The sequence below is a fragment of the Mangifera indica genome, chromosome 15 (genome assembly GCF_011075055.1).
Source record: "Mangifera indica cultivar Alphonso chromosome 15, CATAS_Mindica_2.1, whole genome shotgun sequence".
Classification (NCBI taxonomy): Eukaryota; Viridiplantae; Streptophyta; class Magnoliopsida; order Sapindales; family Anacardiaceae; genus Mangifera; species Mangifera indica.
In genome coordinates this window covers 13,525,960-13,666,634 of record NC_058151.1, presented here as the reverse complement: position 1 = coordinate 13,666,634, position 140,675 = coordinate 13,525,960, and the positions used below count along the sequence as shown (strand labels likewise).

General features: G+C 30.9%; 14 protein-coding genes across 21 annotated transcripts; 8 read left to right on the top strand and 6 right to left on the bottom strand.

Annotated features, from left to right (window-relative positions):
- Positions 1–25,676: 25,676 nt before the first annotated feature.
- Positions 25,677–32,373, top strand: LOC123197402 (starch synthase 2, chloroplastic/amyloplastic-like). Of its 4 annotated transcripts, none has more exons than XM_044611697.1 (9): positions 25,678–26,156; positions 26,250–26,349; positions 26,725–27,538; positions 28,337–28,401; positions 29,039–29,116; positions 29,221–29,331; positions 29,755–29,799; positions 30,725–30,898; positions 31,096–32,373. In XM_044611697.1, exons 1-9 carry the CDS (start codon positions 26,068–26,070, stop codon positions 32,050–32,052), a joined length of 2,433 nt encoding a protein of 810 aa, XP_044467632.1. In that variant the 5' UTR covers positions 25,678–26,067; the 3' UTR covers positions 32,053–32,373. The 4 variants fall into 4 exon arrangements, with proteins under 4 accessions (XP_044467629.1, XP_044467632.1, XP_044467628.1 ...); XM_044611695.1 differs by having other exon boundaries at positions 25,679–26,156; positions 26,250–26,382; XM_044611694.1 differs by having other exon boundaries at positions 25,677–26,349.
- A 1,201-nt stretch (positions 32,374–33,574) lies between these two features.
- LOC123197400 (defective in cullin neddylation protein AAR3) lies at positions 33,575–37,828 on the bottom strand. Of its 2 annotated transcripts, none has more exons than XM_044611691.1 (9): positions 37,499–37,824; positions 36,775–36,907; positions 36,157–36,208; positions 35,894–35,969; positions 35,656–35,738; positions 35,026–35,122; positions 34,616–34,661; positions 34,228–34,316; positions 33,575–34,142 (listed from the first exon to the last, which is right to left on the bottom strand). In XM_044611691.1, exons 1-9 carry the CDS (start codon positions 37,557–37,559, stop codon positions 33,844–33,846), a joined length of 936 nt encoding a protein of 311 aa, XP_044467626.1. In that variant the 5' UTR covers positions 37,560–37,824; the 3' UTR covers positions 33,575–33,843. The 2 variants fall into 2 exon arrangements, with proteins under 2 accessions (XP_044467626.1, XP_044467627.1); XM_044611692.1 differs by having other exon boundaries at positions 33,694–34,134; positions 37,499–37,828.
- Positions 37,829–41,613: 3,785 nt separating this feature from the next.
- LOC123197277 (uncharacterized protein At5g19025) lies at positions 41,614–42,804 on the bottom strand. The gene has a single exon (XM_044611497.1). It carries the CDS (start codon positions 42,521–42,523, stop codon positions 41,822–41,824), a length of 702 nt encoding a protein of 233 aa, XP_044467432.1. The 5' UTR covers positions 42,524–42,804; the 3' UTR covers positions 41,614–41,821.
- An 8,375-nt stretch (positions 42,805–51,179) lies between these two features.
- Positions 51,180–54,174, top strand: LOC123198094 (cyclic dof factor 2-like). Its single transcript, XM_044612678.1, has 2 exons — positions 51,180–51,648; positions 52,490–54,174. The coding sequence occupies exons 1-2, from the start codon at positions 51,277–51,279 to the stop codon at positions 53,789–53,791; spliced, it is 1,674 nt and encodes a 557-aa protein (XP_044468613.1). The 5' UTR covers positions 51,180–51,276; the 3' UTR covers positions 53,792–54,174.
- Positions 54,175–58,625: 4,451 nt separating this feature from the next.
- Positions 58,626–59,583, top strand: LOC123197423. The gene is made up of 3 exons (XM_044611731.1): positions 58,626–59,005; positions 59,115–59,173; positions 59,245–59,583. The coding sequence occupies exons 1-3, from the start codon at positions 58,936–58,938 to the stop codon at positions 59,359–59,361; spliced, it is 246 nt and encodes an 81-aa protein (XP_044467666.1). The 5' UTR covers positions 58,626–58,935; the 3' UTR covers positions 59,362–59,583.
- Positions 59,584–64,238: 4,655 nt separating this feature from the next.
- LOC123198056 (probable calcium-binding protein CML46) lies at positions 64,239–65,170 on the top strand. Its single transcript, XM_044612630.1, has one exon. The coding sequence runs from the start codon at positions 64,502–64,504 to the stop codon at positions 65,120–65,122; it is 621 nt and encodes a 206-aa protein (XP_044468565.1). The 5' UTR covers positions 64,239–64,501; the 3' UTR covers positions 65,123–65,170.
- A 1,257-nt stretch (positions 65,171–66,427) lies between these two features.
- LOC123198054 (pentatricopeptide repeat-containing protein At5g39680) lies at positions 66,428–72,321 on the top strand. 2 transcript variants are annotated; one of them, XM_044612628.1, is made up of 6 exons: positions 66,428–66,508; positions 67,609–69,793; positions 70,121–70,310; positions 70,441–70,675; positions 71,305–71,430; positions 72,247–72,321. In XM_044612628.1, exon 2 carries the CDS (start codon positions 67,661–67,663, stop codon positions 69,758–69,760), a length of 2,100 nt encoding a protein of 699 aa, XP_044468563.1. In that variant the 5' UTR covers positions 66,428–66,508; positions 67,609–67,660; the 3' UTR covers positions 69,761–69,793; positions 70,121–70,310; positions 70,441–70,675; positions 71,305–71,430; positions 72,247–72,321. The 2 variants fall into 2 exon arrangements, with proteins under 2 accessions (XP_044468563.1, XP_044468562.1); XM_044612627.1 differs by having other exon boundaries at positions 67,609–69,879.
- Positions 70,129–72,653, top strand: LOC123198055 (putative lipoate-protein ligase A). The gene is made up of 4 exons (XM_044612629.1): positions 70,129–70,310; positions 70,437–70,675; positions 71,282–71,430; positions 72,247–72,653. Exons 1-4 carry the CDS (start codon positions 70,129–70,131, stop codon positions 72,478–72,480), a joined length of 804 nt encoding a protein of 267 aa, XP_044468564.1. The 3' UTR covers positions 72,481–72,653.
- Positions 72,654–74,049: 1,396 nt separating this feature from the next.
- On the bottom strand, positions 74,050–75,726 carry LOC123198334 (transcription factor MYB64-like). Its single transcript, XM_044613022.1, has 3 exons — positions 75,305–75,726; positions 74,718–75,224; positions 74,050–74,533 (listed from the first exon to the last, which is right to left on the bottom strand). The coding sequence occupies exons 1-3, from the start codon at positions 75,687–75,689 to the stop codon at positions 74,274–74,276; spliced, it is 1,152 nt and encodes a 383-aa protein (XP_044468957.1). The 5' UTR covers positions 75,690–75,726; the 3' UTR covers positions 74,050–74,273.
- A 7,510-nt stretch (positions 75,727–83,236) lies between these two features.
- Positions 83,237–84,958, bottom strand: LOC123197813 (expansin-A10-like). The gene is made up of 4 exons (XM_044612225.1): positions 84,841–84,958; positions 84,562–84,701; positions 84,182–84,470; positions 83,237–83,886 (listed from the first exon to the last, which is right to left on the bottom strand). Exons 1-4 carry the CDS (start codon positions 84,912–84,914, stop codon positions 83,577–83,579), a joined length of 813 nt encoding a protein of 270 aa, XP_044468160.1. The 5' UTR covers positions 84,915–84,958; the 3' UTR covers positions 83,237–83,576.
- Positions 84,959–89,978: 5,020 nt separating this feature from the next.
- On the bottom strand, positions 89,979–95,767 carry LOC123197812 (polypyrimidine tract-binding protein homolog 1-like). 3 transcript variants are annotated; one of them, XM_044612222.1, is made up of 10 exons: positions 95,474–95,767; positions 94,386–94,595; positions 93,266–93,328; positions 93,108–93,181; positions 92,906–93,001; positions 91,959–92,016; positions 91,781–91,885; positions 91,610–91,691; positions 90,973–91,085; positions 89,979–90,732 (listed from the first exon to the last, which is right to left on the bottom strand). In XM_044612222.1, the coding sequence occupies exons 1-10, from the start codon at positions 95,654–95,656 to the stop codon at positions 90,313–90,315; spliced, it is 1,404 nt and encodes a 467-aa protein (XP_044468157.1). In that variant the 5' UTR covers positions 95,657–95,767; the 3' UTR covers positions 89,979–90,312. The 3 variants fall into 3 exon arrangements, with proteins under 3 accessions (XP_044468157.1, XP_044468159.1, XP_044468158.1); XM_044612224.1 differs by having other exon boundaries at positions 91,020–91,085; XM_044612223.1 differs by lacking the exon at positions 95,474–95,767 and having other exon boundaries at positions 93,266–93,327; positions 94,384–94,595.
- A 15,991-nt stretch (positions 95,768–111,758) lies between these two features.
- On the top strand, positions 111,759–115,672 carry LOC123198399 (pentatricopeptide repeat-containing protein At5g15280, mitochondrial). Its single transcript, XM_044613104.1, has one exon. It carries the CDS (start codon positions 111,847–111,849, stop codon positions 115,612–115,614), a length of 3,768 nt encoding a protein of 1,255 aa, XP_044469039.1. The 5' UTR covers positions 111,759–111,846; the 3' UTR covers positions 115,615–115,672.
- Positions 115,673–116,793: 1,121 nt separating this feature from the next.
- Positions 116,794–118,544, bottom strand: LOC123198175 (pentatricopeptide repeat-containing protein At5g15300). The gene has a single exon (XM_044612822.1). It carries the CDS (start codon positions 118,528–118,530, stop codon positions 116,908–116,910), a length of 1,623 nt encoding a protein of 540 aa, XP_044468757.1. The 5' UTR covers positions 118,531–118,544; the 3' UTR covers positions 116,794–116,907.
- An 8,563-nt stretch (positions 118,545–127,107) lies between these two features.
- LOC123198176 (NAC domain-containing protein 100-like) lies at positions 127,108–128,593 on the top strand. The gene is made up of 3 exons (XM_044612823.1): positions 127,108–127,409; positions 127,497–127,774; positions 127,848–128,593. The coding sequence occupies exons 1-3, from the start codon at positions 127,241–127,243 to the stop codon at positions 128,400–128,402; spliced, it is 1,002 nt and encodes a 333-aa protein (XP_044468758.1). The 5' UTR covers positions 127,108–127,240; the 3' UTR covers positions 128,403–128,593.
- Positions 128,594–140,675: the final 12,082 nt, after the last annotated feature.

Genomic DNA, 140,675 nt, shown 5'->3' with positions numbered 1-140,675 from the left:
TGAATTATTTTTTCTCAATCTGCCTTATCTTCAGATGTATAAATGACAGAAAACATCAGCTCCCTGTTGCTAAGGCTTGCTTCGGTACCACAGAATTAGCTGTCTTTTCTACTTGACCTTTTAGTTAAGTCTATTATTTAATTAGAAGAAGATATTTAAAGAGAAGGCCATGCAATTACAGAGGCCACACCGTAGACCCTAAGCTCAGCCAAATGTATTTTAAATGACTAAAAGACTTGTTCCCTATGTAGAAATTTTTATATAATGTTTATCTTTTGTGTGAGACCTTCTTCGTTTATGAAAAAGATGAAATTATTTTCGTCCAAAACAAAATTAATTTGACAAAAACAATTTTATCTTCATCAGAAAGAATCAATCTCATCGATGGGTGAGAATAAGTCAATAGGAGGATATACAAACTCGAGTTACGTAGGCAGCTCGAGTTTGGGTTAACTCAAATTTGATTAATTTTTAAAAAGTTAAACTTGATGAGTTCATCTCAAACCAACTTAAACTCAATTTGACTTAAGAGAAGTTACATTCAAGTTCAACTATAGTATTGAATTATGCTTGAATTAAATTTAGCTTGATATTGTAATCAAGCCAAAATAAATAAAAAATTGAGTTTTAAGCTCAATTCATTACTAAAACAATGCGTTTAATGTAAATTGATTAAAACGACATCATTTTGTATCAAAAATTTTAAACTTGTAAATTTGATGAATTAAACACCCTAAAACTCAAACTTGAACTCAAAAGTATTAAATTTTTAAATTCAAGCACTAGTTTAATAACCTCTTTATCCTTCAAACATTTGAGGGTTGAAATCAAACAAAACCTTATCTTAATAAAGTTTACGATTGGTTTGAAGAGTGTCTCAAAATTTAGTTGATTACACATCATATACCCAGTAAGTACTTTTTTTTTCCCTTATGTGTCTATATTTTACTATGTAAGATGAATTATTCTCACTTATTTTTTCTTACGATAATTAGAAAAACTTTAAACAATTTCACTAATTGACTTGGGCTTATAGTTGTTAATATCTTATCGTATACAATATGAATTTTATGATATGTTATAATATAAGTAAAAAATAATATGTATTATAAGGTATATTAAATTAATACAATATAGTAAACGTATCATATGATATGATACATATCCAATAATATGATACATATTATCGATACATATCATATATATATTTTTTTAAAAATGATACAGTAAGAGTGTATATGAAAAATTTTAAAATTTTAGAAGTGTTTATGATTTTTTTTTAAATAATGATATGTCAATTATTTTATTTTTTAAAAGATATATCATACAATATACGATATAAAAAATTAGATTTTTAATATACGACTTGACTATTATATTTGGGTTATTGATATGGTTTTGATTGTATTAACTATATCTTTTAGTGCAATAATTCAAATGAAGTTACTTTAATACCATCATTGCATTGAAATGGAATAAATCATTTATAGGAACGATTTAGATATTACAATCATTTTTAATCACATTTTAGACTTTCATCCCTTTTAAATCTAAATTATTATACAAAAATAAAAAGAACATTATTGTAAAACTTAATCCATCATAAAGATAATATCTATTTTAGACAAAACATGTAAACTCAAACTTAAAACTAATTACTAGGCCATACTATTTTGTAAACTCGAATTTGTGAGGTAGGTTAGGAAGACACATATAACATACAACTTTTATGATTTAGTATTATTTAATAAATATATTTGATAAATATTTTTTAATAAATTAATTAAAATAAATATATTTAATTAATCTATTTTAAATTTTAATTATATTGTGTTGACTGTTAATACTGATCGGTTCAAGATCCATGCACTATGGAAAGTATAGAAGAAAAAAAATTGAATGAGACTTCTAATACCAATAATACCCTCCCCAGATTATTGCTAGAGACTGTTTCGTTGCAAGCCCAAATTAGTAATTTTGTTGAAACAAACGTATCTTCTAACCAATATAAAATGAGCAATACTATGTGTACCCACTTTGGGTACACAAATGTATACACAATCATATATGTCATCATATGATTGGTTATTGTTTTAATGTTAATTCAAAATTATCCAATCACATGATGACACATATGATTGTGTATACATTTGTGTATCCAAAGTGGGTACACATAGTTTTATTGATATAAAATCCTACACTCGCAACACCCGACAAAAACTTACTCTTCACCTCAGGGAAAAAATTTTTCTGAGGAAATCACCAAATTTTCCAGACAACCAAAGAATATTCAAACGCTAAAAGTCCTCAAAATCTAGATGTCAACCTCTAGCCAGTCGCAGTTTCGATACACTCAGACCCCGTCAAAGGTTCTCCATCTCCAGAACCTTCCTTGGGAGTGCATGAAAAAGGAGCTCGTTGAGCTTTGTAAACCTTTCGGTAAGATCGTTAAAACCAAGACAATGTCGGCGCAATCGTAACCAAGCCTTCGTTGAATTCGCAAGAACTTCAATTACTTTCTTTCAAATTCATTGAAGATTGGGTTTCTTTTTTATTAGCTTTACTAGGGAAAAGTGTAAATTTGGATATTTATGCTGTAATTTTGAATATGATTAGTAGATTCATATGCTGTTCTAGTAAAATTAATTAGAGAACGAGGGCAAGTTAAAGTTTTATGGTTTGATTTTGAAGCAATTTAATCATTTAAAATTGGGAAAAGGACTATTTCCTATCCAAATTTTAACCCAATCTCAAAGTCACACCAACGAAAGATGAAAAATTCAAACTCTCACACTTGACCAAATTGCAGTCCAAATTTTCAATTAGTGACAATGGTAAAATTGTTATTTTATTTATAAACTTTAAAACTTTAAAAAATTTATCATTTTCCCCCTCTAGGTTTTAAAAACTAACACTTCAACCTATTATTAAAGTTTGAAAAGTTTAAATTTCACTTTTAAGGTTTGTTTCCTTCTCCGACCACCACTGATAGCCAACACTTTCCATCGATCTCCCTTCTCTGGCTATAAAGGACGACGAAGAAATAACCTTTGTTGCCTCGTCATCAAGATCTAAAAGAATAAACGAAGGACGACGCTTTGTCTTCGCGTCGTCCAAACGCGACGAGTGACGAAATATCATCCTTCATCATCTGGGTTGTGCGACGAGGAGATAAATATCTCTTTGTCATGTCACTGTCTTCGCAGAAGAAGGAGGAGACCAGAGACGATGTTGAAGGATGAAGTTGAAGAGTGGGGGTGAAATTGCTATTTTTGAAAGTTATGGGGGCGACTGAGTTTTGAAAAATATGAAAACCCTAGGTTTTAGGGTGAAAATGTTACTTTTCAAAGTTTAAAAACTTTAGATAAAAGTGAAATGTTAGTTTCTAAAATTTTAGATAGAATTTTCCTGACATCACGCTGTCTGCATTTATTTGTTTTTTCTAAATCAATGCCTGGCAGGTTTTATTTTCCTTTCGTACCGTATCAAATTATTTTTATGCCCTTCAAACTAACGTTTTCCATTAATTTTTACTTTTAATAGGTGGATTTCAAATTTTTTAAAGTTAATAGTTATGAATTTAGAAAAATATTAAATTTTCATTTAATATTGTAATTTTCATTAATTCTCTCAAATGTAAAATTATTATAGTATTTTTTTGGTATAAAAATAATTTTTTAAATTCTAAATACATGAATTTAATATTGAATTCAAATCTATACTATAAACATATATCAATATCATTAATAAAACTGTGTTAATATTGAATTTTATCATATGAGATGCACATAAAAATGTGTATATTACTCTTCAACATAACTAAAATGAAATTGTTTTTTGCAAATCTTACTCTGTCAATGAGATGCAAATCTATTTCTCTGTCCATGGTTTCTTCTATTATTTCACACTACAAGAACCTCAAATCATTCATCACTCGCTTGTGTCTCCTCCAAATCTCTTAATTCCTCAATTGGGCTTCTTAATCTTCTTGTTTCCTCAACTGGGTCGATCCCATTTTTTGGTAGAGTCGTTTCTACTTCTTAAAATAAAATTTTTAAGTTTTTATATTTACTCTGTTTTTATGTTGAGCCGTTTTATTCAACACTTGGATGTTCTCTATTGGGTCTATTCCCTTTGTTATAGAAACAGCGACTGGCAGGAAGTTCTGTTCTTGTTCAGTTTGTGTTTTTTCCACGTCTAGGGCAACAAAGACTACTGCTTTTCAGAGTGTTCAATAATTCAGTTTGTCATTTTTCCTTGTGTTTCGATAAAAGAGGACATTTACGGAGGATTAAGAATTAAAGCAACGGGAAAAGACTCTTCGAGGGGTAAAAGTGGTAATGACTGTTGATTAATCACACAAATCGACGGTCAATATGGGAGGTTGTTAGAAAGGGAAATTATAAAATTTTAAATTAAAGTAGAAACATAAAATAAAATTTTATTTATTTTAATATTATTAGTTAAAAATTTTAATATAAATTATATGATAAATAAATATTTAAATTTTTTAAAAACCATTAATATCAGTGTAACAAATAGTTAAACTTTATTTTTATTTTTTATTAAATTATTAAGTGAAACATTCATTATTGAGACCATCTTACTGCCAAATTACTTTAGCTTTTGTTCCTCTATCACTTTCAGTAGCAAATGAATGTTTATTCTATGAAAAAAAAAGGAGAAATTGTCAGAAAAAAAAAAAAAAAACAGTTCATTATATAAAAAATTACAATGATATGCCATTAAAATTTTAAAAAAAAATTCACAAGATTTTTATTTTGATCCTCCAATTTTCACTTATATAAAAATAAATATGAAATATTTCAATCAATAAACACAAATAAATATTAAAAATTTATACAGTAGAACATTTTGAAGACTCGCATGGCTTTAAACACAAAATTAAAAAAAAAAAGAAATAACAAAACAAATCATCTAAAGACAAAGGACAGATGAATTATCATCCCCTTTACCTCGATTCTCATCAACTTTTAACTCAATTTCTCGGACAAAGTGCAGTATTCCGACAATAATCCCCATCATAGCACTATAATATATCACCTCCCTTTCCTTCAATCTAACTAGGAATCCAAACAAAAATATTATTGACAAATCAAAGGCTAAAATTGTAATCATCGAAGCAAATGATTGCCATCCATACACTCCGATAGGAAAACCACATTTTTTCAGATATTCCAAGTCTCTCTTCTGAAACACACACAAATAAAATTATTAGAATTATATTTGAAAATTTTTCAAAGGAGTTAGTCAACCCTTGAATAATTACACGAATAAAAATATATTATCTCCTGTAAATATTTAAGGGCATTCGTCAACTTTGTCTTAGCTAGTTGAAAACAAATGATTGTGATGCAAATTATTAGAAATAGAAATGCAGCTCCAATATACTGTCTCTCCTGGTGAGAAAGAGGAGATTCCCAAACAACTAATACAATGGCCACGAATAAAAACAATTTTGGAAACACAATCAAAGCAACCTAAAAGATTAAAACCAAATAATTAAAAATAATAATAAATAATATAATTAGATGGGTGTTAAAAATTGATTAAGTAGAACAAGTACTGTGTGGTAAATTTCTTTCTTGTCCAGAGTGAGATGCTGTAACTGTCTTTTCTCCATCTTCAGCCAAAGAAAATGAAACGAACTAGAAATTACTTCTTCATTAGCCTGCATGATCTTTATATAATTTGTAGGGGAGTATTTATGGCAAAGAGCAAGTCTAATTTTTTTGAAACTACAAAAGATAACTAAGAATTCATTCGAAATGATGATGATTATCTTAAAAAAATCAAATAGAAAGGATAATTTCATATAGAAGTATATAATTATTTTGGTTTTTATCATCATATGACTTAGTGATTTTTCTTAAAAATAATATTATCTTTTTATAAAAATTGTTATGGATAAAATCATTTTCAATCATTATATTTTTAACCTGCACATTGTGTAAATTTATATTTTTAATTTTTTTATTAAAAAATTTACAAATTTATTGTTATTGATTTTATAGGTGAAATTTTATAAATTCAATATTATTATCATTTATAAAAATTGTTTAAGATAAAATCATCTTTAGTCTTTTTTTTTTTTTAACCTGTGCATTGTGTTGATTTGTGTATATGATATTAATGAGATTTCTCCATTTAAATAACCTAAAATTCACTGAATCATTTTTTCTCAATCTGCCTTATCTTCAGGTATATAAATGACAGAAAACATCAGCTCCCTGTTGCTAAGGCTGGCTTGGGTGCCACAAAATTAGTTGCCTTTTCTACTTGACCTTTTAGTTAAGTCTATTATTTAATTAGAAGAAGATATTTAAAGAGAAGGCCATGCATTTGCAGAGGCCACACCGTAGACCATAAGCTCAGCCAAATGTATTTTAAATTACCAAAAGACTTGTTCCCTATGTAGAAATTTTTATATAATGTTTATCTTTTGTTTGAGACCTTCTTTATTTTGTATAAAGATGAAATTATCTTCGTCCAAAATAAAATTACTCTAACAAAAACAATTTTATCTTTATTAGAAAGAATCAATATCATCGATAGGTGAGAATAAATCAATAGGAGAAGATACAAACTCGAGTTAGATAGTCAGCTCGAGTTTGGGTTAACTCAAATTTGACCAATTTTAAAAAAGTTAAACTTGATGAGTTCATCTCAAACCAACTTAAACTCAATTCGACTTAAGAGAAGTTACACTCAAGTTCAACTATAGTATTGAATTATGCTTGAATTAAATTTAGCTTGATATTGTAATCAAGCCAAAATAAATAAAAAATTGAGTTTTGAGCTCAATTCATTACTAAAACAATGCGTTTAATGTAAATTGATTAAAACGACATTATTTTGTATCAAAAATTTTAAACTCGTAAATTTGACGAATTAAACACCCTAAAACTCAAACTTGAACTCAAAAGTATTAAATTTTTAAATTCAAGCACTAGTTTAATAACCTCTTTATCCTTCAAACATTTGAAGGTTGAAATCAAACAAAACCTTATCTTAATAAAGTTTACGATTGGTTTGAAGAGTGTCTCAAAATTTAGTTGATTGCATACCAGGTAACCAGTAAATACTTTTTTTTTTCCTTATGTGCCTATATTTTACTATATAGGATGAATTACTCTCACTTATTTTTTCATATGATAACTAGAAAAACTTTAAACAATTTCACTAATTGACTGGGGCTTATAATTGTTAGTATTTTATCATATGCGATATGAATTTTATGATATGTTATAATATAAGTGAAAAATAATATATATCATAAGGTGTATTAAGCTAATACGATACAGTAAACGTATCATATGATATGATACATATTCAACAATATGATACATATTATTGATACATATCATATATATATTTTTAAAAATAATACAGTAAGAGTGTATATGAAAAATTTTAAAATTTTAAGAGTGTATATGATTTTTTTTTAAAACAATGATATGTCAATTATTTTATTATTTTATTTTTTAAAAGATATATCATATAATACACTATATAAAAAATTAAATTTTTGATATACAATTTGATTATCATATTTGGGTTATTGATATGGTTTTGATTGTATTAACTGTATCTTTTAGTGCAATAGTTCAAATGAAGTTACTTTAATACCATCATTGCATTGAAATAGAATAAATCATTTATATGAACCATCTAGATATTACAATCATTCTTAATCATATTTTAGACTTTCATCCCTTTTAAATCTAAATTATTATACAAAAATAAAAAGACCATTATTGTAAAACTTGATCCATCATAAAGATAATATCTATTTTAGACAAAACATGTAAACTTGAACTTAAAACTAATTCTTAGACCATACTGTTTTGTAAACTTGAATTTGTGAGTTAGGTTAGGAAGACAAAAATAACATAAAACTTTTATGATTTAGTATTATTTAATAAATATATTTCATAAATATTTTTTAATAAATTAATTAAAATAAATATATTTAATTAACCTATTTTAAATTTTAATTATATGGTGTTGGCTGTTAATACTGATCGGCTCAAGATCCATGCACTATGAGAAAGCATAGAAGGAAAAACAATCGGGGAGACTTCTAATACCAATAATACCCTCCTCAGATTATTGCTAGAGACTGTCCCACTGCAAGCCCAAATTAGTAATTGTGTTGAAACAAATGTATCTTCTAGCAGATATAAAATCCTACACTCGCAAGACCTGACAAAAACTTACTCATCACCTCAGGGAAAAAAAATTTCTGAGGAAATCACCAAATTTTCCAAACAACCAAAGAAAATTCAAACCCTAAAAGTCCTCAAAATCTAGATGTCAACCTCTAGCCAATCGCAGTTCCGATACACTCAGACCCCATCGAAGGTTCTCCATCTCCGGAACCTTCCCTGGGAGTATACGGAAAAGGAGCTTGTTGAGCTTTGTAAACCCTTCGGTAAGATCGTTAACACCAAGTGCAATGTCGGCGCCAATCGTAACCAAGCCTTTGTCGAATTCGTAAGAACTTCAATTACTTTCTTTCAAATTCGTTGAAGATTGGATTTCCTTTTTATTAGCTTTACTAGGGAAAAGTGTAAATTTAGATATTTATGCTGTAATTTTGAATATGATTAGTAGATTCATATGTTGTTATAGTAAAATTAGTTAGAGAATGAGAGCAAGTTAAAGTTTTATGGTTTGATTTTGAAGCAATTGAATCATTTAAAATTGGGAAAAGGACTATTTCCAATCCAAATTTCAGCCCTATCTCAAAATCACACAAACGGGAGATGAAAAACTCAAACTCCCACACATGACCAAATTGTCATCTAAATTTTCAATTAGTAACAATGGTAAAATTGTCATTTTATTTATAAACTTTAAAATTTCAAAAGTTTTATCATTTCCCCCCTCTAGATTTTAAATACTAACACTTCAACCCATCCTTAAAATTTGAAAAGTTTAAATTTCACGCTTAGAATTTGCTTCCTTCTCTAGCCACCATCGATAGCTGACGCTTTCCACCGATGTCCCTTCTCTAGCTACAGAGGACGACGAAGGAATAACCTTCGTTGCCTTGTCTTCCAGATCTGCAAGAATAGATGAAGGAAGAAGCTTTGTCTTTGAATTGTCCAAACGCAATGAACGACGAAGCATCATCCTTCGTCATCTGGGTTGTGCGACGAGGAGATAAATATCTCTTCGTCATCTGGGTTGTGCGATGAGGAGATAAATATCTCTTCGTCGCGCCACTGCTGTCACACCAGAAGAAGGAGGAGGTCGGAGACAATGTCGAAAGATAAAGTTGAAGAGTGGGGGTGAAACTGCTATTTTTAAAAGTTATGAGGGTGGCTGAGTTTTGAAAAATATGAAAACCCTAGGTTTTGGGGTGAAAATGTTATTTTTTAAAGTTTGAAAACTTTCAGTAAAAGTGAAATGTTAGTTTCTAAAACCTAAGGGCGGGGGAAAGTAATAAACTTTATAACTTTTAATAAAAACAATAAAATAATTATTTTACACCTCCTTTTAACAAAAAAAATTAATAGAAGTTTGGTCGTGAGTGAAAGTTTCAGTTTTTCATCTTCCGTAAATGTGGATTTGAGATTGGCCTAAAATTTGGATGGAAAATAGTCCTTTTCCGCTTTAAAATTGAAGCAATATCAAAAAGGTAAACAATTGGATAAAATTGAATTTCACCCCGCTCACCAAGTAACCTGCCAGACATGCCCAAAGTGTTCTACATTTATGCTTACATAATCTTCCATCACATACCATTCAAAGATGGGTTTTTCAGTTAACAATCTTGTAGTTATGCATATGTGGTAAGGGAGAGATTGCGACTAAATTCCTTACATGACTAGTGTATCATAATAAGTTAGTTCAATAAGTCATGTAAGATGTGTTAAAGACACAATAATTAATAGACACGCAAAGTGTTAAGTACTTTCACTAAAATGTTAAATATATTGATATCAGTTTATGTCATAGAAATCTTTATAAATAACCTATGTTAAGGGCACGATGGTGTCAAATTGTGATCACACCAAGATTCATTAGTGAAACGCCAACTTTAATTTCATGTTTTGTGTAAGATACCCAAATGTCATTTACTTATTGAATGATTTTTATTCGTACATTCCTTTTGCGTGGTTGTATAGAAAGATATTAGTAACGAGATATGTGACAGAATCAATGATCAAGCCGAGCAATTGTATGAAGATAAGGGATAAAATTGTTATTTTTATATTTGTTATGATTTTATGTATTTTGTTATTTCAATTAATATTATATGGATGTTTCATGCATTTTACCTATGAGCTTGGATTTCAAACACAGAATTTATGCTTAAGTTTCACTTGTATTAAATAAAAAATTTGTTACACCTTTTTGCAAGCATTAAGTAAGTATTTAATAACATGTCTGATTTCGCTAGGTTATTTGTGGGACCAAACGATTTATTACCACCCAAGTTTACTGTTTAATCAGTCATATCCACTATCTTTTAAAAATCCAAAATTTCACCCATCAGAGGTTAAAATGATCAGTTTCTGTTAGTTTAAGATTTAAATGACTATTTTGCATGTATCCGGTGAAATGACCAAAACACCCTTGTACTTAAATGCCACTTTTAATGCAAAATAACAAACCAACCAAACAAAGCTCAACCATCATTTTCTCATTTTCATACCTTTTCGAAGAAGCCTATGAAATTAGACACAGAATTTTCAACTATAATTGCTTTTTAGTTTTGTTCTCATCGGTACTTCAGTTTATGAATTATCCCTACTTTTTTTCTTTGATTTGCCCAAAATATTAATCAAATTATTAAAACAATATAAAAATCAATTTAGGAGATAAGAAATATCTTCTACGCTGCTGGAGGTGTCATCATCGTCGTCTTTGTCATCGCCGCCGCCGCCATCGTCGTCGTCGTTGCCATGAAGCGATCACCGATTTTTTTACAACTTTAGGAATGAAGATTTTCACAGAAACACTCTCTCTCAATGCAAGTGAAATGGAAAGTGCAAAGGCCAGAAGACTTGGTCTTCTGTTTTAACTTCCGTTTGAATTCGTATTAATATATAAAAAATCATTTTTTTATTCACATATTTTTTCAAAATTGAAATTTAATGACAAAAGAGTCCTCCAAGTGTCACTACGCTATTAGTTGAGGTCATCACAAGTGATACAGACCCATCGATGTTCGCCACAAATCGATATAAAATCGATTTCGTCGAACGACGAGCTCCACGTGTTACGTTTACATGAGATAACATAAAATTTTCCTGACATCACGCTGTCTGAATTTATTTGTTTTTTCTAAATCAATGCCTGGCAGGTTTTATTCTCCTTTCGTACCATATCAAATTATTTTTATATCCTTCAGACTAACGTTTTCCATTAATTTTTATTTTTAATAGGTGGACTTCAAATTTTTTAAAGTTAATAGTTATGAATTTAGAAAAATATTAAATTTTCATTTAATATTGTAATTTTCATTTATTCGCTCAAATGCAAAATTATTATAGTATTTTTTGGTATAAAAATAATTTTTTAAATTCTAAATACATGAATTTAATATTGAATTTGAATCTATACTATAAACATATATCAATATCATTAATAAAACTGTGTTAATATTGAATTTTATCATATGAGAGGCACATAAAAATGTGTATATTACTCTTCAACATAACTAAAATGAAATTGTTTTTTGCTTGTTTTATTATTTTAGCACAAGAATGAAACAACACTCTTCAAAAGGAAAACTCTGAATATTAAAAATTTAAATAAATACGAAAGATTTTAATCAATAAAGAAAAAAAGCACAAATAAATATTAAAAATTTCTTCCCACCAAGTTGAATGCATGCTTTTTCTAAGTGTCCTAACATCACACTAAAAGAAAATATTAGACATTAATTATCATCCCCTTGACACTGATGCTCATCAATTTTTAAATCAACCCCTCGGAAAAAGTCCGCGATTCCGCAAATAATCCCCAGTATAGTATTTGGGTATATCAATCGATTCCATTCTATATCCTTAAAGATAAATGTTATCCATAGATCAAAGGCTAAAATTATAACCATTGAATGAAATGGTTGTCGTCCAAACACTTTGACAGGAGGTTTATAAATATACTGAAATACAAAAAACAAAAAAAAAAGTTAAAAATAACGATAAAATTAAATTACTAAATTTCAAATTCATTCATACTTGTAACATATAATAACCTTATAATCATTATATTTTTCCAGATTTTCCAAATCTCTCATCTGAAACCAGAAACAAAATTTAGTCAGATAAAATTTCAAGGATTATATCCGATACTTGCCCAGATATCTAAAGCTTTATCCTACCTCTTGTAAATATTTAAAGGCATTTGTCATCTTTGTCTTGGCTAGTTGAAAACAGATGAATCCGATATAACTTATTAAAAATGCAAATATAGCTCCAACAAGCACTCTCTTCTTATGATTATAAGAAGATTGTGAAACTAGTAATTGAATGGACAGGAATAAACCCAGTTTTGGTAGAGCAATAAAAACAAACTGGAAGATTAAAACCGAAAAATTAGAAAAAATAATAAAAAAATATAATTAGATAAAAGTTTAAAATTGATCAAATAGAATAAGTACTGTGGAGTAAATTTCTCTCCTCAGGTCCACAGTGAGATGCTGCAGCTGCTCTTCGTCCATCTTCAGCCAAACAAAGTGAGAAGAACTAGAAATTAGTTTGCAGGAGAATATTTCTGAGAAAGAGAAATTCTAGTTTATTTCAAACTATAAAAGATAACTTAGAATTCATTCAAAATGATAATGATTTAAACAAATCAAATAGAAAAGATAATTTGATAAAGATTTGTGTAATTGCCCTTGTTCTTTATCGCCAATCACTTTTTTAAATAATAAATTAGATTATTTCATTAATTAAAGTGGAATAATAGTTTATTGTTGAGGTTAAGTAATTAATAAAAATAAATACATTTAAATAAACAGTATCAATGTGGGTATTAAAAAACGGATCCAATGACCTAGTTGCACTATTTAAATAATCATTTAAAATAATTTTAATTTTTTAATCACTAAATATTAAATTTAGACTATATTTTATCAAATTTGAATTTGAGAGGTTGGTTTGAGTCACAGCCATAGGATATTTTAACGAAAATTTTAAATAATAACCTTTAGATTTAGATTCAATAATTCCGCATCCCTGTGGAAAATTAGCTTTATGTGGTCATACATAGATAAAGTTGACTTAATTTGAATGAATTCAAACTAATTTAAATCAGTTTAAGTTTGATTTAGCTTATTAGAGTTAAACTCAATAGTTTTCCTTAAACCAATTTAAACTCAATTTGGCTTAAAGATAGTTAAGCTCAAGTTTAGAACAAGTTCAATTATATTATCTTATAATCGAATTAAAATCAATCAAAATAATATCGGTTTGATGTGTATTATTAAAAATAATTTTGTTTTAGCCAATCTGAATCAAAATTTTCTAAATTTGTGAGCTTGAGAAGGTAAATATTTCTTGACTTGAGTTTGAATTTAATAGTATAAAATCTTTAGACTCAAATTCAAACTAGTTTAAACCAAGCTTGTTTGAATTAAATTGATAATTCAATTTGAGTTAACTCGACTCAAATCCAACCCTTAGATTTAGGATGAAAATTTTATGTAGACGTATTTGCACATCTCAAAATACAAAAACAAAACCATATCTTCAACAACTATAATAAACACCAACTTGATACTTGTGCAGTGTCTCCAAAATCTCAATTCAATTTGAACCCAAAAAATCCCTTTATGATTTCTGTTTTCTTTGGAACCCATTTCAACATCCATCACAAAGATTTCATTTTTCCTATTTCTCTGTCCATGGTTTCTTCTATTATTTCACACTACAAGAACCTCAAATCATTCATCACTCGCTTGTGTCTCCTCCAAATCTCTTAATTTCCTCAATTGTGTTTCTTAATCTTGTAGTTTCCTCAACTGGGCCGATCCCATTTACTAGTAGAGTCGTTTCTACTTCTTGAAATAAAATTGTAAAGTTTTTAAATTTACTCTGTTTTTCTGTTGGGGCGTTTTATTGAACACTTGGATGTTCTCTATTGGGTCTCTTCCCTTTGTTATAGAAACAGCGGCTGGCAGGAAGTTCTGTTCTTGTTCAGTTTGTGTTTTTTCCACGTCTAGGGCAACAAAGTCTACTGCTTTTCAGAGTGTTCAATAATTCAGTTTGTCATTTTTCCTTGTGTTCCGATAAAAGAGGACATTTACGGAGGATTAAGAATGAAAGCAACGGGAAAAGACTCTTCGAGGGGTAAAAGTGGTAATGAACCTGTGTTGATTCATCACACAAATCGACGGTCAACATGGGAGGTTGTCAGAAAGGGAAATTATAAATTTTTAAATTAAAGTAGAAATCTAAAATAAAATTTTATTTATTTTAATATTATTAATTAAAATATTTAATATAAATTGTATGATAAATAAATATTTAAATTTTTGAAAAATCATTATTATCAGTTTAACAAAGAGTTAAACTTTATTTTTATTTTTTATTAAATTATTAAGTGAAACATTCATTATTGAGACCATCTTACTGTCAAATTAGTTTAGCTTTTGTTCCTCTATCACTTTCAGTATCAAATGAATGTTTATTCTATGAAAAAAAAGTAGAAATTGTCAGAAAAAAAAAAAGAAACAGTTCATTATATAAAAAATTACAATGATATGCCATTAAAATTTTAAAAAAAAAAATTCACAAGATTTTTATTTTGATCCTCCAATTTTCACTTATATAAAAATAAATATGAAATATTTCAATTAATAAACACAAATAAATATCAAAAATTTATACCATGAGTAGAACATTTTGAAGCCTCTCATGGCTTTAAACACAAAATAAAAAAAAACAAAACAAAACAAAACAAATCATCTAGAGACAAAGAACAAATGAATTATCATCCCCTTTATCTTGATTCTCATCAACTTTTAACTCAATCTCTCGAACAAAGTGCAGTATTCCGGCAATAATCCCCATCATAGCACTATAATATATCACCTCCCTTTCCTTCAATCTAACCAGGAATCCAAACAAAAATATTGTTGACAAATCAAAAGCTAAAATTATAATCATCGAAGAAAATGATTGCCATCCATACACTCCAATAGGAAAACCATATTTTTTCAGATATTCCGAGTCTCTCTTCTGAAACACACACAAATAAAATTATTAGAATTATATTTGAAAATTTTTCAAAGGAGTTAGTCGACCCTTGAATAATTATACGAATAAATATATATTACCTCCTGTAAATATTTAAGGGCATTCGTCAGTTTTGTCTTAGCTAGTCGAAAACAAATGATTGTGATGTAAATTATTAGAAATAGAAATGCAGCTCCAACATACTGTCTCTCCTGGTGAGAAAGAGGAGATTCCCAAACAACTAATACAATGGCCACGAATAAAAACAATTTTGGAAACACAATCAAAGCAACCTAAAAGATTAAAACCAAATAATTAAAAATAATAATAAATAATATAATTAGATGGGTGTTAAAAATTGATTAAGTAGAATAAGTACTGTGTGGTAAATTTCTTTCTTGTCTAGAGTGAGATGCTGCAACTGTTTCTCCTCCATCTTCAGCCAAAGAAAATGAAACGAACTAGAAATTAGTTCTTCATTAGCCTGCATGGTCTTTATATAATTTGTAGGGGAGTATTTATGGCAAAGAGCAAGTCTAATTTTTTTCAAACTACAAAAGATAACTAAGAATTCATTCGAAATGATAATGATTATCTAAAAAAAATCAAATAAAAAGGATAATTTCATAGAGAAGTATATAATTGTTTTGGTTTTTATCATCATATAATTTATTGATTTTTCTTAAATATAATATTATCTTTTATAAAAATTGTTATGGATAAAATCATTTTCAATTATTATATTTTTAACATGCACATTGTGTAAATTTATATTTTTAATTTTTTTATTAAAAAATTTACAAATTTATTGTTATTGATTTTATAGGTGAAATTTTATAAATTCAATATTATTATCATTTATAAAAATTGTTTAAGATAAAATCATCTTTAGTCATTTTTTTTTTAACCTGTGCATTGTGTTGATTTGTGTATATGATATTAATGAGATTTCTCCATTTAAATAACCTAAAATTCACTGAATTATTTTTTTCTCAATCTGCCTTATCTTCAGATGTCTAAATGACAGAAAACATCAGCTCCCTGTTGCTAAGGCTGGCTTCGGTACCACAAAATTAGCTGCCTTTTCTACTTCACCTTTTAGTCAAGTCTATTATTTAATTAGAAGAAGATATTTAAAGAGAAGGCCATTCAATTGCAGAGGCCACACCGTAGACCCTAAGCTCAGCCAAATGTATTTTAAATGACTAAAAGACTTGTTCCCTATGTAGAAATTTTTATATAATGTTTATCTTTTGTTTGAGACCTTCATTTCTGATAAAGATAAAATTATCTTCATCCAAAACAAAATTATTCTGACACAAACAATTTTATCTTCATCAGAAAAAATCAATATCATCGATGGATGAGAATAAGTTAACAGGAGGAGATACAAACTCGAGTTAGGTAGTCAGCTTGAGTTTGGGTTAACTCAAATTTGACCTATTTTAAGAGTTAAACTTAATGAGTTCATCTTAAACTAATTTAAACTCAATTCGATTTAAAAGAAATTGAACTCAAGTTCAACTATAGTATCGAATTATGTTTGAATTAAATTTAGCTTGATACTGTAATCAACCAAAAATCGAGTTTTAAGCTCAATTCGTTACTAAAAAAATGTTATTTAATGTAAATTGATTAAAATGACATCATTTTGTATCAAAAATTTTAAACTCATAAATTTAACGAATTAAACACCCTAAAACTCAAAGTTGAACTCAAAAGTATTAAATTTTTAAATTCAAGCACTAGTTTAATAACCTCTTTATCCTTCAAACATTTGAGGGTTGAAATCCAATAAAACCTTATCTTAATAAAGTTTACGATTGGTTTGAAGAGTGTCTCAAAATTTAGTTGATTGCATACCAGGTAACCAGTAAATACTTTTTTTTTCCTTATGTGCCTATATTTTACTATATAGGATGAATTACTCTCACTTATTTTTTCGTATGATAACTAGAAAAAGTTTAAACAATTTCACTAATTGATTAGGGCTTATAGTTGTTAGTATCTTATCATATACGATATGAATTTTATGATATGTTATAATATAAACGAAAAATAATATACATCATAAGGTATATTAAACTAATATGATACAGTAAATATATCATATGATATGATACATATTATCAATACATATCATATATATTTTTTTAAAAATGATACAATAAGAGTATATATGAAAAACTTTAAAATTTTAGGAGTGTTTATGATTTTTTTTAAAATAATGTTATGTCAATTATTTTATTATTTTATTTTTTAAAAGATGTATCATATAATATACGATATAAAAAATTAAGTTTTTGATATATGATTTGACTATTATATTTGGGTTATTGATATGGTTTTGATTGTATTAACTGTATCTTTTAGTGCACTAGTTCAAATGAAGTTATTTTAATACCATCATTACATTGAAATAGAATAAATAATTTATATGAACGATCTAGATATTACAATAATTCTTAATCACATTTTAGACTTTCATCTCTTTTAAATCTAAATTATTATACAAAAATAAAAAGAACATTATTGTAAAACTTAATCCATCATAAAGATAATATCTATTTTAGACAAAACATGTTAACTCGAACTTAAAACTAATTCTTAGACCATACTGTTTTGTAAATTCAAATTTGTGAGTTAGGTTAGGAAGACACAAATAACATAAAACTTTTATGATTTAGTATTATTTAATAAATATATTTCATAAATATTTTTTAATAAATTAATTAAAATAAATATATTTAATTAACCTATTTTAAATTTTAATTATATCGTGTTGACTGTTAATACTGATTGGTTCAAGATCCATGCACTATGAGAAAGTATAGAAGAAAAAGATTGAAGGGACTCCAATAATACCCTCGCCAGATTATTGCTAGAGACTGTTTCGTTGCAAGCCCAAATTAGTAATTTTGTTGAAGCAAATGTGTCTTCTAACCAATATAAAATCCTACACTAGCAACACCTGACAAAAACTGACTCATCACCTCAGGGAAAAAAATTTTCCGAGAAAACCACCAAATTTTCCAAACAATCAAAGAAAATTCAAACCCTAACAGTCCTCAAAATCTAGATGTCAACCTCTAGCCAGTTGCAGTTCTGATACACTCAGACCCCGTCGAAGGTTCTCCATCTTCCGGAACCTTCCCTGGGAATGTATGGAAAAGGAGCTCGTTGAGCTTTGTCAACCTCTCTGTAAGATCGTTAACACCAAGTGCAATGTCGGCGCCAATCGTAACCAAGCCTTTGTCAAATTCGTAAGAACTTCAATTACTTTCTTTCAAATTCGTTGAAGATTGGATTTCCTTTTTATTAGCTTTACTAGGGAAAAGTGTAAATCTAGATATTTATGCTGTAATTTTGAATATGATTAGTAGATTCATATGTTGTTCTAGTAAAATTAATTAGAGAATAAGGGCAAGTTAAAGTTTTATGGTTTGATTTTGAAGCAATTGAATCATTTAAAATTGGGAAAAGGACTATTTCCAATGCAAATTTTAGCCCTATCTCAAAGTCACACAAACGAGAGATGAAAAACTCAAACTCTCACACATGACCAAATTATCATCTAAATTTTCAATTAGTAACAATGGTAAAATTGTCATTTTATCTATATACTTTAAAATTTCAAAAGTTTTATCATTTCCCCCCTCTAGGTTTTAAATACTAACACTTCAACCCATCCTTAAAGTTTGAAAAGTTTAAATTTCACGCTTAGAATTTGCTTCCTTCTCTGGCCACCATCGACAGATGACGCTTTCCACCGATGTCACTTCTCTAGCTACAAAGGACGACGAAGGAATAACCTTCGTTGCCTCGTCTTCCAAATCTGCAAAAATAGATGAAGGAAGAAGCTTCGTCTTCGCATCGTCCAAACGCAATGAGCGACGAAACGTCATCCTTCGTCATCTGGGTTGTGCGACGAGGAGATAAATATCTCTTCGTCGCGCCACTGCTGTTGCACCAGAAGAAAGAGGAGGCCGGAGATAATGTCGAAAGATGAAGTTGAAGAGTGGGGGTGAAACTGCTATTTTTAAAAGTTATGAGAGCGGCTGAGTTTTGAAAAATATGGAAACCCTAGGTTTTGGGGTGAAAATGTTATTTTTCAAAGTTTGAAAACTTTCAGTAAAGGTGAAATGTTAATTTCTAAAACCTAAGGGCGGGGAAAAGTAATAAACTTTATAACTTTTAATATAAACAGTAAAATAATTATTTTACATCTCCTTTTAACAAAAAAAATTAACAGAAGTTTGGTCGTGAGTGAAAGTTTGAGTTTTTCATCTCCCGTAAATGTGGATTTGAGATTGGCCTAAAATTTGGGTGGAAAATAGTCCTTTTCCACTTTAAAATTGAAGCAATATCAAAAAGGTAAACAATTGGATAAAATTGAATTTCACCCCGCTCACCAAGTAACCTGCCAGACATGCCCAAAGTGTTATACATTTATGCTTACATAATCTTCCATCACATACCATTCAAAGATGGGTTTTTCAGTTAACAATCTTGTAGTTATGCATATGTAGTAAGGGAGAGATTGCGACTAAATTCCTTACATGACCAGTGTATCATAATAAGTTAGTTCAATAAGTCATATAAAATGTATTAAAGACATAATAATTAATAGACACGCAAAGTGTTAAGTACTTTCACTAAAATGTTAAATATATTGATATCAGTTTATGTCATAGAAATTTGTATAAATAACCTATGTTAAGGGCACGATGGTGTCAAATTGTGATCACACCAAGATTCATTAGTGAAACGCCAACTTTAATTTCATGTTTTGTGTAAAATACCCAAATGTCATTTACTTATTGAATGATTTTCATTCGTACATTCCTTTTACGTGGTTGTATAGATAGATATTAGTAACGAGATATGTGACAGAATCAATGATCAAACCGAGCAATTGTATGAAGATAAAGGATAAAATTATTATTTTTATATTTGTTATGATTTTATGTATTTTCTTATTTCAATTAATAGTATATGGATGTTTCATGCATTTTATCTATGAGCTTGGATTTCAAACACAGAATTTATGCTTAAGTTTCACTTGTATTAAATAAAAAATTTGTTACACCTTTTTGCAAGCATTAAGTAAGTATTTAATAACATGTCTTATTTCGCTAGGTTATTTGTGGGGCCAAACGATTTATTGCCACCCAAGTTTACTGTTTAATCCTCATATCCACTATCTTTTAAAAATCCAAAATTTCACCCATCAGAGGTTAAAATGATCAGTTTCTGTTAGTTTAAGATTTAAAGGACTATTTTGCCTATATCCGGTGAAATGACCAAAACACCCTTGTACTTAAATGCCACTTTTAATGCATAATAACAAACCAACCAAACAAAGCTCAACCATCATTTTCTCATTTTCATACCTTTTCGAAGAAGCCTATGAAATTAGACACAGAATTTTCAACTATAATTGCTTTTTAGTTTTGTTTTCATCGGTACTTCAGTTTATGAATTATACCTTCTTTTTTTCTTTGATTTGCCCAAAATATAAATCAAATTATTAAAACAATATAAAAATCAATTTAGGAGATAAGAAATATCTCCTACGCTGCTGGAGGTGTCATCATCATCGTCTTTGTCATTGCCGCCGCCGCCGCCGCCGCCATCGTCATCGTCGTCGCCATGAAGCGATCACCGATTTTTTTACAACTTTAGGAATGAAGATTTTCACAGAAACACTCTCTCTCAATGCAAGTGAAATGGAAAGTGCAAAGGCCAGAAGACTTGGTCAACTTCCGTTTGAATTCGTATTAATATATAAAAAAATCATTTTTTTTATTCACAGATTTTTTGAAAATTGAAATTTAATGACAAAAGAACCCTCCAGGTGTCACTACACTATTAGTTGAGGTCATCAAAAGTGATACAGACCCATCGATATTCATCACAAATCGACGTAAAATCGATTTCATCAAACGACGTGCTCCACGTGTTGCGTTTACATGAGATAACGTAAAATTTTCCTGACATCACGCTATCTGCATTTATTTGTTTTTTCAAAATGAATGCCGGCAGGTTTTATTCTCCTTTCGTACTGCATCAAATTACTTTTATGCCTTTTAGACTAACGTCTTTCATTAATTTTTATTTTTAATAGGCGCACTTCAAATTTTTTAAAGTTAATAATTATGAATTTAGGAAAATATTAAATTTTCATTTAATATTGTAATTTTCATTTATTCTCTCAAATACAAAATTATTATAGTATTTTTTTGGTATAAAAATAATTTTTTAAATTCTAAATACATGAATTTAATATTGAATTTGAACCTATACTATAAACATATATCAATATCATTAATAAAACTATGTTAATATTGAATTTGTATCATATGAGATGTAAATAAAAATATGCATATTACTCTTCAACATAACTAAAATGAAATTGTTTTATTATTTTAGCACAAGAATGAAACAACACTCTTCAAAAGGAAAACTCGAAATATTAAAAATTTAAATACTTAATTTTAAAAATAAATACGAAAGATTTTAATCAATTAAAAAAAATCACAAATAAATATTAAAAATTTCTTCTCACCAAGTTGAATGCATGCTTTTTCTAAGTGCTCTAACATCACACTAAAAGAAAATATTAGATATTAATTAGCATCCCCTTGACATTGATGCTCATCAACTTTTAACTCAACCCCTCTGATAAAGTTCGTGATTCCGCTAATAATCCCCAGTATAGTACATGGGTATATCCATGAATTCCATTCTATATCCTTAAACATAAATATTATCCACAGATCAAAGGCTAAAATTATAACCATTGAATGAAATGGTTGCCATCCAAACACTTTGACAGGAGGGTCATAAAAATACTAAAATACAAAAACAAAAAAAAAAGAAGTTAAAATGACAATAAAATTAAATTACTAAATTTCAAATTCATCATACTTGTAACATATAATAACCTCGGAATCATTACATTTTTTCAGATTTTCCAAATCTTTCATCTGAAACCAGAAACAAAATTTAGTTAGATAAAATTTCAAAGATTATATCTGATACTTGCCCAGATATCTGAAGCTTTATACTACCTCTTGTAAATATTTAAAGGCATTCGTCCTCTTTGTCTTGGCTAGTTGAAAACAGATGAATGCAATATAACTTATTAAAAATGCAAATACAGCTCCAACAAACACTCTCTTCTTATAATTATAAGAAGATTGCGAAACTAAAGTTGCAATGGACAGGAGTAAACCCAATTTTGGGTGAACAATAAAAACAAACTGGAAGATTAAAACCAAAAAATTAGAAAAAATAATAAAAAAATATAATTAGATAAAAGTTTAAAATTGATCAAATAGAATAAGTACTGTGGCGCAAATTTCTCTCCTCATGTCCACAGTGAGATGCTGCAGCTGCTCTTCGTCCATCTTCAGCCAAACAAAGTGAGAAGAACTAGAAACCTGCATATTCTTTATATACTTTGCAGGAGAATATTTCTGAGAAAGAGAAATTTTAGTTTATTTCAAACTGTAGAAGATAACTTAGAATTCATTCAAAATGATAATGATTCAAACAAATCAAATAGAAAAGATAATTTGATAAAGAGCTGTGTAATTACCCTTAGTCTTTATCACCAATCATTTTTTTTAATTAATAAATTAGATTATTTCATTAATTAAAGTTGAATAATAGTTTATTGTTGAGATTAAGTAATTAATAAAAATAAATTTAATACATTTAAATAAATAGTATCAATGTGGGTATTCAAAAACGGATCCACTATTTAAATAAATATTCATCTCAAGTTTTGACTGACAGATTTCAAAGGATATATAAGAAAACAAAACAATTTATTTTGTTAATTACTTTAAATATTCATTATTAATTGTTTTTCTTAGTTTCCTCCAATATTTAAAGAAAATATTTCCAACCACCAACTATTAATTTTTTTCCCAAATGCCCCAATTGTAACGGAAACTATATTCCAAAATGTAATTTAATTAATATGTTATTAATAATTTATTTTTTATGCTCTTAACACTCAATGAAATGCAATAAGGATGCTCTATCAAAATTGTAATTTTGTGAGTCCTAAGGGCAGTTTTTGTCTGATTTTCAAACATCAACGGTAATATTGTCATTAACAACTTAACTTTGTTATTTAGTCGATATCAAGCCTCAATTAAGCAAAAATTATATAGACCAACAAATGAGATGTGTTAACATTATTAATTTTTATTAATAATATTATATTTAATTTCAAATGAATTCATGCTGAATCTAAGTTATTCAAAGATATTTTCAAAAGCTTATTGGCGAGATGAATAGGATTATTTGGATAATTATATTACTAAAGTGATATACAATATCGTTGATAAGATATCTAATATCATCAGCCAGATGAATAATATCATCAAATGAATATGCAAGTTGAACTCCAAACTCGTTACTATTTTAAAACTTCACCTTGAATTCGGTTTAAGTCAAACCAAATACAAATTCAAATCGAGCTAGTTCAATTCAAGTCCACCCAATTATTATGAAAGAAAAAAATAATAAAAAGAAGAGCAATACTATGTGTACCCACTTTGGGTACACAAATATATACACACTCATATGTGTCATCATATGATTGGTTATTGTTTTATTCTTAATTCAAAATCATCCAATCACATGATGACACATATAAATGTGTATATATTTGTGTACCCAAAGTGGGTACACATAGTTTTATTGTAAAAAAAATTATGTTTTAAGAGCAATTTATGTGTACACATTTTTTGTACATAATTTGGATATATAGACATATCATTATGTGATTGAATATTATTTTATCATTGTTTAAAATTATCTCATCACATAATGACATATCATATATATACCCATATAAAAAATATATATACATAATTTTATTAATGTTTTAAATACAAATACAATTATATATTAAGAATATTTTGTCATATTTTTATCTTCAAAGCATTCAACGGCAAATCATTTCTTAATTTTATTTCCTAATTAAACTCTCGTAAATTAATTTGTTATCTTCATAGTATTTTACCTTAATGTTACCATATCATATGTTTTGTAAACCATATTTCTTAACCAAAGTTTTAATTATCAAACATTTTTTATTTATAATTAAAATTTTAATTGTCAAAATAATATTTTAGAATTGGAGCTTGATATAGAATAGATGACAATTTTGATCCAAATTTAGGGATCATGGCCATAACCAGGAGGAAATTCTCTGATAAAAACAAAGAATGGAATGAGGGCAGAGACATAATGACACATAATATATATATACTTAAAAATGAGTACGTATAATATTATTTAAAATCAAATAAAAAGAAAATTTTGATAAACAGTTATAAAATTTTCGCTAATCGTTATCACCCAATAATTTTTTAATAATCCACGTGTTATTATGTAATTGAATCTTTTATAAAAAATGTTAGTGGAGACATAAAAAATTTCCGCATGTAATTGATGTGTATAAGATAAAATTTTTTCTAGGATTAACTTGGAAATTTTAATCACTCAAACAATTTTCCAACATCTTCTTTTTAATAAATTTTAATCAAATCGGGTAATTAAATTAAATAATAAATTTGGATTTTATTTTATAAAAATTGAATCTGACTTAGAGGTTAAACATATCTTTATTACTATTAATGGTAAGAGTTTAGTTTGAGTCATAACAATTAAAAAATTTAACAAAAATTTTTTCTTTCACTTAAAATAGATTAAATAAAAATAATAACGTTTAGATTTTGATTCCATAATTCTACATCCACGTTTTAAATTCATGGAAAATGACTTTATGTGGTCATTCTCAATTTTTGACGTGCCTTAAATATTTTCTTAATGGCCAAATTGAGTTATATTTTTTTACGGACTTATCAAATCTCTTATAACATGTGGCCCGTTTTGCTTCGTTACTTTTCGAAAGTAACACTTTCATACTTTGAGGAAGCTGAATTTAGTAGACATGATTCGAATCGATTTGAGTTTGAGTTTGTGTTAACTCAAATTCGGTTTGATTTAAAAGGATCAAATTCAATGAATTCATCTCAAATTAACTCAAACTTAAGTCGAATTAAAAGAAGTTGAGTTTGAGTGTAATATAAGTATCTTATAGCTGATCTAAAATCAATCAAAACAATATAGTTTTGATGAGTTTTAATTAATACAAAGTCATTTTACTTTAATTAAATCAAACTTTTATAAATTTACAAGTTTATTGAGAATATCGTAACCTTGAATTTAAGCCCAAAAATACAAAATTTTTAGGCTTAAAACTCGAGTTTGTCTAACTAAAACTTACTTCAAACTCGTTTGATTCAAGCTGACAATTGAGCTCAAGCTAACTTTGCGCAAATCTATCCCGAGGTTTTAGGGATGAAAATGTTAGTCCTATTGCACAGCCCAAAATACAAAAACAAAACCATATCTTCAACAACAAAGACTGGAGATACTCACATGTGGTCTGATAAAAACCAACTTGATACTTGTGGATTATGCCCAAAATCTCAATTCAATTTGAACCTCAAAATCCCTCAATGATTTCTCTTTCTTTGGGACCCATGTCAACGTCCATCCACGAAGATTTCATTTTCCCTCTTTCTCTGTCCATGGTTTCTTCGATTTTTTCAACACTACTAGAAGTAGAACCTCCTATCATTGATCATTCACTTGTGTCTCCTCCAAATCTTTTAATTTCCTTAATTGGGTTTCTTAATCTTATAGTTCCCTCAACTAGGTCGATCCCATTTTTCAGTATAATCGTTCCCACATCTTGAAATAAGTAGTTAAGTTTATATTTACTCTGTTTTTTCGTTGAGGCGTTTTATCGAGCACTTCGATGGTCTCTCTTGGGTCTCTTCCATGTGTTATAGAAACAGGGGCAGGAAGTTCTGTTCTTGTTCATAGCAGAAGGCAACATCGACCCAGGTCTGTTTTTGCCACATTTAGGCCAAAAAAGTCTCCCGTTTTCGGAGTGTTTAATAATTCAATTTTTCATTTTTCCTTGTGTTCTGATAAAAGAGGACATTTATGGAGGATTAAGCATGTTAAAGCAACGGGAGGTGAAAGTGGCAATGGATATGAGGATTCACTTGAGGCCACCATTGAGAAAAGCAAAAAGGTTCTTTCTATGCAAAGACACCTTCTTCAACAGGTTTCTTTTTTCTTTTTTTAAATAACTGTTTTGTCAATGATCTGTGTTGTTTTATGTGGAAATTGATGTCTGTGTTGTTTTGAATGATCTAGTTGGGTGTTGGAATTGTGTTCATTGGACTTAGAAATCAATGGAAATGTGCATGCTGTTAGAAGCTTAGTTGCAAATTGCATAAAGTGTTATTCTAAAATGAGCACTAAGGAATTTAATCTTTTATCATATTAAAATTTTCATTGCCTATTTATTTCTTTGTCTGTGCTGACAGAGAATCAAAATGACCTCTTCCTGACATGTTTAGTAAGAATATAAATCTGGATAATGTAATTATTGTGTCTTTTGCAGATAGCTGAAGGAAGGAAATTGTTATCATCCATAAAAAGTAGCATTGCTGATCCAGAAGAAAGTGAAATTTCAAATGAACAAAGGGAGAACTCTTTTCCGGATTTAAATCTCACTGCAACAAGTGGTAGCAATGCTCTTGAAGTCCAAAATGGTAGCCTACTCTCAAGCAGATATGCTAACTCAACTGCCAGTGAGGTACCAGAATTGATGTCTTCAGCAGTTACCAGAGGTCCTAATGTAGGTGCGAAAGCATCTGGTCAGAAGAAGGAAGAATACCTCTCTTCAGCTGTTACCAGAGGTTCTGATGTAGGTGGGAAGGCATCTGGAAAAAGTTTGTCTCATAAAGAGGCATCCTTTAATATAGACGCCCCCAAACACTTGAAAGGCACTGATACAGGGTCAGCAATGTCCAGTGAACAGCCATCTTTCCTTTCATGTACCTCTGAAACTTCCACTCAGAGGGATGAAGAGTGTGAAAATTTGGAAGATCCAAGTTTACAAGGGCTTACTAGTGAAACAAGTGATCATGTCACTAAAGATGTGAAATCCCCTTCATTGGCTGGAGCAAAAGCCATTCCTGACAAGTTGAAAGACACTAATTCTAAGACAGGTGAACTGCCATCTTTTCTTCAGCTTACCCCAGAAACTTCCCTCCCAAAGGGTGAAGAGCATGGAGATTCAAGGGGTTCAAGTTCACAGGCTAGTGAGGCCACTGATTCTGCTATTGAAGATGCAAAACCCCCTCCATTGGCTGGAGCAAATGTCATGAACATTATATTGGTAGCTGCAGAATGTGCTCCATGGTCTAAGACAGGTATATTATCTTTTACATCGGAAGGAAATACCATTTATATGAAATTTCTTGACCGGTCTCTGTCCAAGTATATCTTCAATGAAGAAGAGTTTAGATAGTTGTTGAATAATAATTGAAAAAAAAAAAAAAAGGACTAAAGAAAACAGTAGGAATTATCTCATTTCAGTCTAATAGTCTGCATCTCTTGAATATCTATGCTATTAATATCTCTACCAACGCCACTTGGTAATGTGGAGGGAAGTGAGATAAATGGTTGATTCTACTCATCTAAAGAAACTCGGTTGTCAGATTAATTATATGCCTGTGTGCACTGTTACTGAAAAATGTCTTTCCTTTGATGTGGTAGAAGCAATTTATTATTATTATTATTGGAGCCCTTATTTAAGAGAATTTCCTGGTAGATGTCAATAACATTGAAGTTGATGATGTCTGAATTTTCCATAATCATTAAACTAAAATATGAATCATTTCCTGTTTCAAGTTGATGCTAGTGATTAAGTGCTCCATGTGAGTGCCTCACATCCTGAATATCATATAGTATGTATCTAGTTTTGGGAAAAATAGCTCTAGCTTGTTGCAGTACAAAATGTTTAATGAATCTTTTTCTTTTGTTATTAATGAAGTTACAAGTTATTCTTTCATACTTTCAAGCATTCCAAGACAGATAATAATCTCTGCTTGTGGTTGCATGTTGTCCAATGATGCATGCATGCATTTAGTTGATGTGTGCTTGTAGATGATTTAGTTTATAACCTTTTGTATGTTTTCCAAAGATTGATATATGGAGAGGTCTGATAGGTGGGCTTGGAGACGTTGCTGGGGCTTTACCAAAGGCTTTGACCCAACGTGGACACAGGGTCATGGTAATAGCAACTTATTTTAATGTGATCAACTTAATAAGGAAGTTATACAATAAGTGGGAAAGGTTTTTTCTGAAAAGTTTTCTTTGTTACGTAAGGAAAATAAATTTACTCGAAAATTTTAGAAATTGTAGGCTTGCAGATTATGCTGAACTTATATTTGAGATGTCTGTTATGCATCCTGTTGATCTGGCCATGCACGTTTTTATTTTGTTTTATGTTCAGTCAATTCAATAGCATTTAAGTTTTACTATGTGTTCTGTAATCTTGATAATAAAATATAGATATCTAAAGATTTTCAGACAGCTTGTATTGGCTGTCAATTTATTTGCATAGCTTAGGCTGCTAATAATTCATAAGTTTCGATTGGCTTTGTTGTCTCACTTTTTGTTTTTGGGTTAAGAACGAACAAAAATATGTGTCATACTATATATATCCACTTTGAGTACATCAATAGGTATACATTTGTGTGTCATCATGTGATTAGGTATTACTTTATCCTTAACTTAAAATCACTTAATCATATGATGACACATATCAAATGTGTACCCATTTGTGTATTCAAAGTATGTACACATAGTTTTATTACAAAAGTATTATGTCTTGCTTTTTGACTTCATTTTATGTCTTTTTTTCTTAGGTTGTGGCGCCACGATATGGCAATTATGCTGAAGGCCAGGATTCTGGAGTCCAGAAAAGGTATAAGATGGATGGCCAGGTAAGCAACAGATGCAGATTTAAATCCTCTGTTTATTTGCTATCTGACACTTGTCATATTAACTTCATTCCACAGCAGTTGCTTGACAATGTGATACATTGTAGGATATGGAAGTATCGTATTACCAGGCCTATATTGATAGTGTGGATTTTGTTTTCATCGATAGTCCTTCGTTCCGCCACAAGGAGAATGATATTTATGGAGGAAGTCGGGAGGTAAGATATTCTTTCTTACAAAATTACTCGACACTTCTTAAGTGGGTTGAACAATTTTTTACTGATGAATGATCACTCTTTAATATGGGTTTTAATTGGACAACTATGGTCATACCTTTGAAATTTATTGGGATATATCAACCAGTAAAGGCCAGATTTCAGTATCTCATCAAAGAATAGCTGTAAATCTTTAATCTAATGCTTCCTTTTCTGAAAACCATCTCTCTCCATTTGATTCTCAATCAGTGTGATGAGGTGGCTATAGTTTTTCATTTGTTTATGTTGTGGATGAGTTTTTTTCGTCTGCTTGTTATCCTTATAGTTCACTTATGATTAGTTGATGATATTAGAATGTCACGGTGTTCCTTCAATTATGATCTGCAGGCATTTTCACTCTTAAACATCTTTAGTTCTATGGTGCAGGATATATTAAAACGCATGGTATTGCTTTGCAAGGCAGCTGTTGAGGTACAAATCTAGACCATGCCTTAAAAAATTGATTGGAAAATTTGAATAAATGCCCATGAAATTGCATCAAACCTTGAAACTTTTATTTTGTTAAATATTTAGGGTATCCTGAAGAACATTTTCCATAACAAATGTAAAAAATCAGATGTGCTGTCAAAAGAGATATATTAAGGCCAGTGGGTAATATGTTGGCCATGCTCTTTCATGCAAAGTGCATCAGAAAGGGGATTGTAGGAAAAACATAGGAATTCAGTAGTTGTAGGCTCTTGGTTAGTAATTGAAAGTTTGAATAAATGCCCATCAATTATTGTTGGGTGTGTGATGAGACTTGCCTCTTAGAGACAATGATGTAAACATATGCTAGTACTGACTCTTCTTGGGAACTTGTAAAGTACATACAGAAATTATCTCATATGGTCCACATGAGAGGTCCCGCAACTTTTTTGTCTATTGTAGAAATGGAAGTACTGATTAGACAGAGTTTGGTGTAAGTTCTGCAGTGGTATGCAAATTGTGGCTTGAGCTAGGGATGGCGAATCATTTTACTCGCACAAGCTAAAATGGTGTAATATAAACTAATTGCTGATAATTGTTAGATTGGTTTGTTCGAGGCCATCAACATTTGTTACATAATATATTAAGTGCTGTACGAAGTACTACTCTGAGGCAACATATAATTATCCTAAGTTTTCATGCTGTTATTGAATAACAGATTACATCTTGTATGATAATTGCCACATCACTCTCATGAACTAGAATTGTGTTAGACAATCTTGCGGTCTTTAGCTATCAGCACCAGTTGAGGCAATATTCCTTTTTCTTTTTTCCGCTTCCACTCTGAGCAATGTTTCTATTTGAACAATAATGTTTGTTTGATCATGTTATATGCTCAAGTTTTGTTTAAAGAGACAGTGCTGATCTTTAGGTACCTTGGCATGTTCCATGCGGTGGTGTCTGCTACGGGGACGGAAATTTGGTTTTCATTGCAAATGATTGGCATACTGCACTGCTTCCTGTGTATTTGAAGGCATATTATCGAGACAATGGTTTAATGACATATACAAGATCCGTGCTTGTTATTCATAACATAGCGCACCAGGTTTTTACTCTATATATTTTTTAATTCATTTTATATTTTATATTGACTAAAATCTGCAGTGTTAAAAAAAAAAAAGCATTGAAATCTGTCAACATTTTATTGACCTATGCTTATTGGTGTGCTTTAATTACCATAATTTCATATTGATTTTAAATGCATTTTTCACTAATTTGTATTCATAAATATGTTTTATCCAGGGTCGGGGGCCTGTGGAAGATTTTTTCTGTACGGACCTGCCGCCACATTATTTGGACCTTTTCAAACTTTATGATCCTGTCGGAGGTGAGCACTTCAATATCTTTGCAGCTGGTTTAAAGACAGCTGATCGTGTAGTGACTGTTAGCCATGGATATGCGTGGGAGCTTAAAACTGTTGAAGGTGGTTGGGGTTTGCACAATATCATAAACGAAGTTGGCTGGAAATTGAGTGGCATAGTGAATGGGATTGATGCAAAAGAGTGGAGCCCACAGTATGATGTCCACCTTACATCAGATGATTACACTAATTACTCACTGGAGACGCTGCAAACGGGCAAGCCACAGTGCAAGGCAGCCTTACAGAAAGAGCTCGGTTTGCCTGTTCGTGAGGATGTCCCACTGATAGGTTTCATTGGGAGGCTTGATCACCAAAAAGGTGTTGATCTCATAGCCGAGGCTATTCCATGGATGATGGGGCAGGATGTGCAACTAGTCATGCTGGGTACCGGCAGAGCAGACTTAGAACAGATGCTGAGGAACTTTGAAAACCAGCACAGAGACAAAGTCAGGGGATGGGTTGGGTTCTCTGTGAAGACTGCTCACAGGATAACTGCAGGCGCTGACATTTTGCTAATGCCATCTAGATTTGAGCCTTGTGGATTGAACCAGCTCTATGCCATGAGTTATGGGACAATTCCAGTTGTTCATGCTGTTGGTGGATTGAGAGACACTGTGCAGCCGTTTAATCCATACAATGAGTCAGGGCATGGTTGGACGTTCGATAGCGCAGACGCAAGTAAGCTGATACATGCATTAGGAAACTGTTTATGGACTTATCGAGATTACAAAGAGAGTTGGCAAGGCCTCCAGAGAAGAGGGATGATGCAAGATCTCAGTTGGGACAATGTCGCACAGAGGTATGAGGAGGTCCTTGTCGCCGCCAAGTACCAATGGTGAGTCTTCAGAGTTTTGATGTCTGTAATTTTGACTCTTTGCAAAGTTGAGTTGTCCTGTAAAGTTTGGTGCCCCCAATCTTGAGGCGAGCTGTGGTTGACGCTTAACAGAAAAATATGGTTTTACGTCACTCTCTTGAGCATTTTTGGGCTAGTTAAGGAGGCCTAGTTGTTCCATTACAAGCAGTGTAATTAGCTTTATAACATGTAACAAATTTTATCATTTCTTGTTGTGATAAAAATTGTATGTAGTGTAAAATCTTGGTGATTGTAATGTTTAATTTCACACAAGTAAATAAAATATGAACTTTAAATGTTATCCTCATGATTAGCCTACCAACCAAAATGGAATTCATGAAGAAACATTGAGAATTTTACTTTTAAATTGAATGGTTTGCATGACTTTGAAAGGTTAAATGTTCATATGAGGAGCATAATTATACATATATATTCATGTCAAAAATACTGGAGGAAATTAAAACTTCACAAGTTGTTTATTCTTCTTGAATTCCTTGTGAGTTTAACTTTACCTTCGGTTTTATTTTGAAAGATCTGATACAGAATCAAGACCACGAGAAATTACATAACACAATGATAATGTTCATCATTCAGAATTTCATATATTTTTTGTTAGGGTTAATAATAGAGACAGTCTCTTCTTGCATCTCTAACTTTCTTTCTATAGTTCTCCTATCTCAAATACATTTTTAATAAAACAATTTAAAATTTCATTTCATTATTCCGCGTGGGGCATTTTTAGTTTGGAGTGCATTTTAACCCATCAATCTAAAACTTTATTATTTTCAAGCTTTATTATTCACCCAGTAAGTTATTCCATTACCTTAAGAATAAACATTTGGTCAACCTATGTTTAAGGGATTTGGTCAACTTCCTAAAGCAAACTGCAAGATTAACACCAAAAATTTTGAAAAAATAATAAATAATATAATTGGATAGGAGTTTAAAATAAATATAATCAAGTATTACTGTGGTGTAAATTTATATCTTGTCCAGAGTGAGAAGCTGCCAAAGCTTTTCCTCCATCTTCAACCAAACAAAGTGTGAAGAATTATTAAAAGTTAATTCTTTATTAGCCTGCACCTTAATTTACATACTTTGCAAAGAGGAACTTTAATTTATTTCCAGCTATAAGATAACTTAGAATTCTATGAGAAGACCCCATAATTTTTTTTTTCAAATAATATGTGATTTGATGATTTTACAAAACTTTACATCATATTACTAGAAATTAAAAATCAACTACGTACAATAGGCCTGCACTGATTGAGAGGTAAATAAGAATTGTCATTTTGTACGGCTCAATAAAATTATAACATCTTAAAACAAATCCTTCTTGCACATGAAACACTTCATTGCTAAAAGCCATAGCTGTGCACTTCACTAAAGAGAAGGATTATACCATCTTCCACTCTCTTCGCATAGATTTTGCAGAGTGAAAGTGAACCACTAGATTATAGTCACATCAGGGGTTTCAATGTTCAAGGTGAAGAAAGTGAGATGAAAAATTTAAGAAACAACCAGACTGATAACTCTTTTATTGATTTTATCAATCATAATAGATCATGGACATGACTCTCACCAATAAATTGATAACAGATGCCAACAAATGTCAAAACAAAACAAAGACAACACGAAACTATCCCACGGAACAATTGAAAAACTGTGGGCATATGTAAGAATAACAGACGTGTATTCATACGGGGAGGTAATTTACCAAAATATTGACTTACGTGGAGATGTAAGTATATGAAATTCTCCTGCCTCCTTTTCCCAATCAAATTGCAGACAGGAAAGTTGAAAACAGCCCAGCAAAGCCCTTAGAGAGAGAACCTTCAATGCCACAGGGAGATTTGGAGGAACCCAATGGACTACTTTGTTTCGCTATTTCCATGCAATCATCACCGGGTGGATTATCCTCTTGGTCCAGAGTTCTCTGAGCAACCAACCTACTTCTCTTAGGAGTTAACATGTGATTTAGGTCTGTGAAGTCAGGAAAGCAATCCTCTGAGGAGTCCATTTCATCTTGTTGAAGGTCAGAAGACTTCCTCTTTAAACCAGGGAAATTCTTCAGTCCTGAGGAAAGATATCAGTGCCTTTCTAGGATGACGAAACTGTGAATATTAAGACTCAGCAATATTTTCTTAAATAATTCACATACCTGGAAGAGGGTCCTCATATACATATAACTGGGACTCCGAAACACCACAGCTACAGAACAAGTTAGATCTTTCATTAGATCCCAATACCCTGCAAGACAAAGATGGTTCACATGTTATCTGATCCAAAATTCTCCACAACTTTGTAAAATTACAGCAAGTTCAAACTCACTCAACTCTCCAAAGAGGAGTTGAATTTATATCTAAACATTCCTGCTTTTAATTTAAGTTTAGAGACTGCATTTGCATGACTCTCATTTCCATTTGCATTATATTATGATTGGGTTAGCAGATACTTAAAACACAATGGAAGAAATAAGGATAAAGTTATAATAAAGGATTGGAATAAAATAAAAAATAACAGAAAAGGAACATCCCATGAAATCTAACCTGTACATATGCTCCACAAAGTCATCAATTAGAACAGGCCAAGCACCTGGGTAAATACGAACAATCAACAAAATATAAGCATAACCTCAGATGATGATAAGCAGTTGAACTCCAATTCACATATATTTCAGTCAAGAACACATTACATTAAATGAAAGCATAAGCATAGGAAGACAGATAATAATATTGATGTAAAATTCAAGATTTTCCAAGCCACCTCTAATCTGACCTAAGAAGACAAGAGGCTGATCATATCATAGATTTAACATGCCAGCTTTCCTGAAAACCTCGTAATTTGGGTTATAATATAAAAGATAAAACCATGAACCCATATTTGAGAAGTTAAATCATCTACCAAGACCTACAAACCAAGGCTTAGTTTATTGACACATACATGGAGATATTAATACCTTCAGGATCATACCCTTCCAAATTTTCGTGTACACAATGACTGAACGCTAAAACTTGCTGCCAAGTATCCTCAGAGATGTTGTGTCGCTGATTTTTCTACAAGGAGTAAGAATTACATGCTTTAACGAATGCATAATTATTCTGAAGTTATATTGTGAAGTTGAGTGGTGCTGTGCTCAAAAAGTGAGACACCTATTGTCTCAAGTCACTGACATAGATATGCACACAAAATGGCACACTATATATAAGCACATTCACCTATTAAAAAAATAAAAGCATATTTTAAGCATGAAACCCAACAAACCTAAAGAACAACAGATAAAAGAAAGACCACCAACTGCAAGTTTCTAAAATACAAACAAGTATAAATTTGCTCATATGGTAATGGAATGATCAAGAAGGCTATTGAGGAAGCATCCCAACCATGAAGCAAAGAAATTGTACCTAACTAAAAAAGACAATCTAAAGAATTTTTGCAAGAAATTTGTGACTGAATTACATAAACTAACAACTCTAGTTCTAGCTGCCTTCCCTATTATTAACTAAACTAATAATTATACAAAATCTCAATCAAATGAAATGATCATGATGGGTCTCAAGCCCTGGTTAGCTTGAATTAAATCATATACCTCAACAAAGCTGCACCACTGATTAAGTAAGCGAAACCTGCCTGCTAAAACTAACCTCCAGGCAGTAACTGCTTTGCTTACAGCTGTAAATCATTTCAACAAAAAGAAAGGGTCAACAACAATCTGCAACAAAATTCATTATAAGTTTTATAACAATAGCCTATGTATCATAAATCATCATTCAAAGGCGAAACTGCTAGAAACCACTATTTACCCAATAATATATGATAAAACTTACTGATATTCTTCTGACCGTTCTCACGGCACATGAAGAAAACAAAATCATAGAAGCATGAGAATTCAGAAAAGTCTGCCTGCAAAAGTAGAATATGAAAGTTCGAACCAGAAAATGCCAATCTAACAGATGATACGTGCAAAATACACCACAAAAACCAAATGTAAGAACATTTCGAAAGATTAATACTCTTTATTTATATTATCACTTGACAAATACTAAAAGATAAAGCTCAATTGACGGACTCCAAAGAAATGAAAAGTTACCATCAAGTCCAGCTGCGCCATGAGCTTGTAAAGCTCTTCAAAAACTGAAATCCTGTCAAAAAAACACCATAAAAGATTAAAAAAACTTTAACAATGCAAAACTTGATAATAAGTTAGCATATATTTTGAATCTGGATATAATAAAAAATTACGATATTAATCCACTGTGCATATAGCATGTCTAAATGGACAAAGAAAAATGAACTAAAGCAGGCCAGGTCCACAGCACAACTCGGACAATATACAGCATTGGACTCTAGAAAATCAAGATGACAAATTCCAGAAATTGCGGGATGGCTGAGCATCTGTTGAGGCATCTTGACAAATCAAACCTCAAAAGAGCCTAACTATATTTCCACTAGCAAATCTTCAAACAGATTTAACAGGTAAGGACAGTCTAGGGGCAGACAGTAGCTATCAAAGTCAAACTACTAAGAAACTAGATTAAGTTGAAAGGTTAAGTCACAATCTCTGAATTTTAACATTCAAATTTTCTTTCAAAGTAGACCCAAAAAAAGCATACAGTTCACTTTTTTTCATTCCCCTGCTTCATACGATCCATCATGATCATCTTTAAAGCAAAAATGGTCATATTGCATCAGCATGTTACATATGTACCCTGTATGTACTGCTGACACAACCAAGTTCAAAAGCTCAGACAATGCCTCCCTCGAAAAATTAGTTTTTTGTAACTCTTCATCTTGTCTATAACCTTCATCTTCATAAGCATTCACAGTTTGAGATTTAATGTCTGCAAGAAAATTTTAAAAATCAGATAAATGATGTTTTTCTTTTCTTAAGCAGGTGCAAAACCACAATACACTTATTATTTCTTCTTCAATCTGTAAGTAAAATTCAATCATATAAAAGATTCCCTTCTACACTCTTTAAAAACAACTATGAACCATCAACATTGCTGGCTTTTGCAAAGAAACAAAACATAATACTCTTGACCATTAAAACACAAACAAAGAGACACAACATCATAATTAAAGACAATGAATACAAAACATAAACAAAAATTAAAAAAAAAAAATGAAAACTTTACTTCAATTAACCAAATGAAAAACTAAAATGTAAGAACCCAAATCATGTTCAGGCAAAGAAGTACTAAAAAGCACCAAATCCAAGAAACCAAACTAAACTGGCTCAATATTCATTAATTTACCACAATATCGTCACTTAATCTCCAAAATTAAAAAAAAAAATGAAAACTTTACTTCAATTAACAAAATGAAAGACTAAAATGTAAGAACCCAAATCATGTTCAGGCAAAGAAGCACTAAAAAGCACCAAATCCAAGAATCCAAACTAAACTGAGGGAAAAAAATCATTAATTTACCACAATATCGTCGGTAAATCTCCAAGATATCAAACCGCCTGCCCACCGGAGTTGAATCCATTGGAGCTCAACCCAGATAGGGTTCAGTTCAACTCTTTCTTCAAATCAATTTATCATAAACAATAAATGAAGCCTGGGATTTTGTACTCAAGGAAAGTTGGAAAATGATGAGAAACTAATTTGACTCAGATCAAAACAAAAAATCAAGAAAAAAATTAAAGAAAACTAAACTCTAAATCGTAGATAAAGACACGAAATAGAAAGAGAGAAAATCATAGATGTTTCTAGATTAAAAGAGAGAATATAATTTTTATTGAAAATGAATAAGCGTGACCAAGTACAGATTTTTTGTGGCTTTCATACTGGTGTGGTATTATTATTTAGTCCTTTCTGATTTTGATAAATACAATGGAGTCTATAAAATTGTAAAGCTTCCATTCTCACCCTCATATATCAGCAGATAATGAAGTAAAGATAAGAGAGAGAGATGGGCAGAGCATTTTTGTCGCTCGGTATTTTTTTTGGGCTAAACCCGGTTTATTTAGATAGCTCCTCGTCGGACCGGATTGTTTTTATTTTGTATTTTTTTGGTGTAATTATAAATTAAGTGAAATATTATTTAAGTAATTTAATTTATTATTATTTTTAGATATTTTATACTTTATTTGATGAAATTTTTCAAAATTATTTTTCAACGCAATTCCAATAATTATTCAAATTTAAAAAGATTAGGGAGTCATTTTAAGTATTTGTTAAAAATTATATGTTTCAAATGTATAAAAAAATATATATAATTTTCAAAACCACTTCACAACTATGATATGTTTTGAAATGACTCTTCAGAATTGATATTTTTACTTTAGATTTATATTATATTATAGTTTTATTTTTAGTATTTTGTAATACAAAATTCGTGTTAACAGTTTAATATTTTTCATTTTTTATCGATAAAAAATTTGTCTAAAATGGTTATATTTTTTTTTTCTAAATAAACATATACTTCATAGATCCTTATGTTAAAAAATAAAATACACTTTAATGTTTATTTGAGAAGCAAAAATTTTAAACACTTTTACATAGATTTTTTCCTTTTTGTACATAAAAAATCTTCCAACTTTAGAAAGTTAAGTCTCAAATTAGAATTTTCGTCAAACTCTACAATTTTATAGATGTTTAGTTTGAAATTAGGGTTTTTTTCGAACACGACTAACTTATAAAAAGTGTTTATAATTAGAATTGATTCTCAAAACTTTATGGAAATAAATCACATGAATAAACACTCTTTTAATTTTCTGGATTTGTAAAGTATGATGTGAAGATGGTTGGCATATGTTCTTGAATTACACAATACAAAAGAAAAGGACATGAACCTTGAAAAGTAGGAATCTTGGAACCCTCTTTGTGTTGATGTCAATTTCAATGTTCAACTTCATGTGGTGATAGAATTCTGGGGAATAGTTGGTTTTGGTATCGTTGCCGAACCATTTCCACCGTCCAATGTATGATCTTACCACCATATGATCAGGCTAATCATGTATCAAATGGTAAAATTTAAGTGTTCAAGTGTTGATCAGACCATAATTCAAAAGAAAAAAGTGCAGAATGATGAAATTTGCAGATCGTCAATATGGATATCATGGTGGAGGCATGCACTTGAATGCCAAGCCAGCAGCCCATTGACTGCAGACCACAAGAAACTTTAACCCTTTCTCTATGTAAATTTGTGAGAATGGAAAGCCCAAGTGGCATAAATATGGTTGGTTCAATAGTCCCAAATCAATCTCTTTCTGTTTTAACTTTGCAAGGAGGCATGACGATGAACATGTTCCTTTTCTCTTCGCAGACCATGTGGCCACCACTAATAGAGGCCTTGAATTAAGAATATACACACACACACACACACATATCCGCAACAGAACGGCCATTTCATTCAATGGAACTCCAGTTCTGGAACTTTAATTCATAGCCGTTCAAAAAGCAACGAAATTATTCCTTTAACAGTTCAACATTCTTCCCAAAATTGGAGATTGTAGTGGAACGCCCATTCACAACATTGGAACGCTTGTGATGCTATTGGAACACCTATTTTGCACCTAGAACGCCTGTACCGGATTTCAGGTACATGTATCCAACAAATTGTCTATTGGAAGCCATGATGCTTTGAAAAGCAATACAGCAGAAAAGGCAGACAAGAAAGAAAGTAGTCTATGCATCCCACTAAATCAGAGAAATTTGAACAGCATGAACAGTAACTCCAGCTTAGGTTACAACAGGGTTTCAAGCATAATCCTAGATAGAAAATCTGCACTCTTTTTGGTAGAACAAGACAAGTTAGTCAAACTAAAATTAGGTTTACTTTTTTTTTTTTTTGGTTGATCACTACAGTGTTTTATTTCTCCTAAAATAATAGCTTACAGTAGATTACACAAAGGGTCAGAAGGATAATATATGTACACACACGCACAACTGAACATGAAGAAGGATGTAGATGCAAAAAGCAGAAGAGAAAGCATGTGAACTAGATCTAGCCAGTGTTGCAGCATATAATAAGTAAAATCACTGAAATACATTTCAAGTCAAACAAGCTTATAATACAAAAAAGGAGAGTGATGAACATGGAATTTGAAGGATGACCTTGTAAAAGCCTCATATAAACCCTCTCTAGCTCTACATCAGGGTTGTTTTCCAAAAGCTAATAATAACCACGATGTCTGCCCTCATTACCAGATTCAGTTTATAATTTTTTCATGTATGAATGTATTTAACGCTACTGAGGGAAGAAGACTGTGTGTGAAACAAAAACTTCAACTTTTAGAGAGCAGAGATTAATGAAACAGAATTACCCGAAAAAAAAAAAAAAAAAAAAAGGATTACTGAAACAGGGAAATGGGAACTATTCAAATGGATGAGTTTTAGATTCTAACAAAGAGAAATTATGTAGTTCCAACATTTAGAAGGAAAAATCAATTCCATCAAAAGAAAGAATTTCATAATGGATGGCTCCTCAATTTTGCAGGAATAACTTGCAGAAAATCGTCAAATTCTTGACAGCAAAAAAATATTTTCGACATTACAATTTAAATTACAAGGAAACTTTGTTGTTTGTTTTTCAAGATCAACTTTTTAAAACTTACTACATACCAATTTGTAGAAGAGTCGGAAATAGAACCCTTGTGCAGCAGCCGTCACCTTTTGGTATAAAAGGAGTTCTATGAAAAAGCAATACATCCATAACAAACAAAACAAAGTCACTGTATAGCATACTCAGCCAAATTGTTACCATTTCTATATGAATTCCTTTCCACATCATGTCCAATGCTTCAAACTTCCTTTCAACTATGGTTAGAAATACCAAATCCGGATCTAAAATTTTAAGTGCTGACATATGTCCTAAGAATCTACATCATCGCATTTAGGCATACATACTCCTACAGGTTTCAATACTTTATTTTTATTACTGACTAGAAAAATAATATGAAGTTAGATAAGTGCTTGAACTCAAGCAACATGATGCCCATCCAAAAATATGCATGTTAAAGGACACTTACATTGTAACAACTCGTCATATTAGAAGTTCAGTTTTGATCAACTCATGATTACATATTGTTCTCCATCATTCAATTAAAATGGAGGACTAACTTTATTCTCAATCATTAACAGTATAAAGTCAGGAAACATCCCTAATGACACTAAAGTATGCCCAGAGTTCCATAAATTGCACTTATAAAATCATCATCTAGCTCTGAGACCTACCAACTATATAATCACTGTACCCTACAAAAAATGATTTTAAATGTATAACAGACTGATCTTTTCATCCCATAAATCCCAAGGAAAAGGAAGTGTATACAACTTTTCATTGTTCGCCAACTCTAAGTTACCGTCTATGTATTTAACCAATGTTTAAATATACCTTACACCGATTAAGAAGATCAAAAACAAATTATGCAAAAAGTTGAATCTGTATACAAATCTTAACTTTAAGAACAATCCAATCCAATAAATGAATCTGATAGACAACAACTACAAATATTAAAACAAAAAAATTCAGAATCCAAACCATATCACAAACTTAAAAGAAGCACATAAAAAAAAAAAAAACCAGATTAAATAAATGCAAGAAAAATATTCTTATATTCCCACTATAACCAACTGTGTATAATCCCTTACAACTTATTGCCATGATGAACTTTATTTAACAACAATATATATTGTTCTGAAACAACTAACCAGAGAAGCAAAAGCCACACCTCTGTTCATTATGACAACTCCTGTAGTGATTGAATTACCCTCCCTACCCAAACCCAATCCCTTATTTAATTCCTACTTCTTGATCTTTTTATGCTTCTTCAATCCCGGAACTTCCAATCTCCCAACAGAACATCCACACCTTGCACGGAAAATAAGCACTGCACGGCCATTAGGGGGCGCCATCTTCTTAAGCTCGGCCTCTAATTCTTTATGGTGATCTCGAGGCAATTCAAACAATCCTTTCTTAACACCGCCAGCAGCACCACCACCACTTTCCTTAACCAAAGCATCAGAATTCTTGACACACTCCTCAGTCTCCAACTGAATATCGAATTCAGCAGCCTTCCTCAAGCCCTTGCAATTAGGATTCCCGCATTTCCTTGTTGTACACAAAATAACTATCCAAGCAGCTATGGCAACACAACAAACGCTAAGCCCTATTGATGCATATATAATTGGGTTACTAATCACCTCCTCTTTAACGAGATAAAACACGGGCACAAATACTTCAAGTGATGTAGATATTACAACCTTAACATAAGGAAACAGCAAGAAGCCACAAGCAGTTATAACAGCCAGCAAAATTACCACATCAATAACAGCTGATCTAAACCTTGATCCTTCACAAGGGGGTGCTTTTGAACAATTTTGCGGACTGGGTATCTTTTTCTGCCTTGATTTTGGATTAAAATCACTTGAACTCATACAATTAGCCATCCTTAAGCTTTGGTCAATGGAATTGCAGAGCGAGATTGAGTTCGGCATATAGAACATGGCAAATAAAGATCCTTTTTTCAATCAAAACCCAATACAAATCACCCAAAATAAATATTAACTCAGTTGATTAAACCCCAAAAACAGATCAAAAATCAATTCAAATCGAAGTATCACAGACGGTATGAATCTGGGCTGAAAAAGGATTAAGAAAATTCCAAAAAAATAATAATTTTTAAAGCAAAATTTAGAGGCCACCTTCAGAGGAAACGAAGAAACAGAGAGGACAAGAGAAACACATTTTTTTGACACATAATTCGGATTTATTGATAGAAGATTGCCGGCTTTGATGGATTTATAGGAATAACAAAGGTCACACACGGCAATAGATGAAGACACTTGTGCTGCACGTAAATTTTTTTGTGTGGGCCGGCTCGTGGGCTTTTGATTCGCGGGTTTCTTTTGATGACGTACTCATTTAGAAATCATTGGCTGTGGGGCTTTCTATGGGCTTTCTTGGCCCACAATTTTTTTTGGGTTAAGTACAATGATGTCATATTTTTTTCATTAGTATATTAAAGATACCTAATATCGGATTTGAATCGAATCGAATTTGAATATAATTTAATTCAAATTTAATATGTTGAATTTGAATTATCTAAATATTATCAAAATATTACTAATATGATAAATAATATTATCAATTATCAAATTAAGATTAAATTCAATTTAGATTAAGATTGGACAAGGGTAAATTCAATGGTGGTTTAAATTAAAAAAAAATCGATAAATTAAATCTCGAACTTAACTCAAAAAAAGTTAATTTTATATTTAATTTGAATTAATATAAATTTAACTTATTTTATGAAAATGAGTCAAAACTTAACTTGTTCACTCTGTAATTAAATTCAAATTCAAACCATTTAAGCTACTCTACTCAACTCAAATTTATTAAACATTTTATTAATATATTTAAATTATTTGTGATGTATAAAAAATGAGCAAGTTAGATCTGGCACACGTGTGAGTGTCATGAGCTAAGATTCTTCTACATATTATATTGTTGACTCAAAGATCACTTCTTTAGTTGTTTAATCTATTTATATTTATATATTTAAAATAATTTAAAATTTTGAACTTAGATCCTCTTTTGTAATATGCTATCAAGATCTATTAGCTTTGTTAAAGATTTGATTGATTAATGTTAAGCAACCAAAACCCGTCTCCTTGGTCAAATTCACAGATATAACATTTATGAAGACAGTCAGTACTTAACGGATATACAATACACTAGCTCGTAGGGCTAGAGAAAATGTAAATAATATACTATCTCATCTAAAAGCTATAAATGAAAGATAATACTCATTATCTATCATGACTTTTACAATCTTCCCAATATTATATAACAAATTCATATTGTCTTAAAATTACTTCTCCGAACTCTATCAATTATAATTATAATGCAATCACTCTCTTATCATATCGAAATCGTAACGATGCCCAACAAGCAATATAACTTCTCACTTTATTCAAACAGTTGTATATGTAACATTAGTTTTCACTAATATAAATTCAAAACAGCGCTTATGCTAAGGAGACATATGTAACATTCTATAAGCGTACTTAAAAAATATCACAACTGTAGACATAGGGCATTGAATTCCTATTGAACCATGTAAAAAATTATCACTTTTACAAAAATAATGTATCAATAAAACTATTAATACAAATCAATACGTATCATATAATAAATCTAATATATTATACCAAATTTTAATATACTATAAGATACATATCATTTTTTATCCGTATCGTATTTTATAATATTAATAACCATGGTAATTTTTTTTAATTTTGGCTTTTAATATGTCCTAATCTACTGAATTTATAAAAGATACATAAAGAGAGGCGGAATATGGGGCAGTATAATAATGGAATCAAAGAACTTAGCATAAATGTGAGGTCAAAGCATATAATGTAAGGAAGACTTTGTATTCAATTTGGGTATCGCTTTCACTTCAAAACCCATTAAAATTTATTGCCAAAAACCATGAACAAGTTGCGTAATGCAAATGGTAAAGGGAAAATTAAAAAATAAAAAAGCAACGAAGACGTAATATTATTTATATACTTAATTATATATTTAAATGATATATTATCATCTAAATAAATATTATTTTATTTTTAATTTAATATTATTTAAATATTTAATTTAATATTCAAAAATTTAGAAGTGCGTTAATATGATGAAAAATTCATCCAAGATCATGACATGTTTGAAAAGTTCAATTCTTTACATCATTTTCAAAAAGAGGAAGAAAAAATATTGATAAGGATGACGGCAATTTGAGTCAACCACTACAAATTTGAAGGCTTCTACAAGTTTCAATGCGATTATTATGCTTGCAAAGACACATTTTCATACGCGTAAACGAGGTTGAACCTGTAATTGTTGGTCGAGGCAGAAACAAAATTCCCTGATGTGAATGTCATACACTTAATTTAATGTTGATAATGTATCCATATAGCTACGCTAATGCTCTTAAGGCTCTAGATCTAGAACGGTGCTATGGGCAAAGGTCTTACGCTATCGGTAAGATTAGATTTGAGTTAACTTAAATTTAATAAAAGTTATTTTGAATTTAACTCAAATCTATTATGATAAATTTGAATTGAATTGAAGTTAATTTTATCAAAAAGTTATCGGTGGAATAAATAGTATATTGAGAGAATAAATAATATTTTTGATAAAATAAATCGTATTAACTGTGAGATAAACAATATTGTAGGGGAAGGATTTAAGTAAATCTCAAGTCAAGCTACTAAACCATAACTTCAATTCGAATTTAGTTAGAATCAAGTTTTACAACAATTTCAATCGAGCTAGTTTTGTTCGAGTCTCACCTAGCCCTAAGTCGAGCTCAAATATGAGTGACTCGAATTCAAGCCAAAATTGAGTTGTTTAGAGATATTATCAAAAAGTTGTCAATAAAATAAATAATATTATTAATGAGATAAATAAGTTCGCCATAGGATTAATAGTTTATAAGAGGAATGAATCACATCACCCAAGAAGGATTTTAGTTGAACTTAAGCCTAGCTATCAAATTACAATTTTCATTCAAAATTTGCTTGTTTCAAGTCATAACCCAATTTAATTTGAGTCCACCCTACTTTCTAGTGAGTCTGTGGGTAGGTGGGGAAAGCAAAAACAACACCTCAAAGGGCATCAAGCAAGCTCGAGTTTGAACTCGATTCAAGCTAATCATTCAAGAAGTTATTGATTCGATAGATTTTTTTTAAAAATACAAAACGACATCGTTTTGAATATATATATACAAAATGACATATGAAAAATAGAATTCGAGTCGAGCTTGAGCTGATTAAATATTTCGACTAGTCGAGCTAGCTAAACTTTGAGCTAGAATAAATATATATTATCAAAGTTTACAAGTATAATCTATAAGAATTATTTTATTATAATATTATTAGTATAATTAATATATCATAAACAATGATGTATCATTATATAATTAAATAATTAAAAATTAAAGATAAAATAATACTTAATCATATAGTGACGTATCACTACTTATACATAAAATTATATATAAAAGTTACACATATAATTTTATTATATAAAAGACACGAAATTTATTAGTAAAATATCGTAACATAAGAAATGAGTATATATTAAAATAATGCGTACTCTAATTAATATAACTCTCTTTTAAATGAGCGAATAACTTACACGTATTTTTTTTTCTTTGTTGTTGGGTGTAAATGTTTGCTTTTATTGATTTTACACACTTTTCTATTTTGTTTTGTTTGATTATTGTTGATTCAAGTTAAAACTTATTATTGGTTAGTTTGTGAGCTCACAATTTGTTTGAGTAAAAATTGGTTATAATGAAAGGAAAAAAAAAAAAGTAAAAATTGGTCAATATTGATGAAAACCCTAGTAGTCTTGATAAATGAAAATAGTGCTTGACTGAATCAATTGAAGGAAAATTCTAATGGAAATGAAGAAAATAAATAATGGTGACAAAGAAACTGACCAACTGACCACCACTTTGATATCTCCACTAATTTTAAAAAATCAATCTCTTTTGTCTTCACAACAAGACTTGTTTAAATGGTTTAACTTGAAGTCTTCAGCCAATAAAATTATTATTGACAATAATAATAATAATATCTCTAATACTTTTTCAAGACCTTGGAGGTCTATATGTTCTTAAGAAAATAATTTGAATGCCATACGTCAAGGGCAAGAACTTTGTCTTCACCTTCAAATTCTTCGTAGACTTTAATCTTCCACAATTATTATTATTATTTTAGCCCAAAGACCATTTCCCACCTAAAATTTGTTAAAACAATAAATTCTAAGGTTTGAAAAGCTAGGTCGAACCAGTCAGATTGTGAACCGATTATTGTAAAAATTTTATAATTAGAAGAAACCCTTTTTTTAATTTTTCAAATTGGATTGATGATTCATTGTCGGTTTACGTTTCAGTCCGATTCACAATTCCAGACCGCCCAGTATAAATTCTATATATTTATTTATTTATCTTGTGCAATCACAATTGACTACTGATACAATATAAAATAAAATATTGATTTTTATTGTGCCACGGTGTTTTACTAAAGCTTTTTGACCTTTTTATTTTATGTATACGCATTCAACAGAAATGGTTTCCAGCGTTACCCGTTATGCTCCAGTCCAAACCTGCATTACTGCTGGCACCATTGCTCCAATCCTGTGTTGCCATCGACGTCGTTTGTCCAACCCTTTTGCATAATTGTGGACGTCATTGATCTCAATCTTCTGCATGCCGATGTTGCTGCTGACTTCCGATGTTTCTGTGGTAAGTTGAATGCTGAGTTCCAACATTTCTGTGGTAAGTTAAATGTCATGCCATGATGATATGTTTCATGCCCTGAATATATTATTTATTTATCATGGTCAATTTCTTTTGTAGTAAGTTGAATGTCATGCTATGATGATACGTTTCATGCCCTAGATACATTATTTATTTATCATTGTTAATTTTTGTAAGTTGAATGTCATGCCATTTAAAAAATGGCATTTACACTCTTAAAGAATTTAATATTTTTTAAATTTATTAGAATTTTGTTATTTTTAAGTAGTCTAAATAATAAAATTTTACACTTATAAAGATATATTGTTAATTTAATATTTATATTAAGTGTTAATAATAATTTTATTATTTTAAAAGGACAAAACAATAATTTTTTAAAAATAAAAAAATTCACTAATAGAAATGGATAGTACATGGAATGGAAATTTGATTTTTTTTTTTTTTTTTACATTCAAGGGCAGGGTTGGATTCGAATCAAATCGAGCACAAGCTTGAGCTCGATTTGGTTTACATATAGCTGAGTTCGAACTCGTGAAAGTTAAGTTTGAACTCGATTCGATTCGTTTTTCGTTATTAAAACGATATCATTTTAATATATATTAGTTAAAAGACGTCGTTTTATATCAAAAATTTTAATTAAAAAATTTGAGGAATAGCTCGAGCTCGTATAGGGTTGGCTCGTTTCGAGCATATTCAAATCGAGTTAAAATGGGCTTGGTTTGAGTCCATCCCTATTTAAGGGTGAGAATTTGTCATTTTATCAAACATCGGGCGGAAAATAGTCATTTGGCCTTATTATTTTTCATATGCTTTATCATCTAAGAATGTGTTGATGTGTAAATAATAAGTTATGGATATAAAAAGAAATATTTCACACACCATAAAAAAAAAAAAAACATTCAATCATTCATTAGAATGTAAACATTGTATTTAACTCGGATAAATCAAACCCTAGTGAGGTATAATCCGGACTTGGGTGTTGAAGGGGACACACCAACAAACACCCACTTCGTCCCCTTGCCAATGTTTGTTTTCTTGTTTTGCAAATTACTAAAGCTTTATCCTCAAACTCATACTCGTTTTTTCATTCACTTCAGTCTAACCTAATTACAGTTGAATAATATCCAAAGCCTTCAAGAAACGTCATTAATACTTATTTTATCAACTATAATATTTTACATGTTTTAAATATGCTTTTTAATTTAGGTGTTTTTCCTTTTTAAGTCAAATCCAATTAATTTGGACAAAATAGAAAGTCAGTCCATTTGATTAATCCTATTTAGCAATTATAGCATTCAAAATGCTACAATTAGCTACCAACTAATCCTTGACAAAAATGCCAAAATATTACTAGCAATTATGATAACTTTAGAAATTTGCCTCTAAGCCCCTAAATTGTCAAACCCATAAAACTAAGATTAGAATCGATTTGGGACAAACCCAAACAAGACTTAGTTCAAGATAAACTTGATGTTAACAAACTAAGACAATAAATTTGATTCGAAAATAATTTTAATTTGGTTTCAATTTTTGAGCAACTTGAATATGAGTCAAGCTTTTAGCTTGAGCTAGGTTTGTTCAAAATGAGTTTGAATTCAAGTTTTTTTTTTTTTTAAAAATTTTCTTTGATTTAGGCAAGGGCTAGAAAATAATGGTTCTGATGTGGGCTCATGTTTGTATTGTAGGCTCAAAATAGGGAAAAATGAGAGGTTACATTTCTGCCTTAGGCCCAAAAAGATAAATACAACAACCCAATAGAGATCAATAATAGGCCTCTTTATTAAAAAAAAATTATTCTTTTTTATCCCAAAATTAAAATCAAATTAATCATTTATCGATAAATTTATGTTTTCACGATCTTGTAAAATCGAAAAACCATTCTTATATCACATAATTATCATTAGTGTAAAACTTAGATTATATCAAATGGTTCAACCGATTTAATTAGGACATAGTGAATACTTCGATTTGGGTTATTGTTTAGTTCATGAGATTCAATTAACCAAGTATTATGCTGACCAATCACGAGTCTATCTAATTGTGAACTAATTTAGGCATATATCATATAGCTGAAATAGTTGAATTAGTCAAAAACCCAAACCAATCTTTCCATCCTGTCAAAACCTAATTTATTTAGATATGAAAATATTAATAATTATATAAAATTAGGTTTAAACTATGCAAGCCGGCCGACAAAGCATAAATGGGAGTTCTTAATTATAATAATTAATGATAATGTTCCATCACAATTCACAAATCACTACCTTCCTTGCGTGTGCAAAAATTTAAAATGGAAAATATTTAAAAATTTAAAAAGGAAAAAAATGTGGCTTTTTATACGTGTCATCACATTAGATTAGTAATACATTCTTATCGGTCTATCAGAAGTTTTTATGAGAAAAATGTTTTGACTTTTTATAGGACACGTGTCAATAGCAGATGAAACCTCCATTTATGAAGGCAAAAGCTCAGCCAGTAGAAGTAAATTCTTGGGCTTCACGGGGAGATGCTTCACACGAAAGTGATGGAACACGTGTGATGACACCATTGGCCGGGGTTAAGATTAGAGCGGTTGGCGAAACAGAGCGCTCTTTTTCACTTCACTTTTTGGTGGTGGAGCTTGCCTAGAGTTGTCTTTGGCGTGGCAGAAAGGTGGGCCCTACTTTACGTGTTCATTTGATGCCGATGTGGACATCTAGTTGGCTTAAATTGGTTCTACTGAAATCGGTTTCGCCGCGGGTGGAGGTGTGAACTCTCAAATACTCGGCCGGACATCAGCGGAATGTATGATCATTTTTTTTGTCTTTTTCATCATAAAAATGTTTTTTCAATAAAAATTAACGAAAAAAATAAAAAATAGAAAATCAATTATCTTGTAAAAATAATTTTTAAAAAATTAGTATTTAAATAATATTTTTTTTATAATATTGAAACAAAATTTTTAAATAAATAGTATTATGCATACAACTTTATATGTAAATAATAGTATGTTATCAAATGATTAGGTAGCTAAAAATTAAACAATTCAGTTTTAGATCATTTTTTTATACGAAGGGTAGATATTATGAGTATAAACTTGTGATAGTGTCATCATATAATTGTCTGATTAATTATAATTGAGAAAAAAAAAACTCGAGTTCTAGGGCCTAGGCTAAGCCCAAACTGAGCCTAAGAACGACCAGTTTGGGTTGGGTTGGGCTAAGAAAAGAGGACTAGGTCAAGTCCCCAATACTTTTGCCCAATGGATAACAAGCCCTACGACTGGTCTTAAGGTTCGGTCCTAAGGATCAAGCCTAATGGTAAAATATATTAAAATAATAAAGAGTTCGATCTTAAGACTAGCCCACTATGCCTCTTACAGTATGTTTAAACTATAAACTACTCTAGATTTTATATATAAAGATAGAACTTGAACTAATCCTTGTTTCTAAGTGTTTAAACCCTCTATAGGATTGTTTAATTAAAGATAAAATAATTAATTACATAAAAAAATAGTTTGTTTATATCCATTGATATCTAATAATTTATATATTTAATATTATTATTAAGTTTAAATGTTAAAAGTAATAATATATATATTAATATATCTTATTAATTTATTTATATAATTTAATATGATAATATATAATAGATTGATTTGAAATAAAAAAATAATTTATTATTCATAATAATCTATATAAACAAATTAATAAAATTTATTTTAGCATTTAATTCAACCAAAGAAAGGGAAGACGATGAATTGAGTGACACGGGAAGCCAAGGGAGGCGAGGCGAGGAATTGAAAATTGAAAAAAAAAAAAAGAAAAAGTAGAGATAGAAACGGTGACGTGGAAATGTGGAAAAGAAAGAGAAAGAGAATAAAAAAGACGAAGGAAGAGAAAGATATGTCTTTTAAGGCCACAAAGGAAACTTGTGGCTGAGAAAAGATTGAAGATGATGACGTGGCAGTGGTGGCCGACGAAACGGATCAAAAACGTAGAATCCACGAGACCCAACAACAACAAAAACAAGTCTTTCAGATCTCTTTCTCTATTTTACTTACACTTACCACTACACTTTCTCTTCTTACAACACCCAAAAACGCACCGTTTCACAGTTTTTATCTGGGGAATGGCGGAGCCGAAAGACCAGCGGATCAAGCTCTTTGGGAGGACGATTCCTCTGCCTGAGGCGTCGTCAGCAGCTCCCACTGGGTGTTCCGTTGATGAGAGTGTCGACCAGGATCTGGGTTGTTCGGGGAATTCTTCGCCGGAGGAGGATAAGAACAGAGATTGTGCGGACGGAGAAGAGAGAGAGTGTGAAAAGGTACGAGTTTTGAGCTGAGAAAATTTTTGGTTTTGAGGGTTAGCCTGTTTGTGAGGTGAAAATAGCATGTGGGTCAATCTTGGTTTTGGTTTTTGACGGTTTGATTGAGAGTTGGATTGATATTTGAGATTTATTTGTTTTGTTGGTTTAGGTTATTATATGAGCAGGTAACTTGCTAATATACTGCTTTTGCTTTTACCTTTTTGACTTTGTAGGGGGAATGATTTAATTTTTCATCAGAAAGTTTGAATTTAAGTTCTTTTATAAAATTGGAATTGCAGACTGATTTCTTTATTTATTTATTTTTCTGCTTAAAGAATATATACAAAAATTGGTGTTTTCTTCTTCCATGAGTTTTTTTGAGAGGTGGCTGATGAGAATTTAGAGTTATAGCTACTTGCTGTGTAGTTTTACCTTAGTCATTGATCATTGTATGAATCAGTATTTTATAGATCCTCACTGAAAGTTCCCTCTAATTTATTGCTGTTTCATCCTCCCCACTAATTATCTGATTTTCTAGTATGTTGTTTTAGTTAGTTGTGCTATGACATCATTTTGAAATTTATCTTATGTACTTGTTGATTCCAAAGAGTTGATGTAAGCCTTTTGCTGGGATGAATTGGAATGACAACATGGTTTCCTAGTTTTCATGTTGTATGTCAGTTTGTTTGTACCGGGTTAGGCGTCTAGGTTGAACTAATTCACTCTCTGCAACATGAAAGTTGAAAGCCAAAAGCCGTTGGTCCAAAAGATTTCTGATATATTTTGTTTCCTCTTTACTGCTTGTTAAGAATTTGGTGTTAATGGTTATCTTGACTAATAGAAGTTGTGATAAATTCAGGATATATCAGGTGAGAACTCTACTGAGACTAAACAAGAAGATGGATCCCTGCCAGTGAGTTCTGAAAGGTTTTTGAATCAAGATACAACTGCAGAAATGAGTGAAAACCATAAAACACCATCTGATGAGAAGGAGAATACTACTTCAGAAACTTCGAAAACGGAAGAAGAACATAGTGAGCCTAGTACTTCACAAGATAAGACTTTGAAGAAACCTGACAAGATTCTTCCTTGCCCACGTTGTAATAGTATGGACACTAAATTCTGCTACTACAACAACTACAATGTTAACCAGCCACGGCACTTCTGCAAGAACTGCCAGAGATACTGGACAGCCGGTGGGACAATGAGAAATGTTCCTGTAGGTGCTGGTCGTAGAAAGAATAAGAACTCAACTAACCACTACCGTCACATAACTGTGTCCGAATCACTTCAAAATGGTCATACTGATGTTCCTAACGGCATCCACCATCCTGCATTGAATACTAATGGTACCATACTCACCTTTGGCTCAGACACACCTCTTTGTGAATCGATGACTTCTGTTTTAAACATTGCCGATAAAACAAGGAGAAATTGCTCGCAAAATGGCTTTCATAAACCAGAAGAGTTACAAATTCAGCTTACTTGTAGAGGTGGAGAAAATGGGGATGCTCATTCAAATGGATCTTCGGTGACAGTTTCAAATTCAAAGGATGAGGCAGGCAAAATTGTGCCACGCAAGGCAGCTGTACCAAATAATCAAGGCTTCCCACCTCAAATGACATGTTATCCAGGGGCTCCGTGGCCTTACCCATGGACTTCAGCTCAGTGGATCTCTCCGGCTCCCCCGCCTGCATTCTGTCCTCCAGGCTTTCCAATGCCATTCTACCCTGCAGCAGCTTACTGGGGTTGTGCCATACCTGGCACTTGGAACATCCCTTGGATTCCTCAACCATCTTCTCCAAGAAACCCCAGCTCAGGTCCCAACTCTCCAACTTTGGGTAAGCATTCAAGAGATGAGGAGATGGTAAAACAAAGCAACTCCAGAAAAGAGGAATCACATAAAGAAAATAATGCTGAGAAATGCCTTTGGATTCCAAAAACATTGAGGATTGATGATCCTGGAGAAGCTGCAAAGAGCTCTATATGGAGAACACTGGGGATTAAGAATGATAAGACTGATTCCATTGGTGGGGGAGGACTGTTTAAGGCATTCCAAACAAAAGGTGATGAAAAGAATCATATAGCTGAAACCTCTCCGGTCTTACAAGCCAATCCAGCTGCATTATCTAGGTCACTCAATTTCCAGGAGAGCTCATAATAGGTAGGTGATCAACGTGGAATTGGTTGAAGTAGTGGAAGCTTCTTGGTGGTGTCTGGACTTGTCCCTACAAATCCACTCAAATTTTGCGCACAAAATCAACTGTCTAAGCAGTCGAGCCTAGAGGGACACTGCTTGGTATTCTCTGAACCTTTCATATCTCCATTAGAAAAGAGAGCTTAGCTGAAGTGGCAACTCTTTTTTTCAATCAATTCTGTTTGGTGCCAGTACAAGCGGGCGCTTTTTGTTTTCTGTTAGATGGTTTGCAAGTTCATGTACATATTTATATATGAAATACTGAGAGCTAGATCAGCGTGAGTTTGTGTACCATAAATCCCAGGTGTACTAAAATAAATTTGGGAATGAAATTTAAATTATTGGTATTTCTGTCTTCTGAAAGAATTTTTACTCCATGTCAAGTTTCCTTATGAGTTACCCTGCAGCTCTAACAAATTTGAGTCTTTCTGCAGAATATGCAACAACAGTAGGCATAGGATTGAAGATTGTTATTTGTCTAATTTTGAGAAAGGAAAAAGAAATCCAAGCATGCAGTTAATTTAATTTGAATGAAGCGAAAACAGTGAATATCATGATGTCTAGGTTGACATGAGGAAATATAAATGGGAGTTGGAGGCATTGAAGGTGGAGAAGAGGATAGTGAGTGGCGTTTGAAAAGACGGATAAAGAAGTTTTAGCAGGCCCTAAACTTTGCGGATAGACTTGAATTCTCATCACAAAGGCCAAGTGCCTTTCTTTAACAGCCATACAACCAACAACTAGCACCAAAAGGTGGAAAGCTGACCATAAAATGTTCTCCTTTTCATCTTTTGTGGCTTTCTTTTCTTGTTTTTCCTTTTTGTTTTCCTCTAACCAATTCATATTTAGTGAAAGCAAAACCAACCAAATGAGGAATGAAATAGATAACCACCATATTATATATGATTTCATTTCTCTCATTTTAAGCCTTGAAATTACCTGACAAAAAAGAATGTGAACCTGCTATATCACTGTATTTATTTGTATATTCCTGATAAAAATGGATGCAAATTTATTATATTACTGTATTATATATAGTAGTCATCATTTATTAAAACCCTAATTTTACGTTTTATGTATTGAGTATCATATTGTATTGTATGAAACAATTTTTAAAAAATAAAAAAATATAATTAACACATTATTATTTCTTAAAAATATCACAAAAATATTTGAAAATTTAAAATTTTCATATACATCTTTATTATATCATCATTTTCTCTAAAAAGTGTATCAATTTATATTGGTAATATGTATTGTATTGTATAATACGTCACTGTATCGCATTAATCATGATACACTTCATAAAACATATCGTTTTTTATCTGTATCGTAAAATACATATCGTGTATCATATTATAGGATACATATTGTATATCGTAAGACACTAATAACTATAGTATTATATTATTTGATAATTTTATTAGACCAATATATATATAATATGATACACTCATTGTTAAGGCTAGATTTGAGTTGAGTCAAATTTAAATATGGACTGAATTTAAACCGAACTCAAAACAAGTTATTAAACTGAAATTTTAATTTGAATTAAGTTTGAATCAAAGCAAACACCGAGTCTAACCAAGATGACTGGATTTATATCCAGTCCTACTAATTGTGTTACATCAGATGCTCGGGGTCCCATAAACAGCTAATGCATGGTTCACAAAAATAGCCACCAAATTTCTGTCATAAGCCTCCTGGCTTGGACTGCTCTGTGCCTTTGCTTTCTCTCCTTGTGTCTTTTTGCCCTCCATGGAAGGGAAATCTCCTCCTTTTTGGCATCGCATTTGATGCTGATTAATTTGAGTCATATGATTTGGACATTGAGTCTACTTTCTTCAAGTTTGGCCTAGTTGAATTGCATCCACTACATTTCATATCATAGTGGACCTGAGCTAAAATCAAAGACTTAATACTCAGTTTGAATTTAAACTCATTTAAATTGATATAACAATATCGAATAATCATTAAAAAAATACGCAATATTATCAATAAAATAACCAGTATAACTCAATAAATAAACAAATTGATTTTGAGTCAAATTATTATAATCATAACAAAATCTTAACCTTTATAATTGAATTATCACTACTTATAAACTTGAACTTAAGTGATCTATCAATTATCATGATAAAACTTCGATAAATTTAAGTGAACATTAAAACTAATTAATTAAGAGTGAATTTAAAATAAATACAAATAAGAATCAATTTGTATTCAATTAAAATCTTTAATACCCAACTTTAGGGTTGGATTCGAACCGAGCTGAGCTCCGCTCGTAGCCAGCTCGGGCTCGTCTCTTAGCCAGTTCGGGCTCGGATCGGTTTATTTATGGGCGGCTCGAGCTCGACTCGAGTCGAACTTGACTCAGCTTGAGTTCGGTTCGACTCATTTTCGACTCGTTTTTCATATCAAAATGACATCATTTTGTATATATATGGATCAAAATGACGTAGTTTTGTATAAAAAATTTAAAAAAAAATCTACTGAGCCAGCTCAAGCTCGGCTCGAGCTTGATCGAGCCGAGCAGAGCCCAACTTGTTTTGGGCTCGAACCGAGTTGAGCCGAGCTCGAGCTGGCTCGGCTCGAGTCCAGCCCTACCCAACTTAAGTTTTATCGGGCTGATATTTAGCTTAATATAATGCTATCAATGAACAATGATACCGACAATATAAACAATATCCTCAAATGATGAATAGCATTAGCCAAATTCATACTTAGCCCTCTGTTTGAGGTGAAATACCACCTGAACTTAGTACTAAATATTTTTTTAATTGTTTCTCTTACAATTTTCCATAAAGTTTGCCTAAATTTAGCACTAATAGGTTGAGGTTTTATTTATTTATAATCTAAATTTCATTGGGATTGATGATTTACAAGTCAACCCTAGCAGCTGAAATATTATTACATGTTGCTTGTGGGTTCTTGCCAAGTCATGAAATAAGCTTTAGAGGAGACAATTATAATATAATCTTCTTTGCAGCCCACTTAACATTAAGAAGATAATAATCCCATTGTGGCTTGCTGCCTAAAATATTAAGTGGATCTAAGTCCCATGTGTGAACCATTAAAAACCAACTTAAGTGGAGTTCTTTGAAACCTTTTGCCTACTTCCAACTTGCCTTCCTAGTGGACATGACCTAACTCACTTTCTATGTCCATACAAAATATCTTATCATATGACATCTCGAAAAAGTATGGTAAACTTTTATTTGGAAAATCAAATAGTTTTTTGTAATGTTATAATATTTTTTTAACAATAAAACTATGTATACCCATTTTTGGTATATAATTTGTGTACACAGATGAGATGTTATTATGTGATTAAATATTTCATTATCATATGATGACACATGTTTTAAAATCACCTAATTACATGATGACACATCATTGTGTATATGAATTGTGTACCAAAAATAGGTACACATAACATTGCTCTTTTTTTAAATAGAAAATCTCATTTAAAATGCGATTTTATTCCTCAAAAAACTTTTTTACTTGAATATCACAGTTATCAATATCTTATAATACATGATACATATTACATAACATATATCATAAGATGCATTGAAGTATTACAAAAATAGTAGATGTATCGTACGTTATGATACATATTACTGATATGGGTTGATCCATATTTTTAGACAAAATTATGATGTAATAGGGATGTAAACAAAAAAATTTATTTTTATAGTATTTATGTATTTTTTAAAATAATGATCTATCAATTAATTTTTTTATTATTTTATTTTTTAAAATATATATTATACGGTACAACACAATATATAATTCAATTATCATATTAAATATTATATAATTATTGTTAACTTGATGACTTATAATATAATATTTATAATAGATATAAACATATGAATTCATCGAATTGACTCTTTTTGAAAAACTTTGCTAGGGTTAGACAATTGTGAAGAGCTATTATCATGACATATGATAATGGACAGACAGCTAACAATTTTATCTTGAAAATGGCAAGAATTTGAGAGAGACTCCACAGTCTTTAACATTAAATAAATATTTTATTTTCAAACTTTGTTTAAATGCCGAAAGTTTAGTTGACATTTGATAAAACATTTTTATACATTTTTTAATTAATTACTTAGAATATTTCAAGAATTTAAAACATTTATATAAGTCAAACTTGATTGTCTTGAATTAATTCCTTTAGCATCTAATTGGTTTGAATAATTTTTTATTATAAATTTAAAAGATTAACTTAAAAAAATGATTTAATTTAGATTTAATTTGAACAAGGTTCGAACAAAGTCTAATATAAGATTGATTCAAATATAACCAATTTTTTTTTGAAATCTTATTGACGCCAATAAATAGGGTTTGATCTTAATTCAAAAGTATTTTAATTCATAATTAGATTTAAATCAGTTTAAATTTGAATATTAGAACAAATTATTTAATAAAATCAAATTTAATTTTTGATTCAAACTCGATTTGTTTGATCCAAAATCAACATCAAAGAGTGAATAATTTAAATCAAATCCACCTTTATTAACTTCTACCTAGCACCAATGGAATTTTTTTCATTTGCATATCTCTATATTTTTCTACTATCAATATAATTTTAAATTAAAATTACATTTATTATTTATTATTTTAATATATTTTGTAATTCTCCACTGTCAATAGAAGTTATGGAAGGTATTATCGTGTACCTTCCATAAATTGTTGACATTTAAAAAAGAAATAATAATAATAAATTAAAAACAAAAAAATATAAACAAGATTATCCCACATTGGCATTATCGAAAAATAAGTTTCAACAGCCTGCCAAAAACAGGAAAAACTTGTTTTTTGGCAGCAAACCGATGCTTCTTCAGTAATTTGGCAGAAAATATCAGTATAAATACTTGTTTATGCAGTCGATTAGTGTCTCTTTCCTTGGCAAAATTTAAGTGCCGAGTGTGTTGCCACCACTATCATCAATCTTTACATTAAAGGTTCTTCATTGGATCTGAAGCTAAAAACGCTTTCCTAGAAAGCGGAAAGCAGGAAGCAGGAAGCTGTTCTTTATTTTTAAGCTCCTATAAATTCAAAACAAGCTCTACCCTCTTCCTGGAATCGATAAACAAATGATGGGTCGGTTTTGCTTTTCGAGGGTTCTTCTTCTTTCTGTGCTTCTGGCTCTCTTCTTCTCTCATGGTACAACTGAAAACACTTTGTTGGTTTTTTTTTCTTTTGTAATCTAAGATTTGTTCTCTTGTTTTTGTTTTTTGGTTCTTGGTTCTTACTCTTTTGTGTCAATTTTCAGGATTTGGTAGACTCCTGATGGAGACTGCTGAGTTTGAAGATTCCACTGTTGAATTCGAGGTTTTTTTTAATTAATAATTTCTTTTTTTAATGTTTCTCTCTTGATTTTTAACTTTTTTATTCATGAACAGGAAGCTGAAATTGGAGGTGAAACAAGAGAGTTAATTGAGCTGATGGATTACAAACCAACTGGGCCAAACACTAATCCAAAAACTGGATACATCTTCAGCCCTCCTTCACTAGGCTAATTGAGATTAGTCTAATAAAATTGTGGTGATTTCTATGTTTTTGTTTTCATAAAATTTAAGTTTTCTGTAATATAGTGATTTGGAGGAAGCCTAAATTTTCGTATTCATGTTGGTTTGTGTTCTTTCTCAAACTTTAATATGTGGAAAATATGTTGGAAACTTTGGTTCTCTTCACTTGTAACAAGTGAATTTCTATATAAATAATGTTGAAGTTGATCTTCATGAGTCTGAAATTTTTCTACAAAAAATTGAATTTTCAGATGAAGAGATTGCACCAAAGTCAAATAAATAAATAAATAATGTGTTTCAGACTTCTGATTTCTTAATATGCTTGTTAAAAGTTGTGACTTTTTGATGGCACAGTTGGCTGCAGGTTCATGTATGTACAGAGTTATTACTTTTCTTTTTGTTGAAGAGAATCCTGATGCCTTTTCTTTGATGAACTTTGAATTGAAATGTAGTCCTGCATCGCTGTTAAATCTTGATATACTATAAATAATTTCTGCAATTGCTTCTTGGGAAGATGCAGCTGCAGATTTTGTTTAGACACATTCTTTTCAGTATTCTGAATCAATTTAAGCATAATCCATAGGCCAGGTGCCTCTGGCCAATCAAATAGTGATAGTTGCATCACTCCGAATGGATAATTTGAGTGGCAAAGATGAGATCCTAAACAAAAAAGCATGAGTTTTGGTACGGTGGTTATGAAACTAGGTACTAGATCTGAGATTTCACTTACTTGGTGTAGTTGATTCAACAGCGAAGGGACAATTCAACTTAAGTAAGGGATACTTGTTTTAAAAAAAAATGTTCAACTCATAAGAGAGCATTTTTATGTTATAATGTTTGGGTTCCTTTTCTTCTACATTCTTAAATTTGATTTTGTCAGAGCAACCACTTCCTTTATAAGATGCTATACTGTTCAACCAGTGGGTGAGGGTCTCACTTCCTGTTGAGCGGGTAGGGCTGTAAGGGGCATTGGCACTGTCTTCGAGTCCTATTTGACGATCTGTTTGTTATCATATAATGAATAAAGTGTTACGTGTTGTTAGTTGCTAAGGAATAAGAATTCAATTAGAGTTTGATTTAGTAATTATAATCTTAATAAAATTTGGTTTAAGAATGATAATCCTATAATATATAAACATATATATACATATATTTTTTGTACGAACTTAACAAATACATTTTTTATAACGAGAGAAAATATTTAATGATAATGACTTTGCTGATTCAATACAGCAAGAGAGGTGAGAAAATATTGAAGAACGGTTTTGGGTCTATTAGGATAAATTAGGGGTGTTTTTTTTATCTTTATTGTGTGAGTACTTGGCTTCATTGATCTCCTCTAATCCGATTTATACAGATTTGGGTCATTCTTTTGGGTCTACAATTGGAAAATAAAACCAGGATGATGTTCTATCAGAGGTTGGGAGAATAGAGGACAATCTTATGAAATTTCAGGATTTGAGTGATTAAATGGGGACTAAAGGAGATTCTCCTATATATAAAGCTTTGAAAACAATATGAACTCTGGCTGCTGTCGTCTTTTAGACTTAGGTGTCTTTCCAACATGAGATAGTAACAAGTAAAACTTGGAAGAGAAGAAGATAAGTCACCAGAAAAAGAAAAGAAGAAGAATCGTATGAGAAGAAAAATTTTAACAAATAATTACGAACAAGTTTTTGAACTTGAGTTGAATTGAAACTTCAATTAGAGTTTAATTTATTCAAATTGAATATAAATTTCAATCTAAACCGATTCAGTTCGAATGCACCTTTACCTAATATTATCCATCTTTGAAGTTCAAATAACAGGCATCATTATCATATGAGGCATCTAAATGGGTCATGTGTAGAAGAATCTTGACCCCAGAACACAAACTCACCCATGGGCCAGCATTAAGGACTGTCTTAGACTAATTAGGCCCATGAGCCCACCAAGCCCTTTCCATGTTTTTCATAAGCACTTGAGTTGCTATACAAGTTGGATTCAATTAAAGTTACTTTAGCTTAGATCAATCTAGCGAAGTTCAAATCAATTATTAAATTCGTTATTATAAAAAATGCTAAGTTTGAAATGAGTTGAATATTTAAGTCCAATTAAATTATTTTATAATCGAATATGAGTAGTAATTCGCTAATTTCAAATCGAAGTCAAATTAAACTCTGTTCGAACTCAATTCAGATTAATTCAAACCTTGACTAGATCACACCTAAAAAAATAATAATAATAAAGAATTATCATTTCCGGCTTCCTAGAAATTTCTCCTTTGTAATGAATCACACATACTTACATCATCTTCCACTACAAATCTTCCACACCATGACTTGTAATCAATTTTTATGTCATTTTCATTTGAAATTTCCAATTTTGTTGATATTACATTAGTGGAACATCTCCTATAATGAGACAAAATATTGAGGGTCATTCTTAAGAAAAGTATAATGTTAACAAAATATGAATCCACAAAGACTATTCAAAACTGTAATTTCTCAGTAAGTTCAACTTCATAAGATTATAAAACATTGAAAATAAAATTTAAGGGTTTTATGAGATTCAATATGAAATATAATAAGCTCTACAATATGATAATATAATGCTTAATAAATTAATTTTAGACTATATATTTATCCGATTTTATTTTAATCAAATTAAAATCATAATCAATATATGCCCACATGATAAATTCTTATAAATTCAAATATAAGTTGGACTCAACTCAATTTAAATTTTTATTTATATATATATATATATATTTATTTATTTGTTGAATGCATTACAAAGAGGATCTAAATGGAATTCCCATTGGAGTGTCACCTACTTTGCCAACTTCGCTTCTTTCACGTCAAAAAATGAGACAACGTGTGGAAAAAAATAACAAGTCAGAATTCTTTCCATTGATCCCAAGGCTTACACGTTCCCTGGGACTGGTCAAACTTTCCAAGCATTTATAGACACTTTATAAAAATTCTATCGAATTTATTTAAAAATATTATTTTAATTAATATCATTTTAATTAAATTTAAGTTTGGTTATAATATTAAATTAAATTTAAAATATTATAATCAAATTTGAATTTAACTCTCTAATACGGATCCAAACTATTTAAATATTTATTAACTTTTTTGAATTTATAGCATCCGAGTGTTAGCGTGTCAATTTATTTATTAATAGTCAACTGCATGGAAAAGGTAACTTGCGAAACGGGCAGCCGGCAATTCCATTTCCAAGAAACTTCAGGGGGCGTTTGGTTTGGGTAATATTTGATTACTAAAACATAAAGATTACCTTGAAGATAGATTATTTAAAAGATTACTGGGTATAAATGATTACTATGTTTGATAAAATTTTATAGGTATAAATAATTATTGTGTTTGGTTAAAGGTAATAAAAGATTACTAGTAAATTATTTTACTTAAATGCCCTTGAATATAATTATTTTTAAATATTTTTTATATTATTTGTCATATTAATTAAAAATAAATTTATTTTTATCTCAAAAAATTAATAAATAATAATTTTTCTATAATAAACTAAAGATTACCTCAGTAATATTTAAATACCTAAGGTGAAGGTGGTAATCAGATTACCACCTATATTACCTGTCACATCAGCATTGGTAATAGAATATTACTGTAATCTTTTATTACTGACAAACCAAACAAAGGAATAAAAGATAGATTACCAAGGTAATCTTATATACCCGTAACCAAACGCACCCTCAATACTTTTTTTTTAACTCAGGTTGTGAATTTAGGCCCTCACATCTAATCCGTTTGGTCCACTAAAATAAGAAAACAACTCTTTGGTCCCTATAAAAATTGGATATGATCTAAGTCCCACAAACTAAGGTAGATCCGAACTAAATTAGTTGTCTCAACTCATTGTTTGACTTGATTTAAGCTGAAATTTTAACTCAATAGCTCGGTTTGAGTTTGGTTAAAATGTTTCCTCTGATGACTTTATTTATTATTCATTTTATTGATAATATTATTTATTTTACTGACGATTTTTTAACATTTATAAATTTAAGATAAATTCAAGACAGTTCATATTTAGGCTCAATTCAATTTTAATCTAGTCCTACCTCAAACATTTGAGGTAGCTAAATTGGTTAGTGTATCTTATTACGGTAGATATAGAAGCAATAAAATTTTAATTAAATGTTTAATTTCTTTAATTATTTGTCTGAGATATTTAAACAAAAATAAATAAGATTTTTAAACAAGCGAAGTGATTTTAACACTTACTTTAATAAAATTTGACAAATAGTGAATTTAACTATAATAGTAAATTTCGATCGAATCGAGCTAATTAAGACTCTAATTCATATTTAGGTTGAACTAACTCAACTCGAGGTGGAGATCTTGCTCGATGATTGAACTTAAGTTTGATATATTAGCCTTTTCAACGACACATTTTATATAATCAACAACCTTTAGTGATATTATTTATTAGTTTGAATAAACTTGAATTTTAGCTGGATATTATAGATTTGTTTAAAACTTGAATTAATCATTTTTTAAGTTTGATTCAAATCAAATTTATACCTGATAATATAACTACTTGTTGAGTTCTTAAACACAAATACGATTAAAATTAACCGTAATTTTGTTAAATCATGTTACCTTATCAGGTTGTATAAAAAAAGGTCATCCTTTAACCGAAACACAAAATTAAGTGTCACATCTTTTTATTTAAGTGGATCTAGCAGTACTTCGTCTAAACCTGAAGGACCTAAAAATTATCCTTCAACAAATAATAGTCAGCCTTAGAATGACGTGGAAGAAAGAAACCGGCAGATTCCTGGAACAACAACCTCACAACAAAGGGAAAAATCCACGAAAGAAGGCAGTCTGAAACACTTTTTCTTCCAAATAACCTCCTAATTTGCAGCAGAACAGAGAGTTCCTCTTTAACACGACAAAAACCTGACCATTTCTTCCTGAAGTTTCCAGGTGCCCACCTCTCCTTTCAAAGCCGACTGCTTTAATTTCTTCAAAGACCAAACCAGATCAAACTGCCCTCCTTATATATCTTTGAACTTCCCCCTCCCTCCTCCAACATAAAATCTACGTGAATTCTTCTTCTACCTAAGGAAATCTTTTATGGAATTGAACCATCTTACTACTTACTAATGGAGAAATCAAATTCATCAGCTAACAAAAACAACCAGAATTCTTTTATCTTCTTTGCCTTTTTTCCCTTTATTGTTTCATTTTTTGAAAGATTTTTGGTTTTGGTCCAACGGGTCCATAATTCTTTCTCAGGATTCTGGTCTTTCTTCTTTTTGTTCCAGCTTCAATATTCTTCCGATACTGAAACTTGCAGTGATCTCAAGAACCCAGATCTTGCTGATTCCCCCGTGTCTTGCTTCCAGGAGAAGCAAAATCATGATGATGGAAGCCTTTCGAGAGAAGAAGTCGAGACGGTGATGAAAAATCTGACACTTTTTTGCGGCCCTGGAGGCCCGGAGCTCCCCGGAAAAATTGGTTCCAGGGAGATTTCGGAGCTGTTTGAGGAGAAGGAGCCGAGCCTGGAGGAAGTGAAGGAGGCTTTTGATGTTTATGATCAAAACAAAGATGGGTTCATTGATGCCAGGGACTTGCAGAGAGTTCTTCAAGTGTTGGGAATTGAAGAAGGATTTGAGCTGGAAAATTGCCGGAAAATGATCGGAAAATTTGATGATAACGGAGATGGATTGATTGATTTTACAGAATTTGTAAAGTTTATGGAGAATAGCTTCGTTGAATTGTAAATTATTTTTATTTCAGAAAATAATAATAATCAAAACTTATCATTCGAATTCCTCTTTTGAGTTTCAGAATTTTTCTGGATGATTCCATGAGTCATGTAGAATTATTGTAGCCACCTTTTTTTATCAAATCAAATCATAATCTTTTTTATTATATAATTAATAATAAAATTTGTACATTTTCAACTGGTGAAATGGGTATTATACTGACCAATCAATTACTTTTTACATGTTAATTAACCATTAAAAAATATAAAAGTTTGACTATAATTCTATAATAAAAATAATAATAATGACTTAATTTGTGTAGGGTGAAATAAAAAATGGGTAAAATAATTAATTACCTTACAATTAACTAATTATTATACATAGTGTTTTATTTTAAAATTTAAACCAAATTAATTGGTCCAACAAGTAATTGGTGCCACATTTAACCCAAATCATATTTAAAATTCATTTTAATTATAAAATCAGATTGAGTAAGAGTTTTAAACTTGGTAAATAGTGTTAAACTACAACTATTGAATCAGATAATTCAATTGTTATGTTGGTTTCGTATGGTTAATTTATTTTAAAAGTTTAATTATACATCGTTAATATCAGTATGACATCACAGATCCAATCAACCATTGACTCATAAATTGACCTTTTTATCAAATCAATGCTCTATAATCCAAAGATATTTATGTAAAGTTATTAACACCAACAAATACTTAGGTGCATGATAGTCAAATTATATATTATATCATATATTAAAAAACTTAATTTTTTGTATGACATATTATATGATACATATTTAAAAAATAATAATAAAAAATTTCTAATTGTTACATTATTGTCTTAAAAAATATTACATTTACCTCTTAAAATTCTAAAATTTATTAAATACAACAATTCCAATTATTATTTTCTCCAAAAAAATGTAATAATTCTTAATGGTAATATTTATCGTATTATGTAATACGTATCATATCAAATAATACACTTATCATATCGTATAATTTTGATATACTTTAAAATATATATTGTTTTTTTTATTATATCATATTATATATTGTAGAATACTAATAACTAGATACATCAAAGATGTAATGAATTCTTCCAAGGTGATATAATTCCTCCAGACAAACATATTAATGCCAATAAAATTAATGTGATAATGAAATATCGTGGAGAAATTTGAGATAACATTTGGGTTGTATTTTAATATTCAATTACTCAACAATTTGGGGTTGTTTACTAGTTTATTAAACAGGTGGATCTACAGAAAATTTTCAAAACTATAAGGGTTTATAAAACCGTAGAAAAATTTTATTCAGCACTCTCAATTCTTCGCCGTCTCTCGTAGTTCAGAACTCCATCGGCGCCGAAACAGAGAACCCGTTTCAGGTACCTCTTAACCCACTCATTCATATGTAAACATTGAGCTGGTAATGCATAGAAGCCTTTTTGTCCTTACATTTTATGTCAGATAATTGTCAATTCGCCATATGTTCGATAGAATTACTCAATGAACCTCCGTTTGATAATCTTGTTCTGTTGTGTAATCTTTTTATTATGTTTTAACATCGGGGTTCTTTTAGAAACAACTAGAAATGAATGCAATCTAGGAGGGGCAAATAAACGACTATAGAATTTAAAATTTTGAGCAAACATAGTAAGGGTGAAGTCTGGTGTTATATCTTTCAGTGGTAAGATGATAATTACATTGAAACTTGGTACTGCAATTCGGATGCAAGAGTGAAACTGTGAAGAGGGCTGAAAAGTTCATCGGGCGGAAGGGGATTTAGAAAGTCCTACAAAAAATTGCGAGAAAAAACCGAAATGATTTTAGGATTTTAGTATTTCGGTTTTGATGCAGCAATGAAGAGAAAAGTGCTAGAGAAGTTGAAGGCTTCAATGTGAGTTTTGATGATTTTGGAAGTTGTTTGACAAATCATAGTAGCATGCGCTACATGAGAGGGGTATTTTTGATCCTATCTCTGCAAAATTTCCAAAATTAATTGCCCCTCCTTGTCCATATTAGGATGAGGCCCAAACACTTGAATATTAATCTGTAGAGAGTATTTTTAATAAAAAAATTAAAGCCTATTTATTTATTTGAGCTTTTCTTTTTCACTATTTTATGAAGTTGGAATTTCCCTGTAAGTTCTTTCTCCTCTTGTGTGCCTATACAATGTTTTTATTCTTTACTTTAGATGCCAAAGATTCAGTTTGTTGGTTTGGGTTATAATATGCATTTGTTAAGCTTTAGGTTTATTATCTTTTTCATTTCAGTTTGGTTGGCTATAATAGAATTTGACATATTCTGTTAATTGTGGGTGTCCAAGTCAAAATTCTAGAGTTTGCTCCAATGATTTCTGTTGGAGGAATTGACATTGTTTTTCTCCTTTTTTTGTTTTTTTTGTTTTATAACTTCAATAAAACTTTAATGGTTTCTAAAAAAAAGAAAAATTTAATGATAATTATTTAATTTCTTCTTCTTACAGATATCAATACTACCATCAAAGTACTGATTTCTATCTCACTTTGTTCCACAAAATGAAGGGCCATAGTCTAATACTATCAACAAGCAAACAAAACCATGCACCTCTCTCTCTTGAAGACACCATTAAGCTGTTAAAAGTCTCAGCTGATTCAAAGAACTTACAACTAGGAAAAATGATTCATGCCCATTTGACTATAACGAGTGAATCTCCCAAAAATGAAAACATGGCTCAAACAAACTCATTAATAAATTTCTATGCAAAATGTGACCAAATACCAGTTGCTCGTCAACTGTTTGATAATATGCACCAAAGAAACGTGGTTTCTTATAGCTCGTTAATGTTGGGGTATTTGCATTGTGGTATTTCGTTGGAAAATCTTAAACTCTTAAAAAGTATGCTTTCTGTGGAAAGTATGAGGCCAAATGAATACATTTTTGCTACAGTTCTTTTCTCTTGTTCCCAAAGCAGAAAACTTGAAGAGGGTAGGCAGTGTCATGGGTATGTGATGAAGTCAGGATTGGTGTTTCATCATTATGTAAGGAGTGCACTTATAGACTTGTATGCAAAGTGTCATGATATGGAAACGGCTATGCAAGTTTTGAATGCAGTGCCAGGATATGATGTTTTTTCGTATAATTCAATTCTAAATGGACTTTTGGAACATGGGTATCTGAGGGAAGGGGTTGAGGTTTTGAGCAAGATGGTAAGTGAGTGTGTGAGCTGGGATACCACTACATATGTTAATGCTTTTGGATTTTGTGCTAATCTTAAGGACTTGAAATTGGGTTTGCAAGTTCATGGCCAGATGTTAAAGAATGACGTTCAAATTGATGCCTATATTTGTAGTGCAATGATTAACATGTATGGGAAATGTGAGAAGATTTCAAATGCTAGGAATGTTTTTGATGGGTTGGAAACTCGAAATGTGGTCTTATGGACAGCAATGCTTGCTTGTTACTTTCAAAATGGGTACTATGAAGAAGCATTGAATTTATATTTTAAAATGGAAGATGAAGACATTCAGCCCAATGAATTTACTTTTGCTGTCTTGCTGAACTCTGCTGCAGGATTGTCCACACTGAGACACGGAGATGTCTTGCATGCACTTGTTGAGAAGTCTGGTTTTAGGGAACATGTTATTGTTGGAAATGCTTTGATCACTATGTATGCAAAGGTTGGCATCATTGAAGCAGCTTTTAAAGTATTTTCTAATATGATATATCGAGACACTATAACTTGGAATGCTATGATATGTGGCTATTCACATCATGGGCTTGGTAGGGAAGCTCTGCTTGTGTTTCAAGAAATGTTGGCTTCAGATGAATGTCCGAACTATGTAACTTTTGTTGGGGTTCTCTCTGCTTGTGGCCATTTGGGGCTAGTGCAAGAAGGTTTCTACTATTTGAATCAGGTTATGAGTAAGTTTGAAATCAAACCTGGACTAGAGCATTATACATGTATTGTTGGACTTCTAAGCAAAGCTGGACTGCTTGACGAGGCTGAGAATTTTATCAGGTCTACACTTGTCAAATGGGATGTTGTTGCATGGCGTACTTTGCTCAATGCTTCCCTTGTCCATCGGAATTATGTTTTTGCTAGGCGGATTGCTGAATATATCTTAAAGATGGACCCTGATGACACAGGTACATATACACTGCTATCTAATATGAATGCCAAGGCAAAAAGATGGGATGGAGTCTCAAAGATTCGGAAGTTGATGAGGGAAAGGAATATCAAGAAAGAACCTGGTGTGAGCTGGATTGAGATAAAGAGTGCAACTTATGTTTTTGTTTCTGAGGATAATAACCACCCAGAGTCTAGTCAGATTTATGAGAAGGTAAAGGAACTGCTGGCTAAGATTAAGCCATTGGGGTATGTACCGGATGTTGCTGCAGTACATCATGATGTGGAGGATGAGCAGAAGGAAGACTATCTTAGTTATCACAGTGAGAAGCTGGCCATAGCATATGGCCTTATCAAGACACCTCTAGAAGCACCCATCCGTGTAATTAAGAACCTTAGGATGTGTGATGACTGCCATTCAGCAGTGAAACTTATTTCAAAGCTTACAAACAGGGATATAATTGTCAGAGATGCCAACCGTTTCCATAGATTTCAAGATGGATGTTGCTCCTGTGCAAATTACTGGTGACATATTTGAGGGAATACCAATAAAAAAACATAGGTTGAGCTGGATTTAAATAAATAGTGTAATCTATGTTTTTGTTCATGAGGATAATAACCACCCAGAGACTAGTCAGATTAAAGAAGGTAAAGGAATGTTAAATAACATTAAGCTATTGGGTGATGCAAGGGTACTTAATAACAGCAAAAGTACTTAGTAACACAATTTATTGATAAACTTTAGTCAACCCAACATCTGTTTGTTAAAAGTTATCAATAAGCTCCATTTCATTCTTTTTCTGTTATATGTGCTTCTATATTCTTTTAACATCTGGGTTCTTCTATGAATGATTAATAATTCTTGTTTTTTTTTCTTTGTGAATTTTAGTGGGTTAAATGACAATACAGCAATCTGCAAGAAGACTGGGGCTTCCAATGATGAATCTTGTGAGATTAAATGGAACTCCCATTTTGAATCAACTGCATTTGGAGGAAAAGCTGCTGCGAACATCATCTGACAATTGGTGTATCATAAATGATGGAGCAGATACTCCAGCCATTGTCATGGGGGTCTCTGGGTAAGATTATTCATATAATTTTCTTTTACAGTTTGTCCTAAACAATTGGCTTAGAATCCTGTTTGTTTCTTGCTAGTGGATGCCTTTTGAAATGGATTTAATTTAAGTGGGGAATGTTTTACATAGGAAGCCTTCAGAACTTCTTGAAGTTGGCTGTGTCTTACAAGATCAGGTTCCCGTGATTAGAAGGTTTACTGGGGGAGGTACTGTTATTGTTGACAGTGGGACTATTTTTGTCACCTTAATATGCAACAAGGATGCTGTTCCTGGTGTGCAACCATATCCCCGTTCTGTCATGTCTTGGAGTGGTCTGTTGTATAATGAAGTGTTTCAAGGGACTGCTGATTTTCAATTACGTGAGAATGGTAATAGATTATTATTATTATTATTATTATTATTATTTTATAAATTTTATATTAATGTGATAGAAGATTTTGATTCAATGCAGGATCCTTCATCTGTTATTAAGGTTTAAGTGTTTCATGCTTGAAAAATGCCACTTTTTATACTAGAACTTCTTTGGAAATTGAGTAGATATTTAACTTCATATGTTCTTAAATTTTGAAGGAAAAAGATAAAGAAATCCTATGTGAACTATATGAGTTCTTTCTCCACCCAAAATCTAAAATTACAAGAAGCAGACACGGAAACATGTATATTCTGCAGATTATATACACTGATATGTGTAACTGTGTTGTTATATCAAGATTCCCCGATGCTCTTTATATAGAATTGTAGTTGTGTTAGATCAAAAAAATGTTTAGTCTAATGAATTGCATTTTCCTTTACTGGTTTGTAAGCCAAAATATTCTAGTTTTTGCCTTACACAAGATTGCTTTGCAAAATTCTAGACAATAGTACCTGCACAAATTTGTTTTTTGTGCTATGTATTAAATATAGTAATTTTCCTTTAATACTTTGTGATTAAAAAGAGTTCAGCTTCTTCATAATTTGTTCAAGTCTGCTTATAGATTATGTCTTCGGTGATTGCAAGTTTGGTGGAAATGCTCAGTCTATTACCAAAAATCGATGGATACACCACACCTCTTTTCTGTGGGATTATGAAGTGAGGAACATGGCCTACCTTAAACAACCTGCAAGGGCTCCCAAGTACAGATTGGTAAATTTCTTATTTGCAATATTTTTTTGAGTTCACCTAATATCATGTAACCCGAAAATACCACTTCAATTAGTTGGTTGATGCCTTGGAGAAATTTTTAATCCTGCTGTATTGCTGATCATGACTTGAAATGTTCAGAGCTAACTAAAAACACCATGCAATCAGGGTACAGTTATTGTGTATGTCATGGTTAAGTTTTGGCTTATAATCAGGGGATAGGTTATGCACATATGAGCTCTACCAATTACATACCTAGTGGCCACTGTGATAGATTTGCATTTCATTTATATTATCTATAAATTTTTTAACCAATGGTGCGAACATGTCCAATTGCTCGCTAATTTAAGCATATGCAATTTAATAGCTGTTTTTCTTACATGCCAATGGAGATATGAGAATATATCTGTTTACATCATATTTTAGCCCAATTGTTCTCAGTTTTCTTTATTTGTTGGTTATTGTTGCTTTGTGCATTTGAAAAACAGAGACTAATTTAGTTTTGTTCACTGTGTAATAGTGTAACACCTATAAACAAGTCCTATATTGACAAAACACTTAGTGATGCTGGATATGTATAGGCATTCCACATTTTTTGGGGATAATAAGGCAAGACTGATTAAATAGCTTGTAAAGTCCTAAACTATTACGGGGCAAAACTCTGTTACAGATAGCATATTTTGCAATCATAGAACTTGCAAACATATACCCCAGAAGCAGAGAAATGTTATTTGCTTTCTTTCAGTATCTTTTAATTTGGATGTGAAATGAACCTCTTTGAGCATTCATTAATTATTATACTTCCTATCTGAGCTGCAGGCACGAGACCACACAGAATTTATCTGCCGAATGAAGGATTACATGCCTAGATCAATTTTCATCGAGAAGACTGTTGAAAAAATTGAAACCTATTTCTCAGTGCAGCCAGTGAACTTGGAAGCGATTTGTACATCATCCGAAGCGAACTTTGTTCGTTCCACCAGACTTCTTACTAAGCAAGAACTTGAGGAAGCTTGTGAATCTCAGACACAGAAAATTGGTGTCAATGCCTAAGTTTATGACTGAACAGTTAGTTGGGAATTGCAGAGGGCTAGCTTCACGCTTGATTTGTCATTTCCTTGAGGGAGTATTTTACTCAATTCTTGATATGGACATTGTTGTGCTATTGAACCATATTTGGAAACAGGATTTATAATATTAATTTTGCTACGTGTGATACTATTTTATTTGATTGATTCAAAAATAATATCATTCCTCCTAAACATATTTTATTCATTATTAATATAACATATGATTGTTTAATTTACGGTAAGAGAAAATGTATATAATCATATTAATTTGTATGAATAAATCACTAAGTTCGATTCACTGTCAAAATATTGTCTGTTTTGGATATAATATATCATAGTCTAGTTTTTATTTTTTTTAACTTAAAATGTGTCTTAACAATTTATAAGTTCATATATTATAAATCTAATATTGTCAAAATTTGTATAATGTTTTTATTTGTTACATATTTATATTTTTTTCGATATTACACTTACTCTTAAAACATAGAGTTTATCACGATTTCACTTTTAGAATTTGGAATTTAATATATGTATTAATAATTTAAAAGTTTATATATTATTTAATTAATTTTATTTTATTATTCCTTAAGATGTGGGATGTCAATGGATGAAATTTGTCTAAAAAGTGTTTCGCACTTCATTTTCTTTGGATTCTTTACTTTTATGAAACTGTAGGGGGTCAAACAAGAGATTGGCTTTTAGCCTCAAAACAAACACAGAAGCACAAAGAGGATGAGACCAGGCAAGATGGGAATAGAAACAGTGAAGAGGCTATTTGTGCATGTTTGAGAAGTGAAATCCTCGTGACAGAAGAAAAATGATGATCCAAGTACCTGCTGATGCTGTGTGCGCACGTGAAGTGCAGAAAATATGAGCTAATGGTGAAGTAAAGTCTCTTGTCTTGCATGAATTCTGCGGGCCATGAGACAAGTATGTTTTCAAAAGTCCGTCTAAAACTTGTTTCTGTTTTCTTGTTTTCTAACTTCTTGCCTAATTTTGTAACCAAAACTTGCTTAAATGATTAATGAGTCACTGATACAACTGACACAATCTCTCTCTTTCTTTTTCTCTCCTCTACTCCTCCCCCCACAAGGATGCAAGCCAAATTGGCTGGATTTGGGATAGCCTTTGCTTGTTGTTTGACTAAGCTTGAACTAGAGTAATCTCAGTTTGAGTTTAATAATTTAAGTTCAAATTCAAGTGAAGTTAATTTAAATTAAGTGATTCATTATAAAATTATTGATAGATTCATCTCTTTTGATAATTTTTCATTTTTTTATAACTTTTTTAATATTTTTTTTTCAACTCTAACAATCTTTCTTTTTCGACGTTTTCTAACAGTTTCTTTGACGATCTCATCATTAGTTTAAACTAAACTTTTTGAATTTGAATTAAACTCAAACCAATCACTATTTGAGTTGGATTTAACTTAAATCTATTCATGAAATCATCAAACACATTCTCTACCTTGTTTCCCACATGGGATATCATCTAAAAACTTTAAATCTCAATAATGTTACAAATCTAGACACCCTAGATAGAAACATAAAGGCAATAAAAAAATATATATATATTATGAGGTTTAAAAGATACAGAGAGCAAGAAAGCTAGTTCATTGGTTCAAGTTTGGAAAAGATACTACCTCGGAACATTAATTATGATGATTCCCAAAGAAAGTTGGTTTCTGTTTACTTGAAATGATGAGCGATGAGCTAATGTTCGCAACTCAATATTTGGTTCAAATCCCTTTACCTGTTTAGGGGAAAATTTTGTTCTTCAAGAAGCAGCTCCTGTGCCAAGAAAATCTATAAATGGTGGTGATATATTAGTCTCAAAATGGCTGGTAGCTGTGGCGTCTGCAAGTGATAGTGATGAAGATGCAGATGCAGATGCAGATGCCAATGCCATGGTGTCTGAGAAAGTTGCAGAATGGTGATGGTGGTTTGGTTGTTGCATTGGAAAATTATTATTTAGGGTGTAAGGCTTGAAAATATTGAAGCTTGAGCTGTCTTTTTCCATATCACAGTGCTTGTAACCTGCAAAAAATAATAAAATATGAAGTGAACAACAACTCAACAATGGAGAAAAAAGTGAACTTGCAGTCTTGCACTGGAATGACCAGACATTACACAAAAAAGCCAATGGGAAGAAGCACAAAAACTCAAATGAGATTCAACAACGTTACAAATGAAGAGCATAGAAAGACAAGAAAAGACAAACCAGAAAGCAAATCAATGTGAGCTTTCTGATTTCCACAAGAAGCACAATTAGGTGTTTGGTTTTGATCATGAAGAGGGAGAAAGTTGAAGTTGCAGCTGCTTGTAGATCCAAGAAACAAATCTCTACCATCCATCAGATTAGCAGGTTGATGATGATGATCACTAAAACCATCATCAGCTCCATTTCCATCAATGGGAGGTGCAAATAAGTTGAAACTTTTGGATGATGGATTCAGGAAGCTGACTGCTGTGTTATGAACAACAACTTGGCTCAGTTTTCTCCTCCTATAAGCACTTGACTGCTCTCTAAATTTCCTTGCCATTACAACATGCCAGTGATTTTTAACAGCATTATCAGTTCTTCCAGGGAAAAGCCTCGCAATCATAGCCCATTTGTTGCCATAAACTCTATGAGCTGCCATGAGCTTCTCTTCCTCCTCTTCACTGAAAGCTCCTTTGTTGATCTTTGGATCCAACTGGTTAAACCATCTAAGTCTGCAACTTTTTCCTACAAAACATGCATTAATCTGACTGCAAGTTAAAGCTTTGACCTTTTTAAGAGAAAAGCTAGCCATGAAATCTATTTACCTGATCTCCCTTGCAACTTCTCAGCTATAAGGTTCCAGTTTTGTGGACCATAAAGAGCTACAAGCTCCTTCAGTTTGATGTCCTCTGCAGGTCTCCAATGCCCTCTTGAACAAATCTTTGACTGTCCACCACTAACAGTCATTTCTTTCACACCATTGCTATCACTACTCAAACTATGAACGTTTTCTTCGAACCCATCAGGATCTTTCAGGTTACTAAGACTATTTTTCACAGAATTTGTATTAGTTGGAGCCGCATGGAGAGAACCCATGTGGGAAAACACCTCCATTGATGAGTTATTGGGGATAGAAGAAGTAGAATAAATATTGGAGCTATCATTGTCTTGGTCACAGAAGGAGCTTTTGTGGAACTGTTGCAAAGTCATGTTCGAAAAGCCAAAAATGGTAAAAGCAGTGACAGAAAAAAGCAACAAGAAGAGAGAGAGAGAAAGAGCTAGAAGTGCTTAATTAGAAAGCAGAAAAAAAAGTTTTTGTCTTTGTTGTAACAGAAATCCACACGACCATTCAATATCTTCTTCCTCACGTTTAAGGAGCTGAGCCGAGAGTTTTGAGATTCTGACTGCACCTGGACTCACCGTCTCCTCAATTTTGACTCTTTCCGTGGACTCAATTCTTTTACCTGTCACACACGCTACTTTGTGAGCGTGAACTTCAAACGCAACAATTTTGGCTCTTTCGGTGGATTCAGTTCTTTTACTTATCACACACGCTACTTTGTGTGCGTGAATATCAAACGCAACAATCCATTTAATTCTGGTTAAATATGAAAATAAACAGACTTGAGTTTAATTTGGCTATCTTGAATAATATGTGTCCAATTTATGTCTTTAATTGGTATGGATCTCTTAACAAAATTAAAACCTTAACCTGCGTTTCTTGTCTTTTGCAGATGTTTAAAATTTCACTGCCGAGAGTACAGATGACAATAGGACAAGTAGAAGTTGAACACTTTAATTATCGTTCATGCAATAAAAACATTTCTTTATTCTTGTCATGTCCTTAATAGAAGGATGATGGAAATCTCATCCCTAAAGGAAAAAATTTCTCTCATTTTCTCCTTTTATCCCCACAGAGGGAATTTCCCCCATTTCTCCTTCCCATTATAATGAAATATTTATCAAGTGTTAAAGACACATTTGCAATAATTTAAATTTTTTAAAAATATTTCAATATATAAGGGTTTAAGAAATATGTAGTGAAGGGATGAACTCGGGGAGATGGGTCAGAAAATGGATAGTGGATATATATATCTCCGTTTCCAATTATATAGATTTTAATTATCCTCATTCTCATTCCTGTCTTTATTGAGGAGGGGCAAACCAAAGACTTGGTTTTGTAGCTTGAATTATTGTGTCTAAACAAGAATTATGTAAAATTAGAGGTGTAATCATATGCAAGCAAACAATGATATAAAAAAAAAATTTAAAGTGGTTCAATCTACAGCTTGAAATCCTAAGTTCATTGTCACATTATTAAGTTTTTATTTGAAAATTTGTTAAAATTACGATAGGAAGAACGATTTGTTATCCTTTTATCTATTTAGAATTTTGTATTTATAAGACAAGAGGAAATAATTACACACTTATATCATAGTACAATGAATTCAGAAATCTAAAAAAGTCTAGCGATCATGTTACTCTACTGAAATAGGGAATAAGTGTGCAATCTTGTAAAGGCAAATGATAAGAATGAAGTGTAATTTTATGATAATTAGAAATGAAAATAACATAATAAAATTGAAACTGATAATAATCACCATTTTCGATGTTTTGGATGGAAGGATATCTATTTGTTTTGTGTCTCGACCTGGTATAGATGACATGTTTGACCATTGTATATCACTCACATCTATGTTCTTTGCTGTAAGGAAAATATGACCACACAACTATCTTTTATAAGTGGTGGTGTGTTTAGGTAAAAAACATTTCATAATACATGAATGAAGGGTTGTGTGTGATTTACAGGCCAAGACAATGGAGTGTGCAATTGGTATCCCTTTCTGCATTATTTATATGGGCATTGAATGCTCTTTCTCTATTTCTTTTGCTTATTTCACATGTGCGCATATATGTAGGGTCATATGTGAAAGAGCTCCAAGACATTCAAACAAAATAAATTAAGACAAAACCCTCCTAACACCCAAAGTCTCTCTCTCTCTCTCTCTCTTTAGCTATTTTGGGGCTGTTCTCACTCTCAATTTACAGAAAATGGCCTCAGAGTCCAAGCTTGGTCCACTGCAAAAAGCTCACAAATTGAGTTGAGATGCTGTGCTTATTTAAAGCCTTTATAAAGAGTTTTGTTGAGTCAATTTATGCCTCATCACCCACTAGCCAGTTTCACTCATAAGCAACACTTTTTGCAATTTAAAACAATAAAGGTCTCCTACATAAGGTTGGATTAAACTCAAATCGCTCGAATTTGAATTCAAACTCAAATCTATCAAGTTAATATGAATATTTGAGTTGAAGTTGGTTTAAATTGATCCAAAGTTAAAGTATGATTTTGTTAAATTTAAGCCTTGATTAATCGATTTTAAACTATTTTTTTTTCATTCAAATCAATATTAAATTTGATCTTATTCACTCAACTCAGATAGAATTCAACTCTATATATTATATTAGGAAACTTTCCATGAGTTTTTATATATGTAATTATCCAAAACATAACTCAGAGAGAGAGAGAGAGAGAGAGCTTATTTAAAGCCTTTATAACGGGTTTTGTTGAATCAATTTATGCCTCACTGATCTTCTCATTAAAGCGGGTGGAACAGATCAGCAACTTACATTTAGATCTATTGCTTACATGAACCTGCTACTACACATGTTAAGTACTTGCTAACTAGGGTTTTTTTTTTTTCTTTTATATAAAATCTTCATTAAAGTATGTAAACTGAGAAAGCGAGGATGGCGAAAAACAAAGTAGGCTAAGATTGAAAGTTTAGTAAGAGAAAACAAATACTCTCTTCTCAGTCTTATAATATTCTTCATTCATGGTGAAAACTTTTCAGCTTTTGATTGTGATTGTTTTCTTGTATTTGATTTTCATATAAATCTTATGTTCTTATTTGGAGTATTTGAACACTTTTTTTTTTTTTTATAACTAAGGATTTTGTCCGTATTAGTTAGATAGGTAAACCTAAGATATAATGATTAAACTCACAACTATTATATTAGGTAAGTCAAAATTTTATATGTATAGTGGATGCTTGAATCTAGACTTTTTTTTCTGAAAATTTTAATATTTCACCAGTTTTACTAACCTCTGAGATTGTATTAGAGTACTTTGCTACTTATTTTCTTTGGATTTCATGACAAACAAATTGCATCATGATTTGCAGTTTTTTTATCCTTTTCAAAATTCACTATGCAATCTGTGTAATAATTAATAAGCTAAAGTTTTTCACTCCCTTGCAAGTGAAAAGAAAGACAATTTTTTAATTTAATTCAGTGCAACCACTCAAATTTCTCGAAGCTGAGGATGCAGAAATCTGACACTAGATGATCCCGAAGGAAAGCATTTATGAAGGAAGAATAGCAAGGGAGTAAGGAGTTTCTTTTTTCATACCATTAACAAATACCCAGCACTGATTGCCTTTGGTACCTTTGAAATCAATTTCATTCTCTCCTTTGCTAACGCCTTTTAGAGGTAAAACTAGATGATTGTTAAAGCGAATAATATCTCAAGGTCTTAAGTGATTTGTTATATATGAAACCAGACAACGGCAATAATAATGTTGTTTGTGAAAACAATGTCAGACTCTCTACCTCCCCAAGCCCCTCAAATGGGGGAAGCATTGATACAAAAAATCTCACGTATAGGGTTTTGGGTTAATATAAACACATCATCTCTCTCTCATGACCCATGAGATAACTTTTAAGGATAAAAAATCTCATATCGTACATGAGGGAGGTTCTTGAGTTAATATATGACAGTTTTGAATGGTCTACTATGTACGGACAGTAGAGGCGAGTTTACAAAACATTTTCTTGACTTCAGAATCAACTACTTGATGCTGCTTGTGGAAACAGGATAAAGAAGTAAAACTTCAATATGTAGACTCAGTGACTGGGTCCAAATTGATCAGAAGCCTGTCAAATTATTAACTGAATATTTAGCCCTACAAAGTAAGCCACAAGAATAGTCAGTGAGACTACTAAAACTTGACCATATTTATAGGGGAATTAACTAAAAGGGCTAATTTTTAGTTCTGGTTATAATTAAGCTTCTCATGTGAGCTACAGCTAGGCCAAAGTTCTGCATGCAGGGTACGGCAATGTAAACTTACCAGAAGGGAATAAATATTAAGCTTACTTTCAAACTTGGCAAGTCTATCTTCACTTCTGGTCAAAATGTTGAAGTTAAAGTATCACTGCAATTCTGTAAACCTAAAGCATACATACATAAATACGTACCTATATGTATATACAAATGGGTTGAAGAATGCATTCAAGAAGACTGAAGAAGGACAGTTAATGGAGCCATGTGCTGCTGGATTTCTACACAGAGTAAAACAAGTTTATTTCCATTATTTTTCAGGTTTTGAGAGTGAGAAGGAGATGATAAAACGTTTGCTTCAAAAAGCAGTGGCTCTAGTCTAGACTCACCGTTTTTGAGCTTTGAAGAACCTGAAGATGGATTTGTGTTTCACTAAGAGATGAATCAAGGAGAGATCTCTAGCTTTACCAGAGCTTCTTCTCATTCCCGAGTTGTATTTGCCTGAAAATTATGTTTTCATTTAATCTCAAGGATGTTGAAACACAAAAGAATTCTATAAACCTTTCTTAAATTTTGGTTTAGTACTTAGTTTTTTAGCATTTTATATCAATGTTTTCAGAGACGAACGTTAACCTTGTCAGAATGATTTAATTAAATTTGAAAAACTTGTTTATTAAAAATAATTTTAGGATAGTGTTCAACAATCAGGGCTGTATACTAACTGGTTAAACTTAAATATATTTTAACTTAAGTTTAACTCAAATAGAAAATGGTTCAATTCAAATTCGGTTTGAATTTATTAAATAAAAATTAGATCTGACTCGAGTTTGATTTGAATAAAAAATAGTTCAGTTTGATTCGATTTAAGTTTGGCTCAATTTTATGGCCCAAAGCCTCAAACTTGTAGCTTGGTTAGGTTTGAATTGATAGTTCAAATTTATGGGTTAGATTCGTGATTCAAGTTTGTGACTAATTGACAAAATAACGTCGTTTTATTGAAATAATATTCAAATTTACTTATTTGAATCATAAATTCGAACTATCAATTGAGCTGATTCGAGTCATGAATTCAAATCGAATCGAGTCGCTTACTTAAACTATTAATTCGAGCTATAAATTCAAACTGAACTTGAATTGAATCAAATTAAACATCTCCTAACTTGAGTTCAATTCAGTTTAAAAAATGAGACAAATCTTCAATTTGGATTAGGCTTGAATTTAAATTAAATGAATTCGAGCCAAGTTGAAACAAATTAAGTTAGCTTCAAGATCGAATTGGCTCAGATCATGTCCAGACCTATTAACACCGTTTTCATTCCGATTGTGTATATGCCCAGTCACAATTTCAAAACTAAGGTTCAATTAGTAAAATTAAACTAAAGATTTATAATGGTTGAATTGTTTTTCCAAAACTTACTTTTTTCTTATAATATCATTGGATAAATCTTTTTTAAAAAATAATAACAAATAAAAATTCTAATTATTATATTATCATATTAAAAAATATCATAAACATTTCATAAAATTTTAAAATTATAAAATTTGTTAGATACACCATTATCATGTTATCAATTCTTCGAAAATGTGTGTTTCTGTATTGATTTTATATATATATATATATATATAGTCTAATATGATACACTTACCTTATTATATTAATTTTTGATATATTTTAAAATATATTTTTTATTTATATTATATCATATTATATATAATACGTTTCATGCATTAAAAAAAAAAAAAAAACTATTATACATTATCAGTATTAAGACTCGTTACACCTCGGTTTCAACATTCTGAAGTTTATAGTATGTTATAAATAAAGCCCAAGATCCTTGATAAATGTTCAGAGGCCATTAGTTTCTGAGCTCATTTCTCCCCGTCGTTCAGTTCTGTATTGCCCCAACTCAACCAACTGCACCATAAAGTTTTGGGCTTTCTTTGAAGGCCCTGCATGATGCTTTTTAGAGTGGCTGTCTTCATATTCCAAATGTTAATATGGCTATACATCAACATCATAGCTATTAATTGATGATTTTTACCTTAAAACAAATTTCAAATAACTCATTATATAATAGCAAAATGTTGACCAAGTCAAATCTTGAATTCCTAACTTGTAAAGGATCCAAAAAGGCATCAACATTAGCCTAGAAACAAAATAAATTTTTCTAACTCAAAGAAATCAAAAACCCATGTCTATGATAATGATATTAACTTAGCATTTAAAAAATATATATATATATTACAACACAAAATTCTAGTTGGGTGTCAGCAGTGTCTCTCCCTAGTCTTTTAATCATCTTGAATTTGTATTAGTGAGAATAGGTTCATGTTTAAGTAAATAAATGTGGATTCATTTAACTTTGTAAGTTTTATTGTCATTGTATATCCTGATATGGTGCAATTACAATTAGGAGTCATTTGATTTCAGGATTTAAAAATTACCTTAGTAATTTATCTTTTATTATCTTATTTAGTTTATCAGTAATAAAATATTACGATAATATTATATTATTAATGCTGATGTGATAGGTAATATAGGTGATAATCTGATTATCATATTTACCTTAGGTATTAAAAGATTACTAAGGTAATTGTGATTTTATTAAAATTATATTATTATTTATTAATTTTTTGAGACAAAAATAAATTTATTTTTAATTAATATAACAAATAATATAAAAAATATTTAAAAATAATTATATTTAAGGACATTTAAATAAAATAATTTACTAGTATTCTTTTATTACCTTTAACTAAATACAATAATTATTTATATCTATCAAATTTTATCAAACATAATAATCATTTATACCTAGTAATCTTTTAGGTATTCTATCTTCAAGGTAATTTTTCTATTTTGATAATAAAACATTATTCAAATCAAACGCCCTTTTACTGGGATTGTGAAAAGTAATTCATAATAATAGAAAATCATTATTTAATATTGAAGTGGTAACAAGAATCGTAAAAACTATTGACTCATATTTTCTTTTCCTGCTTTCGAGTAAGATTTTACTCTCGTCTTGACTTGTGAATTAGTGTATAATCTATTAACTAATCATTGAACATCTCGTAGATATTGTATTTATGAGTTAATCGAAAATGAGTTTTGACGCCATAACTCAAATAAAAGAAATTTTTTTCTGACCAGAAATGCCTGACAGCCCATAGCTAACGAAAATCCATCTAAATCTACCAATCAATCTCAACCCTACATGGTATCCAAAATCAATGAAGAAACATATACTTGTATGGAGCCATCAACAATGGACAAATCAGTAGATTAGACACCAGAATTTTCTCAAGGTCAGTTTCCCAACCAGCTGGCTCACACATGAACAATTAATTTGAAGCAAGTAATTTGTTGGGCACATTTCATTTTTCTCCCATATTATTAAGGCAAAGGACCTACATAACATATCACGCACTGGTGTTTGAGAGTTGGGGCTCAATGCCTGCAGAAAAAAGGGCCCAGAAAGCTTGTTGTGGTGCATCTGCAACCACTACTTGTGTATTTTCATTCTTGTAAAGCTAAAGAGTGTGACATTATTTCAACGTGGAATGTTTATACATACAATATCTTTCTTGTATTTTGTTAAAGTGAGATTTGTCTATGAATATTAAATTTACGTGTATGGGAACTTCGTTGATGAATGAAATCTTGAGATAATGGCAATAATGCCAAGATATAGGCTTAGAAAAAACTCTGGTGCAAACTTGATCATATTCAGCAGTAGCTTATTACAGTGCTACCTTACAGAGGCAATTCTTAAAAGCACTTCTAGTGTTATGTATCGACAACAAAAGGGCAGTAGAAGCACTTTTGTTTCTCTTCCTAGCAGTTATCAAGGCCTTTAGGCTTTTCATTAATCCAAAGCCTGCCATGATGAACTGCAGAATCTCAGAATCATATTACAACAAGAAAAGGGCCATTTCTGAAATAGTCTTGACCCCCACATATATTTTTACCCATACACTTTCTTTCTATGTAAACATACTAAAAGGGTTGCTTAATTTAGCTTTAGATCTGATGGCTAATACCGATATTGGCTTCCTGTATATGTCTGGCCAAAGGACCAGCCAGCAGGGGCAACATTGTAAGACACCACACTGCGGCCATCACTTGTGGTTACAACAAAAGAGAGGCTTTGTCCATTAAGGTAGGAGTTACTCTGCCAATTTTGGCCCCAATTTCTTGACATTGGTTGCCATCTAGTCTTTGAACCTTTGATTGACACTGCATGCACATCTCCAGCTCCTCCAACATTTGTTATAAGAACCAAATTGAAATATGAATGACCATTTATTGTGAACCTAATCCCTCCACTTCTCTTGCATCTCACCCTGCAAAACAATCAAATACAATCCCCAGAATTAGCCTTTCACAGTTGTCAGTGGCGGATCTAGGGAGGTCTGAAAATTTTTTTAAATTTTAGTTTAGTATATGGAACATATTAATATGATCTTTAAAAATTTTCATGGACCCCCTTAAATTTCATTATTTCTTCATTGATCCTTTTATATTTTACTTTTATTCAATTTTAAGTCCTAAGTTTTATTTCTTGATCCGCAATTGAAATTTATGCTTAGGATTCCCACTTTGTATGTGTAGCACCCTTATAGAAAGTTATTCCGTTACCTTCTGTAGATTACAGGAACAATTCCAGCTCTATATTGAGCAATATGTTGGAAGATGGGCTGAGAGAGATCAAAGTGGTGGTTTGGAGGGTCACACCAACCACCAGGAGGGCAGAAGTTAGTGGCAGTGACAGTGATGGAGCCACGAAGGCACCACTGAGGGTCATTAACACACATGAGCTGATAGCAGGCTCCACAGCTTAACCCATTGTTGAACAATGCAGTGCTGAGGGCTGCAGTGCTTGTTCCATAACCTTGACTGTACAAATTTCCATATCCACAAGCCCCGCCTACCAAAAAGTGCAGTCACAAATAGTGTTATTATTATTAGTATTCACAATGTTTCTGAAGTTACATTACAATTCTGGTAACTTCACATACCCATTGTTCCAGAAGCATCACCTCCTCCATAGAAAGTGGCATGAGCATTGGTCCAACCACCATAATATGCCTGAACAGAAGAGACGATTGAGAGAAACCCCACCAAAACAGTCCCCAACACAGCCATTTTTTTGGCTTTCCTGCAAAAAGCATTTAAGTACACTCTTAAGCATTGAGTAAAATAGTAGTACTATAAGTAATGGCTACAAAGCAAATAGTTTTATCATGATTTTGAAAGTAATTTTAAGAAAGAAGGAGAAGTTTGGCAAGAAAACGGACCTGGAAAGTAGTTTGTTTGAGGAAGTGAAGAAGAAGGGCAAGGTTAGGGGGAATAAATAGAGGGCAGTCAACATCAAACCTGACAATCTTTGGGGTTTGGGAACATGCAACTGTAAAGTTGTATTTGGGACTGTGTTTTTTTTTTAAAGAAACTACGTAGTTTTAAGAGGCTTTGGAGTTGTACAGTAGGAGAATGCCAGGAAAATAAGTCCATTCAGACTGTAACAACATGGTTTATTATTATTCAAAGTTTTACCAAAGTCATTTTCATGATTCCATCTGGTAAAAACTTTTCTGCAATGCTATTAAATGAAGTGGACTTGATGGTAGCAGCACATGCATAATGTTCTTGTGTGTTGTGAGTTGCTTGATCAAGATTGTGCATTGGAGCTATCTCATTTATTATGCCAAAGGTGGTGAGTGGATGCTTAATGTAGCGTCTCTTTCAGATCTCCCTATGCAAAAGTTTCATGTTGTTCTTCCAATCCAAAGAATTGCTTTTGATGAAAATCTTTAAGATTGTGTTATGATTCAAGGTTCATTAGAAGAAGCAAAAAGTTGACAAAGGGCAAACAACATAGTGTTATAAGCGTTTGAGATGTGATTATTCCTAGATTCATATCAGTCCTCAAAAAAGAGGAAACTAATAATAAAGCAGTGGTGGGTTTAAATTCCATTGGAGGTCAGCTAACATATAAATGCCTGAATGCTCATGATTAAGATCCCTTTAAGATTTATTATTTTCAAGGACCATATAGTTCAAATTTTTTTCTGATTCTTCTGATCATAAAAACCGGCCATGTTCCCGGTATTTTCTGTACAAACAGTGAATCAGATTTGAAAGGAAAAAGTCTTTTAGATTACTTATTAACCAGGAGAAAAATGAACCTGTAATCAAATGTTTGGAATACATAATTGCTGAAACCTCCATGATCCATGGAAAGTTTGCCTTCTAAGAGAAAGAGCAAATCTTGTGTTAGATTTGGTGGGCCTTGGCTTGCTTTCTCTGATAACCGACAGCTGAATTCACAGATTTCATTGATTCAAAACCTCTCCAAGAGTTAAACCCTTGTAAATGTTAAAGTTTTAAGTGAACTTTTACCTTGTTCCCAAGCACTTCCCAACATGCGCGCACGCCTAACAGGTGCCGCACTCTACCTGCCCTTGATGGCCTATACTCGTTACATTTTCCCAGCAACTTTCCACCACCTCTTGCAGCATCCAATGTGCTATTAATAGCATTTTCCCACACTTTTCATATGAGATTCTTAGCAGCCTTTGGCTTTGATAGCACTTGTCACGAGCATGCGCTCTAAGACCACTTGTCACAGGCGTAACACAATGGAGACAGCCTGCGCAGCACCCCAATACTCCTATTCCCAGGGATCAGCCTTGCATACGTCCATTCTAGGCTTAGGGTCATTGATTTCATCCGCAAACTTCAAAAGTTACTTCAACAAAATTTAACTAGACAAAGTAACAAGTGAAGAACTTTCAATAAAAAGTGGCCAATCAGTCACACAGTCATGCACAGGATTGGAAGTTAAAGAATGGAATCTGAATGTTATTCATTACAAGAAGTTAACCTTGGCAAGTTCAGTGCAAATTTCAAGTAAGCATTAAAAGGAAAGGTAAGTAAGCTATAAATTACTGATGTCAGAATATGGTACTATCTGATTATGTTCTGGTGGGAAAAATATGCCTTCAACTTGTTTATATATTTACTATGATTATGGGGCCTGGTTGTCTTTTGGGGCTTTCTGAAACTAAGCTTTCAGAATACCAGCAGTCTACTAACTCATGTTTGTAGAAATATTCAGAAGGGGCCTGACAGGAAATTTAATGGCAAATGTAGTTTTCTAGTAGACATACATGTGGTTAATGCACGAGCTTGGATTCTTGAAGCATGTGGAGTAAATAATATCGGCTCATCCAAATTGGAACCCTGTCTAAATACATTAGGGACCTAATAAGCCTTATCGCTCTGAACTTTCATGATAATTTTAGGGTTTAGGGTTTAGAGTTTAAGGCTGTTTGGTCATCAACATCAGAACAAGTTCAAGAAGGGGATAAAAATTGGAATTACATGTGAATGATGTTCCACATGATGCTTCAGGAAGTAGGAAACTTCCAGCTTCAAATTGTTATAAATTTGTAATGTAAAATCTGCCTGCAGCCAGTTTCCTGATGGTTTAAAGGGGAAATCATGTGAAAAATAGAATATGTCATGTCCACGAGTAAGTCCAAATTAAAGGTGAGCAGATTCGAATATCTTGCCGCAATAAAGAAAACTTGAACCATTCCAAGATTTAGGTTAGGATCTAGACAAGTTCCCGCTCGATTTTGGTTCCTAAATCCTAAAAAAATAAACATAGTAAATACTGAATGGACCATAAAAGCCTTGTATAATTTGTCCTGTATGATCATATGCTAAGAGGTTCAAAAACTATACTGCTGGATTATCATCAATTTTTGCAGCATATCACATGTTTGTTTAGACATTTGATGCAAATTTTAGCAATGAAGTTATCGTTTTTGCAACAAAATTGCATACCAATATCAGGATTTGCTCGATCTCAAAGCATATTCTGATGCAAACTGAAGAAAAAAAGATGTGGGAAAGAGGTTGAGAAAGAGTAGAGGGAGGAGGGAAGAAACACAGCATTTTAATTGAAGAAGTAATGAGTATTACGGTGTCGTTTTGTATGTGGGAGTTAAGGAGAACGGTGTCGCTTTACTTCTGTTTTAATTGTAGTTATAATCAAGCGGTGTCGTTTTAATTGTAAAAAGAAACGTTGTTCGGTGTATCAAGTTTTTCATAAAAAATATGTGATGAAGGAAAGGAAATGAAAAGGCAATTGCAATGTTAATTTGGTTCCTCTTGTTCTCCAATCAAATACATTTTCCCATCTAAACCCAATAGTTATTAATGTTTTCAAATCAAGACCAAACATAAACATAATTAAAAAGTTCATTTTAGTTTTAACCAATTTGATTAATGATTGAATCAGTGAAAAATTAAATAAATATTAAAATAATATTCAATAGATAAAACTATGATCGGGTGGCATGATGCATATAGCCTAGATCGATAATAACTTCCTTTTTTAGATGTCGGAAAAGTAAACAATTGATAATTATCTCTTAATACATTATCAAATATGGATTAATAATCAATTCTAATAACTTGGAATGACATTAGATTCAGCATTTATTGAAGAGTGGCTTTCTCTACCCAAAACCAGTATAAGTTGCTCTCAATCAGAGCGTAGTTAATGAATGTTTTCACCGGCAAGAGACAGACTGATGTTTACAGCCCAAACCAAAAGTGCTTCAATTTGAGTTATGGCAATTAGCAAGTACATTTCAGGACTGAAAGGAACCCACACTCACATGTAGGCACATGGGTTGCGGACAAAACTGACCCTCCCGACAAACAATTTGGCCTACCACCAAACTCAAAAATCAATTCAAAGTTTCGAGTAACACTGATGGAGGAAGAAGGCTTTCAAGAGAGACAATACCCATTTGGAGAAGCCCAAATGACTATTTCCCACCTAAGGTTTAATGCAAACCTAACTTTCTATTAGTTAATGGTTGAAAATTCAAATATTCATTTATTTGTTAAATTTTGTTATTATTGTTAAGAATAAAATTGTCATTTATCAAAATATTTAAAAAAATTAAAAATTTATCATATTTTTCCTTGAGTTTAAAAATCTAACAAATTTTCTCTCATTCAAATTTTGAAAAATGAACATTTCCTCTTTAGGATTTGCAGTTTTCTCTTGCTACTACTTCTTTGATGATCGAAGCTAACCAACCTTCATACCGGTGCTCATTCCTCTCTTGGAAAATGATGAATCATCTCTCAATTGGAAGTGGGCTTACGGTTTATTGACGGGAAATCCCTAATAAAGGAATCTCTGTGCGTCGCAAGATTCGTCAACGGCTCAGCCACTCCTTCCTCTGTATGGCAGCATTGCTTCTTCTACTTTTGTTGTTGTGCCACTCCTCGATTCAGAATTTTTTCGTCCTCAATGGCTCACTAGAGGAGAAAGCAGCAAGGGAAAACTTCTTACAAGCAAAATCATCATTTTTTAAGATGAGGAGGAGTGCCAATAAAGAGGTTGGCTGACTCTGGTCTTTAGAAGAGCAACAATAAAGGAAAATGCAAACCTTACAAGGAAAATATTAATTTTTCAAATGTGGGGTGGAGAAAATTTTTTAGATTTTTAAATTTGCAAAAAAAAAATATGATAAATTTTTAATTTTTTTAAATATTTTAACACATAACAATTTTATCCTTGATAATATCAACAAAATTTAACAGATAAATAGATATTTAAATTTTTTATAGTTAGCCAATGAAAAATTAAATTTGCATCAAACCTGGCTAGGACATATAGTCATTTGGCCTTTGGAGAATTCTCTTGGTGTCTTAAGACCCCAATTGTTTATGAGCTACGAATATAAATATTAACCGCTAATTTAGATTTGCAGTAGATAATTTAATCGCCCCATCACATAACAAATAGCTAATAATATCCATTTTGTTAGTACAAGTCATGCATTTAGACAGTCTAAGATGTCAATGTTTCAATCTTATTACATTTAGAGTTAATTTTGGTATGTTGCTCAATCTTTTTCAAGGACAATGCTATGTGCACACAAATTTAATTATACAATTGAGTACACATATGATGTGTTATCATATAATTAGATGTTATTTTATTCTTAATTTAATCACTTAATCACATAATGACACATTATCTATACACTCAAAATTACATATACATAATTTTATTGGTTTTGCAATATCTATCAAATAGTCTAAAATGTATAAAACTACATGACAAACATTTCTTATTATCTTATTCATACTAATTATCAAGACAATATGTGATTAAATAATTTTGAAGTGAAAAAAATAGTTAAACAACATCAAATTGCATATCAACTATAAGTCAATATGCAGTGTCTCTGTGTGTGAGCGCGAGCGCGCGTGTGAGAGAGAGAGAGAGCAAATCACAAGACTGACCATTATTACCAGAGTTCCATTAGTTAGAGAGGAGGGGTTTGAGCTTTTTATAGATGGAAACCTTAAAAATAGAATGGCAAGTAGCCTCTCTCCTTGATGAAGGAAATATCTACATTTATTGAAGCAAACAAAAGAAGAAGAATCTGAAAGGGATCATTGGCTCATGAACCATCACATATAATGACATTCATGGCCATAGGCAAACAAATACAACTGAAACAGATAAAAGGATCAAGAGCTCATCCCGAACCAGAAGATACACAACATATAATGGTGTCCAAAAGCAATAAAATGGCGTCCAAAAGAGTAACAAGAAAGAAGAAATTGATTTCCAATCACCATTAAATGATGAGATGAGATTTTTTAGAGTCAATTGCACCACAAACAAACGCTGAAAAAGCCACAAGTAAAGGCAGAAGAGATACAACACCTCATCGAACATAATAAGGAGGGTGACCTGGCCGTGATGCACCATCCGGTCTTACATTAGGCTGAAAACCTGGCTGAGTCATTGTCATACCGGGTTGTGACAATGGAGCGGAATCAGGAGGTGTTGGAGCAGTGGCATAGACAGGGACTGAGGATGGTGGATATGTTTGACCGGGAAAAGTGCCAGCCACTGATACATAGGGTGGTGCCCCCGCCTGTGCAGATGGATTCCAAGATGGCACTTGTCCGCTGGGAACTTGAGGTTGCATGGCAGCTGTGGCTGCATATTCACTCCCAGGGTACATGGATGCAGCCTGAGGATTCTGCCACACAGGTTGTGCAGCAGAGACACCAGGGATCTGCGGTGCAGCAAGCAGAGTTCGGTCCTGGACTGTATAATCTCTACTTTTATCACTGTAGGCCTACAAACAAGCAGGGTGATATGATTTGTAAAGAAAATCCCATAAATGATATGATATAATTAAAAATAACAAACAAACAAAAATGACAAAACAATGGGGCAATTAAGTGTCAAGAAGCATACTTTCTAGGTGCCAATTGTTTTTTCGACCATGAATGAATCCACTTTTTCTTGTAAGGATGCCTATATATTTTCCTCTTCTATTTTCTCATGAACATTAACTCAAAGCATATATTTATACCTTAACATTGAGATCAGTATGACGAGAGTATGATAGATGAAGCTTACAATAGCCACCATCATATATGCAGTGTCCCTCTAGAGATTCTTTCGCAAGTGCTGCTGTTGTCACATCTGGAAATTAAAAACCTAACATCAGGGCAGCCTAAGAAAAGCCTTAATAGAGAATATAAGAACACGAAAAAACAGTATTCACATATATTCCATCATTTCACATGTAAAGAGAATGAGTATAGAAGTTTCCACCTTTCGAAAACGGAAAAATATAATCAATTCAAAGATGTAAACATTCAACGCATTAAGGCGTTTTTTCCATAAAATGCATCATATCTAGGTTCGGTAAGCTTGTGGGTGAAGAAAAAACCAACACATGAAAACTAAGATGCATTTGAACTTTGAACTTTAAACTCAAACAATGGAAAAAAATTACATGCCACATATATGATCCTAATCCTAGAAAGATTTTTGAAGCAGGAGAAACTAATAGTCACCAATAAAATGAACAAAATTGTAGTCAAGTAGCAATTTACATGCTTAACTATAAGAAGAAGATGCTTCCAAGACAAGAGGTTGGTGAAAAAAATAAAAAAAAGAGTTAATGCCAGTAAAAGTAAATAACACTCAGGAAGGTTACAAACTGGGATATTGAACTAGAGCCTGTGTTCCACCATTCTTCTCAAATATGGCAATTTTCTGGACAGTGCCAAATGCAGAAAATACCTGTAACAGGTAAATCAACAATATTGTGTAAGAAAAAAATAATAATAATCAGTATAACATGTGAATGACACATATATACGATTACTCACAGTATGGAGAACATCCACTGTGACAGCATACTGCATATTCTCAATTGAAGCAAGAAGCACATTACTCTCAGGTTCAATCTTCTTTCCATCAGGACCAAAAGTAGGCTGGAGATGACAGCTTGTCAGAACACCCATTACTACAATAATAGACCAACTGATATCAAAATCAAGGGGGTACCTGCATGACACCCTCAATTGCTGTAGGATTTACAGGAAGATAGGGATTTGTATAGTCCCTGCAGTATTCATCAAACAAAATCCATTTCTATCATTCACGCGAGCATTAGAATTAAAAAAGGGCAGACAGCCAAACCAAAATCATAAAATGCAAAATTATGAATCTGAATACAAACACTAGTAAAAATAAATTTGGGAAAATACATCCACACCACATCTATGCACACATGTACAGACAGGATGCCACTATGTGATACAGATAATTTATGCATGGTAGAGAAGTTTCAATAGAAACAAGAATTTGAAAGGGCAAGAAAATTGTCAGTTGCTTCCAATGAATCTGGACAAAGCATACTCAATGTTTCACTTACAATAAAATATTTGAAAGAATAATCTGATCACTAAACAAGATGTTGCAGTGCAGCATTCACTGAAATGCTGCCACCACATAAAGCTTAATGTTTTTCACAAAGCTTGGTGACAATTACCCAAAAAAAAAAAAATCCATGGAATTTCATTTCAAATAATCAGATAGAAACATGCCTACTGATATATGAACATTTTTTAAATTCACTGTGATAATATTACGTAAGATGTACGAACATCAATTATAGAGTTCCAGTAGAGTAATTGAAAATTGATTAAATAACAAAGGCTTCATTAAATACAGTTGACAATATATATATATATGCAAGTAACTCAGAGACAAAGTTGTTTGCAAAAACACTAAACTACTCTTAAAAGATTAAGGAAATTACTACTCTTCTATGACACACATCTGTGATCTTTTTACCAAGCTTAACTAAGATCCTAGATGACTAAAACACTCACATCAATCAGAAGAACATTGGATGTCAAAAGCAGACAGTAATAATAGTGTAAAAGACTCAGCATGGTGAACATGATCACACAAAAAATAGTGAAACATCAGATTTTCAGGTTCATTACCTGCTCCGATGTGACTGAAACTTTATATTCAAGTCTGTGTGCGCAGAATATGAGATACGCAAGTGGCAGGAGCCAACATGTTCTGGAAGCAAGTACCTGAATTGAAAATACATGACACAACTTAAATGTTTCATTCCAACTAAATAAATTTTAAAAGTTAATGTGGACAAATTGTTCTGGGCCAGGAAGAATCATTGCATGCCTGGGAATACTCCTCCCATCCAATGCATTCCTTGCCGCAGATGCAGTCTCCGCATCAGTGAACTGAATTAATGCCTGCCAAGATATGCAAATGTGAGAACGAAAGCACAATATCAATGCAACTTCGGAACTAACAAAACTCAATTCTTGATTTCTCACCTGGAAACCAGCAGCCTTCTCAAAAGTGGCTATCTTGTGAACAAAACCAAAAGCAGAAAAAACCTGAAACAAGTTTTAGACAAACATGATTGCATCCTAAAAAACACACAAGATAACAAACAATAGGCCACAAGGTACCACTCCAAACATTGATTCAATGGGAGAAGAAAAAAATCTAAATGGATAAGATATAAGTGCAGAATGACACCTGTACATATATGCGTCAAGATAGACCTTAGAAAGGAGTATGACGGACATGATAAAATTTCCAAACTGTCTCCAACAAAAGAATTTAAATAAGAGACGTAACCATCTGTGATTCAATTGATCTCAATCAAAATTGACATAATTTAATCAAGGTGCCAATTATGAGAAGACAAAAAAAATATTTATCCAAATGATAAAAGTTGACTGATTAAAAGGTGGAAAACTATTAACAAAAAAAATTCTTATCAGAAAAGGGAAAAAATAATTCCTATAAGAATGAATAAAAACCAACTGTGAAGAACACAAGATTTTGAATTAACCGACACAACACAGCTTTCAAACTGATTCACATGGTGTTACATATCAAGCATGGCTCGAGCAGTCATCACACACCATGTTTGATCACAGTATTCTCCACCACCATTTCCAATGTTTCAAAAGAAGATGCTTTGGAAAACAACAAGAGAGAGAAAAGGAGAAGGAGTGTGATTAGAAGCAGGTATGATATCTTTCCTACTGCATTACACAGCACATTGTTCGCGTCATAGTTTTGCCCACGCGTCATTGGAAAAATTAAACTTCAATGCTTAAAATTCAAGCTTTCAAAGGTATTTCCAAGACCTAATCTAATGTTGTCGGTGGATGAATCATCCTGACAATATGAAGTAAAAAATTACAATAACTAAAAGTATAAACTGTGTTAGATTCCAGACAAACCACAATAAACAACTAGTGCCCTTTGTGAACCATCTAAGACATCACCTAGTTTTAAATACCTAATCAGGTCAACATTCCTCATGGATTTGGCAGTTCTTTCAAGCTTTATAACACATAGATCATGGAAACAATAAATGGACTAGTAAATGTGACATTTTTGAGCCCAATGGAACACCTTTAAACAATTAGCACTTACCAGGTGAATAACATCAATGCTCACATCCCCAGCTTCTACACCTTCAATAGTTACTAGTAGAACATTCCCAAGAACATCTCCTGGACTCTTGTTGTTGACAATCTCATGTCTATTTGAATACTGAATATACACAGTTTTTCCACGAACCTGTGCAGGTTCTGATGACGAAGCATAATATGAAACCATTGAAATAGCTTGATTTAAATCTGCCTGCAAAAAGTTACTACTTCAATCAACTTATCAAAATAATTATTTTAAATGCAAATCAATAATATTCAACAACCCAAGAAGTAGTAGGCAATTAATAAAAGCTTTGGTAAAACTAGGCACATTGGTGCCAGTCCAACTTAATTTGAATTCTCATTCAAAAACTACTCAAATCCCAAGCTGTTGTGGCCCACTACATAAATAATATTCCTCCATAACACCCTATACTGGGCAATAGTTTACATAAATTGTTTAAAGGTCAGATCTCCGTATCACTACTTTTACAACTGAAATGTCTGAACTGCCTTCTTGAATTTATCTCTAGTATCACTACTTATACAATTGAAATGTTTGAACTGCCTTCCTGAATTTATCTCTAGTACGTGAATTGATCGATTGTTCTGCAATGGAACACCAAATGGCAACATTGGCTAGGACTCAACCATCTCAGTCAACCTCCCATTTACTCATTCTGAACCAGCCCCACCTCTACATTCTCACTTCTTAATTAGTCATTCCATGTATCTCACACGTCCACTTTACCTCCTCATTCAATAACATGCATTTTAGGAACAGGTCGTTTTCCACTGCCCTCAACTTCACAGTATAATCTAAAAATCGATACCTCATCTTTCAAGTATATTATCAAACAATACAAAAGCAAAACTACATCGTTTTATCAAGTTTTGCTTCAATATCAAACCATAAAACTTTAACTTGACCCTCATTCTCTAATTAATTTTACTGAACAGCAAATGAATCTACTAATCATATTCAAAATTACAGCATAAATATCTAAATTTACATTTTTCCCGAGTAAAGCTAATAAAAAAGAAATCCAATCTTCAATGAATTTGAAAGAAAGTAATTGAAGTTCTTACGAATTCGACGAAGGCCTGGTTGCGATTGGCGCCGACATTGCACTTGGTGTTAACGATCTTACCGAAGGGTTTACAGAGCTCAACGAGCTCCTCTTCCGTACACTCCCAGGGAAGGTTCCGGAGATGGAGAACCTTCGACGGGGTCTGAGTGTATCGGAACTGCGGCTGGCTGGAGGTTGACATCTAGATTTGAGGACTTTTAGGGTTTGAATTGTGTTTGGTTGTCTAGAAAAATCGGTGATTTTCTCGGGAAAACTTTTTCCCAGAGGTGACGAGTCAGTTTTTGTCCGGCGCTGCGGGTGTGGGATTTTATATTGGTTAGAAGATATGTTTGTTTCAACAAAATTACTAATTTGGGCTTCCAAAGAAACGGTCTCTAGCAATAAATTGAGGAGGGTATTATTGGTATTAGAAGTCTCTTCAATTTTTTCACTTCTATACTTTCTCATCCTATATTCAGTGTATTTACAAGTGCATGTAGGGCTGGATTCAAACTGAGCCGACAGCTCGGCTCGGCTCGAATCCAACCCTACATGCACTTGTAAATACTCAGTTCAGTTCACATAGAGTTGACTCGAGTTCGAGCGAGCTCAGTTAAGGTTGACTCGTTTCGAGCTCGAGTTCGTCTCGTTTTTCGTTATCAAAACGATGTAGTTTTGTATAAAAAATTTAATTAGAAAATTTGACGGATAATTCGAACTCGGCTAAGGTCGGCTCGTTTCGGGCTTGACCGAACCGAGCTCGAGCTCGAGCTGGCTCGACTCGAATCTAACCCTAAGTGCATGGATCTTGAACCGATCGGTATTCACAGTCAACACCATATAATTAAAATTTAAAATATATTAATCAAATATATTTATTTTAATTAATTTATTAAAAAATATTTAACAAATATATTTATCCAATAATATTAAATCATAAAAGTTTTAACTTTATGTCGTCCGTGTCTTCGTAACCTAACTCACAAATTCGAGTCTACAAAACAATATGGTCTAAGAATTAGTTTTAAGTTCGAGTTTACATGTTTTGTCTAAAATAGATATTATCTTTATGATGGATCAAGTTTTACAATAATGTTCTTTTTATTTTTGTATAATAATTTAGATTTAAAAGGGATGAAAGTCTAAAATGTGATTTAAAATTATTGTAATATCTAGATCGTTTGTATAAATGATTTATTCAATTTCAATGCAATGATAGTATTAAAGTAACTTCATTTGACCTATTGCACCAAAAGATTCAGTTAATACAATCAAAACCATATCAATAACCTAAATATAATAGTCAAATCGTATTTCAAAAACTTAATTTTCTATATTGTATATTGTATAATACATCTTTTAAATAATAAAATAATTGACATATCATTATTTTAAAAAAAATTATAAACACTCCTAAAATTTTAAAATTTTTCATATACATTGTTACTGTAGTTTTTTTTTTAAAAACGTATGGATCTGTTTTGATAATATGTATTATATTGTTTGATATGTATTATATTATATGATATATTTACTGTATCGTATTAGTTTAATACACCTTATAATACATATTATTTTTTATTATATTATATTATAAAATACATATCATATATGATAAGCTACTAACAACAATAACCCAAGTCAATTAGTGAAATTGTTTAAAGTTTTTGTAGCTATTGTACAAAAAAATAAGTGAGAGTAATTCATCCTATATACTAAAATATAGGCACATAAGAAAAAGAAAATGTATTAACTGGTTATATGGTATGCAATCAACTGAATTTTGAGACACTCTTCAAACCAATCGTAAACTTTATTAAGATAAGGTTCTGTTTGATTTTAACCCTCAAATGTTCGAATGATAAAGAGATTATTAAACTTGTGCTTGAATCTAAAAATTTAATATTTTTAAGTTCAAGTTTGAATTTTAGGTGTTTAATTCGTCAAATTTATGAGTTTAAAAATTTTGATACAAAATGATATCATTTTAATCAATTTATATTAAATAACATTATTTTAGTAACAAATTGAGCTTAAAACTCGATTTTTGGTTGATTTTGGCTTGGTTACAGTATCAAGTTAAGTTTAATTCAAGTATAATTCGATACTATAGTTGAACTTGAGTTAATTTTTCTTAAGTTAAATTGAGTTTAAACTGATTTGAAATGATTTTGTCTGAAACAATTTTTATAAATGGTAATAATATTGAATTTATAAAAATTCACCTAAAAAATGAATAATGATAATTTATAATTTTTTTTAGTAAAAAATTAAAAATATAAATTTACATGATACACAGGTTAAAAATATAATAGCTGAAAATGATTTTATTCATAATAATTTTTATAAAAGATAATATTGTATTTTAAAAAAAAAATTACCAAATCACATGACGATAAAACCAAAATAATTACATAATTCTATATGAAATTATCTTTTTTATTTGATTTTTTAAGATAATCATTATCATTTTAAATGAACTCTAAGTTATCTTTTATAGTTTGAAATAAATTGGAGTTCCTCTTTGCCGTAAATACTCCCCTACAAAGTATATAAAGATCATGCAGGCTAATGAAGAATTAATTTCTACTTCTTTTCATTTTCTTTGGTTGAAGATGGAGAAAAAACAGATGCACCATCTCACTCTGGACAAGAAAGAAATTTACCACACAGTAGTTATTCTACTTAATCAATTTTTAACTCCCATCTAATTATATATATATTTTTTTAATTATTTGGTTTTAATCTTTCAGGTTGCTTTGATCGTGTTTCCAAAACTGTTTTTACTCGTGGCCATTGTACTAGTTGTTTGGGAATCTCCTCTTAGTCACCAGGAGAGAAAGTATATCGGAGCTGCATCTCTATTTTTAATAAGTTGTATCACATTAATTTGTTTTCAACTAGCTAAGACAAAGTTGACGAATGCCCTTAAATATTTACGAGAGGTAATATATATTTATTCGTTTAATTATCTTAGGGTCGACTGACTTTTTTGATTTTAAAAAATTTTCAAATAATTTTATTTTTGTGTGTTTCAGAAGAAGAGAGACTTGCAATACCTGAAAAAATATGGTCTTTTTATAGAAGTGTATGGATGGCAACCATTTGCTTCGATGATTATTATTTTAGCCTTTGATTTGTTTACAATAATTATGTTTGGATTCATAATTAGATTGAAGGATAAGGAGGTGATATATTATAGTGCTATGATGGGGATTATTGCTGGAATCCTGCATTTTATCAGAGAGGTTGAGTTAAAAGTTGATGAGAATCAAGGTAAAGAGGATGATAATTCATCTGTTCTTTGTCTCTAGATGATTTGTTTTGTTTTTTTTCTTTTTTTACTTTGTGTTCAAAGCCATGCGAGACTTCAAAATATTCTACTCATGATATAAATTTTTAATATTTATTTGTATTTATTGATTAAAATATTTCATATTTATTTTTATATAAGTGAAAATTGGAGGATCAAAATAAAAATCTTGTGAAGAAATTTTTTTTTTTAATTTTAATGGCATATCATTGTAATTTTTTTATATAATGAACGGTCCAAAAAATTAGTAGTCTTTTTGAAAAAAAAAAAAAAAAGTTATATTTTATGACAATTTCTACTTTTTTTTCATAGAATAAACTTTCATTTACTACCGAAAGTGATAGAGGAACAAAAGCTAAACTAATTTGGCAGTACGATGGCCTCAATAATAAATGTTTCACTTAATAATTTAATAAAAAATAAAAATAAAGTTTAACTCTTTATTAAACTGATATTCATGATTTTTCAAAATTTTAAATATTTATTTATCATGATTTTTCAAAAACAAGAACAGAAGTTCCTGCCTGCCGCTGTTTCCATAACAAAGGGAAGAGACCCAATAGAGAACATCCAAATGTTCAATAAAACGCCTCAACATAAAAACAGAGTAAATATAAAAACTTAAAAATTTTATTTTAAGAAGTAGAAACAACTCTACTGAAAATTGGGATCGACCCAGTTGAGGAAACTACAAGATTAAGAAACCCAATTGAGGAAATTAAGAGATTTGGAGGAGATACAAGTGAGTGATGAATGATTTGAGGTTCTCGTAGTGTTGAAATAATAGAAGAAACCATCGACAGAGAAAGAGGAAAAATGAAATCTTTGCGATGGATGTTGAAATGGGTTCCAAAGAAACAGAAATCATAAAGGGATTTTTTAGGTTGAAATTGAATTGAGATTTTGGAGACAATGCACAAGTATCAAGTTGGTGTTTATTAATTATAGTTGTTGAAGATATGGTTTTGTTTTTGTATTTTGAGATGTGCAAATTTGTCTACATAAAATTTTCATCCAAAATCTAGGGGTTGGATTTGAGTCGAGTTAGCTCAAATTGAATTGTCCATTTGATTCGAACAAGCTTGGTTTAGACTAGTTTAAATTTGAGCCTAAAGATTTTGTACTATCATATTCAAACTTAAGAAATATTTAACTTGTCAAACTCACAAATTTAGAAAAATTTGATTCAAATTGACTAAAACAAAATTATTTTTATTAATATAAATTAAAACGATATTGTTTTAACTGATTTTAGTTCAACTATAGGATAATATAATCGAATTCGCTCCGAACTTGAGCTCAACCATCTTTAAGTCAAATTGAGTTTAAATTGGTTTAAGGTGAATTATCAAGTTTAACTCTAATAAGCTAAATCAAACTTAAACTGATTTAAATTAGTTCGAATTCATCCAAATTAAATCGACTTTCTCTATGTATGACCACATAAAGCTCATTTTCCTTGCGGATGCAGAATTACTGAATCTAAATCTAAAGGTTATTATATAAAATTTTCGTTAAAATTTCCTATGGCTGTGACTCAAACCAACCTCTCAAATTCAAATTTGATAAAATATAGTCTAAATTTAATATTTAATGATTAAAAAATTAAAATTATTTTAAATATTTATTTAAATAGTACAACTAGGTTGTTGGATCCGTTTTTTAACACCCGCATTGGTACTATTTATTTAAATGTATTAAATTTATTTTTATTAATTAGTTAACCTCAACAATAAACTATTGTTCCACTTTAATGAATGAAATAATCTAATTTATTATTTAAAAAAATGATTGGTGATAAAGACCAAGGGCAATTACACAAATCTTTATCAAATTATCTTTTCTATTTGGTTTGTTTAAATCATTATCATTTTGAATGAATTCTAAGTTATCTTTTATAGTTTGAAATAAACCAGAATTTCTCTTTCTCAGAAATATTCTCCTGCAAAGTATATAAAGAATATGCAGGCTAATGAAGAACTAATTTCTAGTTCTTCTCACTTTGTTTGGCTGAAGATGGACGAAGAGCAACTGCAGATGGATGAAGAGCAGCTGCAGCATCTCACTGTGGACATGAGGAGCGAAATTTGGGGCATAGTACTTGTTCTATTTGATCAATTTTAAACTTTTATCTAATTATATTTTTTTATTATTTTTTCTAATTTTTTGGTTTTAATCTTCAAGTTTGTTTTTATTGTTCAACCACAACTGTCTTTATTACTGGGCATTGAATTAGTAGTTTCACAATTTTCTTATAATCAAAAGAAGAGAGTGCTTGTTGGAGCTGTATTTGCAATTTTAATAAGTTATATCACATTCATCTGTTTTCAACTAGCCAAAGCAAAGATGACGAATGCCCTTAAATATTTACAAGAGGTAGTATAAAGCTTCAAATATCTGGGCAGGTATTAGATATTATCCTTGAAATTTTATCTGACAAAATTTTGTTTCTGGTTTCAGATGAAAGATTTGGAAAATCTGAAAAAATGGAATGGTTCCAAGGTTATTATATGTTATAAGAATGAATGAATTTGAAATTTAGTAATTTAATTTTATTGTCATTTTAACTTTTTTGTTTTTTGTTTTTGTATTTCAGTATTTTTATGACCCTCCTGTCAAAGTGTTTGGATGGCAACCATTTCATTCAATGGTTATAATTTTAGCCTTTAATCTGTGGATAACATTTATGTTTACGGATACAGAATGGAATCGATGGATATACCTATATACTGTGCCAGCGATTATTTGCGGAATCGCGAACTTTGTCGTAGGGGTTGAGTTAAAAGTTGATGAGCATCAATGTCAAGTGGATGATAATTTGAACCCAGATTTTGCTAACCTTTGATGTTTGAAAATCCATACGTTGTTTTAGTGTGATGTTGGGAAACTTGAAGAGGCATCAACTTAGTCAAGGAGCTATTCGGTATTGCCTGAAAAGTAATATGAAGAAGTCATCAAAGCTCATGAATCATTATAGAAAATTTTTAGTATTTATTTGTGTATTACATTATGATTAAGCTTTTTTTTTTCATTTTATTGATTGAAATCTTTTCTATTTATTGTATTAAGAATTTTTATCGAAATTGAATTATGAATAATAAAGTGATTAAAATATATATTTATTTAATAAAAAATTATTCAATACAAATTTATTTAATTATATTCAAATTTCTTAATAGTCTCATGGTTGTAAGACTATTTTTACGTACACAATACAAGGAATATACACTTAGAAACTGTAATACTCAGACGAAAATAAATCAACTCATCTGTTCTCTCTTATTTTTCTTCATCTTTCGTATAAAAGTTATGGGATCGTTTTATCATTCATTATATAAAAAATAATTATAATTATTTTTAACATATTTTTTTTATTTTACAGTATAAAATAACAAACTAAAATTATCTTATTGGATCCATAACTGTTTATTTTAATGAATAATTAACCACAGTTGGTCTGCAATAATGATGGTACATTCAATGTATAGTCGCTAATTTCCTTTTAAATAGTCGGTTTTTTCAAATTCATTACACATACATAGTCACGCTACATTATTACACATCAACGAATTTAAAAGAACTCGCGGAAGGAATCAGCAATGATCGTCAAAACATGGGCTCCATAAATTATGTCCTCTGCCTCTCCGTCGCCTGCATTGAGAAGGAATTCGTTTTTTCATATGATACACTTCAACATTCATTTGGGAAAAAATTGTTTTTTAATTTGAAAAAACGAATACTTTATTAGTTTTAAACTTTTAATAGGTGGATTTGGTGCTTTTTCTACTTTGTGTTGTTTGAACATGATCGGATTGGGTTCTTAAATTTTATTTTTATTTTTGTTTATGTTGTGTATTCTTTCTTTCTCAGGCTTTAATTATGATGTGGTGTGTTTTTTAATGCTCAAAATTTGATATTAATTCATTTTTCAGATGGGTTTGGTAGTTTTTTCCAATTAGATTGTTGGGTAATTGCTCCAATTTAGCATTCAATCTCCAATTTAGTATTGCTTCAATGTGAGGATTATATGACGACCTTAATTATCAAGATCGACCTAGAGTGTAACATTTTTCTTTAGGTACATATTTGGGGTTTTTTTTTGGAAATCATGATAAATTTTGTGTTAAAAAATTTACTCGAATTTTTAATTTTCATGACATAAATTTAGAAACCGAATTGTTTATATCCTTTCTTATCAATTTTTACTTGACTCGTTTGCTAAAAGATATTAAGTATATATGAGTAATCACCACATATTTTGACTAAAGATGATTTTACCATAACAATTTTTTAAGAAAAAAAAATATTATATTTAAAAAAAATTACTAAATCACATTATGATAAAAACCAAGATAATTATCCTTTCTATTTGATTTTTTTAGATGATTATCCTTTTGAATAAATTTAAAGTTATCTTTTATAGTTTGAAATAAAATAGAGTTCCTCTTTGCCATAAATACGACTCCCCTAATTAAGTTGCAAGAGTATAAATATAAAGACCAAGAACTAATTTCTACTTCTCTTATTTTCTTTGGTTAGAGATGGAGGAAAAGCAGTTGCAGCATCTCACTCTGGACAAGAATGAAATTTACGGCACAGTACTAATTCTACTTCATCAATTTTTAACTCCTTTCTAATTATTATTTTTTTTCTAATTTTTTTTGTTTTAATCTTCCAGTTTGTTTTGATTGTGCTACCAAAACTGTATTTATTCATGCTTATCGAATCAGCAATTTGGAGGGAGTGTCCTTATAATTCTCAGAAAAGGGTGCTTGTTGGAGCTGTATTTACATTTTTAATAAGTTATATCTTATTATTATGTTTTCAATTAACCAAGACAAAGTTGACGAACGCCCTTAAATATCTCCGAGAGGTAGTATATATTTATTTTTAGAAAAAATTTCAAATGTAATTTTTTGGCTAAATTTTATTTTTGTGTTTCAGAGGAGAGACTTAGAACATTTGAAAGAATATGGTGATTCCAAGGTAACTTATTATATAGTACAAGTATAAATGAATTTGAAATTTAGAAATTTAATTTTATTATTATTTTAATTTTTTTTTTTTGGTATTTCAGTATATTTATAGTCCTCCGGTGGAAGTATACGGAAGGCAGCCACTCGTTTCAATGATTAAAGTTTTAGTCTTTGATCTGTGGATAATATTTTTATTTAAATTCATGTTTACATGGAAGGGTACAGATTGGAATCAATTAATATACCATAATAGTGCGGTTGCGTGTTTTGGCGAAATCATGAATTTTGTTCGAGGAATTGAGTTAAAAGTCGATGAACGTCCACGTCAAGGGAATGATAATTAATATCTAATATCTTCTTTTAGCGTGATGTTGGGGAAATTAGAAGAAATTTTTAATATTTATTAATATTTATTTGTACTTTTTTTTAATTTATTGATTAAAATCTTTGGTACTTATTTTTAGAATTGGGTATTTAAATTTATAGTACTCCTTGTAATTGCTTTTGCATTTTGAGCTTCTTGGCCTGCAACAAAACTTATTTATACATGGAAAAATGTAATGCGCTTAGATAAATTGTAAAGCCCGGAGATAAAATTTATGGGGATTAAGTTTAAATATAAAAAAAATCAATAAAAAATAATAAAATTTAAAAAAAGTTAATGCAAAATTTTAAGAGTTACTATTTCCTTTTTTTGTGTTAAAATAATAAAACACGTGGAAAACGGTTTCATTTTAGTTTAGAGTTTTTCTTTTGAAAAGTGTTAAGTTATTAATAGTTTATATACAAATTTAATATTAAATTTATGTATTTAAAATTTTAAAAATCATCTTTATACATAAGAATACTCTAATAATTTTATATTTGAGACGTTACTCTGAAGGGCATACAAGTAATTTGATGCGATAAAAAAGAAGGATAAAACGTGCCAGCTTTAAGTAAACAAATAAATCTATGTTGGTACAAACGAATATTTTATTCGTTTAAAAAATAAAATTCTGCAAAAAATTTAATGCAGACGGCGCGATGTCCAGAAAAGTTTACGTTATCTCATGTAAACGCAACACGTGGAGCAAGTCGTTTGACATAATCCCATTTTTTTGTCAATTTGTGACGAAAATCACTTGTGATGGCCTCAACGAATAGAGTGGTGACACTTGGATGCTCTTTTGTCATTAAAATTAAATTTTGAAAAAATCTGAGAATAAAAAAATGGTTTTTTTATATATTAATACGAATTCAAACGAAAGCTGAAGAAAGAAGACCAAGACTTCTCGGCCTTGCACTTTCCATTTCATTTGCATTGAGAGAGAGTGTTTCTCTGAAAATTTTCAATCCAAAAGTTGTCAACAAAATCGGCGATCGCTTCATGGGGATGATAACGACGGCAATGACAAAGACGACGACGAGAACACCTCCAGTAAGAGATATTTCCTATCTCCTAAATTGATTTTTATATTGTTTTAATATAAAAGTCAAGAAAGAAAGATGCACCTACAGAGAAAGGAATCTGATGGTTAAAGTTAAATTCACATAAATGTAGAGTAAAGAAGCTAATGGTTCAACAATATGTAGATTCTACAGAGAACCTTTCTGAAAATTGTGAACAAACACAAGTGAAAATGGGTCAAAAACCTGGTCTGATATTGCAACTTTGGTTCTCTGAAACTTTAATAACTGATCTTGAGTGAAGAAGAAGCGCTTCTCCAAGAAAATCTTGCGGTAGTTGTTGATTTTAAGATTTCAACTGGCTTTCTAAATAAATCTGAAAGTGCAAATAATTTTCAATAATGCATTATCATATGATTAATATTATTTTATCTTTAATTTTTAACTATCTAAACACATAATGATATACTATTATTTGTGTAAATAATATTAACCATACAATTATACGACTCTTTATCACATTATCTTTCCTATTTGATTTTTTTTAGATCATTATCATTTTGAATGAATTCTAAGTTATCTTTTAAAGTTTGAAACAAATTAAGAGTTTCTCTTTATTAAGTTGCAAAGTATATAATTAAAGATCATGCAGGCTAATGAAGAACTAATTTCTAGTTCTTCTCATTTTCTTAAGCTGAAGATGGTTGAAAAGCAGTTGCAGCATCTCACTCTAGACAAGGAAGCAATTTACAGAACAGTACTTATTCTACTTGATCAATTTTAGACTCCTATATAATTATATTTTTTTTTTCTAATTTTTTAAATATTTAGGAGAGGTAGTATATATTCATTCTTATAAGTAAACTTCAAATATCAGGGGTTAGTTGACCATCTTGACTTTGAAAATTTTTAAATATAATTTTAAAATTTTATTTGACTAAATTTTATTCCTAGCTTTCAGATTGGAGACTCAAATATCTGATAAAATATGGTGACTCCAAAATTATTATATGTTAGAATTAAATTTCTATCATGAGCTTTGAAGAAGATTAAAGCTCGTGATAGATATTTTTAATAGTTATTTCTGTATTACATCATTATTGAGCTACTTTTCTTTATTGATTGAAATTTTTTATATTTAATTTTATATAAGTGAAAATTGGAGGATAATTAGTACTTGTATTGATACTTCGGACTTATTTTACAAAGAAATGGTGCAGGTTGAAGACGATAAAAAGAAAAAAACAGTTGCAGAGACATAAATTAGGCTGAAGCTTTTAACATCAATTTTGGTGATGAATAGAACACATCAACTTAGATGATAGAGACACTTTTCTATTTGTTTCTTAATATATATTGGCTTTTGCACCCATGCAAAGTCACATCCTTCACCAATGAAAACCCCTTAAGTAACCAAACTTTGTCTCTGTCAGTCTTTGGGTCAGCCCACAAATTTGGCAGATTTAAACCTACCCTCTTCCAGCAAAATCAGCACCATTTAATACTTGCATTCAATAACTCTGCATAAATTTAAGAAAAAAAAGAAAAAAAGAAAATTGATTTATAAGCAACTACTAGACTAGAGCTTCACTGCCAACTGGGTTTCCTATCCAATCCCCTTCTTGCTCTCTACTTTTGTTTATGCACCTGAAGAATGTTGGGTTTCTCCTTTGGGAAATTTACTTAACTTCTCCCTTTCCCTCTCCCTCTCTCTCTATTTCATTGGCTGTGTTTCACTTCACAACTGCAGTTTCATATATCTATATATCTATGGAGAGAGAAGAGATTTATGTGGTAATTTTCATCATCTAAGGTCTTGCATGTGGGAATGATGTTATGTGGTGCAGCCAAGGATGACTTGCCGGTGAACCTTCATTCACCGTTATTATGCATGAGTTCTTCATCGGCAAGTCAGCTTTGGCTATACAACTGTCTCATTCTTTCATGCTAGATTTATGATGATAACAGTACTGATCGATGATGATATCATTAATGAAAATGATGTTGATGTCTTTGTTAACATGTATTGTATACATATATATTTATATTAGTTTGTTAACTTTTTTGAGAGATCATGCTTTTTGGTCAATTTCTTTTTCTCAGCTTATTACTTAGACATGAACATATTTTCATAGTGGTTCATTCAAATCTGATTTCTTCATGGAAGTTTTACACTGAGAGAGAAGATGAATCATTGTATAGACCTTGATGACAAAGAGGTTTCATTTATGTTAAGAAACGAAGCTTGTTCTTAAATATTTTCAACTTTCCTGATCATTTCAGGTGATCCTATATAGAGTTTGATGAAATTCAGTAAGAATTCTGTAAGTTGTAGCATCTGCATGGATGGTTTAAGCTTTACAATTTCTGTTTATGATTTGCACATTTGATCCTGGAAAATTTGAAGTTCAGTTGTACCTTAATTCCAAGCATTTACTGCTGAATATTCTGAACATGGTGAAGAATATGAAAGCATAATTGTTCATTTCCCTTCAATCAAACCCTTTCATGAAAATCAAAACTGGAGCTATATGAATGATGATTGATCTTTGGAAGAAAGTTTGGTTTTCATGGCTATACTGTCTAGATTTGCATTACTTGAGCCTTATTGAAGATGTTTGGTAGGGTGGATTCGATCCAAACTGCTCAAACCGAGTTTGAACCGAAGAAATTTAGGTCATCTAACCTGAGATCAATGATATGTTGGCATCAATGTATTAGAGCTCACCTCACAAGCAATTCTTCTTCTTTTTCAATTGATTTTTTTTTTTTTGATATTATTGTTTATTAATCAAACGAGTTAAATTTGATTTCTAATTAACTATTTTGATTTTGAGTAATACTCGAATTAACCTTTATTTGAATTCGAATTGGATTGAATCCATTCATAATGTTAGGTATTGGTGATTGATCTTTTGACAGAATCAATCAAGGCAAAAGTTTTGCAATTTTTGACATTTAATTCCTTGCTTCTTTTTTTATGTCAAATTGACAACTACTTTGTTCACATTGATAAATTCAAACTCAATTAAAACCATGGCCAACCCCATTAATGTCACTTCTGATTCATCAACATTCTCAGCCACACAATAAATCAACTAAACAACCCAGAAAGAGATGACAGAAAACAACTCAAAACATCTCAAACCGCATACGTTTACAAGATCAAAACCAAAAAGGACAAAAAAAAAAAAAAACCTTTAATGAGAAATGAGACCTTCTCGTACAAGCAATCCAAACATGGGAACAAAGAGGCCAACAGTGATGCATTGAGTTGGAGAAATGAGAGTCTGTGAATAAGCTGATAAAGTGATGGTTGCACCAGCTATTCCAATGAAAAGGGCATTCAAGTTGGGATTCATTTTTTCTGATAGTCCTGCATCTTCTTCTTCTTGTCTTTGCCTTTATTTCTTGTTGAAGAATGGATGCATATGGTAAAAGGTAAGAGATGATAAAATTTGTAAGTTTGGGAAATTATAATAAATAGCCAAAGTACCCCTCCATTAAGCAAAAATGCCCAATTTTACTATTTTTAAGCAAAAATATCCAAATTCCCTATTCCTAAGCAAAAATGCCCTAATTTTTTTAAAATACCAAAATTACCCTTCATTACATTTATATATGAGCAATGTTATGTGTACCTATTTTTGGTACACAATTCATGTACACAATGATGTGTCACCATGTAATTAGATGATTTTAAAATATGTGTCATCATATGATAAAAAAATCAAATCACATGATAACACATCATCTGTATATACAAATTATATACAAAAAATAGGTACACATAGTTTTATTGTTTATATAAACTCCCTCACTCTCACTCTCATTACATACATTTTTTATATCACTTAAATACTCACTTTCACTTTCATTTTTATTTAATAACAATTACTATGAGTTCTTTCGGAAAGAAGAAATTCGTATTTCTGAATTCAAATCGAAAAAAATCAATTCGTGAAAATTACATTGAAAATAACATGTTATGAACAAATAGATATATTGAAATACCCTAGAATGTCAATAATAAAAAAATTACTCAAAAATATAAAAAAAACATATCTGATTTTTGAAAACTACACGTTCAAATAGCTTATGAACGAGAAAACCGAAAAATTGATCAAAAATTTCATAATTATATCGTAAAACGTGTCTAAAAAAGCACATCATAATTACAAATATCAAATTTAAAAATTACATATTAAAAAAGTCTAGCCCGGTCACAAATAAGCTCAAAATCATAAAAATCAAAAATCCTAAGTTTGATAAAACAAAAAAACTACATAATACACATTGAAACAGTTTATTTTGGCCTCCAAATTTGGTGCAACCAGCAAAGCTAGTTGTTGTTATAGAGCTCGAAACGAGCTTCCCGTTGATATATTACAGGCCTCATAACTTCTCCTGGATCAAAAGTTATAGTCATTCAAAGTTTGTCTCATATAGACCCTATAGTTTTAAAAAAGTTAATTTCCACCCAACCCAAGGTTTTCACTGATTGCCCCACGGTTCAATGTAAAATTTCATACGGACCCCCATGGATCTCCCCCTAAAATTTTGAAAACGTTAAATTCCCCCCCCCCCCATCTCACGGGCGCCCGTGGGAGATTATGCAACGTCGACAAATTTATTCCATTTTCAGACGAAATATCGTCATTTCAACCTCTAATTTCAACACAAATCAAGTCTACACATCCAATAATACAAAACCCCTCAAGAAATTCAAGCAAAACAACCAAGAATCAAAATAGTTTATGCATTGTTCAAAATCAGAACTCTAAACATTCAAACCTCAAAATCTCCCTCAAATCTCAATAATTCTAACAATAAATTGATTCAAACAAGACGTGGGATAATGTACTATCTTTATTTGTCATTTTCAATTGTCGAAAAACACAAAAATCGAAGAAAATCTCTTCCACCGTGGGAAGGATGATTTTCTTTGAATTTTCATAGTGAAACCGTGAAAAATTACCGTGCGGCAGTTTCGTCATTTCACAAAAGTTGGACATTTTTGCTTAAACCTTATTGTTTTAGACAATTTCGCTTAATTTTGGCCATTTATTATAATTTCCCCCAAGTTTAAGCCAATGTATTAATCATAATTCATAAGCAAACTGATACAGGATGATGAATTTGACATTAAAAAATTGGCCAAGTGGTTATTTCCCTCCCAAGGCTTTATGAAATAACATATTTCAATCCTATAAGTTTGAGAAAAATATTTCTCATGGTTAGTTTTAACATTATTTAATATGTCTAAATAGGGTTAATATCACCTCCACCTCTAACAATATAAACAAATAACATTGTAACCCTACATATTTTTTAAAAATATTTTTTTCCCTATATTCATTTCATCGTAAAAATATTTTAACTTAATTGCCACTAATGATATAATCTTTGGCAAAATGAGAATCCCACTAACCAATGCATTTCATTAACAATATTCATTGTTGGCGAAGTCAAGAGTTGCACCAATTAATGTGATTCTTAATTGAAATTACACTGATTGATACAATTTTCTACGTTACCAATAATAAATATTGTCGACAATAATTAATTTTAAAATTTTTATTACTTTAATTAAAATTAATATAAATTAAGAATTAAAAAAATTTATTAAAATTTTGGGATAAGGTGTATTCAATTTGAGGGTTTTTTTCTTCTTCTTTTCAATAATTTTACAAAAATTTAAAATAAAATTTTAACAAATAGATGAGAAAATAGTCTTTTTAAATTTAAAAAAGGTAACAATTTTATTTCATTAAACCTTGGGTGGGAAGCAGTTATTTGGCCTAAAAGTTTTGATCCTATCAAGTTGTTGTCATGGTATATGCCACAATCAAAATCATTCCAATCAAGTTTAAAATATGACAATTTTCATATTTTTTGGACACCCATAACATTTTTGAAGTAACATTTTGGCCTCAGAATGTTTCTGAATTCTAACTAAAAACTGAAGATGATTCCAGGGCGGTTCAAGTCCTATCCACTTTATGGCTTTAACAGCTTAACGGGCTAAACTGAAGGTAATGGTCCATAAAGGCCCAAGGCAGCCCAGTCCATAAGATTATCCACCTCTTTGGCCAGTTTTCTTTTTCTTTTTAATAAACATAGAAATTAGATTCTCAATTGACCCTACAATTGTTTGAAAAATGAAAGCTCGGATAAAAATGGGATGATTTTAATAGCTCAAATTCGGTTTGATTCTAAGTTTAAATTTTGAAACTTGATTTAAATTTTTAATTTAGATTTATTATTCGAGTTTATGATTTATAGATAAAATAACATCGTTTTATTTAATAATAAATAAAATAATATTATTTTAATAATCATTTAATATTATTTGAATCAAATTTAAACTAATTTAATTTATTTATTGTGAGTTAGACTAAGATAAACTTGATTTCATTTGAATTCAATTTAATTTGAAAAATAACCATTTTAACTTAAATTTAATTTAAATAAATTTCACTAAATCTAGCCAATTTTCAAATTTGAGTTAGCTCGAGCTATTTGTTAGGAAGAAAATAGTTTTCTCTCTTTCATTATATGTTTTTTTTTTTTTCATATTTATTTTTGGGTAAATACGACATGTCGTTTACAGTTAAAATCCAAACTCAAATCCTTTAGGTACTGTATCAATGTAGTAGCCATTGATGAGAGCAAGAGCACGAACAAAAATCACCGAAACTTGACTGCTCGCACATGTTCCAAATCCTCTCCACTCTCAAGAACCGTCACAATTCCAAGTTCCTCAGCATCACACAGGTTCGTTATCTTCTTTACACAAAGCAAAACGCTGTCAAAATCACTTCTATCATTGATCCTTCACTCTCACCGGCATCATCAGAAGTCCAAATTAACGAGCCCCGCTCAGATTTATCTTTGATAAGTTTCTCTGGCATTGCAAAATCTGTTCTTTTGAAGTGTTCCCATTTGTTAGAGATAAAGAAAGATAATAAGTCATGTGCTAGTGCTTCATTAAAAGGACTACTTCTTGATTTATCTGATGTTGTGCCTGAAACTACTCGTAAACTTTTGAGGGTTTTGGAGCTGAAACCCGAACACGTGCTTGAAATATTGTTGGCTTTTCAATATGAGTGTGAAAAAGTTGGATATGAGAGGGGAAAGGTTGAGACTTTATGGGAAATTTTTAAGTGGGCTTGTGAGAAAAACAGGGGTTTTAAGCATCTTCCTAGGTCTTGTGAGGTTATGGCCTGGATGCTTATGAGGGTGGGGATGTTTAGAGAAATTGAGTATTTGGTTTTGACCACGGATGGAGTTTTGTTGAATAGAAATGAAATTTTTGGAATTTTGATTGAAGGGTATGTGAGCGTTGGCGATTTAGAAAGGGCTGCTTTGGTTTTTGATCGAATGAGGACGCAGGGATTAGTTCCCTCATTGTCTTGTTATCATCTTCTTATTGATTATTTGGTTAAAATGAAGAGAATCCAATTGGCTTTTCAAGTGTGTTTGGATATGATGGAGACGGGGTTTAGTTTGAGCGATGTAGAAAAGGCTAGTATTGAGAATGTTGCTAGATTACTTTGTAGAGAAGGAAAAATTCAAGAGTCCAGAAATCTTGTTAGAAAGGTGATGGCTTTCGGGTTGGAGCCAAGTGGTTTTGTACTTAATGAGATTGCTTGTGGATATTGTGAGAAGAATGACTTCGAAGATTTGCTAAGTTTCTTTGTCGAAATGAAGCATGCACCGGATATTCTGACTGGCAATAAGATTGTTTATACACTATGTAGCATCTTTGGGGTGGACAGAGCAGATTTCTTCATGCAGGAATTGAAGCGTTTATGTTTCAAACCTGATGAAAGAACCTTTGGGATATTGATTGGGTGGAGTTGTCATGAAGGAAATTTGAGAAGTTCCTTCATTTACCTGTCTGAGATTTTGTCAAGAGGTTTAAAGCCGGATGCACGATCTTACAGTTCTCTTATTAGTGGGCTATTTAAGGAGGGTATTTGGAAGCATGCCAAAGACATTCTCAATGAGATGTTAAATAATGGCACGCATCCTCCTTCTTCCATTTATAGACTTCTTTTGGCAGGATATTGCAGAGCTAGGCAATTTGATGAAGCAAGAGTGATTATCTCTGAGATGGCCAACCTTGGTTTCCTTGAACTCTCTTCACTGGAGGATCCGCTTTCAAAGGCATTTGGGGCCTTGGGGCTCAATCCATTGACTGTGAGATTGAGAAGGGACAATGATGTGGGATTTTCTAAAACAGAATTTTTTGATAACCTTGGGAATGGACTCTATTTAGATACAGACCAGAATGAGTTTGACAAGAGATTAACTAAGATTCTTGAAAATTCCATGATCCCTGATTTTAACGCTCTTGTAATGGTGCAATGTGCTAATGGAAATTTAAAAGCTGCACTGCTGTTGGTAGATGAAATGGAACGGTGGGGTCAAGAGCTGTCTTTGTCTGTCTTCTCAGCATTAGTGAAGCATCTGTGCGCATCTCGATCTCATATGAAGGCATGCATTATTCTCTTTGAGAAACTTCCAAAATTGGGTAATCAGTTAGACCAAGAAACTCTTAATTTGCTTGTCCAAGCATGCTGCAAGAAGGGATTGGTCCACAATGGAAAGGTAATCTTTTGCAGAATGCTCCAGAGAAGTCTAATAATCAAGAACGAAACTTATACGGCTCTATTAATAGGTTTGTGTAAAAACGGAATCTTGAAGGACCTTCATGATTTCTGGTATATTGCTATAAAGAATAACTGGTTGCCAGGGTTGGAGGATGGTAAAACTCTTGTGGAATGTCTTTGCCATCAGAGAATGCTGAAGGAAGCATTAGTGCTTCTTGAGCACATGCTAGAGTTCTACCCTTACTTAAGGTCAGATATTTATAACGTGTTCCTGGAGAAGCTTTGTGTTATGGGTTTTTCCACAGCTGCACATGCATTAGTGGAAGAACTTATTCAGCGGGGCTGCAACTTGGGTCAAATGGCCTACAGCCATGTCATAAAAGGACTGTGTGAGGAGAAAAAATTTTCTGTTGCCTTTAGGATGTTGGACTCTATGTTGACCAAGAACATGGCCCCTTGGTGGGATGCTTGTCTTTTATTAATTCCTCACTTGCTCAGAGCTGATAGATTTGATAAAGCTATTAAATTACAAGAGATTTGCTTGAAGGAGCAGTCTGTTGTACTGTTTTCTTTTGAACGTGCTTTAGTAAAAGGATTCTGTATGACAGGGAAGGTTGAAGAAGCATCTACTGTGTTCCAGGATATGTTGTCTAAGGGGCTACTTCCAGAAGCTGAAGTATGTAACATGCTGATTGAAGGGCATTGCCAAGCTAACAACTCAAACAAGGTCAGAGAACTACTTACTGTTATGATAAAAATGAAGTTAGGGCTCTCAATCTCTTGTTATCGAAATTGTGTTCGCTGGATGTGTATGGAGGGTAGGGTCTCCTGGGTATTTAGCCTGAAGGAGGTCATGCTTGGACAAGGCAACTTTGATAACCTTGTCATCTATAACATTTTGGTTTTCTATCTTCTCTCTTCTGGGAACAGTTTCAATGTGAATAAAGTTTTAAATGAATTGGTAGAGAATGGATTAGTCCCTGATGAAGTCACTTTCAATTTTCTTGTATATGGGTTTTCGAAGTGTAAAGATGTCTCAGGTTCTGGGCACTATCTCTCTATAATGATTTCTAAGGGACTTAAACCAAATATGCGGAGCTTAAGAACAGTTACAAGATGCTTGTGTGAAGCGGGGGAGCTTGAAAAAGCACTGAACTTGAGTCAAGAAATGATATTGAATGGCTGGGTTCATGATTCAATCATTCAAAATTCAATTGTTGATGGTCTTCTTTCTTGCGGTAAGCTTCAAGAAGCAGAGCATTTTTTGCATAGTATTGTAGATAAAGGTCTACTACCGGATTCTGTCGATTACAATAGCCTAATAAAACGGTTTTGTGTATATGGAAGGCTTAACAAAGCAGTTGAGCTTTTGAACATAATGTTAAAGAAGGGAAATGTCCCCAATTCTGCTAGTTATGATTCTGTGATTCAAGGTTTCTGTACACGCAATAAACTCAAACAAGCTCAGAATTTTCATGCCGAGATGTTGGCCAGGGATCTGAAGCCAAGTACCAACACATGGAACACACTTGTGAGGAGACTCTGTCAAGAAGGACACACTGCAGAAGCAGAAGAGCTTTTGATGTGCATGGTGAATTTAGGCAAAACTCCAACTAGGGAGATGTACTCTTGTGTAGCTAACCGGTATTGTCTGGAAAACAATCTGAAGAAGGCATCAGAGCTCATGCAAGCAATGCAAAGAAGTGGTCATAATCCAGATTTTAGTTCACACTGGTCTCTGATCAGTAACTTGAACAATTCCAGTGACAAGGCCGGCAACAATGACAACAGCCAAGGTTTTTTGTCAAGGCTTCTTTCTGGAAGTGGATTTTCATGGGGAAAGGGCTCCAAAACCAAAAACTAGGTTGATATTGCACCATAATGATTGAGCTTATTCTCATTATTATTATTTTTTTTTTATATTTGTTTGTGTATCATATCATATTAAGATTAAATAAAAAGATTCTTTCTTTAGAATAATATTAAATAAATATTAAAACAATATTTTACCGAAACAAAATTGTGACTTAATGGTATGTGATGTGTATTCTTCATCAAGCTGACTCTATTTGAGTTTCAGAAACTGCAAAATTTTTCATTGTCCAATTTGACATCCAAACTTGGTACGTGGAAAAAAAAGAGTCAATAAAATTGGTAGAGCATTAAAATTTTTAGAAAGAAAGTTTAAGTTTAAGTCTTTGTCATGTTCGTGAAACGCTTCAATTAATTAATTACTAAAAAAAACATGGTATAATGTATTATCATGTGATTGAATGTTATTTTATTTTCAATTCAAAATCACCTAATCATATAATGATATATTATCTATATACTTAATTAAATACTCAAAAGTGTGTACAAATAGTTTTATTGATAGATATATTCAAACTACACTTTACTACTAAATAAGCAAGCTCTTTTTATCGGCTTAACGTATTTTAAGCCTTCAAGATCTTCGGGAATGATAAACAAGACATTTAGAAACTTTTCTTACCTCTTGTAAATGAATATGCAATGTTGAAGCTTATTCAATGTAATGTAAAATGAGTATTTCTATGATTTAGGCAATGCTTGGTCTTTCGACTTCTGGAGCCTAAGCAGCAGCAGCTATTCTATACCCAGCACAAAAGGGAAACAGAAAAGCAAACTGATTCGCCATCTGCCAACAGTTCAACTCCTTCTGTGAGCGCATTTTTGGCTCTTTGATTGGTTCTCTTGTAAAGGGAAACAGTGTACAAAGAAAGCATGACTCTGTTTATCTTATATTTAAACTTTGATTTCCCTTTTACTGCAGTGCATTTGCTGGCTTGCAAGTTGATAGATATTGATTGAATATTCTATAAGATGACACACTAACAATTGAAGATATATATAAATATATGTAAATGACCATTCTGAACTGAACTGCAACTTCTGCATCTTCACTGTACAGTAAAAATATAGAACTGAGTCTGGCACCAAGAAGGAAGAAATATTTGCTGTATATAAATTTATAGAAAAATAAATCAAATTACATAAATTGTTTTGGTACATATAAGAAAAATTAAGTTAAAAAAGAGCTCAATTTCTCAAACTAAGTTTTGTGTAATGTTTAGTTACAACTCTCTACCAGAAAAATTAAGTTAGCATGGAAGCACATTGCTTAACTATATGCAACTCAATGAACTGGGTTTCCCCTATCTAATTTAAGCTTTGAATTAAACAAATAGTGCATAAGAGCTTTATCATCTGCTTCAACTACACTACGGCCAGGCTCTTTCCATACCTGACTGTTATCCATCAACTTCCTCACCTTCTCAGCCCCACCCCATTCACCTTGTGAAGCATATATGTTGGAAAGTAAGACATAGTTCCCACTCTCGTCCTGTCTCATTTTAAGTAGTCTCTCGTTTGCCCGCCTCCCCAACTCAACATTTCCATGAATTCTACAAGCCCCTAGCAGAGTCCTCCAAATAATGGCATTGGGTTCGATCTTCATCTGGTCTATGAACTCAAATGTTTCATTCAATAGCCCAGCACGGCCAAGCAAGTCCACCATACACCCATAATGTCTTATATTTGGCTCAGTATTGTACACATCTTTCATAAGCTTAAAATATCTCTTCCCCTCTTCCACTTTACCTGCATGACTGCAAGCAACTAAAACTCCAACAAAAGTGATCTCGTTTGGCCCGACTCTCAACCTCTGCATTTCACTAAACAAAGAAATTGATTCCTCGGCATATCCATTAAAAGCTAACCCAATAATCACTGAATTCCACGTTGAGACATCTTTCTCCTTCATCCCATTAAACACTTCCATTGCTCTCTCGATGCTACCACACTTGCCATACATGTCAATTAGTGCATTCCCAAGGAAAACTTTAATATCCCCCGAACTCATCTCTAAAAGTGCACAATGTATCTTCTTTCCTACTTCCAAATCCCCCATGTCCGCACAACCAGACAACAAACTCAACATGGTCACTTCATCCGGTCTTTCTCCAGCAATCCTCATCTCCTCAAACATCTCAAACGCACATTTATTCAATCCACACATCACATACCCCGCAATCATCGAATTCCAAGTTACAACATCTCTTTGAGGCACCTCATCAAAAAGTGCCCTCGCTTGTGCCATTTCTCCTTGTTTCACGTACCCAGAAATCATCACATTCCAAGAAACCAAGTCCTTCACCGGCATTGCATCAAAAAGACTTCTCGCCACACTTAACTCTCCTCTTCTTGCATACCCTGCGGTCAAAGCAGACCAGGCAACAACATCCCTTTTCTCAGAAGCATCAAATATCACCCTCGCAACACTCAAATCACCACAATTAGCATGAAAATAAATAAGGCTATTCCTCACAAAATTATTAACCTCAAACCCATGTTTAACAACCTTTCCATGCACACAAAACCCCATGTTTCTAAACATAACCCTAGTACAAGCTTTAAGCACAAAAGGAAAAGTAAATTTATCAGGCTTTACACAACATTTATCCATCTGGGTATATAACAAAATTGCATTTAATGGGGTTAGGCTCTGAGCTGAGCCTCGAATCATTGTGTTATACATGAAGGTATCCGGTTCAGTAATTTGAGCAAACATTTGCTGAGCATAATTCATTGCACCTGAAACAACCATGGCACCATAAAATACGAGCTCTCTTAAGGCTGAGGGATTCGAATCGAATCCATTGACAATCATAAACCCGTGAATTTGTTTTAGAGTTCGGAGATTTGTGCATTTTTGCCACAAACTTGAACTTTGTTGGCGATTTGTTCTTCTCCTTATCATTTACATTTAGTTCTATTTTTCTTGTTCTTTTAAATCTTTTAGGCCATTCAAATTGTATATTATATATCTAATGGGCCGAAAGCCCAATTAAAAATAATATCAATTTAAGGACTAATAAAAATTAATATTATATATCTCAATTTTTTTTTAAAACAACAATGTAAATGTTGGACTATCACATTTTTTATTTTTTAAATTAAAGAGATAGAATATTGCCCTTAAAGAGTGACTTGGGTGGGCTTTCAAGAAAATTTGCGTTCAAATCTCTCGTATCTTTTTAATTGGTATGATTGGTTTGATTTTGAAGGAGGGATCTTACTCAAGTAGGATTTCTCATTAAAAAAAATAAAAATATAAAATATTATTTTTTCTTTATAAGAGAGTGAACAAATTGTTGGTTCGATATTAAAGGGATCATTTAATTCGGATGTAGAATAATGTTTTTCTTTTTATAGAAAGAAGTGAACACTCAAATTTACTATTGAAAAAAAATAAGAACTTTAGTATTCTATATTGAAATTATTGAACAAGCATAATTATGATTTTTTTTTTTTAATTTTAGAAACAAGATAATTAATGTGGTATCTTTCAATAGGAAAATTTGAAATTTTAATCCTTTCAATTTGAAAATATGAAAGTTTGATCTATTTGATAAAAAAACAAAGTTTAGTTTTTTCAATAAAAAAAAATGTAATTGTTTGATACTTTTGTACATTCTTATCCCTTTTTATAAATAATATTTCATATAAACAAGGTAAAAACTAATGAATACAAACAAACTGATATATTATTCAAATAATTTTTAATTAAAAATAAAGTGAATAATTAAATAACTCAATCACAAAACTATGCATCAATTTGTTTATTTATGTTAATACTCATTATCAATACATACAATATTACTTTTTTTTTAAAGATCGAGATCTTATTACTTAAATGTACAAATAACACTAATGCTAAAATTATTAAGCTTTGGGCCATACAAATTAGCCGTCATTGTATATAAATCTAATGGGCTGAAAGCCCAATTCAAATAATCTTAATTCAATTAATTGATTTCAAACTCGGTTCGAGATCATCGTCTTGTTAGTATTGTTCACACTAGAAATTATCTCATCAATAATTTTTTTTCTTTTCTGATAATTTTTGTTATTCTTTTTCTCCAAATTATTATTCATTAATTGAGCAAATCAAGTTCAATTTCAAATTGACTATTCTGAATTTAAACTAAAGTCGGTTTGAATCCATCGCTACTTTTGACACTTATAGAAAACTATATTCTCAAAATCATGATTTATTGATCATTTTCAACACCAAACATATTCCAGGAATTTTATAAATCATGTAGTCCAACATTATATATATATATATATATATATATATATATATATATGTATGTATGTATGTATGCTAAGTTTTTAATTCAATAAATCTCTTAATAAAATATACATTTGATAATATTAAACACCACATTATCAGCAAACAATCCTTATTCTGCTTAGACATTATAAAATATAATAAATATATAAATATCTTACAAAGACTTTGAAAAATAATAATAATAACAAAATACCACAGATAGTAAAGTTTCACATCAATCAAATGTAACATTTCAACTATAGAATGTTAATCCAGTCATGGGTGGATTTGAGTTGAATAAGTTGAATAAAGGTCGATTTGTGTTTAACTAGAATTGAGAATGATTAGAAAGTATGCCCGACTAATGAATTTTATTGCCAAAGATAAATACAAAATATCATCGAAGAAGAAGAAAATTTGTTTGATTTCAAAAGAATCACTAAAAATAATAAAGGAATAATAAATCATCAAAAAAAAGGAAGAATTATCGATAAGATAAATTTTGATGCAATGATGCCAACAATGCATTGTACTTGAGTTGAAATTCCTATAACTCAAACTCCACTAGAATCAAGTCAAACATCGCTTCGAGCGTAATTCGATTTGAATCACATCCACCCCTAAATAGTATCACTAAAGAAGAAGAAACACTAAAAAGGGAAAAAAGAAGTATTATTGTTCGATCACAAAAGAATTATATCATAAAAGAAAAAAAAAGAAAAATCTTCAGAAAAAAATTATCGAAGAAAAATAAAAAAATAATTGTAAAAAAAAAGAATTATCAATGAGACAAACTTCGATACAATGATGTTAATAAGACATCGATCTCAAACTAAATTTGAACTAATATTTCTCCTATTCGAATTCGATTATAATCAAATCAAACACCAATTTAAACTTGATCCGATTCACATTTGGTCCACCTCTAATTCCAATATGAACACCCAAGTCCAACAATCAAAATCTTGTGGGATGGTCAGTTAGTTACAAACACCCCCATGTTATTCACAAGGCAATTAAAAATCTTGATTAAGAGATTATTAAAAGAAATTAGGCTTTGGTTGTTATAATATGAACCAACCAAAATCTACCACCTCTTCAACATCCTCTAGTTTATGTTGGTTGCAACTCCCACCTTATACACTTCCCAATTTTTCCAACTACATTATGCCATGACATCTTCAAAGAATAAAATTATTATAATTTAATTTCTAACTCCATAGTCTCTATGATATTTTTAAATGTCAAACTTTGACAACATATATTAATATTATCATTTAACATATGATATTTTTTTATTTTTTTATAGTTAATTCTTTCATTGACTTGGATTTTGATTGTAGCATAACTAGGAAATTATATTTAAAAGATACAAGTATATACATAATTTTATATACAAATGATGATATATCTTCGTATGATTAGATAGTTAAAAATTAATAATAAAATAATATTTAATCACATAGAAATATTTAATTATTTGTGCATAGAGTTATCACATAATTTTATTATTTGTTTTATTGTTCACTTAGTTGAATAGAGTAAACACAGTGTATGATGAGAAGATTTATAGTATCACGTCATAAATTGAAGAATGAGTAATATTATATGTACTTATTTTAAGTATATAAATTAATACATATTTATATTTTTCATCACATAATTGAGTGTTAATTTATTTTTAATTTAAAATTACTCAATTATATGACGATACATATCAAATATATATCTATTTATATATTTAAAATGAATACGAATAATTTTTAAAGATAAAAAAATGCCGTTTGTGATCTTATGAGAACTAGTGCATTGAAGTGGAGTTAGTCGAGCAATACACATAGGACACGTGTCAAGTACCTTATAAAAGTGTATGATATGGGGTGTGAGAAATAGAGCATAGCGACAAATAACATAATTTCTCCTTCACCTTTTAATTTTCTCTAGTTTTATTAGGGTTGTCAATTGAGTAACTGAAATTAAAATTTTCAAATCGAACCATTGAGCCTTCAATCATCTATACACACACATGCACGTGTGCACACACACACACATGCACATGCACGGACGGGCATGCGTGCGCGCATGCACGCGTGCGCACGCACACATACACACACATACATATATATATATATATATATATGCCCACTTACTTCTTAGATATTTAATATGAGGAATGGTCACTCTGGGCTTTAGTTACTTTCTATCCCCACTTACTTCTTACATCTGACTTTATCCATAACATTAAGAAATTAAAAATGTCAAAACATATGTACTTTTATTTACTTTTTCATTAATTTTTATTGACTTAGACATTAATTGTAGCATACATTTTAATGTTTGCCACAAATATCAGGGTATGACTTTTTAAAATAAAATATAAATGTTTAACGAATCAGAGTACAAAAAAAATCAAATAATAAAAAATATATTATTATGTATTAATAATAATTAAATAATTTTAACAAGTTTTTAGATAAATAGGAGTCAGTTTGGCTAGCGATTGATAGTTCAATCAGTCAGATTAGTTAGTTTAATCCAGTTTTTAAAACCATCTAAAAAACTATTTTTCAAATCTTAATATATAAAACCCAATCTCATTTTCTCTTCATTTTAAAAATCAATTTCTCAAAAAAAAAAAAAAACCTTAATTTTATTTCCATTCTAAATCTTAGCAACATCCCTAAAATGATTAAATTTAATAAATAATTAATGTGATTTTTCAATAATATTATGCTAATAAATATGGTAGGCGCAATAGGTCATACAAAAAAATAAAGTTAGAAATTAATGATAAAGATATTTCAGTCAATTTAGTTATGGAATTTAAATTGCCAACAAAGCATAATTATTATTTTTTTCTAAAAAGAGATTAATTGAATCGTCATTGGAGACCCAGAATTTGGTCCCAAATCTTGATTCTTTTTCAATAATTTAAAGGCCCAATTAATTATTTTGAATAATTATTGATTAAAATTGACTAATTTGTGATTTTCAATTAAATTGCCCCCCAAATTAATTGAAGTCTTTTTATGACCACATTATTTGTTGATATAGACTAAAGTTTTTTTATATTGAGTTTTTTTTTTTTTTTGAGAATGGGATTACGGATATTAATATATCACTAAATCTATAATTTATTAGTCAATATAAAATTTACGAGGCCTTAATATCGAAAAATAAAGAAAAAAGTTTTAACTCTTAACGATAAGAAATAAATTGAAGTATTTATTCGTTAAAGACATATCTGATTAGATTTAGTTAGGAGTATACTTAACAACAAACCTAAAATTAAACACAAAGAGTAATACTTAGCGACAAACTTAAAATTAAAATTTAGAAAGGTTAATGTTAAATAAAAATAAAAGACAAAAGACTTGTTCCCACCAAGGGTATCTGTAATTCAAAACTCATACTTTCCAATTTTAAAAAATTCAAACTCTCATTTATGAGTAAAATTTTATTAAAAAATTTAATTAATATTAAGGACAAAATTGTTATATAATAAAAAATTTAAAAAATTAAAATTTTATTGTTTTTCTTCCTTTAGTTTAAAAATATAACAATTTTTTCATCTAAAATTAAAAAAAAATAATTTTACCTTTATTTGTGGTCTCTGACCGTTTTCTATCGACTTGTTTTCACCTACTAAATATTATTTTATTCCACTCAATTTTATATTCTTACTTGTTAGTAGGGCGTAAATTTTATGATATTTTCCAAGTCAAATAATGCTTTTAAAGTGAAAGTCAATTAATCACAAAATTCCAACTATTAATTAATAATTGGGTGGCCTAACTCTTTAACCTCAAATCAATCTCACCCTTATCATTGGCATTACTTGCTAGCCAATCGTATCTCGCCGCGTTTCTTCACCCTGTCGTGGCATTCTGTCGGAACAGAGGAAGCAGGGCCCACACCGCCACCTCAGCCCTACAAAACCGATCCTGTCAACCCAATTAAAAACTTTTCAAGTTTGGTATTACTTTTCTCCCTGCCAATCACCACTCTCCAAGTGGCCAAGTTTGGCAGTTACTCCATCGGCAATGGCGGCACTGTCAATTATTTTTTCTCGGCAGTTGACTGGGCGATGGAATCTGGACCGTCCGATGAAGAAGGTTGCCGAGACGGTTGAAATTCTTCTGAAATAGCTTGCTGCCACGCGTCCCTAAGGGATAATTTTTTTTTTATTTCCTGAAAAGGAAATGAGTTAATCGGCATTATTGATTGTCTCTCTAATTAAAAAAATTGAAAATCACAGTTATTATTCAAATAATCAAATAGGACAAATCTTAATCCAACTAAAATCTTCCTAATATTTTCATTCTTTAATTTTTTAAAAAATATTTATATTGTTTACTCGTAAAGTTTTTTTTCTTTAGTAAATCTACACCGTGCATATTTGATTAACCCTTGCACTAGAATTTGATACATGAGAAATGATTTATGCATACATGTAACAAGAATTTGATGTTGTCGTAATGTAAGGTAAATCTTAATCAAATTATATGAAATCTTCGTACATAAATTTTGTAGATTTTTTTTCCTTTTTGAGTAAATCTATAGCATACATAATGCAAATGATCAGTTACGATTTAAATCTAAGCGTAAATTTTTATTGATGAAAGTTAACTCATGCAAACCCTAATTCTCTTTGAGCATAAAATCTAATACGAAGTATAATTTATACGAGTATGAATTAACCATTTTGATGATACAATGATGTAAGGTACGATAAATTTGGTTTACTCGAGTTGATGACAATTAATATTGAGAAAACCCCACTTGGTAAAGGGTAGGCAATAAACATTAGAGACTAAATAATGGATAAACCCCTGCTAAAGATATAATTTCAAACAAAATCTAGTTTTAAATAATGTTTTTTTTTTAATTTAAATCGGATTTTGACTTATTCAAAGAGTTGATTTGTGGGTGATTAATTCGATTGAATAGTCAAATTGATACATAAACATGAAATAATTAAAATTATATAAATAAAATATATTTATTAAACAAGTTTCAATAATAAACGTTTCGGATTAAATAATACTCTTGTCAAACCATATGCAAAAAAGTCATTTTAGAGTATTTTCATCGTTAATAATTAGTTTAAATTATAACACTTTGATAAAATTAATCTAAAGTTAAATCAAACGAACTTTTTAGTTAACTTAGATTAGATCTAATTGAATTAGTTCGATTTGAGTTTTAAAGTAATAAATATAATTATTAATTATTTTATTTATAATAATAATATTATTATTATAGTTAGTAACCCGTGCAAAGGGATAATTAATATAAAAAAAGTATTAAAAATTTCTATATTTATTGACAGATATTTTAATTAGAAATTTTTGGAAATTTCCCTTCTTGTAATGCAAGAAGGGAAATTTCCATTGTATGTATAATAATGGAAGAGAACATCAATCAAGAAAAATACATACATTTATGTGATTTAGCGATATGTTTATGTCTACGGAGAGAAGAAAATTTGTATGTTATACGTATTAGAGTTTCTCTTATATATGTATTAGAGTATTCCTTATATAGCTAGTAGCCTAGATAATCCAAAGACAATTATACTCATCTCATGATAAAAATTAAAAAATTTCAATACACAAAATTCTCTTTCTAGATTTTAAATAATAAGTAATTCTTTGAATATGAACTATTTTGTTTAACACTAGTTTTGTAAATTTAAAGTTGAAACTAGGAGCATCTTCGTTGAATCTTACGATCATCGACAAAATTGACTATATGAGTGTGGATAGGATTCTTGCTAAACAGCAATCCTAAAATGAGAATTTGGCAGTCTCAATAGGGAAAAAAGGAATCAATATTTTCATATGTTTGGTTCATTTAAGTTAGAGCATTACTTCAAAAACAGTGTACAAATTGTGACCACCACAATAAACCAAAACCTAATTTTTTTGAATGTGAACATAATCATATGCATTCATTCATGTACTCATGCTTCATTTTTCACCTCAATCATTATCGGCCTTATCATCGAAATAAAAATATACCTCATAATTCTTGATTTCGAATTGTCATATTTGTCATGTTGTCGAAAAGGCTACAAAAACCCTACAAACTGAATGTATCGAAAATTTTTATCTGTAAATAATGCTTCGAAAATCTTAATTTTTAAAAAACATCAAAAAGTATGACCAATTTGGTTATGTGGACAGGGGCCTTCTCAGATTTACATGCTTTATATATAAATTCTTGATAATTTGTCTTGTTGGTTTCAAGAGTTCAAAGAAAAAGAAAATATCACAGAGGTTCACCTTCCCTATGTGCTTATTAATACACTTTGTAAACAGTAGTTAATTCTGGCTAAACAGATGACAACTAAGAGTCTTATAATCAATAAATAAATAAATAAATAAATAAATAAATATATATATATATATAAGTATAATATGAAATAATACTTCATATACCAACTGTTGTAAATATGACTGGATTATAGTAGTTGAATTATATATCATATTATATATCCAAAATATAATTTTTTGTATCATGTAATTGGATGCATTATTTTAAAAAATAAAATAATAATAAATTCTAATTGGCAAGTTAATATTCTTCAGAAAAATCATACTAAAAAAGTGTCTTATAGTACGATACATCTACTATATTAACTAATTTTTGATATATTTTAATATACGTATTATTTTTCACTTGTATCATATAATACATATTGTGTATCGTATGATAAGTATAATTATGATTGGAATCCAATCACATGTTGGAGTATATTCAATTCAGTTGGAGATGAGCCAAGTCAGGAGTTGGTTTAAGCTAGGATCGAAGCCATAATGCCCATCTAGAGATCCATCTTAAGCTTGTTCGAGTTGGTTTTAACTATAATCCACGGGTGAGATGAGTAATATTTTTGGCAGAATAAACAATTTCACTGAATAAATAAATGAGTTGATTTAAACTCAAATTAACATACTAGAATTTTAGCATGACATCAACTTATTCAAACCGAATTATAGATTTAATATGAGCTAACTCAAATTAAATCTATCATTAATTATATGATAACATATTACTTCGATAGCCCTTATCCGTTGGCAGGTTTAGTATTCCTCTACTTTTTAATGAGAGAAAAAATTACATGAAGAGGTTAAAATAGAGAGGGCACCCACCAAAGTTGCCTTAAAACCCACGTTTCTTTCTCTCTAAAAACCAGTATTTAGGGAGTTCTGTTCCACACAACACTTCGTTTCAGTCTCAACACAGAATTATATTAATTCTTCAGTCTCTCTCAATTTCATCCTCTTCCTTTCTCTCTTCTTCTTCTTCTTTTGATATTTCTAACGACAACCCATTTCAGGAGATCATGGAAAATTCTTATGAGCAGATGGAATTGCCTCCAGGGTTCAGATTTCATCCCACTGATGAAGAACTGATATCCCACTACTTGACACCAAAAGTTCTTGACACTCGTTTCATTGCCAGAGCTATTGGAGAGGCTGATTTGAACAAGTGTGAGCCTTGGGATTTGCCCAGTAAGTGGAAATATTTTTTGTTTGTTTTTGTTTTCCGTTTTCTGTTTTTGCTGTAACTTTTTGTGCTGTGTGTTTTGTGGATTTTAGAGAGGGCGAAAATGGGTGAAAAAGAATGGTATTTTTTCTGTGTTAGAGACAGAAAATACCCAACTGGATTGAGAACAAATAGAGCCACTGAAGCTGGTTATTGGAAAGCCACAGGCAAAGATAAAGAGATTTTCAAAAACAAATCTCTTGTTGGAATGAAAAAGACTCTTGTCTTTTACAAAGGAAGAGCCCCAAAAGGTCAAAAAACCAACTGGGTTATGCATGAGTTTAGATTAGAAGGCAAATATTCTGCTTATAATCTTCCTAAAACTGCCAAGGTAACAAAAATTCCAGTGTTCTTCTCTGATTTTTCTCTGTTTTTTATGCTTAAATCTGGCTTTTTTTGGGCAGAATGAGTGGGTGATTTCAAGGGTGTTTCAGAAGAACTCTGGAGGAAAGAAGATGAATATTCAAGGGATGGTGAAACTGGGTTCATCTTCTTCTTCTGTGTTGCCTCCATTGATGGATTCTTCTTCTTCTCCATACAACAATGAAACCTCTCACGTGACCTGCTTCTCCGAGCCCATGGAGGAGGATCAGAAGACTAAAGAAGAAGAAGTAGAAGATATGATTGATCCCTACAACAGCTCACTTTTAGCTTCTTCTTCTTCCTCAAACCCAAACTCCGAAATCTCCCCTGTTTCAAATTCATTTTTCATGCCGACTTGGCCGAATTTGCAGTACCCGGATTCATTCTTGATGCAAGACCAGTCGATACTGAAGATGTTGCTTGAAAATCATGGGCCAAACATGAAGACAACAGTTTCAAAAGCAGAATTTTCTCAGGATTCAGCGGTGTCAAACCATGAAGTTATTCAGAGATCGTTTCAGAATCATCATCATCCTCAGCATCATCCATCAAGTTCTTGTGGACCTGTAGACCTTGATTGTCTGTGGAATTATTGAAACTAATATGATAATCATGTTGTTAAAGACTAGAAGATTTAGAATCTTCAGTAATTATTGTTGAAAAGTTGTGGTGGTGTGTGTATAGATTACAATAATAATGGTAATCTACAGTCTTATGATAAGAAATGGGGATTGACTGAAATGCATGTATTCTGAAAGGGAAGAAAATAAACTCCATTTTACACTCTCTTTCCTGCCTATGCGCATTTTGGAATATTTTTTACCGAGGAACCCATTTGGCAGAGCCCAAGGTGAATTCCATCTGAGTCCTTGTTAGCACGTTTTGAGATTGATTTGTTGCTCCATGAGGGGTGGGCATCTCAACCTTGGGCACTCTAACTCCATACTTAAAATTACACACCGATTATTTTACTGTATATACTTCTATTTTTAGGCACAAAATTGATAGTTTGAATCAAATTATTTGTTACGATAACATTATTGAGCTGCCACCTTACGCAGCTCGAGCTAGCCTTATGTTTAAATTCGGTCACATCGAATTCACTCCTAGCCCCACCACCTTTTGGATCAAAACTTAACTGCCAAATCCATTATCTTGGAGACACTAAAGCAATCCACAGTGTGTGCACTCAAATTTGATTCAAGCCTTTCGTCTATTACAAAGTGGGTACGGTAGAATAAGTCTATTTCTGAAACTTCTGCATATTTTCCTTTGTACCCATGTGCATTAGAAGAATTTGTCTTTTGAGCTGCTAATGTAATCTGTTTGACATTTCAGTCATTGTTATAGAACAAAGAAGATTTCTGAAATTTGTTGGTGTTTCAAAATTTTGATAGGCCAATAATTTTGATTTGGTAGATTAGTTAGCATCAAGAAATGGTGATTGTGTTCGTGTGTGTCTCCATCTCTTTGTCCCTGCGCGTGTGAGAGAGAGAGTCAAAGGTTTCATGTCAGATGTTAGGCCACCAACCAAGAGCTTCTTCTCAGTGATTGATAAGAATAAGTGACAAGATACACGAGTGCATTTCTTCTGCATAGTAAATATTCAAACCATAGTACTGATGCCTTTTGAAGACCTAGACTTTTGAAATTTAGCTGTGTTAAAGTGATTGATCTTCTTCTATTGAAATCTTTGAACAAGAACTTTCAATAGATAAAATTATTTTATTAAAATTTCGGAAAGAACATATCATAATCTATAAATTCGTATATGATATATTTTTATTAATCATATTAAACTTTGTGGTAAACTGTGTGCATAGGAAGTAGTATTCTTTCTTCTTGCCATTCATGTTCTCTGATATTGATAGCTTTTTTCGGTGGACTTATTTTTCACATGAATAGTTTTTTATGTGGAGCCTTTAATTGGGCACAGTTCCTCTTATTAATTTTGATTGGCAAAATCAGATGTTCTTATTGACTTTCTCTTCATTTCCTAAATAGTTGACTTGGTGTTCTTAAAGCTGCAAAATCTGTTCTCTTGCTGAAATCCATGAGCATTTGGGTTCCTTAAAATTTTCCTTTTTCATTGTCCATACATTGAATGGGCAAAATTGTGTGGTAGTGACCCAAATTTCTAATCATTCATATTCAAGAAAATACAAATTATAAAAAGATGAATGGTTGAAAAAATACAATCGTTAGGATCTTGTCCATTCATTATTCTTATTGAACATATTAAATATATAAAACAAGTAAAAATATGTGTTACAAATAAAAAAAGCTAAAATTAAGAATCCGAACAAAGAGAATAACGATACCGCTTATTTATATTATAATTTTTTTATTCATAATAAAATTTGTTCTGTTATGTGTTGCTAAGTTTTTCTTGTATCAAGTTTTCTCGATAAATACTAATACAACCATTAAGATCTTGTCCATTTATTACTCTTGTTGAACATAATAAGTATATAAAACAAGAAAAAATATGTGTTACAAATAAAGAAAACTAAAATTAGAATTCGAACAAAGAGAACAACGATACTGTTTATTTATATTATAATTATTTTATTCATAATAAAATTTTTTCTGTTATATGTTGTTGGGTTTTTTCCGTATCAAGTTTTTTCGATAAATACTAAGATTTTAGATTTAAGTATATGTGTATTTTTTTTCCTTTTTGGGTTTCTATTATAGTTATCATAACAGTATAATAATGGAACTTTATCCAATAAAACAAAGAAAAATATCATTGGAATCTGACGAATAATTATGGAACCTTATCTGATGAAAAAAAAAAAGCTAAGAAAAATAGAAAGCCAATACTCAACTAAAACCTTAAAAAGTATTATGAAGATTATAATTATTAAACTTTTTCAAAGGAAATATAGTAAGAGATAATATCATCATAATCTAATGAAAGAAAGAAAAAGAGAAAGCTACTACTGAACTAAAACTTAACAGTATTATGAATATGGGTAATCTAATTAAATTGTAGATGCAAGTTTGTGGATCACCAAGACATTTATATTAGAGTTATATTCGATGTCGGTGCTGAGTCAAGTTTGGGGTTGATTTGAACTCAAATTAAGGTTATGATGTTCAACTTTAGTTAGTGTATAGTATGACTGGAAACTCATAAATAAAGTAAATAGTATTATTAGATGGGTAATATTAGCAGGATGAACAATGTCATTAGATGAACAAACACGTCAATCTTGAGTCAAGCTAGAGCTTCAGTCTAAAATAGACTTGTTCAAGCCAAAGTGTAGATTCGAGCTCAACTAAATTGAGTTTGTTTGTGACTTGAGTTTGAGCTCAAATCAAAATCATAATGTCTAGCTTGAGTTAGTGTTCAGTGTCACTTCGTCAACAAGATAAATAGTATCGTCAAAGAAGTAAACAATGTCATCGACAGAATGAACAATGTCATTAGATAAATAAATAAGTTAATCTTGAGTCGAATTAGAGCTTTAACTCAAAATTAACTCATTCAAACTAAACCCTGGATTTGATCCAAACCATTTTTATTTTATATTCTAATTTTCTCAACATGCACTAGAGTAGGTTATCTCTCAATGGATCTTACTAGATTTTGAAAATATTAAGTGTTATCATTTATAACTTCGGTGGTGCCCAAACTGAATTTTCTTGCAAGAAAAATCCAAGAATTGGAAACTAGTATTCTTGAGTGACTCATTAAGTGATTGCCTTTGAAAAAAAAAAAATTGCTCATTTTGGAAATTAGGGTTTCATTTGTTGGTGGGTTGTAATCATATATTCATATTCTCATTCATTAATAAGTTCAAGAAATTTGGTATTTTCTCCGCTCAAAGGAGTGTCAAAAGCATAAAAGTTTAATCTAATGTTTTCCTTTTAAAATTAAACAAAGTATGAATTTTTTGTCCTAATTAAAGGTAGATTCAAGTTAAACTAACTTGAGATCAACTTAGTGTTTAACTCAAATGAGTTAAGTTTAAACGAGAAATAATTAGTTTATCAAACTTAAGTTGACACCTCGCTAACATCACCGTGTTGGAGCTCACATTATCAATGATTTTTTTTCTTCTTTTTATATCATACTTCTTTTTCTTAAAAAACTTTTCTTCTTACTCACCGTTAATGTTCATTAACTCAAACAAATCAAATTTAAGTTCAAGTTTGTCCTAATTTGAACTCGATTTGACTTGAATCTACTCGTTATAATTCAAGTTTTTTAGAATATGGAATACAGTGAATTAAAACCTTTAAATAGTAGTTTGAGTGGCTATGATAGAGGCACCCAAGCAACCAAAAAGATTATAATTTAAAACTTGTTAACGGATGATATTAAAATCAAATTCTTAATCAGGTTTTTACTTATTTAGTATTGTCAATTCAGTATAGAATGGATGATGTTACTCGATACAATGAATTAGAAAAGTAAAAAATTATTTTAATAATTTGGGTATAACATCATTTGATTTACTAGTATTGAAAACACCTGATGAATAGTTAAGTTTTTTTAATTTAATCGAAGATATGTTAAAAAAGAACCGACTTTTAAAATAAATCAATAAAAAGAAAAAGAAAAAAGGAAAAAGGAAATGGGCAATGAGTTCGGACAAGATAGTTAGGCCAGAAGTAGAGCCCACTTCTAAGCCACTAAATTGCTACTAGACAAGGTGCTGATGTCAGCATATGATGGGCCTACTTCTCTCATGGGTCTGCCACGTCATCTTAATCTCAGTGACTATCATCTAATGATGCCACGTGGTATCAAATGATATATTAAGTTGGAACACTCAATAATAGGTTCATTATGGCAGCAGCTTTCCAATTTTGTAAATTTTCTGGTGGGGGCACTTTTAAATATAAAAAAAATTAAAAAATAAATAAATTCCCATAATTGGTGTGCAGTAATTCCCATTATTTTTCTTTAACATTAGAATATAGTTTATTTTCCATTTTACAAATTAATTATTTAATTGTTAAATATTTTACTCTAACAAAATAAAACTCATTTTAATATTACAAAAACCAATATAAAAGGTTATTTCAAGCATAAAATGTAACATTTCTAAGAAAATCTCCCGTCGATAAAATTTAGAATATATGAATATTTCATATATTTGATAAATCAGACATGTTTGTTATATATAAATATTTCATATTATAAGTGAATATTGGTTAAATAGAATATGAAATCCTAAACTATCAAAACTTGACGAATCGTGTATTCAAAGTGGATAATATTTTAACGATAGAATATTGATTATAAATAGTTCATAAAATCTTAAATTGTCAACGCTTTATGGATTGCAACGCTAAAAAATAAAATCATAATAAATTATATGTCTAAAATAGATAATATCTTAACAATAGACTAAATTACTGAATCAGATGTTATTGATAATATCATAATCGTTTTGTATATCTTTTTAAACGATGATAGAATGAACATCATGGAGATGCTGAGTACAATACTAAGAGGATTAAATAACATAAAAATTCTTAAACTGTCAAAATTGTGATAGACTATACGTTTAGAGTGTACAACGAAACAATATCTTAACGGTGGGCAATATTTGTTATAAGTATAAGCTTAATAAAAACACAATTTGATTCACCAATAAATTGAAAACTATTGCCTAAAATATTAATAATTCATCATGAATAGATATTAAAATAAGTTGGTGAGGAGTTGAAGCACCCATAATCATTCATGACATCAATCTCCATATGAATAATTTTTTGCCATAAACCATTACAGGACAAAGAAATTATCAACTTTGAAAATATGATATTTACCATTAAAACACAATTATATATGATTGGTACATTCAACTAATCCTAGTAATTATTTCTTAATTAGAATTAATTAATTAATTAATTATTATAATTAATTTTGAATTATCAATAAAATTATATACACAAATAATGACGTATTATAATATGATTTGATATTTTTTATCTTTAATTTTTGACTGTCTGGACATAATAACACGTCATTATTTATGCATAACAATTATATACATAACACTACTCTGGAATTATATATTGCAATGTGACCTTCACATGCCATAGCATGAATATTCTTTATAAATGAGGCTCAAAAAGTGTTTTTTATTGTTTGAAAATGTTTCATTATTCAATTTTATTAAATTGAATTATAATTAATGTTAATTCACATAATTTTTTTTTAAATAACTATTCATATTTTAGTTCTACTTCGATTATAAGATTATATATATGTCTCGAATAGTTTCATTTGATTTGATACTATGTACATAATATTATTGATAGTTATAGAGGAAGTAAAATTTCCTAAGGATTTTAACTACACAAAGTTCCAATGGAGAAGGAACATAGGTTGATCTTATCTTTGCTTTCTTCTTATGAGCAACCCTAAAGTCAAGTCCTTGATTTGGTTGAGGGACCAAAAGTTCCTTTGTTTAGAAAAGGTAGGAGGAGGCTTTCTTGTCTTTCTTCAATTTACTAAGGATTATTTGACAGGTATCAGTGAAGTCATGTACATGTAATTCTATTTTTGATAATCCATTTTGTGGAATCAAATTAACTATAGTTTACTTGCTTTAATTGTCTTCTCTATCTTGCTTATTTTTTATGCAAAATTCAATGAAACCCTCACTCTCTTTGTTCCTTATAGTTAATGGTGAACTTTGTATATATTTGCATTTTCTTTTTCAGGAGGGTATCTACGAAGAGACGATTATAGTGCTTAGTTACATAAATTATATGTAACAACCAATATCATTATCTACACGTTAGTCTATGATATAATATAAGTAAAATACCTTTTGTTTAGAGAGATGAAAGAAAAATTATTAACAGTTGTAATTATTTTCCATGATTAAGTCTATCAATGAGTTTATTGAATTAGGTCCAATTTGTTCAAACTTACTGAATTTAGTTCATTCAAGTCACAAAATTTTTGTTCAAACTCAATTTATTAATATTTTTTGGGTTTTTAGCCTATTTCAAGTTTGTTCATGTAACTTTAAAATCTGCAAAAACACCTCCACATTCTCATACAGGTTTGAAAACCTGACAAATACACCCGACCTACGATGAATTTTCAAGCCTTATTAGGTCTTGGGTTTTAACAACCTTTGTTCAAGCCCAAGCTCCATACCTTCATGGACAATTTTTTTCTAGGCCTCTTAAGGCTCAAATTCTATGAGGCCTAAAACTATATTTTCTGGGCCAAACAATTGACCCTTGATTTGCCCGACCCAATTAACATACCTATCCACTCCTAAACATGCAACTACATTTTACTATTATCATAAAATCACTTTCTAGAACGTCTCCAATCATCATTAGAAAACAATCAACTGACATCAAATCAAGAGTGCATCTCCTCCACTTTCCATAACACTTGTATTCTAACATCCAATTATGTAATTATTTATGTAACTCTGTCATCTCTTCTTATAATAAATTTGGTATTGTACAAAGGTCAAATATTAATACTTTTAACATTCATATTATTATGTTACCAAATTGTAATAAGAAGCATTAATAACATAATATTGAATGTATGCTTTCAAGTGGTAAGCGGAACCACTTTAAAAACATCATTTTGTTCAATATTCCACCGTTTCACTACTGATCTCAAACCCTTGCACCAAATTACACCCATGATATAATATACTTGTTTGTATGATTTTTAACTTCAGCAATCATATAATTTAAATATCATCCAATAATTAGTTGGAATTTGGATGTTATGTACCATGTTGATGTTGCCAGATCCAAAAGAAATATGGGTTGGCCAGGGAGATCTGTCATGAATTAGATCATCAATCTACAATGACAGAATAAGTTTCAAGAAAGAACAATGAAATGGAATTAAAATTCTTCCAAATTTGGGCGATATGACATTTGCTAATTAAGGTAGGAAGAATAAAGTAATCTTTTTCCTTATTGAGGGAAAATTAAGTTGGGAGAATGTGGCAAAAAATGGATGGCATTTCAATTATGAAATTTTGTTCCATGTAATGAGATTGGTAAAATGGCATCAGCAGTGAACTTTAATGGCTGAAATCCATTTGAAGTGACAAAGAAACTAACCAGAAAGGAGGTATAATCAGCACAAGAGTACCTGAAATATGACGTTGAAAATAATTTGGCAGTGAAAGGAGGTATCAAGGTTTTCGTATTCGGAACAAACATTGACCTATTAAAGGGTAGGGTCGAATCAACCAATGGTTAAACTAATTGATGAATGAATTGTTATTAAAATCTAATTTTGTCTATTTTGTGTTACTCAAAAGTCAAATTAAAATATATTTAATAGTGATTTTATCGTTTTCATTTTACACGGAAACCAAAGTAATTTTTTTAAAGATAGTATAAAAAGAATGTGAGAGGTCCAAAAACCCCAAGTGCATATGACACAAACCTTAGCCACCGATCTTGTCATTTTTTGACTTCATCTTGTGTCGATCTCTTCTTTAACAATTTCTTCTAATACTGATCTCGTCATTTCTAACTCAATCCTATATCAATCTTTTTTTCGATAATTCCTCTTAATACAGATCTCATTATTTCTAACTTTTTATAATGTCGAACTTGTCATTTTCAATGACTCATTTTTGTGTGTTGGTAATGTTTTTGTTTTTAGTGATATGTGAATTGGATAAATAATAAATCAAAATATAGGGCAAGCCCCATTAAGGCAAATGATTAAGACACAAGGAGATAGGATTTGAACTCAAAACCTTTCACTAATAATCAGTTGCCCTAAAAGTTTAATCAAAGTATTATGACAAAAATTAGGATTGAATTCAAGTCAAGTTTGTTTAATTAATAAGATATTATCGAATGATCACCAACAGAAAGAATAATATTATTGAAAAGAGATTTAAATCAAATTTAAGTCAAATCGAATTGATTCTGTTTGAGTCTAATCCTAACAAAAACATTATGATGATCACAAGAGGTTATGGCAATTAACATTCACATTGGGTGCAACCAAAAGAGCGTTAAAACACCAAATCTCATCAAAACTCCGAAGTTAAATATAAACATACCAGATAAAAAAAAAATCACATGGATGCATCATAACTTGAGATGATATACAGTTGAATGATGAGAACTGAGATGGCATGTGAGGGTTTTGAACGGATGTGACATTCTGACGTCTCTAATTTTGTAGGAATTTAAGCTAATATTTGGAAAGTTTGTTAAGCCTATGTAAGAAATTAGGGTAAGCAGGCACCTTTTATATTTGGGCCTGAATTTATGAGGCTTTTTGCTCACAAATATATGGGCTTTGGGCCTGACTTTTTATGGTTAACAATCTAACTCAAGAGCCCAAAATCTCATTTTGACCCAATTGCCATGTTATTATTATAACATAGAAGTGATTTTTAGCCACCCATCTAGACACATTCATGGCTCATGTCACGCCATGCTTGGTATAGCCCATCGTGCGCATAATTTGTGTCTCATGGCTTGTCAAAAGACCTTAGGTCACAACTCCGTGGGTCTCTAATAGGTTGACTCATAATAAAATGATTCACATAAATATATATCTTTATATATATATATATATATATATATATATATATATATATATATATATATATATATATATATAATAATAATAATAATAATAATAATTTTTTATTTTCTTCCTATACTAAGTACACTTTTTTAAGTGTTTTTAAGATTTTATAATTTTATTGCTAATAATTATATTGTGGCTAAATTTGTTGAATCAGAAGTAATCCTTTTAAAGTACAGGGAGTAAATCAATTAGACAGAGCTTTAAAATCACTTTTCTTATCTTAATTAAAAATGAATTTAATTATTATATAAAATATTTCAACTTAATTAAAATTAAGCTTTGAACACAAAGATTATGCTTAATTTTTTGTCATTTATAAAAAAAAAAAGCTTATTAGAGTCAGGGGTGGATTTAATTTGAGCTAAGTTAAGTCTGTTACCAATTCAAACTTGAATCAAATCTACAATATTTAGTTGAAGTTTGAGTTCGTTCGAACTAATATGTAATAGTACTAAAAGGTTTCCGATAAGATGAATAATGTATGATACTAATAACTATATAATTTGTACATTTTTAAGTCATTAAATTAACACTTTCATTATTTTATCACTTGCCCATAAAGGCGACAATGGATCATGCCGGTCTGATGAAAGTATGAGGCTCACGATCAGATTCTATATATATAGGGTTAGATCGGACTCTATAATAACAAACCAATCCATTAATTTTTTTAAATAAAAAATGTTTTAAATTATGTTTTTTTTCAAATCATCAATAGTAACAAACTGTGTTAGACTAGCTCACAACCTAGCTTGAATAACCCATGGGTCAAGTCAAATCCTTTTAAATCAGGCTTTTTTCTTGAGATTTGAATCAACCTGACCCAATTGACACTTTTACTTGCTCATATAATTGCTTGAGCCCTTGTGGTTCAATAAAGTGGGGTTTCTCAATAAAACTCCTCAATTTTAGGTTCTCCCTAGATTAAAGACTATTTGTCTCATCATCATCCATTTTTTACTTAATTCAATAAATTTAATTGGTAAACTTAAATGTTAACAATGTTTAAATGTCTCCCATTAATTCTTGTGGGTTCTATATTTAAGAGTTATATGTATTTAATTTGGTATTTAGACAAGATATCATTATATAATTAAGTGTTACTTTATCTTTAATTTAAAATTACTGAATCACATAATGATACATCATCTAAGTATCTATTTAAATACTAAAAATTGGATTCACATAGTTTTTTTCACTATATTAAGCCTCTCCTATTATCATCTATTATATATATATAACAATTTTTAAGTTAGGGTATTTGTACATAAATTTGGTTATAATCATACGTATTCATTGTTGGCTTAAATATATTGGACTAAAATGATAATTTACAATCCAATTTTAATATTGCACATGTATGATTGTGATAAATTTATATTAGAACATTTTAACTAGAGAATAATTTTATATATATATATATATATATATATATATATATATATATATATATATATATATATATATATATATATATTGATTGATCTCACTTGTTATTTGAATTTGTAAATTTATTCGAGAGAGAAAGTCTACGATTATTTAATCGAATAAAAGATTGACAAGTGTGATCGAATGCCATTAAATAGTGCAATAAGACATTGTTGGACCATGCAAAGGGTGGAGCTATCAAGTGATGAAGAAGAATTTAAGGTGGGTGTCCCCCTTGTCCTTGCCAATTACACCCCCTAACTAATTGAATTATTATTATTATCATTAATATTATATATATCCAGTTTTGAGTATTTAGATTATCATATGATTAAATATTATTTTATTATAAATTTTAAATTATTTAATCATATAATGATATATTATCTGAAAACCTGATTAGATACTAAAACTAAAAATACGAAATTTTATTCTATTATTATAAATATTGGACTTTATTTGTTTATTTGTTATTTAAACAAATGGGAACTTTTTCTTTGTCTTTTCAGGCTAGGAATCATTGAAGAGGAAAGATACCTTTACAAATGGCTAAGAGCCCACCACAATAAAGCTTTCATTTTCTTGGATACTAGCTTAATGACCTATTTGCCCCTTATTAATGACATAAATTTAACTATTTATTTTTACTATTTAGATTGTATTATAAAGTCACAATCACTATCATAAAGTGTCACCCCTTCTTGGCGGGGTGAGTTTGATCAACCCTATATTTTTGATGCAATGTTTATGTGTGTGTGTGTGTGTGGGAACGGACAACCCCATACTTTTGATGCAATGTTTGTGTGTGTGTGTGTGGGATTGGGCAAACCCAACATCCAATTATTTAGTTAAAAATTTCAATTTCAGATCTAATTGAATTCAGACATTAGATGGATCTGGATAAAAAAAAATTGTCCATTAAGTTATATTAATTGTGGATGAGGTATATTTATCAGATTTTCAAACTTATTGAAGATTGTAAAAGTGTTTTTATAGCTTTTAAAGTTATCTAATAGACCCATAATTGGCCTGAAATCCAAAAATTTTTAATGAACTAGACCTAAACAAAAAAATTGAGATTGAGTGGACATGCTCGAAGCCCAAGCCCAAAAATTTCGTATTGGCACAGACTTGAACTAGTCAATCCCGATTCAATAGACTTGATTGACAACCATATATATTTCATTGTGCAGTAACCTAGTTTTGCCTTTCGATAATAGTATCATATATAACGTCTAACCATCGAATAACAAATGTCCAACCAAACGACGAATGACATGACACATCATTGAGATGCATGTTATGTATACATATAAGTGAACAATGAGTACAACAAATCCATTTCAAATGAAAAGAAAACATGGTCGTTTAGCTGAAATCATGCATTTTGTAATGAATGAGGTATGTGAATTACTACTAGAACTTATATCAAGGGAAAATCATTACCATGATAATTTGGTGATCTACATCACACTAAAAACATAATGATAGCACCACACATGACAATCTTGATCGTTCATGTATCATTCATGCCAACAAAGATACAAACTTAATATGTTTTAATTATTACAATAATGTTATTCCCTCGTTACTCTATAAAAGAAGAGTTGTACCATGAAGCGGAAGAAACCAATTTCTACTAAAGAATGAGAAGAGAAAAAGGCTTCTTAACTCTATCTTGAGATAAAAGTTTATCGTTATTCTTTGTTTATGCTAGTTAAGAACTAGACTACTGGATCGTTTTTATCATCTTCTTCTTTCAACCTTTCAAACTCACTTAAATAATTGAAAGGATACACAAAAGCTCTCCGTAATTTTTCCTCAATAAAGCATTCTAAAAAATTAATAATATAATAATGTTTAA

Coding starts and splice junctions, on each gene's coding strand:
- LOC123197402 (XM_044611693.1), top strand. CDS start 26,068: ATGGTCTCTCTTGGGTCTCTTCCATGTGTTATAGAAACAGGGGCAGGA. Junction 27,539..28,336: donor TGCTCCATGGTCTAAGACAG/GTATATTATCTT, acceptor GAGGTCTGATAG/GTGGGCTTGGAGACGTTGCT. Junction 29,800..30,724: donor TTTGCAAGGCAGCTGTTGAG/GTACAAATCTAG, acceptor GCTGATCTTTAG/GTACCTTGGCATGTTCCATG.
- LOC123197400 (XM_044611691.1), bottom strand. CDS start 37,559: ATGGATTCAACTCCGGTGGGCAGGCGGTTTGATATCTTGGAGATTTAC. Junction 36,908..37,498: donor GATTTACCGACGATATTGTG/GTAAATTAATGA, acceptor ATTTTCTTGCAG/ACATTAAATCTCAAACTGTG. Junction 35,123..35,655: donor AGTGGTGCAGCTTTGTTGAG/GTATATGATTTA, acceptor TACTCCTTGTAG/AAAAATCAGCGACACAACAT.
- LOC123197277 (XM_044611497.1), bottom strand. CDS start 42,523: ATGTTCTATATGCCGAACTCAATCTCGCTCTGCAATTCCATTGACCAA.
- LOC123198094 (XM_044612678.1), top strand. CDS start 51,277: ATGATGACGTGGCAGTGGTGGCCGACGAAACGGATCAAAAACGTAGAA. Junction 51,649..52,489: donor AAGAGAGAGAGTGTGAAAAG/GTACGAGTTTTG, acceptor TGATAAATTCAG/GATATATCAGGTGAGAACTC.
- LOC123197423 (XM_044611731.1), top strand. CDS start 58,936: ATGATGGGTCGGTTTTGCTTTTCGAGGGTTCTTCTTCTTTCTGTGCTT. Junction 59,006..59,114: donor GGCTCTCTTCTTCTCTCATG/GTACAACTGAAA, acceptor GTCAATTTTCAG/GATTTGGTAGACTCCTGATG. Junction 59,174..59,244: donor ATTCCACTGTTGAATTCGAG/GTTTTTTTTAAT, acceptor ATTCATGAACAG/GAAGCTGAAATTGGAGGTGA.
- LOC123198056 (XM_044612630.1), top strand. CDS start 64,502: ATGGAGAAATCAAATTCATCAGCTAACAAAAACAACCAGAATTCTTTT.
- LOC123198054 (XM_044612628.1), top strand. CDS start 67,661: ATGAAGGGCCATAGTCTAATACTATCAACAAGCAAACAAAACCATGCA.
- LOC123198055 (XM_044612629.1), top strand. CDS start 70,129: ATGACAATACAGCAATCTGCAAGAAGACTGGGGCTTCCAATGATGAAT. Junction 70,311..70,436: donor ATTGTCATGGGGGTCTCTGG/GTAAGATTATTC, acceptor TGTTTTACATAG/GAAGCCTTCAGAACTTCTTG. Junction 70,676..71,281: donor TTTTCAATTACGTGAGAATG/GTAATAGATTAT, acceptor GTCTGCTTATAG/ATTATGTCTTCGGTGATTGC.
- LOC123198334 (XM_044613022.1), bottom strand. CDS start 75,689: ATGACTTTGCAACAGTTCCACAAAAGCTCCTTCTGTGACCAAGACAAT. Junction 75,225..75,304: donor GAAGTTGCAAGGGAGATCAG/GTAAATAGATTT, acceptor CATGTTTTGTAG/GAAAAAGTTGCAGACTTAGA. Junction 74,534..74,717: donor TCACATTGATTTGCTTTCTG/GTTTGTCTTTTC, acceptor TATTTTTTGCAG/GTTACAAGCACTGTGATATG.
- LOC123197813 (XM_044612225.1), bottom strand. CDS start 84,914: ATGTTGACTGCCCTCTATTTATTCCCCCTAACCTTGCCCTTCTTCTTC. Junction 84,702..84,840: donor TCAAACAAACTACTTTCCAG/GTCCGTTTTCTT, acceptor TGCTTTTTGCAG/GAAAGCCAAAAAAATGGCTG. Junction 84,471..84,561: donor TGATGCTTCTGGAACAATGG/GTATGTGAAGTT, acceptor ACTTTTTGGTAG/GCGGGGCTTGTGGATATGGA.
- LOC123197812 (XM_044612222.1), bottom strand. CDS start 95,656: ATGTCAACCTCCAGCCAGCCGCAGTTCCGATACACTCAGACCCCGTCG. Junction 92,017..92,905: donor TTTCAGTCACATCGGAGCAG/GTAATGAACCTG, acceptor TGAATACTGCAG/GGACTATACAAATCCCTATC. Junction 91,086..91,609: donor GGCTCTAGTTCAATATCCCA/GTTTGTAACCTT, acceptor TTTAATTTCCAG/ATGTGACAACAGCAGCACTT.
- LOC123198399 (XM_044613104.1), top strand. CDS start 111,847: ATGTTCCAAATCCTCTCCACTCTCAAGAACCGTCACAATTCCAAGTTC.
- LOC123198175 (XM_044612822.1), bottom strand. CDS start 118,530: ATGATAAGGAGAAGAACAAATCGCCAACAAAGTTCAAGTTTGTGGCAA.
- LOC123198176 (XM_044612823.1), top strand. CDS start 127,241: ATGGAAAATTCTTATGAGCAGATGGAATTGCCTCCAGGGTTCAGATTT. Junction 127,410..127,496: donor TGAGCCTTGGGATTTGCCCA/GTAAGTGGAAAT, acceptor TGTGGATTTTAG/AGAGGGCGAAAATGGGTGAA. Junction 127,775..127,847: donor ATCTTCCTAAAACTGCCAAG/GTAACAAAAATT, acceptor TTTTTTGGGCAG/AATGAGTGGGTGATTTCAAG.